Below are 144,179 nucleotides of genomic sequence, written 5' to 3'. Positions count from 1 at the left end.
CCTATCAATAACTGTTGCATCACTAAGATTTATTGTTGTCTCGGACTCATCCATCCAAATCACTCGAACCTGATCAGGGGGAAGAGGACCGCTCTTGTAACTGTCAGCAGTTCTGTTCCTATCACTCCCATTAGCATTGTCATCATTGCCACCTTCCTCATTTCCACCAGCCTCATCATCATCTTCTTCGTCATCCTCATCTTCATCATCGGTTATGCTACTATCTGAGTCCGAATCACCTGCAACTTCAGTCACAATCCCAATCCTACCACTACAGTTGCTCCTTACAACATCTTGTCGATAAATATAGGTGACATTCTGCAGATTCCTGACAACCTCATCTGGTCTCCTTTCAGAATTTACATTTGTATCAGAATGATTCAAAGTAGAATTATCATGCCCAGTTGTGGTGGGTTCATTAACTTTTGAAACATCATCATGTTGCTGAGTTTCCATCTGTCAAACGTATGCAAAGAAATGGGTAAGGAATCATTCAAAACCCAATGCTTAATCAAAATATATGTGTTTACATCCTTTATACAGGATCCTATTAATTTCATGCTTGAAGAAGTTTCACCATTTCACTTCTGTTAACAAGCAAACAATAATGTTTTCTATCAAAATGCTCATTGGATTTGTTTTCCTCAAAAAGTTATTTTCGACATAAAATGAGTTTTGTCATTAACTTCAAAAGTAGACGTAAATATGATTTACGATAATCCAAAAACCCATATATTTTGCAATAACTACTTTCCAATTGTCAATGTTGAAATCTCCTTTGGTTTTAATGCATGAACGTTATTAGACACATATGGGTTCAAATTCCCACCCATCCACAAATAAATGAATGGCGCTAAATTCCTAATTAGAGCTCAAACAACATATCAGTATTAGGAATTCAAATCGGAAGAACTCCTCAGTGTTGCGAAGCATATTTTGTTTTGTTCCTAATTTATGTGTTTTGTTCTAAAGTTTCTTTCTATATCTATATTTGTTTAATTGTTCTAGCATAATTGTTCTTAATCATAAATGCTGATATACCCTAGAGCAAATTCATGACTCCACTCCCTCCTTGCCTTAGCTTGACGTAAGTAGTAAACTTTTGACTACCAAATCAGTATAGAACAAAGATGTCATTTTTTTTTTGTTTTTCCTCTCTCTATATATCGCTTTCCTCAGTTTTCTCAGCAACCAAACAAAAGCTAGGCTTCTCATTCTTCTTATTTATAAAAAGGATAAAACAAAATCAGAGCATGAAACTAAATATAGATTCAAAAAAAAAAAAAAAAAAAAAAATTGAATGAATAACCCTAAACCAGCTCAAAATTAACCACGTAAACGAATAGTCAATCAAACCGATACATCAGGCACGAGCTCAAAACTCGTTCCAACAATCGTTAGACAAAATTGTGTGAAATCAAAAGATTTGAATCAGCCACGCATTAAATAGACAAAATTTATCAATATAAGCAATGTATAAATGTACATATATACATACAAGTTCATATGTGTATATGTAATTACAGCGATTGAAACAGAGATCTTTAGGATAGAGAATGAGTATACCTTTGAAATCGTAGAATTTCAAGACGAGAACAGCAATGAACACAGAGCTTTCTATTCTTCTTCTTTTTTTCTTTTTTTCTAAAAATTTTTTTCTTCGATGTTCTACCGATCGAAGAAATATGTAATATATATGATGGGGGAGACGGAGCTGAAAGAAGGTGCGGGGGTATAAATGTAATATGGACGGCATATACGAGTAAAATAACAAGAGATACACTTTGCGATCCAGGATTTCACCGGCACCGTTTGATCTGCTTACAAAAATGAGTCAATTGCGTTTAAGTCATTCTGTCCGTTGATCAAGTGGGAGAGTTAATCATTGGAATAATAGGTTAATTAAAACAAAAATGCTATGAACCCCATTTTAGTATGCCGAATTTATTCTGAATAATAGTTGCGTGTTTGAGATTAAATTTTTATTGGGTGAGATTTATGTGTAAAATAAATTTGAATCAGAATATAATAATTTTGAATAATTTTTTATAGTTAAATCTGAATTTGTAATATTATTGTAATTTAATTTTAAAAATGGGTGCTATTTTAGTGGATGTGATTATGATTTTTACTTTTATTTAAATTAATAATTTTGTGAACTTTAAAATTATAATGGTTTGTTTGTTTTCAAAAATTGTAAATTTTTTATTTTTGCATTTTTGTCTTTATGAATTTGTTTAATATTTTAATTATTATTATTTTTTTTATATGTGCTTAATTTACCCCTATTTATGTGAATAACTCTAATTGTATCTTCTTCTTTTTTGAATTGACTAAAATAAATTTAAAACTTGCTAAAGATAAAAAGAATCAAAAGACAAAAATACTATGAAATATATTTTGAAAACAAATTCTAATAAAAGGATAGTCTTTGAAATATTCCTTGACCAATTAACGTCGTTCAATCAAAGAATTGAGATATGCTTTCTTTAAGCAATGGGTAACCACTAGTCCAAGGGAAAAGAAAAGGTATATTTTTTTTGTATTCAACCCAACTAATACCTCCACAAGTTAAACCATGTAATTTTTTTGGAACATTTTAAATACTTTCAATGATTAACAAGTTGTATAGATACGAGTCGTTGGCTTTTTTAGTATTTTTTTTATTGATTTTCTTTTATCTTTCATTTTTTTTTTTTAATTCATAGTTTTACGTTTCACTCGTTGGAATAGTATTAAAATTTTTTTTTTGAAAAAGATGCACTAAAAAAACTGAAAACTATGCTTTCAATTTCATCATTGATGATTAAATGATGTAATTGATATTTGACTAACTCGTGGAGTGTCAAATTTTTGGACATGCACTACACTCCTGTTGCAAAACTATTCAATCCTTGCTGTGGAGCCCATTGTTACTGTATAGGTTGAATTAAATCTGAATATCAATAAGTTATCTTGAAATTAAGACAAAAGCAAGCAGAAATTATGATACCATTATAGAGCTTCATTTTTTTATAGTTAACAAAGAAAAAAATTAGTGAAACATCCCTCTCAAATTTTGTATAATAAGAGAGATCCAAAATTTATTGTTTTTATTAGTTAAAGACTCTCAAACTATGCTTTCGATTTCATCATTGATGATTAAATGATCTAATTAATATTTGACTAACTCGGAGTGTCAAATTTTTGGACATGCCCTACACTCCTGCAAAACTATACAATCCTTGCTGTGGAGCCCATTGTTACTCTAGTAAAGGTCTTCTTCTTTAGGTTGAACTAGCTTATTAGCAGTGCTATGTGCGGAATAATTATAAATATTTATATTTATTATTAAATTTTTTTAATATATAAATTATATTTTTAAAGATTTTTTATAAAAATAATTTAACAATTTTACCATTAACCATAGTATATATGAGAAATTAAAAAGGCTACTGCAGTAATTATACACGGGTTGTATCTATAATTATTTGTATGAGGGAATTTTAAATATTGATCAGGGATTTTGATCAAATTAATAAATGCAGACATGTGAAAAGACATGTAGATTGAAAAAAGTTTATAAATGTTGATCATGCGATTTTGACCAAATCAATAAATGTTGAGTTTTTTTTTTAAATAATTTTTTTTAAAAAAAAAAGGTTACTGCAGTAACTATGCACGGACTGTATCTATAATTATTTGTATGAGGGGATTTTAAATACTAATCAGGAATTTTGATCAAATCAATAAATGCAGACATGAGAAAAGACGTGTAGATTGAAAAAAGTTAATAAATGCTGGTCAGGGGACTTTGACCAAATCAATAAATGTTGAGACATTTGGTAAAACTTTTGGTAGAATATTTGGGGTCTCTAGCATTACTCTTTTTTAAAATACAAATTTTAGAAAATTAAGGTTGTGAGATTGGAGCTCCTATAAGGCTTGGGATGTTTACAATTATCTATATATGTGAATTGCGATTTTTAAATGTCTTTTTTTTTAAATGCTTTCTTTTTTTACTTTTTATATTATATTAAAGTTTAATATTTTGATAATAATCATATGTGTTAGACTTTTCAAAATAATTAAATGTCTTTTTTTTATTATTATATTATATTAAAGTTTAATATTTTAATAATAATGCATTAAAGTGTTATTATAAAGGATAATAATCATATATGTTGAGACTTTTCAAGAAATTTATATGTGTTAGATTTTAAAAAAAAAATTATTCTTGTTCTTAATGCATTAAAGTGTTATTATGAGGGTAAGACTTGGAAGTTGGAAGAAGTTAATAAATGCTAAGGTTTTTTTTTTTTAAATCAAAAAATCAAGAAATTTAGATTGGGAGATTGGAGCTCCCACAAGGCTTGGGGTCAAAAACCCCTTTTTGCTTAATATATAGTATAAATAGATTAAAGTGTTATTATGAGGGTAAAACTTGGGGGTTATGAGAAGTTAATAAATGTTAAGGTTTTTTTTTAAAAAAAAAAATCAAGAAATTTAGATTGGAAGATTGGAGCTTCCACAAGGCTTGAGATTAAAAACCCTCTTTTGCTTAATATATAACTAGCCTATCACTTGTGCTATGCACGGGATAATTTTAGATATTTATATTTGTTTTAATTTTTTTTTAATATATAAATTATATTTTTTAAGATTTTTTATAAAAATAATTTAACAATCTTATCACTAACAATAGTGTACAGGAGAAATTAAAAAGGTTACTGCAGTAACTATGCACGGGCTGCATCTATAATCATTTGTATGAAGAGATTTTAAATGCTAATCAGGTATTTTGACCAAATCAATAAATGCAGCCATGTGGATTGAAAAAAGTTAATAAATGCTGATCATGGGATATTGACCAAATCGATAAATGCTGAGTTTTTTTTTTTAAATCAAAAATTTAGAAAATTAAGATTGAGATATTAGAGCTCCCACAAAGCTTGGGGTTTAGAAACCCCATTTTCCTCAATATATTTACAATTATCTATATATATGTGAATTGCGATTTTTAAATGTTTTTTTTTTTTTTAATGTCTTCTTTTTTTCCTTTTTTATATTATATTAAAATTTAATATTTTGATAATAATCATATGTGTTGGACTTTTCAAGGAATTAAATATCTTTTTTTTATTATTATATTATATTAAAGTTTAATATTTTGATAATAATTATATGTGTTGGACTTTTGAAGATTTTTTTTTTAATGTTTGTTCTTAATGCATTAAAATGTTATTATGAAGGATAATAATTATATGTGTTGGGACTTTTCAAGGAATTCATATGTGTTGAATTTCAAAGAATTTTTTTCATGCTTGTACTTAATGCATTAAAGTATTATTATGAGGGTAAGACTTGGGGATTGTGAGAAGTTAATAAATGTTAAGGTTTTTTTTTTTTAATCAAAAAATCAGGAAATTTAGATTGGGAGATTGGAGCTCCCACAAGTCTTATGGTTAAAAATCCCATTTTGCTTAATATATAGTATAGATTAGCCTATCACCCGTGCTATGCACGAGATAATTATAGATACTTATATTTGTTTTACATTTTTTTAATATATAAATTATGTTTTTTAAGATTTTTTATAAAAATAATTTAACAATCTTATCACTAACCATAGTATATGAGAAAAGTTGAAAAAGGTACTGCAGTAACTATACACAGATTATATCTATAATTATTTGTATGAGAAAATTTTAAATGTTGATCGGGAGATTTTGACCAAATCAATAAATACAGGCATGTGGATTGAAAAAAAAGTTAATAAATGCTGATCAGGAGATTTTGACCAAATCAGTAAATGCTGAGTTTTTTTTTTTAATAAAAAATTTAGAAAATTCAGATTGGGATATTGAAGCTCCCACAGTACTTGGGGTTAAAAACCCCATTTTCCTTAAAAACCCCCTTGAGTGTTTATGTTTATCTAACTTCAATCATATTAAAAAATTAAATTATAAACAAAAAGAGATAACTTTAATCATAAAAATTACATTTTTTTTAATGCTATCTAACTACAATCACATTTTTTTCATAATAAAAAAATAATAATTTAAAAAAAGGACCATTAAAATAGTAAATAAAAAGATTATTTAGTAGTATTGAACAAACGACAATCACATTTTTCTTTTTGTGAGTGTTTATGTTTATCTAACTTCAATCATATTAAAAAAATCAAATTATAAACAAAATGAGATAATTTCAATCATACAAATCACAATTTTTTTAATGTTATCTAACTACAATCATATTTTTCTCATAATAAAAAAAATAATAATTGAAAAAAAGAACCATTAAAATAGTAAATAAAAATATTATTTATAACCATTGAACAAACTACAATCACATTTTTCTTTTTGTAAGTTAACTTCAATCATATTAAAAAATAAAATTATAAACAAAATGAGATAACTTCAATCATACAAATCACAATTTTTTTATTGCTATCTAATTATCATCAATAATTAAAAAAATCAATCACAAATTAAGTCAATTGATAATTAAAAAACACAAGAATTTATTTTCAAAAAACATAGTGAGTTAAAAAGATCAATTACAATTTTTTTTAGTCGAAATACAATCTAATCATTATCAATAATTGGTATATTATGTGACCCTAATGAGTACAATCCATTTTATTTTTCAAAAAACACAGTGAGTTAAAAATCAAATCACAAATTAAGTGAATTGATAGTTAAAAAAAACACAATAATTTTTTTTCAAAAAACACAGTGAGTTAAAAAAATCAATTACAATTTTTTTTTTCAAAATATAATCTAATCATCATCAATAATTGGTACTTTAAAAATCATATAAAAAAAAAATCAAATCAAATCACAAATATTTTTTTCATAAATAATTGTAAAGAAAAACCATTAAAGCAGTAAATAAAAGATTAAATCACATTAAAAAAAAAGAATCATTGAACAAACTACAATCACATCACATTTTTCCCATAATAAAAAAATAAATAATAAAAAAAAGAACCATTGACTAACTACAATCACATTAAAAAAATAGAACCGTTGAACTAACTACAATCATTTTTTTTTCTTCGTGAGTGTTTATATTTATCTAACTTCAATGATATTAAAAATAAAATTAAAATAGTAAATAAAAAGATTAAATAACATTAAAAAAAATCATTGAACTAACTACAACAATTATATTAAAAAAAAGAGTCATTGAACAAACTACAATCGCATCACATTACAATCACATTTTTTTCTTTGTGAGTGTTTATGTTTATTTAAATTCAATCATATTAAAAATAAAATTAAAATAGTAAATAAAAAGGTTAAATAACATTAAAAAAAAATCATTGAACTAACTACAACAATCATATTACAAAAAAGAGCCATTGAACAAACTATAATCACATCACATTTTTCCCATAATAAAATAAATAAATGAAAAAAAAGAACTACTAAACTAACTACAATCACATTTAAAAAAAAAAAATCATTCAACTAATTATAATCACATTTTTCTCTTTGTGAAGATTTATATTTATCTAACTTCAATCATATTAAAAAATCAAATTATAATTTTTTTATTCGCTAGAAAAATCACAAAATATTTTTATGCGCTATCTAACTACAATATTAAAAGAGTAAACAAAAGGAAAAGTTAAGAAGGAGAAAACAAAAAGAAAACTTACTGTTTGCATACGTGGTCACTGAAGTTGAAAGTGTAGAAGTAAGAAGTCAAGAAGGAGAAAACAAAAAGGAGCTTACTGTTTGCAATAAATATGTGAAAAGTTAAAAAGAGTGTGTGTGTTGGAAAAGTTAAAAAGATTTGGGAGAATTTAATAATTGCTAAGTTTTTTTTTTCAAAAAAAAAAATCAAAAAAATTAAGAAATTAAGATTCAAATATTGGAACTCCCACAAAACTTGTAGGTTAGAAATAGATATAAATAAATAGATAGATATAGATATAGATATTTATGTTTATATTTGTTTTAAATTGTTTTTAATATACAAATTATTTGTTTTGAAAAAGGTACTGCAGCAATTATGAGAGAAGTCAAAAAGTCTTGTGGGTTGAGAGAAGTTAATAAATGTTGAGGTTAATTTTTTTTTAAAAAAAAACAAAAAATTAGAAAATTAAAATTAGCATATTGGAGCTCCCACAAGCCTTGGGGTTAAAAACCTCATTTTGCTTAATATATAGTATAGATATAGATAATAATATATAATATATAATATATAAGATGAGAGAAATAAAGTGCTATCTTATTATAATGGAGGAGATCTTATAAAAAAAACGTGTAGACATGAATGCCCTCATATTTTATTGTGTTTACAATTATCTATATATATTGTACGGGGAGCAAATATTCCGGCGAGCCCGTACTCCTTTCTTCCAAGCTCCGTTTATATCCGATCACCTGCAAGCAAATAACGGTGAGCTGCCCGGCGGTGTGTGGCCAGAAAAACCTTCCGACAATCAAGTTAGCATACACCTTGGGATAGAGAGAGAGAGATGAGTGTTTGAGTATGAGAATTTCCTTACAGAATGTTCGTCCCCTCCGTATGGGGGGCGCAGACATGCTTATATACTCTCTACGCTCCATATCTACCCCCAGTCATCTCCTGACACGTGGCTCCGCTATCCCATCTGTCAGCGTAAACCTTGCTGAACATCACCTAATCTCAACTGCCTGCCTTCTCAGCTGGAGCTCGGCAGCCGAGCTGCTCCATCCACGGCCCTGCTGTGCTTCATACCCAAGCACTTTACTGGCCAAGTCCAAGGAGGACCGGGCTAGGCGGCATCTCGGCAAAGCCTTGCCTGGGGCACCTCCTGCGGTCGGCCTTCCTGCCGATTAAATGATTACCTCGGCTGACCATGCCTTTCCGGGCGCCGGTCATTTAGCTTGACTGGCTCCACCATCGCCTCATCAAGCAGCTCGGTCCAACCGAGCAGCTTCTTTACGGTCTGAGGCGGCACACGCTTGGCCCAACTCCTGCCCGGCCCAACTCCTGGCAGCCCATATCCGGGCAGATCGCCGGTCATCTCGGCCCTATGCACCATTAGGCTCTCAACTTGCTCGGCCATTGCCTCGGCCCAATTCCAGATCATAAATCTCCGTCTCATATATGAATTGTGATTTTTAATTTTTTTTTTAAAATGTCTTATTTTTTTTCCTTTTTTATATTATATTAAAGTTTAATATTTTGATAATAATCATATGTGTTGGACTTTTCAAGAATTTTTTTTTATGTTTGTTCTTAATGCATTAAAGTGTTATTATGAAAGATAATAATCATATGTGTTGGGACTTTTCAAGAAATTCATATGTGTTGGATTTGAAAGAATTTTTTTTATGCTTGTTCTTAATGCATTAAAGTGTTATTATGAGTGTAAGACTTGGGAGTTGGGAGATGTTAATAAATGCTAAGATTTTTTTTTTTTAAATCAAAAAATCAGGAAATTTAGATTGAGAGATTGGAGCTTCCACAAGGCTTGGGGTTAAAAACTCCATTTTGCTTAATATATAGTAAATCTGAATGTCAATAAGTTATCTCGAAACTAGAACAAAAGCAAACAGAAATTATGATACCACTATACAGCTTCATTTTTTTGTAGTTAAAAAGGAAAAAAATTAGTGAAACATCCTTCTCAAACTTTGTATAGTAAAAGAGGTCCAAAATATATTATTTTTATTAGTTAAGGTCTCTCAACATTTTTACAGAGAAAATTCAATTCAGAGAAAATTCAATTCAGAGAAATTTCTCTGTAAAAATTGAAATTTCTCTAAATCAAATTTTCTCTGTAAAAATATTGAGGGACCTTAACTATTACAAAAATATTATATATCATTTATCTTAATATCAGTGACCTTAAAAAAATTCCTCTAAAAAAAACCCTTAAAATCTTAATTTACATAAACGATTTTAAATAAGATAATAACCTCGAGTTCAAAATTCAAAAATGTGTCAACATCTCTCTATGCTCATTACATGAAATGAATAAACAAAATAACAAAAATTCACAAAAATAAAGTAAATAATTGAATTAAGACATTTGACTTAATAGTTATGTAATATTATAATTCAATTCTTAGGAAGAGAAATTTAAAATCTGTAGATGGTTGTGTAATATAATAATTCAATTGAATCAAGACATTTGGCTTAAATGTCAACCGGTTATCCTAAAGGTAGAACAAAGGCATACAAATTGTGATATCACCACTGAACTTCCTTTTTTCATAGTTAAAAAACAAACAAAAAAAAAACCTTAAAATCTTAATTTTCATCAACGATTTTAAATGAGATAATAACCTCAAGTTCAAAACTAAAAAATGTGTCAGCCGCTCTCTATGCTCATCACATGTAATGAATAAATAAAATGACAAAAGTTCACAAAAATAAAGTAAATAATAGAATCAAGACTTTTAACTTAGTTTTCGTTTGGGGGAGTTAAAATAGCTTGACTGTTTTGCTATTTTAACCTAGCTTTTTTAGTCTCGTTTGGTTTTTTTTTTTTTTTTTTTATGAGAGAAAAAGTATAATGATTATGGTTTGAATTTTGACTTTTGTGCTTTTTTAGCCAAAAATTCATTGCCAAACATAGCTTTAATAGTTGTGTAATATCATAATTCAACTCTTATGAAGAGAAATTTGATACTTGTAGCTAGTGTTTAGTTTATTAGAATAAAAGTGTTTTGAAATAGAATGATCATTCGTTTCTTAGGTTCTTATGAAGCGATCATTAATTTTAATTATAAATGATGATTCTATTTATTATATATTTTTTTATAATTTATTTAGTAAATCAAATATAAGATTTGACATTCTAAATGAATAAACATTCAACTCCGTCTAATTCCAATCAACCAAACATAATTGTAGTATTTATCTGTCTTCTATTATAAAGGTTATATGTAGGAGTTATTTAATTATTTCCATAATCTTTAAAACATGTACAGCATCTTATTACATTGATCTTAAAAAATAAATAATTTATTTTCAAATTATATTTATCATTAATTAAGTTTTTTTAAAATCAAATGTAATCTACGGAGACATAAGCTAAGAAGTTAAATAAAAAAATATATATATACATATAAGTGTAGTTGTAAAAAAAATAATTACAAATTTATTGAAAATATTATAATTTTAATTATTAATATTAATAAAAAATTTCCCTGATTTGTAATTTTTTTTATAAATATATTAATGTGTAATATCCCTTAAAATATAAATTAAAAAATTAATTATACCAAGAACACCTAAACTATTAACAAATATAAATTTATTCTATTCATATATAAACTTGTATATTTTGACGACTCAATTATAAAAATCATATAAACATACTCCTATTAGAGATGTTTGCAAAATATGGCAATGGCATATTTTTATAATTAAATAAGTAAAAAAATAAGAATTCATGAATAAAGGAAGTAATCTGATATCCGCTAATGGTCTAAGGTTTTTGATGTAATTAAGTCATAAAAAAAGAAAAAAAAAAGTGTTGCTATTAGCACTCCATAAATTATTTTGGATTCCCCAATTTTTTTTTTTATTATTATTATAATAATAGTCTCAAATAAAATTACTATAACGGACATCTCACAATTAAACCTACACACTCCCTACATCATGAATTAGGCTTTATGAGAGCACCCGCCTCCATCACCACCCATCCATCTTCTCCAAATCTCACCTTCAAAATCTACCCACCCTCAAAACCTTGAAAACCTTTTGGCGACAATATTCCGACTGTAACAGTGACAATCATTTGATTACAGACACTTATCCGGCAACGAGAATGAGTGGAAGTTTTTTTGGTAACCACAACTCCATAAGACGAAAGGAGTATAACAATAAAAATTTAGAGGAGGTTCATAGCTTTGATATTGTTCGTAAATCAGAAGAGATTGGTTTTATAAGGGTAAGTTTCTTGAAAAAAATGACAAAAATAACAAAATTTGTTCGTTATTTTTTCAGGACTGAACTCCCAAACATATGAACGAAATTCGGAAACATAGGCCCAAACATTATTTATTTGTTCGGAAACAAGTAACCAAACATTAGTCATAGGTTCAGACCTGTTTTATTGATCACATTTTGAAATTTAATTTGTATTATTATTTATTTTAGGATAATGGCAAGTTAACCATTAAAATTCTTAACACTCGCAAGAATTTTTTTTTCTCAAGTTCAGAAATACAGGCCCGAATATTATTTATTTGTTCGGAAACACATTTCCGAACATTACTTATTTGTTCGGAAATACAGGTCCGAACATGAAAGATACTCACTATTTTTGGATACACTACAACTCTGTTTTATTTATGGCTCTCCCTCAATTCTCACCCCCCACACACACAGATATGTTATGGTAGAAATGAAAGCACATCAAAAGGCTATACCATATTAAATAAGAGTAGTTGATCAACAAGTTAGCATATTAGATGGCCTAAATAAGATTAAAAACAAAAAATAAAGATCTCTCTCTATGTAGGGTTCGTTTGGGAAGTGGATTGACTTTTTGGCTTTTTCAGCTATTTTAGTCTGGGGCTAAAAAGTCTCATTTGGGAAGGATTTTTGACTTTTTTGACTTTGTGAGAGAAATAATGTAATGATTATAGGTTAAATGTGATGTTTTGTATTATTGGGCTAAAAAGTCTATTTTGTTTTTTGTGACTATTTTAGCCAAAAAAACTGACCTTTTTTCTTCCCAAACGGAGCCATAGTAATTAGTCAAAAGGCTATACCATGTTGTAACTTATATGAACATAGACAGGATTCTCTTTTTTTTTCTTTTTCTTTTCTTCTTCTTCTTCTTCTTCTTCGTGGGTTTTGAAAATGATGAGACTCTCCTTCTTCTTAGTGGATTTTGTTAGAATTTTCTGGAAGGGAAGTTTTTTTTTTGGAAGTGTGAAGGGTCTTCATTCAATGGGTAAAATGTTCAAGAATAATTTTAGTATTATTTAAAGGAAGAAAATAAATTTTAAGAATTTCAAAATCTATAAGTACAGTACAAAAAAAAGAAGGGGCAAACTTCACTTTCCCCCCTATGGTTTAGGCTATGTGCGGATTACCCCCCTCACTTTCAAATATAACCACATAACCCCCATGTGGTTAATGGAGTAATGTACACCGTTAGCTTTTCTGTGTTTTCTAACCGGCTGTGTAGTGCACGCGAGAGTAGTGCGAGTGGGCATGAACTGATGATGTTCCCTCGCAATGAAAAGACGAAAATGCCCATAAAAGCTTACCTTGCTTTTTATATTGCTTCGTTGCTTTATATGTTGAGTTATAGGTAGTCTACCCAAAAAAAATGTCATATTCAAGCATTGGAGATGGAGAAGGATAAATGTTGAGGTTCATAAGCAAGAAATGTCGTTGTGGGAGAAAAATAGCCATTAGAATCGTGGAGTCGGAGAAGCCTTCAAAAGGTAGGTTGTACTATGTTTGTGAAAATGCGAGTTTGGGGGGTTGTGATTTATGGGCTTGGTGCAACCCAGTTGGATATGCTCCCATCTATAGAAGAGATGAGATTGATGATGAGAAGCCAAGAGTTGAGGAAGGTGTGCAGTTTAATGGAAGACTGATGAAGCTGGAGATGAAGATGAAGGTGCAGGCACTGACCATGATGATGAAGACATCGATGGTGGTTTTGCTTGTGTGTTTCATTTCCACCATGTTAATGTTCAGTATGAAATGAATTTGTAAAAATTTATAAGGTATTTTATGTACTTGATGTATGTTTGAAAGAAATGAAATTATGTTTATGAAACTTGTGACTTTCGTATTTTTTTTTACTGCAACATGAAAATAAATTCAATTTTTTTTACTGCAACATGATTTTTGTATGAATTTTTTTACTGCAAAATTGAAAATAATTCCAACAAATTCATAATTTGTTTTACTGGAAAAAAATTCTTACAAATTCTTAATTGGAAAAAAATCAACCCTGCTGAGTTTAATTGGAAAAAAATAAACTCTGCTAAGTTTAATTGGAAAAAAATCAACAAACAAAAGTATGTTGACAATGCTATTCAACCCTGCTGAGCTTAATTTCTTTTACTACATTCAAATGCAAAATATACAACCAACATTTCCAACACAAACAATGCTATTCAATACAAAGCAAAAAAAAAAAAAAAAAAAAAAAAAAAAAAAAAAAAAAAAAAAAAAAACTGAGATTCACAATGCTATTCAATACCAATCTATTTACAGAAGTATGCTGACAATGCTATTTAATACCAATCCATTTACAGAAGTATGCTGCATTTGAAAACCATTTTCAAAAACCATAACTCTAAATACAAAACATAACTCTATATACAAAAACCATAACTATAAGTATTGTTTCATTACAAAAACCATAACTATAAGTATAGTTTACTTTGACCCAGTTGCCAGTTCTTTGTGCAGCCTCCTTACTTTGATTGTCTCTAGTACAAAAGTTACTGAAACATCATGCCCTCTAACATTAGCATTCACTCCAGTTCTTCCAACATTGAGTCCAGATGCAGATGCATTAATTGGTCATCTACCTTTACCTCTCCTATTAACTGTGATTTCAGGTCCTTTGCAAGGATCACTTGATGCCTTTCCACAATGGGTTGGTAGTTTTATGGGCTGCAACAACATTTTCAATTAACAAACTGAAATGTTACAAAATTGAAAAGTTGGTTATATAAACAAGTGAGTTACCTGAGTGGATGACCTAGTACTCCTCATCTTCAGTCCAATAGAAGTAGTACTCATTGGTGGCTGAGATGTTGCTTGGCCTCCTTTTCTAGTTTGGATATTACTGGACATCTGAGGCAAAAAAATTTCCAGTTAGTTTCCTACTTGAAGTTACAAGTCAACATTAAAAGTTGGTTACCTCATTTGATAGGATGTTTGTTAATGGGGTAGGAGTAGGAGTAGAAGCAAGAGTAGGAGTTGATGCAGGTTAAGATGATTGCCCAGTAGTACATCTCTGCTGCGACAAACAAATTAAGTATACAATAAATTAAGAATACAACAAACAAATAACAACATGTGTACAATAAATGAATGCATAAGTATACACTAACGTTCACCAATTTAGACTTAGGATGCAGTTTGTTCTTGCATGACCTCTGAATGCAGACACTTAGCACATGTGACATTGATGTCCTCCCGTGATGTCTTGTGTGGATTTCTTGGCTCATCTGCTTGTCTGTTTCTTAACTTCTTTGGTCTGCCTGCTAATTTCTTTGCTTCTGGTGGATTCAATTTCTGGCCACCTTCCTCATATTCATGCATGTCTGGAACTGGGTGTATATGAATGCATAAGTATTCAAGTACCTAAACTTGCTGTAATACTCATGCACATAGGCTTCTGACTGCTCATGATTGACTTGAATTGCACTGATGGCATGACTACAAGGCAAACTAGACAAATCCCATCTCCCGTAACTGCATGTCCTAGAACTTAGGTCCACTATGTACCTCCTCTGAAAATGATCAACCTCAAATTTCAATTGTCCACACCAAGTTGCAAAACAGTTCCTTGATTCCACTTTCAACTTCTTAAGTTTGTCATGAATATTAGGACAAATTTCACCACTATATTTTGCCATTCCAGCCTTTTTAACTTGAATCTTTTGCATCAATTTCCTTCTGATCCATTCAAACATGGAGATTATTGATAGCTCTCTAGATTCTAGAATTTAAGAATTGAATGACTCACTCAAATTGTTCACAAGGATGTCACACTTGCTCCTTAGAGAAAAATATGACCCTGTCCACAAAGCAGGGTCAGTCTCCCTCAACCACTCCACAGCTGTCTTCCTATTTCCAGTCTTAGGATCAGCTTCTTCAATCTTTTTCATCCAATAATTGAATTCATGCACATTTCCAGTTGATGCAGCTTTGCAAAATAGGTCTTTCAATACACAACCACTGTATTTTGTCTTGAAGTTACTATACATATGTCACAAGCAGTATCTGTGATCTGCAGTAGGGTATAACTCTGCAAATGTTTCAGCCAACCCCTTCTGTTTATCTGATATAAATGTCCACCCCATCTCCTCAACACTCCCAATATTACTCATCAATTCCTGAAGAAACCAAGACTAAAAGGCTTTACATTTTATCTCAACCAAAGCCACTGCAATAGGATACATGTTATCATTTCCATCTCTGCCAATAGCACTAAGTAGCTGCCCTCCAAAAATTCCTTTCAAATGACAACCATCTAGTCCTATTATTGGTCTACACCCTACTAGAAATCCATCTTTCTGTGCACCAAGTCTGAAATACATTCTTTCAAATGTAGGCTCTGTCTTTTCAGGATTAGTTATTATTGAAAAGCGTAAGGTTGGATTTTTCCTAACAACTGTAGCTGCATAATCCCTAATCCTGTGATATTGCTCTACCAAATCCCCTGAAATTATCTCCCTTGCCTTTCTCTTTGCCCTATATATTTGAAACCTACTTGCATCCATTATTATCTCTCTTCTAATTTTTTTTCTTGAAAAAGGCTATGTTAATGGAAGGGTCATCTCTCACCTCATCCACAAACTTCTTCCCCAAGTACTTAGAGTTGGCTTGTTTGTTGTTGTAATTCCTCCCACATGTGTGTTTCCCCTCTAAAGTTTTGATCTGAAAGGTTGGGGATCCCCCAAATGGAGAGGCGTGTATCCTCCAAGTACAGCCATGCCTACAAACAACAGTGATCCTAGCATTCTCATTTCTGATGTACCTTATATTATAACCATGCACCACATTAAACTTCCTCAAATACTCTTTGAAAACTTCGGGATTAGGAAATTTTATTCCAACTATAAGTTTGGGATTCTTCATCATACATTCTTTGTATTCTGGGTATCCAGCATCATCAGTCTCATCTGATGACCCTTTAAGACTATTCAATTCATCATCATCATCAACATCTGAATACCAACCAACGTCACCTGGTAGATTAACTTTAGGTGGTGGTCCTTCAGTTCTTCTGTGTGAGGTTTCATAAAAAATGTCATTATTTGGACCCTCTAGGTCTTCATACAATCAACTTTGGTCATCACTTTCCTCTACACCATCCTCAGAAGTCTCAGTATCACTATATTCTTCACTAACTATATAGTCCAAGTCCTCATAATCATCACTATCAGTTGTGGACTTGCCTTTTTCAGGGCACCCCCGCCTTTCGGAAAGGGTTTGAAAAGAAGGTCTCACAGTTCGGACTCCCGTGGTTCTGAATCTAGTCTCACAAGTGCAATGTGAAACCGATAATCACCAAAGTGTCCAAATTTGACAACTCTTTTTGAAAAATTGATTTTAAATCAAATAATGCCAAAATTGGACTGCTTTGCCAGATACAGAGTCGCCACCTAAATATTTTATTTTGAAAAAATTTAGGAAACCCTGACTCGTGCCAAAGGCCACGTGTCCGTCATCACCAAAGTTGTCTCGGCTTGGGAACTTGGGTACGAGATGAGAAGGTCTTGAAATGAGCACCCCTGCTCGCCCGCTCAAAGATCGGCCTCTACTAATCATGCTATGATGTTTTATAAATCTTATGTGTTCTTATTCTGGTTATTAAACTAGTTTTACTATGTAACGCACACAAGCAAGTATAGACTAGAATTGCAAGAATTGGAACAACTCAACTCATGTTTGTTTTCGAAAATGGTTTGAATTTGCCACCCTCAAGTGGGCTTAGAAATGCGGATTTGCCACCAAACATAGTGGGCTTAAAACATGATTTGCTACTTCGCAAAGTGGGCTTAGAACATGCATTCATTGAATTGTTCCAATTTAAACAACAAGCCTTCATCTATAAGCATTCAAGCAGTTTAGCATTTAAGCACATAGCCTCATGGCAAGCATGCAAAACATAACGATATGGCAATCACACTCATGCAAGTATGCTAAAGCACAAAACTTACCGAGTACTCCAAGCCAAAATAAAAACTAGTTAGAAAAATGCATGATCCTAACTATACAAAATGCCTAATGCAACACATGCAATATGAAATTAATAGGCTCGGCTACTTAATCATGGTATTTGCAACACTTTGATAGCATGCTTTGAAACACGTATTCAAAAAAGTATTGAATTGACAATGCAGTTTGAATGATGCGTCGAGCCTCGTTGCATACAATACAAATGAATGGATGCAAGCATGTAAGCATAAGGTATGCTAATTGAAAATGTCTCTAATCTAACCATCGAAAGCGAATAAATAAAAGGGAGAAAGACATGAGGTTGGAACACATGCACATACGCACGCACACTTATTACAACATTTCGCCCTCGCGAAACAGGGTTCGAATGAATAAGCTAACCAACTAGCTAATTAAGCTAACAAAACTAATTAACTATTCTAATTAACTAATTATTACAAACCAAATTGAATAACTAGCTACGCTAAGCTAATTAAATATTACAAATTGTAATTGATTAACTAGTTACACTAACTAAGTAAGCAAAGCAAGTAATTGGCCTCGAGAGGCGAGGGACCCATGCATGCTTGGTTTGTTTCCTCCCGAAAATCCACCGCCTTGCCATTGCAGCCTCTATTTGCACATTTGGACCACTGAAAATTGCACCAACTTCCAGAACACTTCTGTTCCAACTCAGGAATACACTTGTGCAAAATTTCATTTTTGGCCGGTCAGCTACCAATGATGACTGTCGGCTACCATTAGTGGCCGGTCGGCTGATACAGGTGGTTGGTCAGCCACTACTAGTGGCCGGTCGGCCACTCATTCCCTGAACTTCTTTTTTGTGCTGCAACAGAGAGCAAACAAAGGCAAAGCAGTGTATTTTCAAGGAGTGTGCGTACTGTTGCTCTAATTATCATCACACAAGCTCAAATGAGAGTAACTCTTGGCTCTCAAACCATCAACCAAGCATTTTCCATGCATAATAGCCAAAGAACCAAGCTTGTACAAGCTTAATGAGTGCAAAACAAGACTCAATAAAACCACAACCCTATTATGCATGATCAAGGGTGATAGTGACCAAGAAAAGTGGCACGTTTCATCACTTTGAGTATGAAACGTCCTATTTTTGTCATGTTCAAATTAACATCCGATTCGAACACATGCAACGCAACACAAATGATGCTTTTATCTTGCTTCTTTATTTACTCATTCTAGCTTACTAATCAATTCTTTAATTGATTAGTCGAAAAGGTGAGTGTCCTCTAATGGAAAGAGGGTTTAAACCACAAGTGCCTTGAGCATGAAAGAAACCTCATGCCATTGATTAGTAGAAACCCTCAAAAGAGGATTGAAACCATTAAGCACGAGTGTCTTAATTTCACACTTAAGCCAATAAGGGGTTCAAAGCCACTTTCAAAATAAATGAAAGAGTGAAGAACAGAGGGAGATTGCAGAGATTTCAGTGCTGAAATGGGGTGTAAAATGACACTAAAACATACAAGCAACTCATGCAATTCATGCTAAAAGCCTAAAACATTAAGCTAGTGAAGCCTCTTTACACTACAACCACACAATACAAGCCTCAAAGGACCAAACCAGCTCAAAACGGAGTTGAAACCAGTCAAAATAGTAGCAAAAACATGTTGAGATTAAGGTTCAAAATTCTAGAAAAATATGCTCACATGTTAAGCTATCTAAGCATGCAAACAAGACACAAGGAGGGGAGGCTACCCCCTCTAATTTTGGACTTCAAAAGAAGGTTTTCACCACTGAAATAACTCTAAATTTCAGTGGTTTAAAGGCCCAAAAAGTTTAGTTTGAAAGCCTTGAAAGATGGCACAAAAGCTCACATAATTAAGCAACAAGAAGAGTGGATCACCCCTTAACACAAAATAGCCTCAAACCATCATGTTAAGCCTAAAAAACTAGAGATTTTTGTAGTTGAAAACCAGCTCAAAAACAATAGAAAAAAATGGCAAAATGAATAGTCAAAGCAAGTACACTAAGCAAGTGAACTACCTCTTGAAGCTCAAGCACAAAACAGCCTCTAATTCCAGCTCAAACCTCCTTTAAGAGCTCAAACTAAACTCCAAAGAACCTCAACTCAAAGGTGAGAGTGTTTGGTTAAGGCTCTATGTGCAAATGTGTAGAGAAACTAGAGTTTAAGGCACAAAATAAGAAGAGAGGGAGAGAGAATTCTAGAGAGAGATAGAGAGAAATTTGATCCAAATTTTCTAACCCCTCCAAATGGGGGAGAGCACCCTCTATATATAGAAAACCAAGGTTTAGGCTTGAAATCATCCTACCATACACGTGTATGGAGATGCACTTCAGTGAACAATAGTTGGCACAACTGGCAAATAAATATTTGAAAAAGAAAAAAAATGGTCGTCGGTCACCACTGGTGGTCGACCGGCCATCAACATAGCCGACCGGCCATCACTGATGGCCGACAGGCATAAGTCATGGCCGATAGGCTATGGAGTTGGCCGACAGGTCACCCTCTCCTCCAAATTTGAAACAACAAGCTCTTGGTGCACAACCAAGCACAAAACAGACAGGTTTAGAGGCTCAAAGACAAGGCGCTCGCCCAAGATCTTCGGGCACCCAAAATGAACACGAGCATACAAGATCATCGAGTGTTCAAATGATGATGTCTAAGTCTTGAGGATGGTCAAAAATGGGGTGTCTACATCAATTCTGTCTTCATTAGCCAAAAATTCAGCCTCACTCTGTGCACTGTCACTTTCATCAACCTCATTACCTTCTACAGACTCAGTGTCAGTAGTATACTGCAACCCCTCCTCGTGTTGTGTATCATTACCCTCATGTTGTGTATCACCACCCTCACATCCCTTACCCACATCCTCACCCTCAGCTACCTCTGCATTATCATCTGAGTCATTTCCAATGTCATCAACTATGATGTCAATATCAGACAAGTTTATATCAATAATGTCTGTGTCAGTACCACCTATGGCATTACCACCCTGTTCTGTGTCACCACTACCTATGGCATTACCACCTTGTTTTGCACCATTGGGATCTGAGAACTACTCACCATTGGATGGCAAAACCATAATAGGATCTATACCCTTCTCTGTATAAACTACTATATAATCCAAACCCTTATAAGTCTCAAGCATTTTCATCACATCAGCATCACTGTACATTGTTTTCAACCCAACATCTAAACTATAACCAGGCTATGTATAGTACATATCTATGTTTGCTCTTTTTCCACGAACTAAGACATAATAAAGGTCTTTTAACTCAAACATAGACATTTTGTCAATGTCACAATTAATTATTTCATTCACCCTACCACCCTCATAAACAACATGTGGATGAAAGACAAAATAGCCCCCATTATTCATTTGAACAGTTATGAATTTGTCTGACATTTTCAGTATTCACTCCTAAAGTAGAAAAGACTTTCATCAATACATTTTGATACCACAATCCACAACCCTAAACAAATATATAGTCATGCATGTAACCAACATAAACTAAAATAATAAATAATCCCTAATCCTCAAACAGATCACATAAAACAGAAACAAAATATAAAAGCATAAAGTAATAGAATTAAAAAACCTATTCTTCAGGCATAAAGTTAAAAGTTAATTGAAAAATGAAACAAACAAAGTAATACACTGAGGATTAGGAATAAACTTCACCTTTTCAATGCATATCCCACACAAAATACAATGACAATAAACAAACAAAGTAATACACTCACATCATTCACTACAAATAAACAAACAACCATAGGGGACCATAGTATATGAACTTTATATATACGAAAAATCACCATAGCAATAGGATATGAACAACTGCATCGCACACAGTACCATGACAAAAAGTTAACTACTAATGGTACGAAAAAGGGAGGCACACAAACCCTAATATACAAAACATACGGGACCACAATATACAACAACAAAAAGTACATCAACTAACATTTTCTATACATATATATATATATATATATTAGCAAATTGAACCGAATGAAATACAAAATAAAAAGTAGTGATAAAAAAAATACCTTACAATTTATTCTTCGTGAACTTTTGGGCTTCGTTTGCTTCGTAAATCTCCAAATCAGTAACAATCGAACAATCAAAACCTTACTTTCTCAAATTTATATACTATTTCGTTCGATTGAAACTCTAATCTGTTCAATCGAACAACCCTAATTTATTGAATCGTTCAATTGAACAACCTTAGTTCTCTTCACTTTTCTCTTCTTAGATGCACGGCTTTTTGAAGTGAAACTGATAAGCAAGTTTCAATATATATATATACAAGAGCAAATTGGTCTTTTTAAATCTATCATTCACGATGTTAATAATGCATATTACTCCATCAATTACACAGGAATTATGTGATTATATTTAAAAATGAGAGAATAATCCGTACATAGCTTAAATCACAGGGGTAAAAGTGAATTTAAAAATGAAATAAGAAATGAGGCAAGACTCTGAAAAATAAAAAATAAAGAGGAAAGACCCGATACCGATACAGTAGTTATCTCCTACAAACAAGTGCAGGAGAGAGCGCATCCATTGACGTTGCTCTCGGTGGTGACGATCAAACGGTTCTGAGTTCACCGGAGAAGATGATCGTCTGCGTCGCCGTCGTCGGCCACCAGGTCTACATTCATACATCCACCTCTCTCTCTCTCTCTCTCTATATATATATACATTCATCTCAAATTTCTATATGTATCTGACAAATCAACACAATTCGAGTCGAACAGAACAATCCTCTTTACATACAGAGCTTCACGGAGGCCGATGATGCCCTAAAGCTTCATCACATAGTCCATTGCTCCCTTGATGTCGTCGATGAAAGAGGTTTCTCCTCTCTGCACATCATTTTATATTAAATTTCTATGTAAGATTGTTGGGTTGGTATCTAAAATATTCAATTTTTCATTACTTTGAATTTCGAATCAGGAGGTTTCTGGGCTTTTGATTAGCTTGATGTGTGATTGGCTTTAGTGTACACTATCAGTGGTGTTTAAATTGAAGATCTGTATATGGTTGTTGGGTTGGTATCTAAAATATTCAATTTTTCATTAGTTTGAATCTTTGAATCAGGAGGTTTCTGGGTTTTGATTAGCTTGATGGGTGGTTGGGTTTAGTGTACTGTCTGTGGTGTTTAAATTGAAGATCTGTCACTTGAATGGAGCAATTCATGATGATTAGATTGTTTTTTCTTACTTGAATGACAGAATTGAAACGCTCTTTATGACTATCTTTAAGATGGGTGCCATTTTCACCCCTAATTCCATCAAAGATGATAGAGTTTTATTGTGAAATGAAATGAAAGGTGTTAAATGGGATCATTCTATCTTAATAGGGGTGTTAATTATTCATTTATGTCTCTATTGGCTTTGATTCTAGTTCTAAGACCAAGGGAACTCAAATTAAAATCTAATAACAAACCTTTTTTTTTTTGATTAGCAAAAGTCAATTATTAGATTAGCACCTATAGGAGTTAGCCTCCCCACCGTTGCAAAGCACCAAGTGTTTTCCTTCTAATTCAAACCGATATAGCTGCCTACACTCACACTCAGAGAAAGAGAGAGAGTAGCCAAAAGGATATAGATTTAGTTATATTATTTTTTTTATGAAAACAATAAATGAAGCAACATATTATTCTAAGTCGATGTAGCAGAACTTAGGAAACATAGACAAGTGTTTCCTATGATTATGGGTAAAGGGTTTAGGTCAAGGGAAGCTTGTATGCTTAGGGTTCTAAAAGGTGTAAAAGAAAGGTAGTGGGTCCATGAATCAAAAGAGGCTGCTGTTACTTAGTTTTTGAAAGTTTATGCTGCTGGATTTTTAGAAGTCATAATGTCGGAAACATCAGACTGCCACTAAGTTAAGGTTTCAAGTGTTAAATTGCAGGCAAGAGATTGGAGCAGGGGTTAGGGATTGTTAGGAATTGATTTGGAATTATGGCTGAGAAAGGGTATCTTTCAGTCTTTGAGGATTAGGAGTAGAAGTGAAAGAAGAATGGCTTCACTGTTGCATGGGGAAAGTGAAATTGCACAAACACAACATGTAATTTTGATAAGTTCAACTCTATTCTATTTGAGTGTTATATAATAATTTACAAAGTTTTAATAGGGTTTAATTGAGGTTTATGTGTGAACTAGTGTTGTATGTGTAAACAAAACAAGGAATCTGTCAATCATAGTATTTCCTATGTTTCAAGTTCCTAAAAGTATCATAGTGTCGTGTTAGTCCCTTTTCACCTTTTTGGCAGTTCCCTGGCTGAAGATATTGTTTTGGGGTGATCTCGTGTGCAGTTGACCCATTTTCTCTTCTCTTCTTGTTTTGTATTGTCTGTCTGCATTGCCATCTTGAGGTTTACTTAATATTTATTGCATAACTATTAACACAATATATTAGAGAATTTACAGTTTCTGCCAATCAAAAAAAGAACCTACAGTTTCTGTCTGATCCATTCTTTGGTTCTTTAGCTTTATTTACCACTTTGTTTAATGATTTCCTAAGCTAGTCTCTTAAATTTCAGATGATATAATTACAGTTGATTAACTTGAATTTGAAAATATGAGGGCAGTATCCATTTTGACTTACAAAAGGACTGCTTCGTTCTGTTACAGTAAACAATCCAAAAAAATCAGGGCCAACACTGAACGAGACATTTCTTGGTTTGCTTTATCCAACTGAAAACTACAAAGTGTAAGTATATTTTCTGGTTTTGTAGATCATTTAGTTGGCTACTCAACACAAATGAAAAAAAAAAATCTGACTGTGGGCAAGTTATTTGTTCATTGGTTCATATGATGTGCTATAGATCTCTTACAGTTGCTATCTACAGGTACGGTTATTTGACTAACACAAAGGTGAAATTTATCTTGGTGACAACAGACCTTGATGTCCGAGATGCAGATGTGAGAAATGTAAGTCTTGCCCTTCAAATCTGAAGTTTCAGCTTTTGTTGCTTTTAGAAACTATTCAGTGTGTGTATATATGAACACTATGTATGGTAGAAGAAACAGAACTACTATATGGATATCATACCCACTGAATTGACAAATTTCATTCTGTAAATTAGATGTAGTGAATGTGAGCTTGGCTATCCTGCAGTAAGTGCAGCACTTAGCTCATCTATAGTCTTTCTATGGCCCTAAAAAAGTCAGGGAAAGAAGGCAAGAAAAGAAAAAAGGAAGGAAGCAAGAAAGAAAACTATTAACGCTTAAGATGGGTAAAAGTGTTTGCATTACTGGAAAAGATCTTTTTTTCTCTCATAGATCTTTCTTTTCTCTGGATGCATTTGAAGAAGAAGAACATGGAGAAGAACTGTAATATAGGGAAGATGTCTTGATATAATTACAACAGTAATACAACCATTCCTCTTGCTTCAAGAAGAAATTTAGCTGTTCTACTTCTAAATTGATGGTTGCAATTTTATAACCTTGCTAGATTATGGTCCAGCCTGCAAACCAATTTGTTCACACATTGGGTTTTTTCGCAATTGCATTGTTAACTATTCTCTTTAGGAGGAATCAAAGACAACTAAAAAATGCAAACTAATCAATGTGGTGGCTTGGTGTATATCAAATTAATTGTTGAGTTTATTACCATCATTTTCACCTTAGCATGATTTATCAAAAGTTGTTATTTCTCTCTCTCTCTCTCTCTCTCTCTATATATATATATATATATATATTCACAGGACAGTGGTGCGCTTGCTTTTTCTTGCAGATGTTATTTTATCTTCCCCCTGCCCCTTCCCTTTTCATTTCCAATTGACTTTGAAACATGACATCTAACTTGCCATGCAAACTACTGAACAGTTTTTCAGGAGGTTCCATTCAGCGTATGTGGATGCAGTTTCAAACCCATTTCACGTGCCGGGTAAAAAGATAACCTCCAGAACTTTTGCTGAAAGGGTCAGTAACATTGTCAAGTCGTTTGGGTTGAGTTCAACTGGGTGAATTAATGCTGCTGGTGTAGGGCTTAACATTTTTAAATCATCCTTCTTGTCCTCAGTGGAAATGTTATAGTGTTTTTTTTTTTTTAAACCTGCGTTGGTGTTGGACTTGATTTAGCTCAAACAATTTGAGTCTCAAGAATATATTTGAGCAGAATTTGTAGCAGGGACAACCCAATTTAAGATCTTGAAATTTAAATTGTATCAGACAAAATGATTGCTGTGCTATTTGTTTTCTTTTCCTCATAAGATGATTAATTTTCTTCTGGTTCTCACGTCACATCTTCATTTGTCATTTTTTTGGTGGAAAATTGTAGTTTAGATGCCTGTTATCTGATGAATGCAAGTTTGGTACCGCCCAAATAACTCTGTATTCAGAAATAATGTGAAAATTCTTGGTCTTGGTGAGAATCCTCTGCAATGGACAACAATTTAGCAGGAACATAGGTGGCGCCTTCTCTTTCGTCAATAACTTATCTTCACATTCACTGTGCATCTTCTTTGCGACTTATTTATTTATTTATTTTATATAACAAGTGATCCATGCAAGCTCAATTTGTCAGTGACAAGAATGAGGTTGATTGTTGAAGGAGAAGACTCATGTAATGTGAGGGGTGCAGCAGGAGTCCCTCTGTGAGGGGTGCAGTAGGCTACAAATATCCCTTCAATCTAAAGAGATTTGAAGAGTTTTATTTGTCGTGTGTTTGTGGTTTGCAAAAGAGCACGTTGCAATTGGTATCTCTTGATACGTAATGAAGCAATTTGTCACCCAATACAAAAAAAAGACTGGACAAGAAGCATGTTGTGTTCCTTCTCACATAGGTATTAGACCCACCTTACATAAGAGGGTTGTGCTTGATTTTGTGACTTGTTTCTGTGTTTCTAAACTTTTTCTTCCTTCCCATATCTCCAAAGTCAAACTTGCAGTGTCCAACAGACAAACCATAGGTATTTTTATGAATTGGGTTATTCATAATGAATTCTCAGTAAAATAGTATATCCCTAAACTGATTTCTTCAGGAGAGGGTATCCATAAATCACAAAAACTTTCGATCTTGAAGTCAATTTTGGAAGAAATCACTACCCAAATGGGAAAACAAAAAACAGAACAAATTTTGCCCACATTGCTGGAAGATTAATAAACTAAAAACGGTGCAAGCTCTTTCCCCCCTAAGACCTAAGATTTATCCAGTTGTGCTGCTCATTTTCTATTCAGAAGCAAGAATAAGTCATTGTTTAATAAAACTGATGAGAGAAGAGAGTAAATCACCACAGAACGTAGTTTAACCGGGGGCTTCTTGGGAGAAAGAAAAAATGAAGAAAAAGGGCCAGGAAAAGCACCCCAGAACATAATCCAAAAACAATAAAACAGTAATTACTAACACCAACAGCATGAGGCAGTTTGCATAATTTAAAAACGAAAGCAGAAGCTGCAAGTCAAACATCTTTGCTCAGGAATATGAAAGGAAGCTGCTGGCATCACTAGGGGAACACGTTGCAAAGTTATCAAAACTCATCATCATCCTCCTCAGCTATATGCTTCGCAAGCTCTTGCTCCTGCTGTTGCCTCTCTCTCCTCTTCTCAGCACTTTCCTTCTCCTTGTGGGAATTCGGAGGGAAACGAAGTGCACGGACAGCTTCATTATGCATATTGAGACAGAAAGCAATCCTCGAATTGAAAGCAATTTGAGGCTCATTTGTAGAGTAGATATCCCCAGTTTCTTTCGAAACCATCCACCCTTTTGCATGATCCAGTGTGGCATCAATTGCACCATCCCGGATCGCCTTGGCTACAATACTCTCAGCATCAGCAATGGGATTGGGAGAGTCCAACCTCAGCTTTTTGGCCACATCAGCCAGTGAGATACGGGAATAAGAAATACTGATGTTGCGTAACCCGGTCCTTATAACATTATGCCGCAGCCTAACAATCAAATTGTGGGTCCCGTCGGAACTGAAAGTACCAGAGAACTTCTCAGCAACAGCTTTAAACAGCTCCAGATCTCCAATTCGAACAGCCTAAGAAGCCCACAACATCATGTTAATCAGCAAAAGCCAGGGAGTCAATAGTTGTGTGTGTGTGTTCCTTCTGAAATCTGGTTCCTAGGAAAATTAACCCTGAAGGAAAATAAATCGAGACTCACATTTGTAAGCTCAAAGTATGGCCTCAAAGCCTTCTCCATGCCCTTCTGCATAAAAACAGTCCTCTCAGGGATTTCTCCAAGCAGAAGTCGGACAATCACAGCCCACTTATTGCATTGCACCCGAAAACCAAGAGCTGCAGCGGGGCCCTTCCGAGCAGCTTGCAGGAGTGACTCTTTCGCATCTGTATACTCCAACTGTATCGTCCTAATCTTTCCAAGATAAAAGAGATACCGGCAAAACTGCAAGAGAAAGAAAACATTTTGATATGCAGAAATTGGGAGGCCTTCAAGTAACCGGTGTGATAAATAATACTGACAACCACACAAAAAAGAGGTACCATCAAGGGAAGTCAGGTTCAGCCATGATCTCTTACAGAGGACAGAAGGCTATACAAACCATATTTCCTTATCCGAGATGTTTAAAAAGAAAATGAACTAAAAGTTCATATATAAATTATGTGAAAGGCATAGTCGATTGATGACTTAAAATTATTTGGGAATGTCGAAAATAGCACAACAATGCTTTCGTCAAGAACCAGAGTTGTTAAAAAGAGAAGGCCAAATGACAGATTCAACATTCTTAGTGGATAAGGAATCCTGTTACCAACTAGCACAGATGCCTCAGCCATCATGTTTCACATTCAAGTGCACTTTTACAAGTTGGTGCTTGTTTTACTAATCTGCCTTCAACATTTTTTGGAACTACGCAATATTTCATATCTTTTTGCTTCCCTAAACCCTAAACCCTTACATATGGACATTTCTCAAAATTCATAATTTCAACTTTTCCAGACTGTTTTCCACCCACCCCCACAGGCATTCATTTACATCTGTTTCTCCATGGCTTTCAACTTTGTAATATTTTTACTATTTTCCACTTTGATCCTTAAAGAACCACAGTCCATATTATGAGAACCTCAAATCAACCATACACTAAGTGCTTTTCTGAAGTACAGAATCATATATCTTCAATCAAGACAGTCGTATATATATAATGCAACAAAGTATCCCTTGCAAAAATGAACCATATCCCATACAGATTGGTGTCTAAGAAGGACAAGAAAGAGAATAAGAGTTGCCTGCTGATTTGAGTGAGCTTCAAAACGGGGTGCCTTTGACCTCAGCTTCTCTGCCTGATCAAACAAGTTGTAATGGAGGTAATTTCGAAGTAGAAGGTTGAGAAGTGTTTCCTGCAAAAAGCCATTATATCAGGATGAGACACTACTATTACAATATTAACTAATTGCGGAGATGTTTTAAAACAAACCTGACCCAACTCGTCGTGGCGTAATGTAGCAATTCGGTGTAAAGAAAGGAGATTACTGTCAATGCAAGAAAATCAGATCAGACAAAGAATGACTAGAAAGAAGACAGTTACAAAGAAAGTGCAAATCAAAAAATCAGAAAAGTACTCAGCTCTAATCTTGTTCCTTCTTCCCCTTTTTTTTTGAAAAATTAAAACATGTAAATGTGCATTACACTAGGAGGCTAGGACATACATAAGAACGGCAGATGATTTCACAGAAGAGCTAGGAATAGATATCAATATATAACTCACCCACGAATTTCAGCAAGATCACCAGTGAGTTCATAGCTGAGAGAGTAATAGAAGTAGAGCCTGGCAGCTAGAACATCAATGGTTCGCCTATTCAAATTCTTCAGACGGGCAATACTTGCCGATGAACATGCTTTAGCCTGGAGGACAGCAGCAATAAGCACTAAAGTGATTCAAAAACATTATTGAGTAAAGAATATGCAAGCACTAGGCATATACGTATAATATTATTACTGTACCTCATTGTATCGCTTCTGATCAATCAAAAATATTAGCACAAGCAAGTAGCAGTAAATCTCAAGCTCAGGCAAGGGGTGCTTAACAGGAGCTTGAGTTGTAGATGTTGCAGTATCAACTTCCATATCTTGTTCATCCTCCTATGGTCAGTATTTAAACTTTCAAAATTAGGATTAAGGAGAAAAACAGGTATACGCAGATATATCAAGTAAGAGACAAAAAAAAAAGTAAACATGGGTTAGCTAGTATTCCTGTTGCTATGTGGTTTATTCACAAGGCTTAGACCCACTCTCCAAATTTATCGACAAATGGATACTTCCTTTAATGCTTTCAGATAAAAATCTGTGAACTGGAGTTGACTACATATACAAACATTACTACACCTGATCAACACTAGAGAGAAACAACTAACAAGTAATGGCCATGATAAGAAGGCAAACAGCCACTGGTGTAATTTGCTAGCTTTTCCAATATTCTTATAATACCCAGCATTAACAGACGATGATGCTATGTCCAGAGCTAAATGGCGAAGAGTGTTTTCAACATGTGGGAAAAGCATTTCAATCCGCAAGTCCGTAAAATATTTTCTGATTTTGATAATGAAAGTGGCAGAAACTTCAATATGTGACCATCTTCGTTAACTTTCAAGAGTGTGGTGCAAATTGGGAAAGCTTAAGCTATCATCCATTTCAATAAAGGAGCACTTAATTTTCCCACTTCTTGCTCATGGAAAAAGCAAGAATTTCATATGTACATGGATCCCCCTAATAATAGTGTCCGTTTTTTTTCCAAGCTGCATGCAACTCCCACGGTTCACATTTTTACTAAGAATCTTAGTGGAACTCATGCAACTGGATGTTACAATACCAACTATCATATGATGAGAATCTACCATGAACTAATCCCAGTCTATGATTCTACATTAGATCAGTTCTTTTGAGCTTGACATTCCCATATCCTATATAAATATAAAAAAAAGGAATAAACATCTTCAATCGTTGATCCACGGTAGCCTACTAGCCTAGGTATAATATTTTCAACTGATACAAGAATATCTACAGACCGAAAATAAATATAACAAGCACCATTAAGACCTCGTTTGGGAACAGGCTAATTTAGTAACTTTTTGGCTATTTGGCTAAAAAGGTAGGTAAAAAAAACTTGTATGTTTGGGATGACTTTTTGGCTAATTACGAAAAGATGTGCAAAAAGTAGAGAGAAAAGAGAATCTTTGACTTTCTGGTATGGATTGTTGGCTTTTTGGCTAATTTAGTAACTTTTTAACTAATTGGTTAAAATAGCCTCTTGCCAAACGAGGCCTAAATTATTTTAACCCTCCAAATATGTAAAAGATTCCACTAGCATGGTTAAATCCCCTAAAATTTCAAGATTCCATTTTGATTTTATCCAGGACCAAATCACACTGATAGGCTAAATGTTAAAATCATAAAGCAACCAACAAAATCCAGACAATATAATACTCCAATTCCGACTATGTGATTACACTGTTTGTCAAATAGCCTAATTAGTGAGTCTAATGCTAATTGAAAATCATTTTACATATTTTTTCTAAAGAGGAAAGACAGATGTCAAAGCTTCTTTCAACAGAACCTAAAGATGCATTATTCACTCTTTTTTATGCTTCCAATATCTATAGTCCATTGAGTCTAACTCATTGACACAAATGGTTTTAAGTTTCACATAAGAAAGTGCTTCACAATTTAGTTAGTTCTCCCTAGAATTACCGGGTTCCAATATTTTTGCTAAATGTTAAAGAAAGTTATCTCACTACAATATTTCATGAGGGAGCAAAACACTTGTACAAGCATTTGCATTTATAACTTTCACATAAGAAAGTGCTTTACAGTTTAGTTAGTTCTCCCTAGAATTACCTGGTTCCAATGTTTTTGCTAAATGTTAACGAAAGTTATCTCACTACAATATTTCATGAGGGAGCAAAACACTCGTACAAGCATTTGCATTTATAACTACTTCATAAGAACTAGACAAGCTCAAATAATACAATCACTAACTAATTCCATGCAAGCTAATTTGCCCCAATGTGTCAAACAAAGTTCTATATGTAACCAAAATTAATTCTAAAAACACCATATAAAACAGAAAGCACGAGAGCATGAAACAATAAAAAGCAGCCAAAGTCACACCACTCAGAGACTACCTTGGGAAGATAAGAGGACAACCGACTGTGCACCTCAGATCCTGACACAAGGGCATAATTTAAGAATGCAGATAGCACAGAAGCCTTCAGCTTCTTCCTCAAAGCAATGGTTAGGCGAACAACACGCACAATCCGACGAACCTCCCGGGCATATGCACCAGTCTCAATCAAAGATGCAATTTCCTTCAAATCTGAAAAACCCCCCAATGCCCATATCTCAAAATTCCTAAATTTATACAAAACCTCCAATGTCCATATCTCAAAATTCCAAAATTTATATATATTATATATGCATGTATGTATGTTCCTTACGCTGCAAAGTAGAAGGACCAACTGAAGTAACAGAATTAGAGGGAGCTGGCTGCTCTTTCATCTCCACATCTTGAGTCATCTTGCATAAACTCTACAAACCCACAAAAAATATCCCAAAATAGACGAATGTAAACCACGAATTTATGATAAAGAATGCAAATTTCAGATCTACTCACCTCAAGTTAACAGAGAAAAATAATCGAACTCTTCGTGTTGATAGGACCGATCGGAGATAGAGAAGATACGGTTTCACTATCAGTTTCTTTCACTGCAAGTCAAAAATTGGACAAATGAGACGAACACTCATCGCCTATATATAGATATGTACATGTGTATGAAATTGGAGAGAGAGAGAGAGAGAGAGAGAGAGAGAGAGAGAATCGAACCTGAGATTCTTTGATTGTGATTAGAGAAACCCTAGAATTACAGGGTTTTCGCCCTTTTCCAACAATGGCTTACTTAAATAGAATTGGAAAAATTACATTAGACTCCCTAAGGTTTTAATAAAATTCATAAACCCCCATAAATTTGATTTTAAATTTTCTTAAAATTTTCAATCACACAACACTTTCTGTAGTCACATATAAGACCAAAAAAAATATATTATTATCATTTTTTTTATATTAAAATATATATTTTACTATTATTTATTTTTATGTCTGTACACAATATATATATGTATATATCAATTTTGGTTACTATAAAATAGAAGTTCATAATTATAACAAAATTATGAAATTCAAAACTTGAAGAGAAGTTAGTATAATTTAACCAATATAATTTTACTTGTGCAAGAAAAGAGTATTTTATATAATGAGTATTCACGTGATTTTTTTTCTTTTCACGTGTTGATGATATGCATGTGATAAAAAGTGTAGTTAGAAAGTTGATATGATTGACCGCTTAGAGCAACTCTAAGCACGCTTTTTATTTTGCACTAGATAAAGTACAAAAAAAAAATATTCTTTACTTTACCTAATTAGTTTAGCTATTATGTGTTCTAATCATATTCTTTATTTTAACTAGTCATTTAAACTAACTTAGCCAATTTTCAAAACAAAAATTCTATATATATTATTGTCTTTTTCATAGAATGCCACATACGCACCAAACGCTAATATGGTTGCCAATGTGACATTTGCGATAATATTTTTTAAAAAAATATTTTTTAATATTAGTTTTAAAAATATTATAAAAAATAATTTTAAGTAATATTTAATTTTTTTTTATAAAATTTATAGTATGTGAATTTATACCAACATATGAATTTTGTGGAACTATTTTGAAGGGGAGGGGAGGGTAAGAATAAGAGAAATCCATAAAGATTTTTTTTAAAAAAAATAACAATACAACGGAAGTTATTCAATAATTGTAATTTATCAAATTAAGAATCAAAAGAACACAAATTAACTAATCAAAAACCTTACAAAGGTCAATGAATAAAATAAGAAAAAAAAATCATAAATAGCAAAGTTAGGAATAAACTTCAAAATAGATAAACTATTTCTAATTCAAGTTGTTACAAATCTCCATGTAGATGCCACAAATGGTCAACTAGGTCTGCTTGGAGTTTAAAATGACTTTGTCTATCTCTGATGCGATGATGATTTTGAATGAATTCATAAAGTTCGGGTGTACGCTCGTGTGACACTGCTGGAGGGAGACTTTCATCGATTGCATCATAATTACAGTCTATATTTTGTTCATTTGGCTCATCCTCAACAATCATGTTATGCAATATTACACATGCCTTCATAATAATTTTAAGGGTTTCAACTTTCCAAAAACGTGCAGGTCCTCGCATAATTGCGAAACGTGCTAGGAGCACTCCAAATGCTCGTTCGACATTTTTCCTTGCTGACTCTTGAGCTTTAGCAAAATTTATTTACTTATTGCCTCATGGAGATGGAATTGTTTTAACGAATGTTGACCATTGAGGATATATACCATCAGCGAGATAATACCTATTATATAGTCATTTCCATTGATTGAGTAATCAACTTGGGAAGCACGCCCTTCAACAAGAAGAGAAATTATAGAAGAACGTTCTAGTACATTGATGCCGTTATGATTTTTGATTGAGATATGCCTTTGATTTTTGTTCATTCCCTTGCACTAGATCTAAGCTAATGTTAAGCCATGCCGATATGAGCATACTGTCTTCTTCTGTAGTGAAGTTGCCACCTCGTTATGATTTCTTGATGGTTTCTATTTGAGGAGAGATTGGGGAAGACTGATCCCCTTGGTCAAGAGGTTTATCCATAAATTCATAGTCAGTCTCATCATTCATCAAGTTGGTGAAATATTCACCATTTTGTTGCTGATTCATCTATAGACAAGGTAAAGAAAATTATGGCAACATATATTGAGTTGCAGAAATGACTAAGATTTCCAGTTGGAAGCAAATTAATTAATAAATAGAGATCATGTAAATTAAAACACAAGTTGTTTTGTTGAAAATGATTCAATGATAATTTTAGATAAATAAATAGAGATCATGTAAAAATTGAGTGTAAAAGGATTCAATGATAGTTGCAACCAACTCTCCAATGATATATAACAAGAGCTAACATTTTGCTTCCAATGAAGAATTTTGCTACAATTAAAGCTAGAATCTCAAGCCTGCAACCAACTCTCCAATGATATATAACAGTAGCTCTAATTCTGCTAACATTCTATCAAGCCTATATATTATAAAACTAATATACACTCCATGCTTATTCCCACATTGTTTGGGATCTTCAATGTAGATTAGTTGAATGTTATCATCACAAGAAAACTAAACCTTAGCTTAATTTTTGATTGATGAAATTCCAAAGGCTAATGTATCTGATCAGTATTTTCTTGAGGACACCTTACAATGACTGTTCTTCTCATACTTGATTTTGTGAATGTGTTTTGTTTTTAATCGACCATGCAATGAATTTGTCAAGCTCTATTTGATTTTTGGGTTTTTTTTCAGCGTATGTTAGCAGAGCTAAAAGGTTTTGCTAAAGAGAGAAAACAGTTTTATGATTCTCTACACACATAGAAATATTAATTTATTAGCAAAGCCTGCAACAACAAATGCAAACTTCCAAAGAGAACTAAATCTAATCTTGGTAATAACAAAAATTGGTCCAACAGAATTTGGCATGGGGTGTTATCACAAACAAAATTCACTTGGCTGACAGCCTCATCATCATCATCATTCACCCCTTTATGTTTGTATAATAATAAAAATGATGCACAAATATAATTGTTAGTGCATTTTAATGTTTGACGATCTATAAGGTGTATAATTGTTAATACCACATGAGTGCTATGAGAGTATTCTATAACTACCTCTAAAAGTGGGGGAAAAAGAAAAAAAAAAAAGAAAAAGAAAAACAGTCTCTGAACTTTTCTTAATTTATATAATAATAAATTGTGTAGGAGAACCCAACATTACATGGGAAATGATAACAACATGGTATATGCATAGAAATAATAATAAATTGTGCTTGAGACAGCTTTAGAGTCACATTGCCATTAAAGGGACTAAGAAGTTCACCAATGGATAAATTATCAAAGAAAAGAAAAGAAAAAAAGAGAGCATAAAATCAGTTTAGAGATAGTGCTTCTGTCTCTCATTTACAGATTGCAAGTCATACATTATTTTTCTTGTCTAACGATAAGGATAAAATTCATTATGTGCTTTCAATTCATAGAGTATTTGAGTTAGTTTTGGAGTTTCAAGTGAACATGAATAAAAGTAATTTGGTATGAATAATAAGCATCTGTGTTTCTGCTGCTGCTGCTGCTAATAATGATATTGTTATCTGGGCACAGGATAAAATTCATTATGTGCTTTCAATCCATAGAGTATTTGAGTTAGTTTTGGAGTTTCAAGTGAACATGAATAAAAGTAATTTGGTATGAATAATAAGCATCTGTGTTTCTGCTGCTGCTGCTGCTAATAATGATATTGTTATTTGGGCACAGGATCTAGATCTGCAGCGAACATAAGATGAACATACATGTGGCGTTCATGAAGCTGTTTGCTATTTTGATGTTAATAACCTTTTCCCCTCAGTGACACTCCAATTTGGCTCACTGATTTTGCTCAGTTTTGGGGTTAGGGGGTACTTTTGTAGTGTTATGCGGGATGCATGAGCCATGAATGTAATCTCTTGGGACAAACTAAGATGGGTGTGGGAATGTATGTATAAGCACTCTCTTTATTTTTTTTTTCTTCTTTTGCATGTATTATTGTGTTTTGAGGAGGGTGTCCCTCTTGAAACCTATATTATTAAAAACATTCCTAGTAAGCCTTAGGAGTTGAAAGTTTCAATCCATTTCTCTTAGATATTTTTATTTTATTCCAGATTTTTTGAATTTATTTCCATTGATTGGAACACAGGCTTGATTTGTCATAAGAATACACATGTACGAGTTTGATTGTTTCTACCTTGCACACCTGAAAATTATTTACGTTTTTTTTTGAACTGTGAGGCATTTTAACATGATCAGAAATGTTCTATCTAAAAAAATATAAAAAAGATGATCCAAAATGTTTAAAAAAAGGAAAGAGGGAAGAGTATTGTATCTATTTTGTCTATGTTAGTGTGGTACCAACAAATACACAGAAAACATACAAACACCAAAGCTAACAAAACCAGCAGCAGTAGGGTGTAACAACAGATACAAAGACAGCAGGGGAACCTTACGCTAATAAGACCCATTCACCAGTGTAACCATTCACCACTAATGTACCAGATCATCCTAGATCACCTAAAATCCACTCAAAACACCAAAACAACAGCCACTACAAACCAGAACACATCACATACAGACCAAAAACAGCCCTCAGATTATAGCAGACCCAAAAACAACCCTCAGATTAAAGCAGACCATACACACCAGATGAAACAGCCCAGGAACCACACCAACAGCCAACCCTCAACTGCATGGAACAAGACTCTTACTAGAATTCTATCATTAAAAATTAGTACAGGCTTCAAGCCAACAGGTGGGATTCTAAAGTGATTAACTAGAAAAATTCATGTGCTCCTTGGCAATGCATTTCTCAATTGTTGGATTTATTCTATGAGTCAATTTGTTTCATTCAGGAAATGGGCGAAATAGTTGTTTTAGGAGGTTCATTTGGACCAGGGATGATTTTTTTAAATCATTTGTTACCTCAACTTTATTGTTCGTCTCGTGTTCAGAATGTTTTCATTGTTACTATTGATCTTATTATGAGCCAAAGACCAAACAGAAATTTTGAGTTTAAGAGGCACATATGCATCCAAAATTGTTATGAGGCTTAAAAAGTCGTACATTAGGATCATCATTGATTCTATCAAAGAAATATTTACAAGAAAAAGACCCAAAGAATGGATACTCTTCACTCTCTTATTAACACAATAGTCCTCTAGGAAACACCATCAAGTAAAAGTAACAAAGAAGTCAACTCATTAACCTTCTGATCATTAGGATTTCTAAAAAGATGAAAATTCTAAAAAATAAGAACACATCAAAAACTAACATTGATCATTGAAAGTAAAATTTACCAATGAGGACAGCCTTTTCAACTAGACAATCAGGACAGCCTCTTCAACTAGACAATTGTTACAGAAATTTTATTCAAGGAAATCGCTGACCAATGATTTGCAGGTTACATGGCCAACATTAGTTTATGAAATTCAGGACATAAACATTGAAAGTATATGACATAAACAAAAAACTAAAAACTAAAAACTAATAATATTATGTCTGACCTATTTCATAAACTAAAAACATTCAAATCGCTGACTAATGATTTGCAAGTCCTGATTCATAAACTAATTTTATCTCTATGTCCTGACTGCTGATCATTGAAAGTAAAATTCATAAACTAAACATCATCTATATTCAAGGGAATAGGGTAACACCACCTCAAAATTTCATAGAAATTATTCTCAAAACCCAAATAAAACACATAAACATAACCTGCAAATCAAAGAACTGATAAAAGCGAAACAAACCCAATTTGATCTGAAAAATCTAGAAATCCCCTAGATGTTGATTTGTGATTTATGTATCAATTTTAAGCAGTATATAACAATCACAATCAAACAATCAAGACAAGCCGACACAACGATTTTACGTGAAAAAATCACAATTGGACACCTCCAATTGTGATAAAAAAACCACGGACAAAAGCCACAAAACAATCCACTAAAAAGACATAAAGGAATTACACAGGTATACTCTCAATTACCTAGCGAATCCACGCCCGAATTGAACCAACCTCTATGTGTCTCTTCCAACCCCGTCTTCACCTCGGAATTGTCTTGACGATGAGCCACTCTAGAATCCACCAAAGCTTCAGGCTCGTATTCTTCAGAATCCACCGAAGAACAACTCTCTCTTTTGTATAGAATTAAACAAACAATCCTTTGATGTAAACTTCTAAAACCATGAGTTGAATACTCAATCAAAACATTTTAGAAAACTAGCAAAATATCTCTAAAAATAAACCTTAATATCCAAAAAGAAGATCTGGAGAAGTAATCCTAGATTTGGAGCAACTTGTGAATTTATAGAATCTGAAAACGCGAGGTCAGCTCGAGCGTGGGAATTGACGCTCGAGCGGGGACTCTATATGACGTGTTCCGCACTAGGGTGTACGCTTGAGCGGAGAAATGGACACTCGAGCGTGAAAACACGGATCACAGTATTTTTGGAGACACGCATACTTCTGGAACTTACCAACCTCCGCTCGAGCGGGAAAGCGGGGGAATGGACGCTCAAGCGGGGAGGCAACTTTGTATGCATTTTTGCATTTTGCTTCGGGGGCGCTGCCCCTTGACCCCACGAGCTGACCGGGCAGCTCGACCCCCATCATAATCAGCGAAGTAGTAATCTTGAAAGCATTAACATCACAAACTTCTCTGCAAGGCACAATTCGGGTTGGATTCGCATCTAAAAACTCATAGCCTCACTGAAATAAAAAGTGCGAAAACAAATACAACTGAAAAGGAGTTTTGTCAACTGGGATTGCCAAGAATAAAAACCTAACGTGATCTTTCCCAAAAACCCATCAAATTGGCATCTTAAGATAATTGAATTTAGCAAAAAAATAATATTTCAACCAATTAAAATCAGCAATGTTTTCACATACATGAATCTAAACAACTGTAGCAACAGCATACAAGACTACCAATCTCAGATACATACATGTGAAAAACAAAGAAAAGAACATGCATAGAGTGAACAAAGATAGGGGTTTCAATTTTGGGTTTCGCAGATATGGGAGGGGAAGAGTTGAAGATAGATAGAGAGAGAGAAAGGGTATATGAGTTGCATATAAGGGGAAGACAGAGAGATAGAATGATTCATACCTTAGGAAAAGGTCAGATGGAGGGAGTTGCAGACAACGCTGAAGGAGAAGATCGATTTTGTGCTGAAGAAGCAGATAGATTTCGCGAGAGAGACGTGTTTGGAGAGCCTTCAATCACTCTCCAATTGAAGCCAGCGGAGAAGGCACGAGGGAAAATAAGAAGCCATTTAGCCAGCCCATTGAGTGAGAATATTAGGTAATATTAGCTAAAATAGCTAACATGATCAATATACCTCTTCCCTTGGAGTTGCTCTTAGTAGGTGTTTGAGGTAAATTAAAAAAGTGTACTTTTTTTATCTACATATACTTATTTGGGTCACATCAATCAATATCTATCAAGATCTCCTCTCCACTTTCTAACCACTTTCTCTACTTTTCTACACATTTCTTTTTATAAAAAGTAAAAAAATGTACTTATTTAGAACATTTCAAGCCAACCCCAAATCTAGTATAAACTGACTTTTCGAGTCTTATTTTTACCAAATGAATATCAATGAATAAAAGAGGTTAATTCAGTTACATGGTATACCGCACATAAAATATTAGGTAAATTACACTTTAAACCCCTGTGGTTTACTCAAAAAACACAGAACCTCCCCATGGCTTCATTTGTAACGCTTAAACCTCCTAAACTTAATATCAAACTGTAATTTCAGACGGACGTAACAAAAATAATAAAAAGTCATAAATGCCCCTAGATATTTTACGCTCAGTCATTTCATTTGTATTACTTCGTATCTCTCTCTCTCTCTCTCTCTCTCTCTCACTCTCACTGTGAGCACCATCATCATTACCACCTTTCAACACCAAATCCACCTCCTTCACCCATTTTCACAACCAAGTTCCATAACCACTACCATCAAGCTCCACGACCACCATCATTGTGAGAACCGTCATGCCCGCTGGACCGTCATGACCACCATTGCCCAACTTCGTCAAAACCAAGAACCATCCTTCACAAAGTGCCATAGATGAAGCAGCAGAAGAGGGAGGATGATGAAAAAGAAAGAAATAGATTTGGAGATGTTTCTTTAGAATGTGTAAAGTAGGTTTTCAAACAAATTTTAAATTTATAAACTCTGTAAGAAATTAAGAATTAAAAAATGATAAATTATACCATGAACTCTCATAATTTATTTCAAATTTTACTTTTCGTTTTACACTTTCAAATTTAACTGTCAAAATTCAATACTTGTAGACAAGTTAATGTCAATAATTTATCAATAATTGCAAATAAATTCTGTGACTGTTATATAAACCGATTAAATATCATTCCAGTGCTTCTTTGAAAACTCAACCAAACATGGAGAAACAAAGAAATTCATAATGCAATGATAAAATTTAAACTTAGACGTCACATCACATAAAATACTGTTTTAGTCACAAAAACAATTCTTACGAGACTAAGACATATTAATACTGAAAATATTAATATCAGAGAACTCAAAAGAGGACAAGTACTTGCATCAAACTCTAAAAATGATGTTCAAAGCCAACTATCTAGCTGAAGCCCACTGAGGTGGTTGGCTTCGGCCTAGCAGTTGGCTTGAACAATATTGCCCTAAACACTCAGTTTGCCACAATCAAATTTGGCCTTCTTCAACAACAAACTAGCCAAGAATGGAGCCAACATTTTATCTCTCAAGAAGCTCATCACAACCCCATCACTCTGTTGTATCAAACCAACCATATAACCTGTAGTAATGAGATCAAAGCCTCTCCACCTCCTCTCTTTGGCAAACTTCTTCAATCCCATCTCAATCCTCTTATACTCTTCCTTTTCAGTATTCTCATTTGGTTCAACATTAGGTTTTTCCAATAAGGCTTTGGCTAGACACCTTGCCAAAGTAACACCATCTTCTAATGCTGCGCACCCGCCTTGGCCAAGGTCCGGTGTCATTGGATGGAATGCATCGCCGAGGACACAGACATTGCCCTTGCTTATATTTCCCCATAGTAGCTCCCATGGATGTCTAAGTCTTAATGAAGAGCACATAATATTATTCAGTTCAGTCATCTCTACAGTGGTCTTTACTTGGTCAGGTACTTTGCCAAGCTTGCTCAATACAAATTCCTTCATCTTAGCAGGGTTCTCCTCTACCTCTTTATCTATATCATTCAATGAAGTCCACAACAAGTTCAATGACAAACAATAATGAGTATACCACATTTTATGGAAACATGCCAATAAAACGTTAAGGAAATTCTAACCTTACATAGTTTTCATATGCAATATTTAACTAGACAATGTAACAATTACATTCTAAAAATTGTAAGCTACAAAAGCATTGCTTCATACCAATAGAACCATGTCACAACCCTACGTTATTGGACTAAATTCATTAGTCGCATTCACTTTTGAGTATCACTAACCATGCTTCAGGAGCACTGAATAATCTCTTGTGTAATAGCATTTTTATTCGTAATGTTAAGACACAAATCTGTCATATCATTTTGTAATCTAAATCTATCACATATTTTTTTGGTATTATAGCCTAATATAAGATTATTAACTAGCTTGTACAAAGGAAAACAATTCAGTTTGGTGCATTATCCTAATAGCCTCAGGGACTGCAAATTCATGCAAAGTCTTCATGTGAGTCTCACAGAAGACTCCACATGAATGTTCAGCGTTAACCTGAGACACAAGGTTCACATGAATTTTTGGCTCCTAATTAGGGCCCACATAAATTTATAGTTCCTTAGACGAATTGTTAGGATAATATCCCAAGAGCATGCAACATATTTTCTGCTTTCATGTTCAAAGAAACCTAGTATGGGATGAAGGAATTCTCACCTTTGGATGAGGGAGTGAAGGTTAAAAACCAATACACAACGTCATCATCACTAGGGAGGAAACCAGATCTCACACCATTTCCAGAGAATTGATAGAATTTGGGCTCAAACCCATGATTGCCTTTGTAGATTGCTTGGGCCCTAATGGCAGATCGGCCCACAAAAGCTGGCTTCTTGAAGCCCAACCATTGTGCCACCACCGAATTCACTCCATCACACCCAATCAGCACCTTGGTTTTGATGACAGACCCATCAGCAATATGGACCAGCTTGAAGTAGCCTGAATCCTCTACTGAAATTACTTTGGCGGAGTACCTGATGGTGCCATGTGGAAGCTCCTTTTCAAGGGTTTCTAGTAACATCTTCCTTTTCATGCATCGAACTTCATGGCCTCCACTGCACATCATGTTAAATGGTTAAACAACATCTCATGTAAAAGTAAATTTATTAGGAAGGGAGAGAATTTCAATATTTATATTTTTAACAACCTTTTTTATGTTTGGCTAGACTCTCTTTTATAAGTAGGTCAAATGCAAGCAAATATTACAAATATTAATTGATTGGGGATAACTCAATTAATCAGAACCTTTACCGCTCACTAAGAAGTCAAGGGATTAAGATTGCCAAATGGAAGACCCTGACATCTGACATACATAAATATATATGTATATATATATATGGTAAGTGATGAGATATGTATTACCTGCTTTAAAACTGTGAAATTTGTAAGTCACTATCTTATTTAAATACTTAAACTGTTACAAAATAATTTTATTACTTATATTTACAATGGATCATAGGAAATGCATCATGATCTTCACCCTTCTGAAATTCAAAACAATCACTATGGTATGCAGATATGTGTATATAATAATCTTCACCATGTAACACTTACTTTGCCTCTTCGGTCTTAAATGACGTTTCTGCCATAGCAAGTTTTGTGCTTGAGGATGCAGCCACTATTCTGTAATCAATATATAAAAACCAAAAAACACACATAATTGATAAACATTCATTAAAAGCAACATTGTGGAAAGATAGAGAAAATCATATTACAAATAATAATATCACCTAAACACAATACTCGGTTCAATTGCCAATAAACATGGTCAAAAGTAATAGCTGAACAAATATCAAATAAAAAGGAGTAATGGGTGAACCAAATCATTCACCCATTACCCTAATAAAATGTGATAAACTCAAAATTTATAACTATATTTTTGTTGCCAACAAATAACGATAGTTTTTAAAATTACAAAATTAAAATATACTGTAGTACTTTCTCCTATTTTAAAAACAGTTTTAATTGTTTATTCACCTGAGACAACTCTTCTGCCTCCAACAACCCTGACAACTCTCCCCCCCAGCCACTCACTAACAAAAACACTTGACCAAGGGCTAACTAAGAGAACAAAAACAATTAAATCTTGTTTAGTGTTTGCTGTGAGCAGAAAACTTTACCAAGGGCTAACAAAGACAACAAAAACAATGTATTTAGTTAAACTTTATTATAAGTTAAAATATGATCAGAAAGTATAACCCAAAACACTCCTCTCTCGCATAATTCATTTTTTAAAATTTATTTAAGTAATAGCTGAACAAATCCCAAATTTAAAAAGTGCCCTTCATCAATTTTAAGTCATTTCTGCCTATAAATTGTAAACAAAAAAAATTGTACAAAAACTACACCAAACGGCCCTTCATCAATTTTTTCGTCTAATTTGATTCTAGATTTGAGTAAAAAGTTTGACTTGATACTAAACTGCTCCAATCTTTTCATCAAATTTTCATAATTTCCTCTCTTATCCCAAATTTCCCATTTCATCAAATTTGATGAGAAAAAAAAATCTCTCGTGTCCTCTTAAATTTTTATCAAATTCAAATTTGACCAAGGATTTGATGACTTTTCAATTTGAAAAAAAAAAAAAATACTCTCCTTTGATTGAGCAATGCTAGGGTAGGGATAAAAAAAAATATTTGATGAAAGAATTTGAAATGATTTTTGAATACTTTTTCATCGAATTTAAATTTGATAAAAGAAAGGACCAAGGATTGGAGATGCCCAATCTCAAACTTATGGGTTCAAAGGATTTGTCTAAGCCGAGTTCTCCATCATTAAAATCAAGATCAAAAAATTCAGAAGGAGATAGTGGAAAAGGCAAAGGGTGAGTTGGATGAAGAGAGAGAAGGGAGAGTAGCAGCAGGTGGTTACTCCCCCAAATTTCCCATTTCCTATTTCATAAAATTTGATGAAAAAAAATCTATCACCAATATTTTTAAAAAATTTATCAAATTCATTAAATATTTGATCACTTCTCAATTTGATTTAAAAAAAACTAAATTTAATTGAGAAAATTAGTAAAACATCCCGTCTCCAACTTTGTGAAGAAGGAGAAGTCCAAAAATTGTTTTTATTAGTTAAGTTGTCTCGAAATTTCTCTGTGGTTATATTAGAGAAATTTTCTTGTGAAAATTAAAATTTCTCCGTGTTGGGGACCGAAATTTTTTTGAATCAGACAAAATTATTTTATAAAATCTTAAAAAATATCAGGTTCTTAAAAAATATTTCAAATTTGATCGATATAATAAAATAAAATTTTAACTTTATCAATTTAAATTCAAAAAATTTAATTTGGTTTTTTTTTTCTATTAACGGAAATAAGCAAATAATTTAAATTAAAAATATATATAAAGGTTAGAATTTAAATTAACAAAATTTAAAACTCATATTTATTTTGTTAAATGACTCCAATCTGATTTTTTTTTTTTTTTTTTTTATAATTGTTCCTAAAAAAAAATATGACTCCATTGATTTGATGAATAATTGGCTAAAAGATTAGATTGGAGATAGCTTTTGAGCACTATTTCATCAAATCTATTGGTTGAGGAGGTAGCAATCTCGAACTTACAAGTCTGGGGTGGGTTCAATGGATTTGTCTAAGCCCATTTCTCGATCATTAAATCAAAATCAAAATAAAAATTTCAAAATTCAAAGGCAAAGGTGAGAGAGTAGGACGAAGAGAGAAAAAAGACCCGAGCATCTGGTGGTGGTGTTGGCGGAGGGAGTCGCCGATGCCGAGAGCATCCAAAGCCCTCCAAGCGTTGGCCCATGTCGTAAATGCAAACCCTGTTGCTCTCAAACTCGCCGATGACTCCAATACCAAGCTCCTTATTCCCAATCTGTAAATATCACACTTTTTAAGAAATTCTAAAAATAAAAAATCATAGTAATGAAAATTGTGGGTGTTTCTCGAATTTTTTATTATTTTCATTTTTGAAAAAAAAAAAAGGGACAAATTATAGTTATGGTCCATGTAATTCTGCTCTTAGTCACAACAGAGTACTTTAAAAAGTTGGTTAAAATCTATTTTTTTGACTTTTTAAATTTTTTGTGACTTTTTTGTATAAAAAAAATTAATTTTTTTGTGACTTTTTGTATAGAAAAGTTAAAATGTCAAAAGGCTAGTTTTTTTAACTTATTTCCAAAACACCACTCAATTGTATTAGTTCTATGTCAATTAATAGCATTAATTAAATTGAGTAGAAAATAATCCATATAAAAGCAAATAAATCATTTATTTCTAATTTAAAGTGAATCTCAAAAAGACTGAAGAGATTATTTTATTTATTGATTTTGTAATTGAATTAAATTAATAGAATATGAAAATTTCAAAAATAAAATTTATATAATTAAAATTATGAAAATTAAATTAATCATAAGTAAAAATTACTACTTGTACGGATGTGACTGACCCAAAAAAACCAAAAGAAACAACTAAAGCAAGCATAGCTTTTTATTTATCACCTGTGAAGTCCCAAGGATGTTGCGAGGCCACCGATCCCAGCTCCAACAATCACAACCTCTTCAACCACTTCCATCATAAATCTCTCTCTCTCTCTCTCTCTCTCTCTCTCTCTCTCTATAATAGTTACTAATCAAGGCCTGTGTTGGAGGTATTTAAAAAAAAAAAAAAAATAGTGAGAGCACTAATTAGTGCTACCACTAATGATGTGGATCCACTGTTACAATATTTTTGTGTCTTTTTTTATTTTTTTTATTTAAAAAAGTGAGTGTCAACTCATTAGTGGTGCTTTAGAGCATCACTTTTAGTGGGATGTAGCATTGCTGTTTAAAAAAAATAAAAATTGGAAGGTACCGATCAGAATTTTTATACAGAATAATATTATTTTTTATTTTAAATTAAAACATCTATCATGAATAATTATACTTTCAAAAATATTACTAACATATTATTTTTATGAATAAAAATTCTGTTCGTAAATCATTCGGGTAAGAATACTAGAAAATGCAGAGGAGATGAAGACAAAAGAACATGTGATGATGACAACAGGCAATACGTATACAATTTTGTAGGTAAGTACTCAAATTTTTTTAATTAATTTTATTTGGAGAGAAACTAAAACAAATTACAACAAATAGTATTTGAATTGTTAATAGGGAAATGATTTGTATCCCTAAAAAGTTGCCCCCTAATCCCCTTAATTTTCAATTTTGGAAACTGTTTTCTTTTTTTCTTTCTTTTTTCCTTTTTTTTTTTTTTTTTTTTACCTGAAATGAAAATTAGGGGGATTCGGGCTCCCCCATTTTCGGGGGATGAATCACTAACAGCCAGCCTTGTGGGCCGCATAGGACAACGATATTCCATATATTTTAATATAAAATTATTTATTTATTTTTAAAAACTTTGTGGTGATGGTGCATGAATGAGAATATGCATCAATGAAAATATTCTCAGATTTGTAGTGTGATTGAGACTACAGAGAGTCTTATGTTGAATAAAGGGGGAAAAATTCACCCAAAAAAAAAAAAAGGAGAAAAATTGAAGAGATTTATATTCATCTGCCGTTATATCTCAATTTTAATTTTAAAAAAATTATTACGTGTATGATGCCACTTGTAAAAAAAATTGCTACTAAATATTGTAAGAAATGGTTTGAAAATTGGTTTGGAAAAAAAAAGATTTTTTCTAAACTTTGGTCCAATTTTTAGGTGGGGCCCATACGTCAAAGTTGGCCGATCTAAGTTGTCACGACCCAAACATGCCCCTATAGGCTTAGCGTCGTAACCGATCAATAACCTTTGGATTAACAAAAGCCTCTGAACAAAATATCATATAATTAGAGGTTGTGAAAGTAAATATTGAAATATACATAGTTCATAGAGCTGTGCAGACGTACATAAGACAGATAATTTAAAACTTCGATGCACAAGAGTGATGTTACATATAAACATTAGTCATACGTCACCAAAACCATATATACAGAAATTATCCAAAACATTAGCCGACTAAACATAAACATAAACATAAACATAAAGAAGGTACAAAAGTCCCAAAAACTTGTTTCTCAAAAACTCGATCGGATCTCAAAGGGAACCTCTTCGGAAGGCTCAAAAGGGTGGTTGACAACCCAAAACTCTTTAGGCAGCAACTTAGGCCTAGTCTCGCGCCTGCTCACCTACATAGATAATATAAATAGTGAGCGGAATGCTAGTGAATAATAGCAAAATAAAGGGTTTTACTGATTGATGTCTATATAGAAACAGAGCTTTGTACATCAGATACCAAAGTAGAAACAGATTCATATACATAATCATATTCATCCCCAAAGTTCCTACATCTCACATGGTAGTACGTGGTACATCCCTTAGTGTTAACAAATTCGATGACCCATGAAGGGACAGTCGTAAGGTATTCCGATGACCAGTAAAGAGACGGCTATAAAGGCATTCTGAGGACTCATGTGCACAGAGATATTTCCGATGACCTATAAAGAAACGACCATAAAAGCATTCCGATGACCCATAAAGGGACGGCCATAAAGGCACTCCGATGACCCGTAAAAGAACGCATATCATATGATGCTAAGGTTGCCACGAATACATTTCAAAAACTTAGATAATCATTCATTCATATAAAACATAGCATTTCAGAAAATTGATCATTTCAAATCATCAGAAAATAATTAAAGTCAAACATAAGCCTTGTTTGGTAGAGCTTATTTTCAGCTTATTTCAGCTTTTAGCTTAATTTAAGCTATTTTGATGTGTTTGGTTTAGCTTAACAATATAGCTTATAGCTTTTTGTAAGTCAAAAATCAACTTATTCTTTGAGTGGGGGATGAGAAGCTTAATTTATAAGTCAAAAATCAGTTTATATTCACAGTTATAAGCCATAAGCTGTTAGGTTATAAGTTATAATCACTTTCCCACAGCTCTACCAAACGGGGCCATAACTTTACAGAGTTATTACTCACAGATAGCTCCAAAGGCAGACAGACAAACAGTTCAAACAACTTATGGCGCGTGACCTATACAAACACATAGCAGATACGTATTGAAACACACATTCGAAAGTTACATAGCTCATTATGTTTTATTCTTAGTGTGTTTCTAAGTCTTATCATCATTATTGTGACTTAATCTTAGCCTAGGGATGCCTAGGATGCAATGAGGATGTAAAAATACCTTTGTAAGCACTTAGTCAAATATGTTGAAAACAAGGATGTCGCTTGAGCGCAACTTCCTTCGCTCGAGCAGACGTCCAAACATGTGAGTGATCGCTTGAGCGCAACTTCCCTCACTCGAACGGTCTGTAAATTTTGCAAAAGTACTGGTTGCTTGATTTTTCCACTCAACGAATCCTCGATGGTCGCTCGAGCGTGAGACTGAAGTCTTCGCTCGAGCGCAACTTTTGTCGTTCAAGCAGTCTGCAAAACATGTAAACTTCTGGGAGCATGCAATTTACGCTCGAGCCAACTTTTGGTCGCTCGAGCGGGGGTGCAAAACAAAGGTGGTCGCTCGAGCGCAAGATCCGTCGCTCGAGTGGATAGTTCGAATTCTAGAATTTCCAAATTGCACTCCAAAGTCCAAAATTCGATTTCAAAGCTACAATTCAGATCCTTTTGGGCCTAAAACTTGAGGAAACATATGTAAACTTGTAAAACATTGGGAATTCAAAATCATTTCGCAAAATCAATGCCCAAAAGCTTGCCAATTGTGCAAAACAAAACTCACTTCTTTGAAAACATAACATGCATGAAATGGGTTGGCTCCAAAGCTTCCAAAACATGATCATTTGGTATAAAAAGATGCAAAACAAGATGGATTCTCAAAATTAAAGTAAAGGTTGTACATGTATGTAAGATTCCTCATAATAAACCTCAATATATAAGAAAATGTGCGTGCATGCATGTTATGGCCCAAGTTCATCCATTCTAGCTCAATCTCTACATTATGCAACTAAATTCTCTTGAATTCTTGCATGGGTGAGTCAAATGGAAGCTTAAGGAGTAAAAATCTCACCGAAAGTTCTCAATTCCTATGAATCTTAGCAAATCTAGCTTGGTTCCTTCAATTTCTCCACAATTAGCTTGTAATTCTTTTTTCTCTTGTTGATCTCAAGGCACTTTCTCTCTTGGTCTCTCTCTTCACACGTTTTTTTAGGCTCAAGGATGAGGAAATGAATGTGTATCTCCTATCCTTGAGTCAACTATTGGACTTATATAGACTTGATTAAGGAATTAATTAATTAGACATTATTATTCTAATTATTTCGTTTCGTATCGAATTTCAATTAAACCTATCATGATGTTCTAAAAATTTCAAATAACACATAAATCAATTCAATTTTGTGATCAGATGCCAATAAGGTCTTCAATTTACAGAACAAAACAGACATATAAATAGATATTCCTACCATGAATAGATATAAACCCAAAGAGTGCAACACACATCCAATTAATTCAAAATTTCATCTTAATTACTTATTAGGCATCCTTAATCACGGTTCAGTAGTTAATCATAGATCGAGGTTGTTACATAAGTGGTAACGCATTCTATATCGCATTGTGATTCACGCAGTATATTTGGTTGCTTAAAACCATTATCGGGTGAATGAAAAATTGATGCCAAAATGGACTCCATGAACATGGTATGTTTGGTAGAATTTTCATAAATGATTGAGTTAAGGCTTGTCCTACATTGGTTTGGTAGGCAAACTTTGTGTGGATTTAAAAAGTTTAGGTTTAGAACCATGGGTAGGCCCCAAGGGGTGCTTAGGTCACTCAAGTTTTGTAGAGGAGAAGTTATGAGCAAAGTGGGCTAGACCCATTAGACCCAGAACAAACACACGCATGACGTCCGTCCGGTCGATCGAGCTGGATTGGGCTTGTCCAGCCCAATGCTTATCTTTTTGGACAAAAAACTTTTTGAATTTTATTTTTTCTAAAATTAAAATTCTTACCTTTTTTAGAATTTAAATTTCAAAATTAATTCTGAAATAAAGTCCAGATTTTTCCTGCACCAAACAGGTTTATATCTGTTTGAATTTAAACCAAACAGATTCAGTATCTGTTCAAATTTCAAACCCAACAGGTTCTTTACCTGTTCAATCTGTACCGAACAGGTATTATACCTGTTCAAACAAGTTTGCTACCTGTTCAATTCAAATCTGAAAAGTCACATTTATATCTATATATAGACAAGTCCCTCATTTGGATTTTCATAGAAACATTTCGTTCTTCTTTGCTATTATTAATCTCTACATTTTGCTGCATTTAATTTTCTGTGAGAAAGTGTATAAACACAAAGTGTGTTCGTTGAACAAATAATTTGTAGTGTTGCTACTGTTTGTTGAAGATCATTTCATCTTGGGAGATAGATGTCCAAATTCTGTAAGCATCCTAGAGAGGACGAATTTGTTTTAAGGAGACAGTGTTAAACACTAGACTTGATTACTCTAAGAAAATATTTTTTGTAAGTATCTTCTGTTCTTAATTTTATTTTATTTTCTCATTTTCTATTTCATTTTCTGTTTAGTTTTTGTAATTAAATAAATTTTGGAAACTCTTTCTTTTAATTTATTTCTTGTGTGTTCTGTTTATTGTTGAGTATATAAATATAATTTATTCTTAATACAGTGAAGATTGACCAACGAATAATTATTCCTTAATTTCTTTATATTTTTGCAATAAAATTATTTATTTATTTGAAACTTTTTACACGGTGCATGAATGAGAATATGCAACAATGAGAATATTTTCAAAGAAATGAGTATTGGCGTGTAATGTGTCAGAATATAGAGTCTAACATAGAGAAAGAAAAATTAAAAATATATATATTCATTTACAGTTGTATCTCAATTTTAGATTTCGAAAATTATTACACGTCCACATGGTGCCACTTCTAAAAAGTTTTGTTACTAAATAATTACCTTTAAATTTTTTTTTTTTTTACAATAGAATATTCTCTCTTTTTTTGGTACTTTTTTACCAACACATAATTTTTATGATAATGATATTAATTAGGGTTGAGCATAGTATTATCCGAAACGCACAACTTGCACAATTCGAACTGATCCGCATACAAATGGGCGGTTTCGCAAACACAATGTAGATGGATACTGTTTGAAATATGGCATGATTGCGGGTTGCGGGCGGGTTCTCACACCTGCAAGAACCTACCTGTACTTAGAATTTTTTTTTTTTTTTAAACCTGGACCGTTGTTATTTTATTATTGCATTTTAGATGAATGTAAAAGTTAATGAAGAAGTACTTTTAGGAAAGTTTAGAATTTTGAATGATTTTACTTTAATTGTATTGTTGGGTAGTAGATAGTGAATGAGATTGATGATCTAGTTTAAGATTTTGAAAGGATGATTCTACTTATACCACTACTTTACCTCTTTACACCCACCATATGAGTTCCCCCTCTCAAAAAAAAATGTTATCCATGTGTGAAATTACCTTTAAGGACAAAACACTAAAATTAAATATATTTTGTTATCTCTTTATGCCCCTTCGTCTTCAATCCTTACTTCTCTTTTTCCTTTCTTAATTTTCTTTTTCTCTTACACATCTTTTTTCAAAAAGTGAGAATCATAGTATTTTGATCATTAAAGAAAGCAATGGATAAAGAAATGGTGGTAAAGAACCATCAAAAAATGAAATTGTGAGTTTTTTTATTTATTTGGTAGGTTTTTGTTTCGTTTTTCTAAACTGATGTTCGACTTTTGTTCAGTGGTTCAAAATCAAACAAAATAAAATAGTCTGGCATCATCTTGCCAAACAAAAAATATAAGTCTGGTAATCAATTACCGAATAAAAGATACATTTCCGGTAACTCTAATCCGAATTTTTTTAATTTGTTCGACTTCTCATTACCATGTATTTTCAGTTTCATTTTTTTATGTTTTTTTATTTTTTTGTCTGGACCGATTATACTTATACTCATTGCAATAATATGAGTACTACAATATTAGTGGACTCTAGTCATGAATTCATTACAGACGAGATTTGTTTAAGTTTTTTTTTATGAATACTATTTTTTGCATCATGACACTAGAATAATCTCATTTGTATAAAATGTATCACTAAACAGACACTTCACAAGTGATCTGTACGGGCATGAAATATTCTTCCCGTATAATCCTGTTGATCAAGTCTGCGCTCCTCCGTACGACGTCGCTTTACTTCCTGAAAACACAAACGTGAGCTAGCTGGTGGGTGTGTGCCGGATACCTCTCCGATGCCTAAGTCAACAAAATAGACAAAAAGCTCTGTGTATTCGAGAATCAAAGTTGTGTTACCTCTCCATAGGTGATGTTATGAGCTTTTATAGGTTTCGCGTGGCACAATCCTAGTAGGACTCTTACTCCTCCGTGTAGAGTCCTCCTAGGAGTTATATTCCTAAAAGATAATACTTATCCTCCAACACCCCCTTCATTACTTAAACCAAATAAGATGGTTTTACCATGGTCGGATTCCAATATGACCGAGATAAGCAAGGCTATGCTGAGCCGCAGAGTATACCGAACTATAGCTAGTCTGGTTCTTCCTTTTACTGCTCTTACCTCGGTTCCTCCTATACAGACCATGGCGTGATTAGACCGGGTTGACAATTAGCATGGTTCTGACCGAGCTAGCTGCGGTATTCCATGACCGGGCTAACTCTGAATGTGGCAACCTGGCGATCAAGCTATCCGTAGTGCTCTCCTGGACCGAGATAACAATATGCTCTCTGGGACCGGACTAATTAAGGCCTTCTAGGACCGGACTAATTTTAAGGCCTTTTTACTCAGCCCTTCGTACTGTGGCCCATAACGGCCCATTACCCAGCTCGGCCCAATTTTCATATAAATTACCCTCTCAATTGCCTCTTAATTCCATCTGCGCAGCATGATAGGGATTACCTGCCTATAAGCCGGGTTAAAAACTTTAGCCTTACGACCGAGCTAAACTATTAAGCCTTTCTAGCCGAGCTAAATTTACACCGGGCCGTACCTGTCCGGTCAAAACGTCTCTTCAGTCACAGCAACTGAATCGCTTCTTATTCTAAGGATACGTGGCATACTCTCATTGGCTGAAGGCAGCTGTCACGCCGTCTTCGTACCTCGCGTTTTTTGAACAATTCCCGCCTTTTTCCCTTCTCTTTTCACAAAACAAACCCTAATGCTGTGAATCATTCACTTATTTTTTACCTTCTTTCTCTTGCCAGTCTCTAAAACTCCTCAACCGTGAGCTTGCTGAGTTCGTGTTCTTCACTGCCTTTGCTTCCATCTTCATTTTCCTCCTCTTGACCTAGTAAGCTACTCAAATCTGTCTTGTTTTCGTTTTCGTACTTGTTTTTTTACAATCCATGGCATATTGTTTCGTGTTTTTTGCGAAACACATTTTCCGCTTGGTCATGCGTTTTTCTGGAAAAAAAACTTAGTAATAGAACCACCTGTATTTGATCCAAAATCATAATATAACCGAACTAAAAAGTTGTTTGTAGTTGCTGTCAATCTAGCCAGACTATCCAACCGAACTTATCATTTGATATACCCGTAGTTTCAACAAGTCAAACCATCTTTTGTTTTAATTTAGACGGGCAAACAAACCGTACTAAGTCTACGCAAGTGTGCTTGAAAGTTTCAACCATGACCGAGCTACAACTTGGGGCTAAACCAGCTTTCTTAGTTCAGACCAAACTAAGAATGCTGCCCCTAGAGGCTCAACCGGGTTAACAAATCCGTTGTTCACACCGAGCTAACAGACCCCTTCCTCAAACCGAGCTAAGACACGAAGCAATTCTCATAGTCGAGCTAGGACTTCATTTAACTTGCCTGTGTTTCTTTTAGCACGGTCCAATGATCTGTGCTTAACACCTTTGTTCTTCACTTTGCAGACTTAGGTTGCCCAGGTACTCCTTTGAGCGCTAAACTGAGCTACTCGACATCATCCTTCGACCGAGCTAACACTCGAGTATAATTTATTCATAACTTAGACCATAAATGGGAAAGTATAGGTTTTTAGTTAACTCACCTGGTGCAATAGCTGAATTTTGCAAGGACTATCAAATCCCAGATGATGTCCACCTTTCTTTAGCCGAGCTAGACACCGTCCCCTGGGGAAAACAAGGTTTTGTCCCCTTTAACGTTATTTCCATTGTGGAGTGCGGTTTACGTTTCCCTGTACAGCCCTTACTCTGTGAATTCCTTAGACAAACCAACCTTTGTCCTACCCAACTTTCCACAAATTCATATCGTATAATAAATGGCATAGCCGAGCTAAACCGTCAGGCTGGCCTTAACCTCGGCTTAGTCGAGCTTTTCCATCAATACTCCATAGGCTCAAAAGAAGATGGCTGGGTTTATTATTTAAGAATACGACGCCACCGAGAAAAAATAATCAAAGATATCCCAGATAAATATTTAAACGACGATGATTTCTTCTGCGTTTCTGGGAACTTCGAAGACCAAGGAGCCCAGATTCCTGGTGACCGAATAAATTGGAATAAAGGGACCACCGATATAATTGCCTCGGCTCTATTGCATGTTTTATTTTACCTCGGTTCCACTTCCTGAACCAGACTAACTGTTTGTCTTCTTTCTGCAGATTCAGCCCATCTCAAATCACTGTATAGCTACCCCAACTTAGGCGTACTTCGTGCCGCACTATGATATCCTGAAAGAAGTTGGGCCAAGCTACTAAATTTTGAACCGATGTATAGATATCGCAGCCGACGAAAAGCCAGAGTAATAGACTTCTTGCTAGAAGCCTCTCCTGAACTGGATCCATCATTGCCTCAAATTAACTTGGTCCAAACTACCGCTGAACAAGAAATGGCAAAGAGGAATAGAGTAACGGCCCTGCTAACCGAAACATACCAAGCCGGGGTACCACAAATCGGTCAATCCACTGAGGCCGTGGTAGCTCTTCCATCTTAACAACCCTCTTCTCGTCCAAACAAGCGTGCCCGGAGTACCCTAACTGAGCAACGCCTTGTCGATGAAGACGAAACCATTCTACCACCAAGCCCTCTGCTGAGCCCGCAACCGGAGCGTTCCAACCGGGCTAGCTCCTCCAAGTGGGCTCCCAAAATCACTTTCCAGAACCGAGCTATTCATGACACTGACTCAGTGGTTGCTGAAAAAGATCACTTAATGGCATTCAATCTTGCCAAAAGTGTTTGCCTTCCAGCGGATATGGAGCACCACGACCACCTGACCGAGCAAAAGGCCCTTTGTTCGTCCACAAAATTCATGGTGCTGGTAAGTTGCCCTTTTACTTTATTTTTTCTAAAGAAATTTGTCCAACTTTCAGCTCGGTTATACTGAAAAAGTGTCTTACCATCCTTTTACAGGCCATACAGAAAAACCACATCGCTCACAAGTGAGTGTTGGAACTAAGGAAAACAACAAGGCAGGCCATGGCAGAAGCTGAAGCCAAAACGGCCGAGCTAGAAGCATCTCAACAGAAGACCGCCGAGCTAGAGGCCGAGGTCACCCGTCTGACCGAACTAGTTACCTCGGCTAATGCTGATAAACAAAGGTCCCTAACTGTGATGAAAGATAAATACCTGCGTGAGCTGACCAAGTTTGAAGGCAAGAAGAACGCTGAGATCGCCGAGCTGCAAAAGAAGGCAGATGACGCGGATGCTCAAGGTTTCAACGAGGGGGAGGCTCTTTACATTAAGAAATGTGAGGCAGCCAAAGACTTGTTCTTTAAATGCGGATGGAGGGCGGCCGTGGCCCAGCTCGGTCATGAACCAGAGACCGAGATTTTCAACCCTCCTCCGTATTTTATCTCGGGTTCGATGACGGAGTACGCTGCGCCTGTTCAGCAACAGTTTCTTCAGTTTGAGGATGATGAAGAAGAAACCGAGCCAGACAATGCTCCGGTCGTTCTAAATAATGCCCCGATCGATAATGAACCTGTTGTTCAGTCAACTGAGTTGGAGCCACCGGTTGAAGATCTGACGATCGAGATACCAGATGAGACCGGGCTACCAGATGAAACCGGACTCCGAGTTGTACTTGACGCGGAAATAGACGACCTTTTTGCTTGATTCTGTACCTTTTTTTTTTTTAACCTTTGGGCAATTGTAACCGGGCTAAAGTAACATCCTTCTGTACTTGTGAACTTTGAATGAATGCTTCTTTTTTGTTCAAACTCTTATTTCGGTTGATCTTTATGCTTGTACTTTTACTTTCTAACTGATGTCTTGCATGAGGTTCAGCATTCTCTTGCCGAGATACTTTATCCCGGTCTTAACATTGCAATTTCGGTTGATCTTTATGCTTGTACTTTTACTTTCTAACTGATGTCTTGCATGAGGTTCAACATTCTCTTGCTGAGATACTTTATCCCGGTCTTAACATTGCAACTATAAGTATACTTGCCAATCACTCTTTAGCCGAGATCCCTACCTCGGCTGAAGAATACTAAAAATTGGTTTAATCCAACCAACCACTCTTTAGCCGATGTCCTTACTTCGACTGAAGAGTACCAAGAGTTGGTTTAGTTCAGCCAACCACTCTTTAGCCGAGATCCTTACCTCGGCTGAAGAGTTCTAAGAGTTGGTTTAATCCAGCCAACCATTCTTTAGCCGATATCCTTACTTCGGCTGAAGAGTACTAAGAGTTGGTTTAATCCAGCCAACCATTCTTTAGCCGAGATCCTTATCTCGACTGAAGAATACTAAGAGTTGGTTTAATCCAGCCAACCACTCTTTAGCCGATATCCTTACTTCGGCTAAAGAGTACTAAGAGTTGGTTTAATCCAGCCAACCTCTAGATTGGTTTTTTCAGCCAACCCAGAGTAAAGTGTTTGGTTATTCCGACCAAACGGCCTGCAGCCTGGATCCTTATCCTGGGCTTAGGAGGGGTGTTGGTTTTTCCAGCCAACCTCTAGATTGGTTTTTTCAGACAACCTCTAGATTGGTTTTTCCAGACAACCTAGAGTAAAGTGTTTGGTTTATTTCGACCAAACGTCCTGCAGCTTGGATCCTTATCCTGGGCTTAGGAAGGGTGTTGGTTTTTTTAGCCAACCTCTAAGTTGGTTTTTCCAACCAGCCTAAAGTAAAGTGTTTGGTTTATTCCGACCAAACATCCTACAGCCTGGATCCTTATCCTGGGCTTAGGAGGGTGTTGGTTTTTCCAGCCAACCTTTAGATTGGTTTTCCCAGCCAACCTAAAGTAAAGTGTTTGGTTATTTCGACCAAACGTCCTGCAGCCTAGATCCTTATCCTGCGCTTAGGAAAGGTGTTGGTTTTTCCAACCAACCTCTAAGTTGGTTTTTCCGGCCAACTATGCTTTCAATGCCCCTAGCCTACTAAAACAACTTTTACAGAATAAAAACACTGATGCTGAAAAGAAAAATACTTGTTTTATTGGGGAAAAGAAAAATTACAAGTATTTTAAAGTAAAGCTAAAAATAAAATAGTTTGAGATTGGCAGTGTTCCATGGTCTGGAAATTGCTTTGCTGTCTTCGTCTTCCAAGTGGTAAGCACCTTTTCTTGCTAATTCGACCACTTTGTAAGGTCCTTCCCAATTAGGCCCTAATTTGCCATCTCCTGGGACCAAGGTGTTTCCCATTACTTTGCGTAGTATCCAATCTCCGATTTTGAATTGTCTTGGATGTACTGTCTTGTTGTGTTTCCTGGATAACTCTTGTTGGTATGAGGTAATGTGAACCAGTGCTTTTTCTCTTCTTTCTTCGGCGAGGTCGAGCTCCAATGCTATGGCTTCTCCATTCAAGTCTGGATCAAAATTTTCGCTTCTAATTGTGGGGAGGCCAACTTCCAGCGGGATTACTGCTTCCATGCCGTAGGCTAAGGAGAATGGTGTTTCTCCTGTTGATCGTCGAGGTGTGGTGCGGTAAGCCCATAAAACATGAGGAAGTTCCTCAACCTATTTGTCTTTTGCTCTTTCTAACCTTTTCTTCAGTCCATCCAAGATGACCTTGTTTGATGCTCCCGTCTGGCCGTTGGCTTGGGGATATGCCGGTGTAGAATTATAGAACTCTATTTTGTATTCTTCACAAAAGCCTCTAAAAATTTTGTCGTCGAACTGAGTGCCATTGTCTGATATTAGTGCCTTAGGTATGCCGAACCGTGTGATGATATTCTGCCAGACGAACTTCTTCACATCTTTTTCCTTGATTGATGCCAATGCTTCTGCTTCCATCCACTTTGTGAAGTAGTCCGTTGCTACGAGAAAGAACTTTCTGTTTCCGGGTGCTGTTGGAATGGGTCCTACTATGTCCAAGCCCCACATTGCGAAAGGCCATGGGCTGGTCAATGGTAGGAGCTCTCTGGCTGGCTGATGTATTTGGTGTGCGAACTTCTGACATTTCTCGCACTTCTTCACATACTTCTCCGAGTCTGCTTGCATGTATGGCCACCAGTATCTTTGTGAAATGGCTCTATAAGCTAACGATCTTCCTCCTTGGTGGCTTCCGCACACGCCTTCGTGTATCTCAAACAAGAATGCTTCCACTTTGCTGGGGTGGACACACTTTAGATAAGGTCTTGTGAATGACTTTTTGTACAATGCCATAGATGGGGAGAGCCAAAATCGCTATGACTTTGCCCTAATTTTGTTGGCTTCTTTCTTTTCTTCTGGTAAGACGCCATCTTTTAAGAATAGTATGATGGGATCCATCCATGAGGGGTCTAGTTCGGCGCAACATACCTCTTCTGCTTCGGGGTCTTCAATGCTTAGTCTTGGTAAGTAGTCAATTAGCAACGGATGAGGGATGGATGTATCTGCCATTGAAGCAAAGCCTGCTAGTTTGTCTACTCTGCTGTTTTTCTCCCTGCCAATCTGTTCTATCCTCACTACTTCAAATTTCTTGATCTCTTTTCTGACTAAGTCTTGATACTTAGCCATCCTATCATCCTTCGTAGTCGCCTGAAATTTGGTTTACCACCAGCTGTGAGTCGCTGTAAACCATTAGCTCGGTGGCCTTCATGTAGGATACTGATTTGAGACCTGCAAGAAGCGTTTCATACTCCGCTTCGTTGTTTGATGCTGGGAAGCCAAGGTTGATTGCTTGCTCCACAACTAGGCCGTCCGGTGAGATGAGGACTATGCCGAGTCCTGCGCCGTGCCGGTTGGATACTCTATCTACGAAGAGCTTCCATATCTCTCCGACAAACAACTTCCAGCAAGTGGAGGGGTCAGATAATGTCACGAGGTCAAGAATGTTGCTGGTTTTTTCTTCAAGGTCCATGGTTGCTGTCTGTCCCTCGTTATCTGATTGTACCAAGTCTTTATTTGTTGGTGAGTCTTGGCTTGGTATAGCATGGTTCGCTTCTTCCTTGTTTTCTTTACTTTGGTCTGCCTTGGGGTCTGACTAAGTATCCTGCACTAGGGGTTGCGCTATTCCGGCGTCAACTTCCATCCTTAGTTCGGTTGTGTCAGTCAGGTCGACTGGGCAGATATGATGACTTCCTGAGGTGAATTCGGCGACAAAGTCTGCCAAAGCTTGGGCCTTTATCGCGGTTCTGGGTTAGAACTTGATGTCGAATTGTCCCAATTCTACTGCCCACTTCAAGATTCGCCCAGAAAAGTTCGCCCTCTCAAACAAAGCTTTTAATGGGAAAGCTGTGAGGACGATTATGGTGTGGGCGTGAAAGTAGTACGACAGCTTCCTTGAGGCCATCATCAAGGCCAAGGCCAGTTTTTCCAGTGGCAAGTACCTTGTTTCGGCGTCCAGCAATGTCTTGCTGACATAATAGATGGGCAGATGTTGGATTCCTTCTGCACGGACCAACACTGCGCTAATTACGTGCTGAGAGACTGCTAGGTACAGGAAGAGTTCTTCTCCAGGTATTGGGGTGACAAGAAGCGGTGGAGAAGACATGTATTCTTTCAAGTTTTTCAGAGTATGGTCGCATTCTTCGTCCCACTCGAACTTGGCTTTCAATGCTAGAAAAAATGGTCGTAGTCTGTCTGACAACCAGCTAATGAATCGGTTGTGTGCAGCTGCCATGCCGGTGAGATGCTGCACTTCTTTTACTGAGTTAGGCCTCTCCAGGTCCTGAATAGCTTTGATCTGGGAGGGGACTGCCTCTATACCCCGGTTGGTCACCAGGAAGCCCAGGAATTTGTCAGATCCTACACCGAACGGGCACTTAGATGCATTAAGGCACAACTTGTGTCTCTTCAAAATCTGGAACATCTAACCTAGGTCCCTTAGATGGTCGTTCTCATCCTTACTTTTGACCACCATATCGTCGATGTAAGCTTCCATTGTTTTGCCTAACAATGGCTCAAACATCTTGGTGACCATTCTCTGGAATGTTTCCCCTGCGTTCTTTAGGCCAAAGGGCATGACCTTGTAGCAATACAGTCCTCTTGGAGTTGTAAAGGACCTCCTGGTCTGGTTCGTACATGGTGATCTGAAGGTAGCCTCTGTACGCATCCAGAAAGCTAAGTCGGTTGTGCCCTGCCGTTAGGTCTACCAATTGATCTATCCGTGGTAGGGGGAAGCTGTCCTTTGGGCATGCTTTGTTGACTGTCTTATAGTCGACGCAGACACACCATTTGCCATTCTTTTTTGGCACCACGACTGTGTTGGAGATCCATCTGGGGTAGTGCACCTCTCTGATAGCTCCTGCCTCTAGCAGATTTCCCACTTCTTCTGCCACTATCTCGGCGTGGTGGAGTGCCGATCTGCGAGTGCGCTGAATGATTGGTCTGGTGGATGGGTGGACATTGAGTTGGTGATAGATGAAGTTTGGATCAATGCCTAGCATGTCATAGGGTGTCCAGGCGAACACTTCGATGTTAGAGGTCAAGAATTCCAAGACCTCTAATCTCTCAGTGCTGGATAACGACGAACCGAGCAAAAAGAACTTATCCGGGTTCTTTTCATCTATTCTTACCTCTACCAAGTCTTCCACCACTTTTTGATCAGCTGCTTTGCCAACATTTGTGAACAGTTCATTGCTCTCAGGTTCTTCCACTGAATGAACATATCCCTTGGCAGCGCGGCTGCCATTAACCGTGACAAAGCATTGCTTGGACATAATTTGGTCTCCAAAGACCTCTTCAATTACCCCAGTTTCGTTGGGGAATCGCATTACTTGATGGTAGGACGAAGCTACCGCTCGTATGGCATGCAGCCATGTTCTTCCCAAGATTATGTTGTAAGTGGAAGGGACCTTCAACACCCAAAATTCCACTTGTTTTGTCACGCTTCCTGCCCTGACTGGCAGGATGATTTTGTCGACTGGCCATTCTGGCATTGAGTTGAATCCGATCAGGGGGGATACAGCTGGGGCCAAGTCTTTGTCCTCCAATTTTAGTTGTTTGAAGGTGTCGTAGTACATGATCTCACACGAGCTACCTTGGTCTATCAAAATTCGCTTGACGTCATAGTCCTTGATGCGGAGGGTGACGACCAGTGCATCGTTGTGAGGGCAATATATTCTTTCCAAGTCCTTGTCTGAAAAAGACATGACATTTGTGGCCTCTATTCTCCCCTTTTTGATGGTAGGTTGGGCCCTTAGTACCTCTCTTAAGTGCTCAGCCTTTTTTATCATGCCCCTGAGCTCGCATACGCGCTCAGGTTCGAATACTCCATGAATCACGTTGATCACGCCTTGAGGTAGGGGGTCGATTGGCATACCGTTCGGGTGATCGTCATTCTGGGGGGCTGGCTGCGCCCCTCCTTCAATGTATTTATCCAGGTGACCGGCTACCACCAACTCCTCTAAATGCTGTCTCAATGGTGTACAATTTTCAATGCGGTGCCTTTTTTCTTTATAGAATGTGCACCGCGATCTTTTGTCGTAGTCCTTCTGAGCTTCTCCTAGCTTGGCAGGCCATCTGACGAAAGGTTCATCGCGTATCTCGCTTGGGATCCGATAGATTGGCTTTTTGAATACCGTGGTAATGGCAGTGCGGACTCTCAACCATCTTTTATCCTGGTCTTCTCCGTTATCCCGTCTGCCTCGTCCGTTTTTGTTCGGACGTTCTACCGCGTTAACCTTTGCCGCGGTCTTTTTATCTGGTACTACGGTCGTGCTAGACTTTGCTTTAGCACGGGCGCTATCTTCTTCAACCCGAATGTGCTGGTGCACTCTCTCCATTAAGGCCTCCATCATGAGAGGCGGTGTCATAGTGATTGAGTCCCTTAGTCTGTTCCCGACTGGAAGGCCTCTTTTGTACTGTGCGATGGCGAGATTGGTGGGGCAGTCCCCAATCTGGTTGAAGGTCTCCCAGTAGCGGCTATTGTAGGATTTTAATGACTCTTTTTCGCCCATATCGATGGAGAGCAGTTGATCAATTTCCACCGAGGTTTTGGTGTTCATTCTGAACCTGGTAACGAATGCCTCCGCCAATTGCGCCCAGGACGCTATGCTGCCTTCTGGAAGTTTTTCGGACCAAGTCAAGCCTAGGTCACCAAGGCTTGATGGGAAGAGGATGCACATTAAAGCTTCGTTCCGTCGGTATACTACCATAACCTGACGAAAGTGGCTTAGGTGCATGTAAGGGTCTGTCTTCCCTTCGTACGTGGTAAATTTTGGCTGGATGAAGCTTGAGGGTAATGGTGTGTTCACAATTGCCGAAACGAACGGTGAGCAATGGAGTCTTGCTAACGCTTTATCTGTTGGTTCGTAGGCAAGGTGCGGTATTGGCATCCCAACCTCGACACTTCCATGCGTCCGAGGGGCCAACCGCTGAAGGGCTGAAACCCTATGTGGATTGCGTGTCCTAGCATCTTCCTTCTGTCGCGCCCTTTCTTTAAACACAATCCATAAGTCGGACGATCTAGGCAACTCCGTTTGCCTGGATGATGTATGGTGCGTGTGTGAGGGCCGATAGGTACTTCCCTCTGTGTAAGACCTTAATGATCTCGTTCTCTCAGACCTTGAGTGGTGAGTTCTGGAAGTCCTTGATTGAGTGTCGCTCGTCCTGAGGCTTCTACTCTCTGCTTGCGATGTCGTGGTATGCCTACTACGATCTTCTGAGTGGCGAGGAGTCGCATTGCCTTTGCGCCACTCTCCTGTCGCCACTCCTTTTCCCTTGATCTGTGCTTCATGGCCTCCATGTCCGCCGCCATCTTCCTTATCAATTCATCTTGCTCCTTCACGCGGTCCTCCAGAACTTGAGGATCAATCCTCCGCCTTTGTCTGTCAGGACTTTGTGAACGAGAGTGACAGGGGCTGTTAGTCCGCCACCTCTCCCTTGCATCCCTACTGGGATTCTGTCGCTGTGGCTCCAAGTCTACCATAGGAGGGATAGAAGGTAGGCCTTCGTGCCTCGCACCCCCCTTTGGTGTTTGTCCGTCGATGGCAGACTGCAGAAAATCTTCATTGTGCGCCATTGCTTATAAAGAGGAGAAGCTTGATCAAGAGGTTTTGTTCTAGTCTGATGTTTCCCATAGACGGCGCCAATTGTACGGGCACGAAATATTCTTCCCGTATAATCCTGTTGATCAATTCTGCGCTCCTCCGTACGATATCGCTTTACTTCCTGAAAACACAAACGTGAGCTAGCCGGCGGGTGTGTGCCGGATACCTCTCCGATGCCTAAGTCAGCAAAATAGACAAAAAACTCTGTGTATTCGAGAATCAAAGTTGTGTTACTTCTCCATAGGTGATGTTATGAGCTTTTATAGGTTTCGTGTGGCACAATCCTAGTAAGACTCTTACTCCTCCGTGTAGAGTCCTCCTAGGAGTTATATTCCTAAAAGATAATACTTATCTTCCAACACCCCCCTCACTACTTAAACCAAGTGAGATGGTTTTACCATAGTCAGATTCCAATATGACCGAGATAAGCAAGGCTATGCTGAGCCGTAGAGTAGACCGAACTATAACTAGTCTGGTTCTTCCTTTTACTGCTCTTATCTCGGTTCCTCCTATACAGACCATGGCGTGATTAGACCGGGTTGACAATTAGCATGGTTCTGACCGAGCTAGCTGCGGTATTCCATGACCAGGCTAACTCTGAATGTGGCAACCTGGGGACTGAGCTATCCGCAGTGCTCTCCTGGACCGAGATAACAATATGCTCTTTGTGACCGGACTAATTAAGGCCTTCTAGGACCGGACTAATTTTAAGGCCTTTTTACTCAGCCCTTCGTACTGTGGCCCATAATGTCCCATTACCCAGCTCGGCCCAATTTTCATATAAATTACCCTCTCATTTGTATAAAATGTATCACTAAACAGACACTTTGCAAGTGATCCAAATTAATTTTTTGTTATCATCTGATTGGACGGCAACATAATACTGGAAAAAAAAATATTATCCGATAACATGATACTAAAGTAATTCAAATTACTTAACATTATATTACCAAACATAAAAATTTTACGTGATTTTTCATTTTTATCAACCTTGTGTGATAATAATTTTTTTTTTCTTGTCTCTTACTTCTCTCTTATTTCTTTCCCAAGCAGGAAAGAGAAAGGACAAATATCAAGCAGGTGGCATTTGGGGTTAATATTTACATGGTAGTGGGAACTTTTTTTTAAATTAATTTGAAATTACAACTCTATTGTAGTTTGGCGATATAGCACTATAATAATTTTATTTGTATAACAATGTATCATTAAACAGGCACTTCACAAGTAGCTCAAATTAATTTCTTGTTATCATCTAATTAGACGGCAACATAATGCTGAAAAAAAATATATTATCCAGCAACATGGCACTAGAGTAATTCAAATTAATTAGCGTTGTATTACCAAACAGTCCCACCACAAATTAAAAATTATTGTTTGAAATAAAGTGGCTCTGTAAATATATAGTGACAAAATGTTGGAGATATCTATTTTTTCCGGCAACATAACACCGGAATAATATAAATTGTTTAGCACTGTGTTGCCAAAATTAGTGGTGTAAAGAGATAAAATAGTTAATTTAGGGTTAGTTTTGGTAATATATGGGGATGTAATGAGAATTACATTTTTTTTAGTGATGTAATGAGATGGAGGGTGTAAAAAGGTTAAATAATGGTGTAAGTAGAATCACCCTTTTGAAAGATGTGCTTGTATTAGTTTATGATTTGATTTAAAAGTTTAAGATTTTAAATGATATGTTTGTGTTAGAAATTGATTTTGTTGTGTTTTTAATTTTATAAATTTTAATTCATTAATTATTAATGTTGGAGCATTTTAGAAAATGGGAAAACAAAGCCCAAAAATAAATATTTACAAAATGGGGAAAAAAATGGCTCCAAAATAAATTTTTAAAGAAAAAAGTCAAATTCGCAAACCGCTAGTACATCCGAGAACTCTGTCCGCACGAACCGCAAGCTGCATCGCAAGCGGTTACTAGTTAAATTTTTTTCAAACCGTATACATGTAGACGGGTCTAAACCGATCCGTAAACCGTCCAAAACTAAACTGCAACCATTCCTAATATTAATAGTTTATTTCAAGAAGTGAAAATTGAAGTGCGAATTTTGTTACTTTATTTTTTTTATGATGAACTTTTTAAGACAATTATTAGCCAAAAGAAATTAAAGTACATTTAAATATTTCCTAGCAATAGATGACACCACGTTCCCTTTTTTTTTTTTTTTTTTTTTTTCATACTTATTGTTAATTAGACCCACTTTCTAAAATATTAGCACAAGCAACTACCAGTAAATCTCAAGCTCAGGCAAGGGGTGCTTAACAGGAGCTTGAGTTGTAGATGTTGCAGTATCAACTTCCATATCTTCCATATCTTAGACATCACATCACATAAAATATTATTTTATTCATAAGAACAATCCCTTTGTCTTATCTACAAGACTAAAAAATATTAATACTGAAAATATTAACATCAAAGAAGTCAAAAGAGGACAAGTACTTGCATCAAACTCCAAAAATGATGTTCAAAGCTAACTACCTAGCTGAAGGCTACCGAGGTGGTCGGTTTCGGCCAGGCAATTGGCCTGAACAACATTGCTCTAAACACTCAGTTTGCCACAATCAAATTTGGCCTTCTTCAACAACAAATTAGCCAAGAATGGAGCCAACATTTTATCTCTCAAGAAGCTCGTCACAACCCCATCACCCTGTTGTATCAAACCTACCATATAACCTGTAGCAATGAGATCCAAGCCTCTCCACCTCCTCTCTTTAGCATACTTCTTCAATCCCATCTCAATCCTCTTATACTCTTCCTTTTCAGTATTCTCATTTGGTTCAACATTAGGTTTTTCCAATAAGGCTTTGGCTAGACACCTTGCCAAAGTAACACCATCTTCTAATGCTGCGCACCCGCCTTGGCCAAGGTCCGGTGTCATTGGATGGAATGCATCGCCGAGGACACAGACATTGCCCTTGCTTATATTTCCCCATAGTAGCTCCCATGGATGTCTGAGTCTTAATGAAGAGCACATAATATTATTCAGTTCAGTCATCTCTACAGTGGTCTTTACTTTGTCAGGTACTTTGCCAAGCTTGCTCAATACAAAGTCCTTCATCTTAGCAGGGTTCTCCTCCACCTCTTTGTCTATATCATTCAATGAAATCCACAACAAGTTCAATGGCAAACAATACTGAGTATACCACATTTTAGTACACATTTTATGGAAACATGCCAATAAAACGTTAAGGAAATTCAAATGTGAAAATTACATTCTAAAAATTGTAAGTTACAAAAGCATTGCTTCATACCAACAGAACCATGTCACAACCCTACGTTATTGGACTAAATTCATTAGTCGCATTCACTTTTGAGTATCACTAACCATGCTTCAGGAGCACTGAATAATCTCTTGTGTAATAGCATTTTTATTTGTAATGTTAAGACACAAATCTGTCACATCATTTTGTAATCCAAATCTATCATATATTTTTTTGGTATTATAGTCTAATATAAGATTATTAACTAGCATGTACAGAGGAAAACTATTCAGTTTGGTGCATTATCCTAATAGTCTCAGGAATCGCAAATTCACGCAGAGTCTTCATGTGAGTCACACAGAAGACTCCACATGAATTTTCAGCGTTAACCTGAGGAGTAATACTACACATCATGAAAAGAATATCATGAAAAGTTTCATGAAACAAATTCAAGGGTGATTGTATAACATACAATAAAGCATTACAAACACTATAAACTAATCCAATGGTGGAGATTCTTCATGAAGACTTTTCATGATACTTCTTTCATGATACCTAGTATTCTTGTAACCTGAGACACAAGGTTCACATGAAGTTTTGGCTCCTAATTAGGGCCCACATAAATTTATAGTTCCTGAGACAAATTGTTAGTACAATATCCCAAGAGCATGCAACATATTTTCTGCTTTCATATTCAAAGAAACCTAGTGTGGGATGGAATTCTCACCTTTGGAGGAGGGAGAGAAGGTTAAAAACCAATACACAACATCATCATCACTAGGGATGAAACCAGATCTCACACCATCTCCAAAGAATTGATAGAATTTGGACTCAAACCCATGATTGCCTTTGTAGATTGTTTGGCCCCTAATGGCAGATCGGCCCGCAAAGGCTGGCTTCTTGAGGCCCAACCATTGTGCCACCGCCGAATTCACTCCATCACACCCAATCAGCACCTTGGTTTTGATGACAGAACCATCAGCAATATGGACCAGCTTGAAGTAGCCTGAATCCTCTACTGAAACAACTTTGGAGGAGTACCTGACGGTGCCATGTGGAAGCTCCCTTTCAAGGGTTTCTAGTAACATGTTCCTTTTCATGCATCGAACTTCATGGCCTCCACTGCACATCATGTTAAATGGTTAACCAACATTTCATGTAAAAGTAAATTTATTAGGAAGGGAGAGAATTTTAATATTATATTTTTAACAGGCCTTTTCATGTTTGACTAGACTCTCTTTTATAAGTATGTCAAATGTAGGCAAATATTATAAATATTAATTGATTGGAGATAATTCAATTAATCATAACCTTTACTACTCATTAAGAATTTAAGGGATTAAGACTTGCCAAATGCAAGACCCTGACATCTGATATACATAAATATATATATATATATATATATATATGGTAAGTGATGAGATATGTATTATCTGCTTTAAAGCTGAGCAAATTTGCAAGTCACTATCTTATTTAAAGACTCAAACTGTTACCAAATAATTTTATTACTTATATTGGCAATAGATCATAGGAAATGCACCATGATCTTCCCCCACATTCTGAAATTCAAAACAATCACTAAGATATGTAGATATGTAGATGTATATATAATTAATCTTCACCATGTAAAACTTATTTATCAAAAAAAAAATCTTCACCATGTAACACTTACTTTGCCTCTTCGGTCTTAAATGACATTTCTGCCATAGCAAGTCCTGTGTTTGAGGATGTAGCCGCCATTCTGTAGTCAATATATAAAAACAAAAAAAAAAACAAAAAAACATATAATTGATAAACATTCATTAAAAGCAACATTGTGGGAAGATGGAGAAAATCATATTACAAATAATAATATCACCTAAACTCAACACTCAGTTCAATTGCCAATAAACATGATCAAAAGTAATGGCTGAACAAATACCAAATAAAAAGGAGTAATTGGTGAACCAAATTATTCACCCATTACCCTAATAAAATGTGATAAACTCAAAATTTATTACTATATTTTTGTTGCCAACAAATAGTTTTTAAATTTGCAAAATTAAAATATACTGTAGTACTTTTTAAAAATAGTTTTAATTGTTCATTCCTCTGAGACAATTCTTCTGCCTCCAACAACCCTGACAACTCTCCCCTCCAGTCACACACTAACAAAAACACTTGACCAAGGGCTAACTAAGAGAACAAAAACAATTAAATCATGTTTGGTGTTTGCTGTAAGCAGAAAACTTTACCAATGGCTAACAAAGACAACAAAAACAATGTATTTAGTTAACCTTATTATAAGTTAAAATATGATCAGAAAGTATAAGCCAAAACACTCCTCTCCCGCATATTTCATTTTTTAAAATTTATTCAAGTAATGGCTGAACAAATCCCAAATAAAAAAAGAGCCCTTCATCAATTTTAAGTCATTTATGCGTAAAAATTGTAAACAAAAAACTGCACAAAAACTACACCATACAACTCTTCATCAATTTTTTCATCTAATTTGATTTCCGATTTGAGTAAAAGGTTTGACTTGATACTAAGTAGTCCAATCCTTTCATCAAATTTTCATAATTTCCTCTCTTATCCCAAATTTCCCATTTCATCAAATTTGATGGAATAAAATAAAATAAAATAAAATAAAATCTCTCATGTCCTTTTAAATTTTTATCAAGATCAAATTTGACCAAGGATTTGATGACTTTTCAATTTGATAAAAAAAAAAATAGTCTCCTTTGATTGAGCACTGCTAGGGTATGGATAAACAAAATATTTGATGAAAGAATTTGAAATGAATAATTTTTCATCAAATTTAAATTTGATGAAAGAAAGGATCAAGGATTGGTGATGCTCAATCTCAAACTTACTAGTCTGGGATGGGTTCAGAGGATTTGTCTGAGCCGAGTTCTCATTAAAATGAAAATCAAAAAATTCAGAAGGAGATAGTGGAGAAGGCAAAGGGTGAGTTGGATGAAGAGAGAGAGAAGGGAGAGTAGCAGGTGGTTACTCCCCCAAATTTCCCATTTCCCATTTCATAAAATTTGATGAAAAAAAATCTATCACCAATATCTTTAAAAATTTTATCAGATTCATTAAATATTTGATCACTTCTCAATTTGATAAAAAAATAAAAAAAAACTAAATTTAACTGAAAAAATTCGTGAAATATCCCCTCCAACTTTGTGGTCCAAGATTTATTTTTATTAGTTAAGGTGCGTCAAGGAAATTTCTCCGTCATCATATTAGATAAATTATTTTGTGAAAATTAAAGGGTGTATTTAATTTATGTTTGTAGAGTAATTTTTGAAATAAAAAATACGAAAACTTGTTTGGTTTGTCTTTTTTCATAAATGGTTTTGAAAAATTATTTTGAGGAGAGAGTTTTTTAAAAAGTGATTGTTTTGATGTATATGAGAGAGTGTGATTTTAAAAAGTAGGTAACTAAACAAAATTTTGAGTTTTTTTTAAAAAAATTTGTTTGGTTTGATTACTCTTTAAAATTTGTTTGTAGAGAATATTTCTCAAAAAATTTTCTGAAAAACAAACCAAACAAGACCAAAATTTCTGTGTTGGGACCAAAATTTTTTGAGTCAGACAAAATTTATCTAAGTCAAATTTCACTGTAAAAATATTGAGGGATGTTACCTACTATAAAAATATAACATATATTTTATCTTATAATCAACTACCTTAAAAAAAAAAATCAAATTTGACCATTATAATAAAATAAAATTTTAATTTTATCAATTTAAATCCAAAAATTTTAATTTTTTTTTTTTATCAATTTTACTTAACAAAAATAAACAAATAATTTACACTGAAAATATATAAAAAGACTAGAATTTAAATTAACAAAATTGAAAACTCATATTTATTTTGTTAAACGACTCAAATCTGATTTTTATTTTTTATTTTTTATTTTTTATCATTATCCCTAAATAAATATATATATATATATATATATATATGACTCCATTGATTTGATGAATATTTGGTGAAAAGATTAGGTTGGAGATAGCTTTTGAGCACTATTTCATCAAATCTATGGGTTTAGACCATCTCCAACGCTTCACTAAACGTGCCATCAAATTTAAATTTTAGTGAAAAAGTTACTATTTGGTACTGTAATGGTTGCACCAAATCGATATCAAATTGAGAATTCACCAAACAATTCATCAAAGTGAGGACAAAATACTGATTTTAGCAAATCACTGTTTGTTACCGTTGGGGGAGACCCACCGGTCAACCAGCCGATTGACCAACCGGTCGACCACTAAAAGGTTCAAACAGTTCAAAATTTATAGGTTCAAACAATTAAAAAAAAAATTGCCTTACTGGTCGACTATTAAAAAGTTCAAACAGTTCAAAAAAAAAGTTCAAATAATTCAAAAAAAAAAATTTGCCCTTACCGGTCGACCAACCGGTTATCCCGGCGCAAATTTGATGAAAGTTAACCGTTGGAGTTAGTGATATCAGATTTGGTGAAAAGAATCATTTTTTACTCAAATTTGATGAAAAAAGAAGTTCACCGTTGAAGATGCTCTTAGAAAGTAGCAATCTCGACCTTGTGGGCTCAATGGATTTGTCTAAGCCCATTTCTCGATCATTAAATCAAAATCAAAATTTCAAAATTCAAAGGCAAAGGCAAAGGCAAAGGGAGAGAGAGAGAGAGAAAGAGAGAATACCCGAGCAACTGGTTGTGGTGTTGGCGGAGGGAGTCACCGATGCCTAGAGCATCCAAAGCCCTCCAAGCGTTGGCCCATGTCGTAAATGCAAAACCCGTTGCTCTCAAACTCGCCGATGACTCCAATACCAAGCTCCTTATTCCCAATCTGCAAACATCAATAATAAAAATACACTTTTTAAGAAATTCTAAAAATAAAAAATCATAGTAATGACAATGAAGATTGGAGTGGGTGTTTCTTGAATTTTTTATTATTTTTATTTTTGAAAAAAAGAAACAAAAAAAAAAAAACAGAGACAAATTATAGTCATGATCCATGTAATTCTACTCTTATGTTAATTTACAGTTTCAATTGTATTAATATTACTATTTAATTTTTTATCTGGCCTGAATACATGTCAATTAATAACATTAATTAAATTAAGTAGAAAATAATCCATATAAAAGCAAATAAATCATTTATTTCTAATTTAAAGTGAATCCCTTAATTACTTCAAAAAGACTGAATAGATTATTTTATTTATTGATTTTGTAATTGAATTAAATTAATAGAGTATGAAAATTTTAAAAATAAAATTTATATAACTAAAATTATGAAAACTAAATTAATCATAAGTAAAAATTACTACTAGTACGGATGTGACTGACCCAAAAAAACCAAAAGAAACAACTAAGCAAGCATAGCTTTTTATTTACCTGTGAAGCCCCAAGGACGTCGCGAGGCCACCAATCCCAGCTCCAACAATCACAACCTCTTCAACCATTTCCATCATAAATCTCTCTCTCTCTCTCTCTCTCTCTCTCTCTCTAATAGTTACTAATCAAGGCCTGCGTTGGGGGTATTTAAAGAAAATGAAAATTGAAAGGTACCGATCAGAATTTTTATATAGAATAATATAATTTTTTATATTTTTTATTTTAAATTAAAAGATCTATTATGAATAATTATACTTTCAAAAATATCACTAATATGTTGATGATACTGCGAGTTCCATACGAAACGGGTCAGACTAATCCACGCTTTCTAAATCGATGGTTGAGTGACCAAGCCCACAGAGGAACCTACACAAGAGTTCAACGGGGAAAGAGGAGTCCCCCAGTGAACCCTCCGACAAGCAAGTTAGAGAGAGAGGTGGAATGTAGAGATAGATTAGAATTAGAAAGCTTAACCTTCTTGTTGTCTTCGACGTCTGCTTATATCCTCTGGTAATCATTTCGTTGTCCCTTCCGACCTGTCACCTTGGCCGAAAGTCTATGCTCTAGTTTACCTTGTTCATGGTGAAGGCGTTCTGTCCCGACGGAGAGGGGTTATCGCAATAAATGCTGACGGAGAGGGGTTATCGCAATAAATGCTGTAAGGGGCTTCATTAATGGCCATGTGCAGTGGCAATAACTTTGCAGATCTTTGTCTGCTTATGTGGCTTGCCCTTCTCTTGCCATATGTCTTGATGTCATTCGTTCTTATTGCTACGTGGGGCTTCAACAATGTTGGGCTTTAGTATTTGAGTTATGTATTGGGCCCTAAATGGTAGGCTATAATCTTTATGGGCTTACCCATGTCAGTAGCCCCCCATTCCCAAGTGCAACTTTAGTCCAACGAAGGGAATAATGAAGAAAACGAGGGTTGTGAGAGATCGGCAAGGTGAAGGCCGACCGAGAGGAGTGACCGACCATAAGGAGGGCCAACCGCGAATGGTGGCCGAGCGAAGGGACCAACCATGAGGAGGGCCGACCGCGAAGGGTGGCCGAGCGGAGGGACCAACCATGAGGAGGGGCGACCACGAAGGGTGGCTGAGCGGAGGGACCGACCATAAGGAGGACCGACCGCGAAGGGTGGTCGAGTGGAGGGACCGACCATAAGGAGGGCCGACCGCGAAGGGTGGCCGAGTGGAGGGACCGACCATGAGGAAGGCCGACCACGAAGGGGGAGTGGTGGTGCGCGGGGCTCGAGGGATAGCGGGGCACGTGGTGATTTGAAGTGGAAAAGACAGGGTAGGGGAAATGAGCAGTGAATCGTGGTCGTATACATGGCAGAATCCTCTAATGGGGAAGGTTAGGCATTGGGCAAGAAGTGAAACGATAGGTCAATTATAGGATGTCGAAAAGACACTTTTGGCGGATTGTTGAAAATTTTCAAACTAGCGAAAATTAATTGTGACCCTTGGAATATAGGCAAGCATTGGGCTGGTATTATCCGTTTTACATATCTCTTTGCAAACAACCAAAATATTCCAAGTGTAAACTCTTTTGTGTCGAGTGATACCCCTTTGCAACATTTTGTGGACTATCTCGCACCAGCATCTGAAGCTATTCGCAGACACACAAGAGGGATGACCCAAGAAGAAGCAACAACCGCGAGGGTTGATCCATTGGGGAACGATGATGCAGTGGATTTGGCGGAACAATATCACACGGAGCGTAGAGAATGGGAGCGAGCGAGTCAGGCTGTGCGGGCTCGCCCCAGGACAATAATTTCGGCCGCGAGACCTATTAGTCAGGTGGAACCAGACCATTGGCACACCAAACCGGACAGATCCGTGCTGACAGCAGAGGAGTTGGAGGGAATAAGGAAGAAGTATCAAATTTCCTCGGAGATAGGGCTAAGATTGCCCACAACCAAAGAGAGGGCATCAGACGTGCGGCCGGGCGAATTTAGCCTGTACGATGAGGTGTTGCGAGGAGGTTTGAGGCTACATCTCCCCTAAGTAATGATGGAAATGTTGAACAAGCTAGAAGCGGCGCAAGGGTAACTGATGTCGAACGCCTGGAAGATAGTAATGGCGTGCGCGAGTGCCTGGCCACAGGCGACTGGAGGGACAACGATGACAGTAGAGGAGTTCTTCTCCTGCTACAAGGCCTCCGGTCAGCAGGAGACCTGGGTGATGCTGCAAGCGGTGGCAGGGCGAGGTCTGGTGGCGGGTCTTCCATCGTTGGTGAAGGGATGGAGACCGAGATGGTTCTTTGTGACGGAGAACGGTGTGGCTAGGGTGCGCACAACGTGGAAGGTCCCCACCAAATCATTCGAACCTAAGTTGGGTGTTGAGGCCAAAGACCGAGTCAAGAAGGTGAGGGAATTGAGGGAAGAGAAAGGGGTGAGATGGGATGAGCTGGTCCTGCCTTCAACATTGTTCGCCCTGAAATTGGGACCGCAACCGTTGGGGGAGGACCCAGCAATGGAAGAGCTGGAGGCGTAGAGGAAGGCAGAGGAGGAGGAGGAGAAGAGACTGTTCGCTCGAGCGGACAAGTACAAGGAGACACAGTTGGGGCCCGCTCTAAAGCCGATAGCGAGAGAGCGAATCCGACAGCCCCCAAAGCCGCTGGAGGGGAAGGATCTGGGAGGCTTTAAGCCACGACCGCCCCCAGTGGATCCTCTGAAGGAGAGAAACAAGAAGGAGATGGAGACTTTGAAGAAGAAGAAGAGAGTGAGGGAGAGTGAGGGGGAGCCCGCCTTGAAGAGAAGGAAGGAGGTGACGGCGGAGGAGACCCCCGAAGTGGGGTTAGGGGAAGCAGAAAATGAGTGGAGAGTGGGGCGACTGGCCCTGAAGAACAAATGGAAAGTGGAGCGATCAACGCTGAGCAGAGGGCGGAGCCACAGCCTAAGGAAGGTCTTGCGCCTCAAGGAGAAGGAGAGAGGGCTGGGTTGAAGACCGCCTTCTACCACGTCCCAGCGGTGTCCGGGCGAGTGGAAAGAGAAGGGAGTGAAGCCAGGATGGCTGCAGATCGCTTCTTGGGGGTAGTGGAAGACGCAGCCGTATGCTTGGTGGCTAGCTTTACTGAGGCTGAGTTGCTAAAGGGGTTATGCTCTGCCCAGATGGAGGCGACTGCCTTAGCAGAAGCCCTGTTGAACAAGGCGAGGGCGGCGAAGGGCGAAGTGAGGAAGGAGAGGGAAAAGTTGGGACAGGTGAAGGCCCAGCTTGAAAATTTCAAGAAGGAGAGCGTAGGCTAGAGGAAGGCTGCGCAAAGTGTGTGTGCCAGGGGGTTGGAGGAGGCTCAAAAGGCGAAGAAGATGGGGGTGTTGGCGATAGTGCAGAGCAATGTTGCCGATCGTGCCCATACTGAGCTGCTCGTGGCCAAGTTGGAGCTAGAGGACGAATGCCGCAAGGTGGTGTCGCTCGAGTTCCAGCTGGCTGGCGAGCAAAAGAAGTTGGAAGAGGCCCAAAAAGCCTGCACCGTCGCCAACGAACGGTGGGATGAGGCGATGACTTGTAACAAGGATCTGCGCACCCAGTCGATCAAAGAAAATGAAGAAGCAGATCTGAAGATCGCGGGGTTGGAGAAGGATCTGGCAGACGAGCGCCCCAGGACAACAGCAGAAAAGGCGGGGTTGGAGAAGGAGTTGGAGGAAGAAAAGACCAAGGCAGCCTCTGAAAGGGCAGCATACCCTGACTTATGCGTGGCAGCAGTAGAGCAGTTCAAGGGGTCTGCTGACTTTCAGATGGGTGTCGACGCCGCGATCACCAACAACTTGTCGAGAGAGGGGTCTGGGGGGGCTGGCCCGTCGGGGGCGACCGCTGGGAGCAGAAGTGAAGAAGAAGTGATCCAGAGCTTCTAGCGGTCGGACTTCTACAAACACGAGATGGCTGAGTTCTAGGACAACGGCTGGAAGATGTTTAAACGCAAAATAAAAAAACTGTTCTCAGACTTGGACTTCAGCAATGTAAAGATTGACGAAGACGACGTGGCCCAGACCTCCTTAGATGAGGGTGTTGAAGAAGAAGACCTCGTCTCAAGTGAAGAGGAATGATTGGTGTGAACAAAATTTGTACTCAGAGTTTAGGTTTTTTTTTTTTTTTTTTGGAATTTCTGTAATAAACTTATGTATAAGTTTGTGAATGAATAAATTTATGAGTTGTGTTTGTGTTTTTATGCTATTGTTTGTATTGTTTGAGGATCTGCAAAGAATGAAAGTGGTGACTTACATAGGGCTTGTGTATAAACTTTTGTGAAGTTTAAAATGTAAGAAAACATCAACGCAGAGTGAAGTTTAAAATGTAAGAGAATGTTAAAAACGTGAAGTTGTAAATCATGACCCAGCAAGGAGCCAGTCTGACTTGGAAAACGTTGAACTGCAATGGTCCAAGAATGTGAAGTTTAGAAATCATGTTGTATGGGTGTTGATAAATGATAGGTTAGGTTGGGAAATTTAAGTTAAAAAGTATAAAGCGTGTGAAGAGGCGGAAAAATCATTTGAAGAGTGGACCTGGAATTTGACTAAGTATGGCAACTATGCCACGATCATGAAGTTACAATAATGGCCTTGGCCGATCTCTTCATTCGTGCTCAGTTTGGGTTGAGCTATGATTAACGCGGTCTGGTTGAGTCTTCAAGCAACTCAGTCTGGCTGAGCTCTTCATGCTCAGCCTAGCTGAGGCTTTAAGTAACTCAGTCTGGTTGAGGCTTTAAGTAACTCAGTCTAACTGAGCTCTTCATGCTCAGTCTGGCTGAGGCTTTAAGTAACTCAGTCTAGCTGAGCTCTTCATGCTCAGTCTGGCTGAGGCTTTAAGTGACTCAGTCTAGCTGAGCTCTTCATGCTTAGTCTGGCTGAGGCTTGTCATGCTCAGTCTAGCTAAGGCTTTAAGAGACTCAGTCTGGCTGAGGCTTGTCATGCTCAGTCTAGCTGAGGCTTTAAGAGACTTAGTCTGGCTAAGCTCTTCATGCTCAGTCTGGCTAAGGCTTGTCATGCTCAGTCTGGCTGAGGCTTTAAGTGACTCAGTCTGGCTGAGCTCTTCATGCTCAGCCTGGCTGAGGCTTGTAACTGAGTGCTGCAATCAAGACGTTATTAAGGTATCGCACAGATAATTGAGCTATAAGATTGTTGTCGTGTAAAGTGTAGCCCATTTGATCAGAAACTTACATCATGTGAGAGAAGAAGAAGAAGAAGAACATTCAAGTGTGTTGATTGCCAAAAAAGAAAATACAATAACTGATCAATACAAAATTAGGGATTTATTGAAAATAACGCTTCAAGTGTTCGGCGTTCCACGGATGGGAGGGGCTCTCGGCCTTCCACGTCCTGAAGTTGATAAGTGCCCAGACGAGGTCTGGCTTTAACAACGTAAGGTCCTTCCCACTTGGCGGCCAGTTTGCCCTCAGCCGGATTTTTGGTGGCAAGGGTTACTTCCCGCAAAACAAGGTCCCCCACGGCGAACTCCCTCGGCCGGACTTTGCGGTTGTAATGTGTTCTCATTTTCTGTTAGTATGAGGCCCGTCTGACAGCAGTGATTTCTCGGAGCTCTTTGATTAGGTCTAGGTCTGCCCGACGCAGCTCCTCAGTTAGTTCTGGATTCGGATGTAGAATTCTTGGGGTGGGCAGAGCGATTTTCACTGGGATGACCGCCTCAGCGCCGTATGTTAAGCGAAAGGGGGTCTCCCCGATGGGGGTTTGAGCGATAGTGCGGTAGGCCTAGATTACATTCGGTAATTCCTCAGCTTAGAGTCCCTTAGTAGATTTCCACTGGGATGACCGCCTCAACGCCGTATGTTAAGCGAAAGGGGGTCTCCCCAGTGGGGGTTCGAGCGGTAGTGCGGTAGGCCTAGATTACATTCGGTAATTCCTCAACCTAGAGTCCCTTAATAGCTTCCAGCTTAGTTTTGATGATCTTGAGAAGAGAACGGTTGGTAACCTCAACTTGGCCATTGGCTTGGAGATGACCTGGGGAAGAGAAACATGGTTGGATTTGAAGTTCTGCACAGAATTTCCTAAACTTGGCATTGTCGAATTGTTTGCCATTGTCGGAGACGATGACTTAAGGGATGCCAAATCTACATACGATCGACTGCCAGATGAATCTGGTTGTGTTTCGCTCGGTAATTGTGGCAAGGGGTTCTGTCTTCACCCATTTAGTGAAGTAATCAATGATGACATTGGCAAATTTGGTTTGGCCTCGGCTAGTGGGCAATGGGCAACTAGGTCGATCCCCCATTTGGCGAATGGGTATGGACTGCAAAGTGTGATCAATTCTATAGGAGGAGCATGGGGGATGTTGGCAAAACGCTGACACTTATCACATTTGAGCACGAAGTCTATCGCATCTTGATTGAGAGTAGGCCAGAAATAACCAGTGCGAAGTATTTTGTGGGCTAGGGCCCGGGCGTCCGAATAATTACCACAGATACCCTCATGGACTTCCCTCATCACGTAGGTTGCTTGAGTAGGATTGAGGCATCGCAGGTATGGGCGTGAAAAACTGCATTTGTACAAAAGGCCGTTAACAAAAATGTAGTTGGACGACCGGGCCCTAACTTTGGCGGCCTGCTGTTTGTCGGTTGGCAGTTCCCCCCTTGTCAGAAATAGAAGGATATTGGCCGCCCATGGAATAGGTTCATTTTGGATGAAGTAGACTTGCTGCTAAGTTGGGGAAATGGCAGGGTGGGCCAGGTACTCGAGGCGGACACCGTGGCTGAGGTCTGACTAGTCTGCCGAAGCTACCTGAGCCATTTCATCTGCTTTGGAGTTTTCCGTCCGAGGGATGTGCTTGATATGGAAATTATTGAAGAGGCGAGCGAGAGGGAGTGCGATATCCCTATAAGCCCGCATTGTGTCTTCCTTGGAATCGAATTCTCCCGTGATTTGTCTGACAATGAGCTGGGAATCGCTAAACACTTGGATGTGGCTGACACCAATGTCTCTGGCGAGGACAAGACCTACGATCAATGCTTTATATTCAGCCTCATTATTGCTTACGTTGAACAAGAAGCGGAGAGCACATTTGAAATAACCACCCTTAGGGGTGGTGAGGATGAGACCAGCCCCACTGCCTTCTTTGCGAGATGATCCGTCGACGTTGAGGGTGCAAGAGTGAGGGTCTTCTGGCTCGGTAGGGGGTGGTAGGGGCAGAAGAGCTGTGGTTGGAGTGGGATTAGTGAGTTCCAGGATGAAATCGGCAACAACCTGCCCTTTAAACGCCGTCCGAGGCCGGGAGGAGATGTCAAATTGGCTGAGCTCGACCGACCATTGCATAAGTCTACCAGAAAGCTCTGGTTGTTGCATTATCTTCTTCAATGGTTGGTCAGTGAGGACGACTATAGAATGGGCTTGGAAATAAGGACGGAGTCGTCTAGAGGTGGTGACCAAAGCCAAGGACATTTTTTCTAACAATGGGTAATTTTGTTCCGTGCCTCTGAGAGCCCGACTGATGTAATAGACCGGTCGTTGGACAGAGCTGTCTTCCCTGATGAGTGCTGCACTGACTGCGGTGTTTAACACGGCTAAATAGAGGAAGAGGGGTTTGCCCGTGATTGCCTAAGAAAGTAGAGGGGGTTGGCCATGCACTGTTTCAACTGCTGAAAGGCCTCTTCGGATTATGCTGTCCACTCAAAAGTTTGCTGAAGAACTTTGAAGAAAGGGAGGCACTTGTCCGTTGCGCGGGAAATGAAGCGGTTGAGGGCGGCAACTCGGCCAGTAAGCCTCTGAACCTCCTTGACCATTCTGGGTGACTGCATTTTAATTAAGGCCTTGATCTTTTCGGGGTTAGCTTCGATGCCCCGCTAACTGACCATGAAACCCAAGAACTTTCCAGATCCTACGCCGAAGACACGTTTCTCCGGATTGAGCTTCATTTGATGCTTTCGTAGGGTGATGAAAGTCTCTCGCAGATCGGCCAGATGATCAGTGGAGAGCTTGCTCTTGACTAGCATGTCGTCAACATATACTTCCATGTTTTGGCCTATCTAGTGATGAATGATGTAAGGGTGGGCAGCGGGTTATCCGACCCGCACAACCCGTCCGAACCGATCTGAACCGCACGCATATGGGTGGTTTCACAAATACATTAGGGTAGGGTGCGGTTTGGAAAATGAGAGAATTTCGGGTTATGGGCGGGTTGCGGGTTTTACCCGCACCCGACACAACCCGTCTGCATTATATAATTTTTTATTTTTTATTTTTTTAAAAAAAAACTGAGCCGTTCATCTAGATTTTTTTTGGCCCAAACAAATCTGGACCGTTTAAAGAAACCCTAACCTAATCTCTCAAAACAAATCTCTCATTTCATTTCATTTCACTCTCTTACCATCGTTGTTCTTCTCTTCCATCTCTGTCTCTGCGAGAAGCGACCACCGATCGGCGATCACACTCATCATCTCAGGCATCTATCTCTCTCATCAAAGCAACCACTGATCACTCTTATCATCTCAGGTAAGCATCTCTCAAAACCTCTTCTCACAGTTCTCTTCTCATCTCACTCTCTCACTCTTGTTCTTCCATCTCTCTCTCTCTCTCTCTCTCTCTCTCTCTCTCTCTCTCTCTCAGCGAAGCGAAGCGACCGATTCCATCTCTCTCTCTCAGCGAAGCACCGATCGACCTTCGGCAACTCTCAGGTAAGTCTCTGTCTCCGTCTCTCTCTCTCTCTCTCTCTCTCTCTCTCTCTCTCTCTCTCTCTCTCTCTCAGCGAAACATCGATTCCATCTGATCTGTGTTGATATTTTTTTTTTGATAAATAATGATCTGTCTGTGTTGATATTCAGCAAAAATCTGATCTGATCTGCTTCAGCGTTGGTATAGTTGGGTCGATTTAGATTTGATTTGTAAAAATCTGATCTATGTTGATATTTTTTTTTTTTTTTGATAAATAATGATCTGTGTTGATATTCAGCAAAGATCTGATCTGATCTGCTTCAGAGTTGGTATAGTTGGGTCGATTTAGATTTGATTTGTAAAAATCTTATCTGTGTTGATTTAGATTTGTAAAAATCTGATCTGTGTTTTGTTGATTTAGATTTGGCACACATTATATTTTATTTTTGGGTGTTGCTCTTCTATCTCATAGTCATATTGTTGTATTCATCACCATTATATTTTTCGCATACAAATGTGATGCTTCTTTGTGCAATTTGTTGAATATTATATTTTTGGGTGTTGTCCTTTTTTCATTTCATCCAGCAGCTTCAGAGTTGGTATGGTTGTTGAATATACAATTTGGAGTTTGAATTTGAGTATCCATCACATTGAGACTAGATTCTCAAATGAATATACAATTTGGAGTTTATACTATTTGTCATGTGAATTAAATAAACACTTCCAATTTGTTTGTTCTATTTGTTTATTTAATGTCTGTAAAATTGATTCTGTGATTGTATTTTTGTAATCCAATTTAAATGGAGGATAGTATTCAATCTCCCGCAATCAATCTTGTTCCTCCGGAATCCTCTAATTCTCAAATGAATCCTCTCTTAGTCGAACCCGAACCTGAACTTGAACCTAAGCCTCCTAGACCCCCAAAGAGAAAGAGTGAGAGTAGTGGAGGGGGAAGAGCACCATCCACAGTTTGGGATCATTTTGACAAAGTTGTAGGGACCGATGGGAAGCGTAGAGCCGTATATAAATATTGTAAGAAAGAGTATATGGCTGACTGTAGAACTCATGGGACTAGTAATTTGAGGAGTCATACACCCAATTGTAAAGAATATCCAAATAGGGATACAGATGGTCAACAAACACTAAATCTTAAACCGAAGCAAAATGAAGAGGGTGTTGAGGTTGTAGCAACAATTTTTAATTTTGATACTTGTAAAAGGGCTCTTGTGGAGATGGTGGTCATTGATGAGTTACCATTTAGATTTGTGGAGGGTGTTGGGTTTAGAAGATTTTGTAATGTCATGCAACCCAAATTCACACCAATTCCCTCTCGTCAAACCATATCTAGAGAAGTGCTCCATATGTTCAAGAATGAAAGGGATAAGTTAAAGAAGGCCATGAAGGGTCGTAGAATTTGCTTTACTACGGACACTTGGACATCTATTCAGAATTTGTGTTACATGTGTTTAACTGCTCATTTCATTGATGATAACTGGAAACTTCAAAAAAGAATCATAAATTTTCAACAAGTTGAGGATCACAAAGGAGAAACATTGGGTCGAAAAATTGAGTCGTGTTTGATTGAGTGGAACATTGATAGCGCATTCACCTTAACAGTTGATAATGCTAGTTCAAATAAACTTACCATTCAATATTTGAAAGCGATAACCAAAGATTGGAAGGGGACTATTTTGCAACATGAGTTTATTCATATGCGTTGTTGTGCACATATTCTTAATCTCGTTGTGAGTGATGGGTTGAAAGAAATGGATGATTCTATTGCCAACATTAGACTTGCGGTGAGATATGTGAGGTCTTCTCCTCATAGGCATGATGTTTTTAAGAAGTGTGCGGCCACACTCAAACTTGATTCAAAAGCTCTTGTATGTCTAGATGTACCAACTAGGTGGAACTCTACCTATTTGATGTTAGAGGCCGCCAAAAAGTATGAGAAGGCTTTTAACCGATTGAAGTTTGTGGATTCCAACTTTGAACCTTATTTCAATGATGTTGATGGTGGCATAAGAAGAAGTCCGAATGAGTTGGATTGGAAAAAGTGTAGAATTTTTTTGAGGTTTCTAAAATTATTTTATGTTGCAACCAAGAAATTTTCAGGGTCTCTCTTTGTTACTTCCAATGCTTTTTACAAAGAGATGTTTGTCATTGAAAGCAAAATTAACCAATTAATTTTGGAGCAGGATGATACTTTGAGCACAATGGCAAAGACTATGAAGCTAAAGTTTAGCAAGTATTGGGGGGATGGAAGCAAAATCAATTTGTTGTTGTATGTTGCGGTGGTTCTTGATCCTACCAAAAAAATGACATACTTGGAGTTTTGTTTTTCCAATTTATTTCTTGGAGATAATAGGAAGGTGGAAGAGATGGTAGACAAGGTTAAGAGTTACTTGAGTCGTTTGTATAGCCATTATGTCACACTCTATCCTTCAAATGAGAAACTTCCAAGTGTGAGTGAAGTTGTGAATATGGTGGAAGATGATGATGATGATGATCCCTATTCTTTAGTTGACTCCCAATTTAATTCTTATTTGGAGGGGCGATGCATTAGTGGATCTAAGTCGGAATTAGAACAATATTTATCCGAGGTTGAACATTTTGCAAAGAATCAAACATTTGAGATTTTGGATTATTGGAAGTTGAATGCAACCAAATATAGGGTGTTATCACAACTTGCTAGGGATGTGTTGGCCATGCCTATTTCTACCGTTGCATCGGAGTCGGCTTTTAGTACGGGAGGGCGTATTCTTGACCCATTTCGTAGTTCACTCTCGCCTTCTATGGTTGAAGCTCTTGTATGTACTCAAAATTGGCTTCGAAGCAACCTTCCAATTTCTCTTCAAAAGGCGATGGATGATGTGGAAGAATTTGAGCAATATGACTCGGGTAAATGAGAATTTATTTATCTTTATTTTAATTTGTATTATTATTCATTTTCTAATGTAAGTTTTAATAATCTTCTCTTCTTGACTTCTAATTAGGTACTTTGGAGTCAAGCTCATCTTCAACTTCAACCTATAATGTTGATGCTATAATTGATGTCTAATATCCATTTGGTCATTGGTAATTTTTTCATATCAACACATTTTCTTACTATATTGAGATGCAATATATAGACATTTGTTTATTTTTTCATTTCTTACTATCTATAATTGAAGATTAAAGTTTATATTTTTTTAATTTGTTTGTGTAGGGTTCATCAACCAAATGCATGGAATTAGAATTGGAATTTGCGAAAGTTGAATTGGATGTGATTCATGAAGATGAAGTTTGATATCTTAGAAATATTTTAATTTTATTTCATGGGTTTGTATTGAATGAAGTTTAAGTTTGGCAACAACTTTTTTTTTTTAATTGCGTTTTGGTTTTGGATGAATGTAACTTAATGAATTTTTATTCTTTTTTGGCATTTTGGATGAATGTAAGTTAATGAAGAATTACTCTTTTTTTTTTTTTTTTGGAGGTGAGGAATGATGAATGTTGAATTTTAATATAGGATTTTCTTATTTGGATTATAAATGATGAATGTAGGATAGGATGAATGCAAGTTAATATGATAGAATGTAGATTTTGAATGATTTGTTTAGGTTACGAATTGAATTTGTTGTGTTTTTTATTTTATTAGTTTTTTTATAAGTTTTAGTTCATTAATTATTAATGTTGGAGCATTTTAGAAAATATGAGAAAAAAGGTCCAAAATAAAGATTGACAAAATGGGAGGAAAAAAAGGTTTAAAAATAATTTTTTGGAAAAAAAGTTCAAACCGCAAACCGTCCACAACCGCCCGCAAAACCGCGAACCCTATCCGCACAAACCGCAAACCGCATTGCGGGCGGTTGCGGGTTGATTTTTTCCCAAACTGCATAGATGCGGGCGGGTCCAAACCGAACCGCAAACCGTCCAAACCGAACCGCGGACACCCCTAGAAAGATGGCATTGACCAACCGTTGGTAAGTGGCTCCAGTATTTTTCAACCCAAATGGCATCACACGGTAATGGTAGGTTCCCCGGTCGGTGATGGAGGAGGTGTGTTCCTGGTCAGACGGGTGCATCAGAATTTGGTTGTATCCAGAGAAGGCATCCATGAAATTGAGCATTTGATGGCCGGTCGTGGCGTCAACTAGCAGATCTATGCGAGGAAGAGGATAACTGTCTTTGGGGCAAGCTCGGTTGAGGTCGGAGTAGTCGACACAGAGTCATCATTTACCATTGTTTTTGCGAACCAGAACCACATTCGACAGCCATCTGGGGTAGTCCACATTTATGATAAACTGTCCCTCAAGGAGCTTATCTACTTCAGAAGCAATAAGGTTATTGCGCTCCGGGTGAAAGATGCGCTGCTTCTGGCGGATGGGTCAGAAATGAGGCTCAATGCTGAGACAGTGGGTGATGAAGAAGGGGTTAATACCTGGCATGTTGGAGTGGGTCCAGGCAAATACGTCGTTGTGCTCAATCAGGAGGGCGGTGAGGTTAACCTTGGCCTGGGAGAATAGTTGGCTGCCGATCTTGGCAGTTTTTACCGGGTTAGTGGGATCGATGAGGACCTCGACGAGCTCTTTCACTGGTTCCCCTCTGACCAGCTCGTCCTCGTCTTTAACGTCGAGTGCTTCAATGATCATAGTCTCCTTAAGCTTGACTTCTTTAAGTGAGGCGACATAACACTCTCTGGCCACAGTCTGCTCTCCCCTCACTATGCTGACTCCAAGATCGGTGGCGAACTTAATGGCAAGATCGAAAGTGGATGTGATAGCTTGGAAGGCATTTAGGGCGGTGCCGCCAAGGATGATATTGTAAGCAGAGGGGCAGTCGACAACAAGGAAGGTGAGTAACTTTGTGGTCTGCCGCGAGTATTCGTCGATTGTGATGAGAACATCGATGGAGCCAATGGAGGTCACCCGGTCTCCAGTAAAACCGACCAACGGGGTTTGGAGAGGAGACTGACTTTATTCCCCGATCTTGAGCTGGCAAAAGGCATTTAAGAAGATGATGTCTGAAGAACTGCCATTGTCGACGAGGACCCGTCTGACTTTGTAATTAGAGAGGAGGGCAGAAATGACGAGGGGGTTGTAATGGGGGTAACGGATGCCTATGCAGTCGGCTTTCGTAAAGGTGATGGGCTTCATCCACTGCTTGGGATGTTTGAGAGGGCGGTCTAATATAGCAACTTCTTTGTCTGAGCCCTGTCTTATTTTTCTGAGTTTTGCCCGCTGAGCCGAGCGGGATGGACCTCCACAAGCAAGCCCGCCGGCTATGAATCTGATTTCTCTGACAGGGGGGCGGGGTTACCTTGTGCTCGGGGTTGCTGTGGAGGGCGATCATGACTAGGGTTAGGTTGTGCTGGTTGTCGGGGAGGAGTGCGCCGGCGGTTGTTTCTGATGGGTTCGGTCCTTTGCCTTTGCTGAGGGCGGGTTTCCGTGAACCGACTAAGACGACGGATCAAGCCCTCGACCTTGTGACGCCCCAAAATTTGGGGACATCATAATAAGGTTTAAAACTTAAAATCAATTTTCTTAATTAAGAATCCTCATCAATGTTGCCACCAAATTTACCATCATCCATTAATTAACAACACCAAAACTAAAAGTTCTTAAATTACAACTCCAGTCAAGCTTAAAACTTTGTCTTAGTATACAAATAAATAAAAAAACTAAAGAAAAACTAGAAAACTCAGAAAAATGGTTTATGGAACTTTGGCACGCTTCAAGCTAATCAGGGCTGAATGTTGCCTTCCAATACCTCGGTGTTTCCTTCGGTTTCTTCGGTACCTGGCATGAAACGCCAGGGCAACGAGGATGCCAATCAGCGGCGACCTCAATAAGATACTACAAGCCGAAATATCCACCCCAATAATAATACCCACAATGAATAATACATAGTAACATAATAACAGGTAGCATTTAATAAGCATAATAGGAATGCCATCAGTTGAAATAATAACAATAGATAATAAATAATTAAAAAATGACAAACAGAGGCAGTATTTCATCATAAGGAAAATGCCCACTTTTTTTTTAAAATTCTTATAGATTTAGTTTATCAGATAAGTTTAAGTAACTTCCCACGGAGCACTATTTCCACTCAACCGCTAAGCAATGGGCACGGGAAATTCTGACTCCCCCTTTGTCAAATATTCAAATGTTACTTACAGTAACTACCAATGATACCCACGCACCAGGGTTACATACCCGAGTCGTGACATCACGGTCTTGCCCCAAGGGAACGGTCTATGTTGTGACACTCGCACCACCAACCTTATATCGTCTACACCGATAAGAGCCGAAATACCTTCCGGTGCCATGTTAGGGTTCGCAACTCACTTGCGCAAGATTCTAGACCGGGCTCACCTCGTCACTTTTACATTTTAATGTATCATTGGTTAAATTTCGTGTCTCTTTACTCGTCGAAATATTCACAATAATTCAAAATTTAATTACCAATAATATTGTACCAACTCATTAAAATTCAAACATAAAATATTACACATGTCACACAATAATAAACGATTGTACAAAATTTAAATAAACAATTTATTTAAACTATGGTATGAAATAATAATGTAGATACCAAAAAGAAATAAATCATAATCACACACATGCATGGATTTTTAATCTACAAGATTAGATTAGCACATTATTAAATTTTAGTCCAAAGAAACAATTGAAGAGATAATTTTTTGATTCCTCCTTAATCTGCCAAAATTTTCAGAATGTATATCTTGCAAATAAAATTATAAATAAATTACTTATACAACTCTAAAATTCATATCAATCTACAGAATACTCAATAAACATGTTATGGTCATTTTTCAAAAAGCATTTTCCAAAAATAAATTACAAATAATTCTTAAAAATTCCAGGAATGCTCATGACACAGATTTATCACATTTTCTTAATTAATTCCATACTTAAATTTATAAATAAATTTCATAATATAAAAATTTATTATGAAACTAGACTTCTCAAATTTCATTTTCTGCTTAGAAATTACCAGATTTGGTTTAATATAAATTTTTTAATGATTTTTCAAACACATAGTGAAATCTGCCTATAGCGCCAAATTTGGTTAAAAATTTGTATAAATTCGTAAAAAAATCAATAATTGTTGAAAAAAATTGTGGATGAACTAGACATCATTATAAACAACTTTGTAGAAGAAATCATCTTCAAATTTTGAGTATAAAATTTTTTCTAAAAATTCATACAAATTTCTGGCAGATTTAAAGGGCCAAATAACATCTTCAATAATCTTTTGAATGGCATAAACTACACATGCAAGTCCAAATTTGATATACCATCATAAATTTTCAGACTATTATAAATAAAATTCTATCTACAAGTTTAGACATTTTATCATATGTATATAATCTGAAAATCTCAAATATAAAAAAAAATGAGAGGGTTGAGAGGATTTTCTTACTTTTGTCTTGATTAGGTTTCCAACCACCAGCAACAAATTTATTAGGAGGTGCCCGTAATAGCATAGGATAATGACCCACAGAGAACTTATCACAAAGTTCGTTATTAATCTGTGCTTCAATGCACAGTCTACCCTTGTTCGTGTCATCACTGGCATAAATTTTTTTTGCTAGAGTGACTGGCGGATCGTGACTACTGAGTACATATGCAGCTTTCTCATACTCTGCAGCAAGCTTCTTGTAGTTGCCATACCATGGAGCGTAGAACTCGACGATAATGAAATCGTGCTTGCCAATAGTCTCGTGGAAGTTTGAGTGATCTAGATTCAAAACGAACTCTTTCGACTCGAAGTCCTCAGTTTCAGAAGTAGATGTGTACCCGATTTCAGAAGCAGATGTCCCTGCGATAAGAGAGAATGAAGACGAATGTGCATAACCATAACCTAGATGCCATTGCTGCTAAGCTTTCTCTCTCTCAAAATCCTCTTCTCTTTCTCACTGAAAACATTCTGGGTTCGAGTGGCTCTAATGATGATCTCAGTGCGTATCGGAGTGACCCTGACCTCGACTCCGGAGTATCGGAGTGACCCTCTCTCTTCAATACCTTCTGATCTCCCGCATCACCCCCACTAACCCAGCTCTCCTCACCACGATCTCTCTCATACTTGCCATCTTCGATCTTATTCTCATACGAATCAGTGACGAAGAACCTCTTAACTAAGAAGTCACCTTCGAATTCCACAATGGTCTTCTTTAATGTCCATGCCACAGGAGAGAAGTGGCTCATTCACAGAACTATATTTTCTGCTTGTGGGAGATGACCACTTTATTCTGATAATGTTAATGCAGATGCCAAACAGGATGTTCATTGAAAAAACACAACTCTCTTTTAAGGCATTGTAAAGTCTCATATGTGTGCATATGTGTCCTTATAAATATATATATATATATATATATATATATTTATTTTTTTTTCTCCTATGTTTAAACCACACACAGCACTCACTTCTCTCTTTTTGTGAAGGAAAACCTCCACTACCCTGTTGCTGACCATGCTTGTTCCCCATATATTCGTATTTCACCACACAAAAACAAAAGCATCATCATTCTATCTTCTACCACAAAAACCATCATCAGAACATGTATTCTCTTCCTTTAATTTATTTTATTTCCACCATCTCCTATTTTTAAACACTTTCTCACCGAAAGTGAACATGGCCCCTTTCAAAAAAAAAAATTCCACCACATTTTTATTTTATCTTATTTTATTTTATTTGGGTCTTTACAGACCTGATCTTTGATGTTAGCACACTCCTCGGTATTATGACCGTGGTCCTGGTGAAAACGACAATATTTGAACTAGTCTCGCCGATTGGAAGGAGACCGTGATGGTTGGGGCCATTTCAGGGGGTAGTCACGTTGGATCTAATTGAGGACTTATTCCATGGGGGAATTAAGAGGTGTGTACCGTTTGAACCGGTCGGGCGGTCGGGCAATCGGACTGGTGCCGACCAGTCGGCTCGGGGGGGTCGGTCGGTATACTGAGGTGTTTGGTTATTGTACTGGGTGTTTTTGGTTTTTGAGTCCTTTCTCTTCTCTCTGGGGGTCGAGTTTTTGGCTATGGGGTCTTGGCGAGCGGCTAGGGAATCTTCTGCGTTCATGTACTTTTGGGCTTTGGAAAGAAGGGTTGCCATGGTGGTCGGGAGGTTTTTTGAGAGGGAGAAAAGGAAATCAGATGATCGTAGGCCGGCCATGAACGCCGTGAGGATGACCTTGTCATCGTTTTTCGCCACCTGCAGGGCTTCGGTGTTGAAGCGGGTGACAAAGCTGCACAGCGACTCCCCCTTAGTCTGACGGATGTTGAGGAGCTGGGTTGCCGGACCCCGCTGGCGCTGGGCTCCAATGAAATGGCTGAGAAATGAGTCACTGAGGTACTGGAAAGTGGAGACAGAGTTTGCTGGCAATTGACTAAACCAGAGTCGAGCCGACCCTTTGAGTGTCACAGGGAAAGCCCGATACATGATTTCATCGAGGAATGCATGGAGGATCATGAGGGTTCTGTAGGTCTCCAAGTGATCAACTGGATCCGTTGTACTGTCAAAAGAGTCGATCGTGGGCATTTTGAACTTAGGAGGTAGAGGTTTGTCCCTGATAGAGACAACAAATGGGGAGTTGGTAATGGTAGATGGTTTATACTATATGTTCTGCATGACCCCTTGGAGTTGGAGCTTCATGGCTCAGAGTTCTGCGTCCCAGAGAGGAATGTTGTCACCACCGGAAGACAGTGGGGGCTAGACGCTGCTAGCCTCTCCTTCAAGGGTTGGTGTCGGGATCGATGGATGTGGGCCCTAGGGTGGCAGGTACATACCTAGGGGAGAAGGTTGTAAGCCTTCCAAGTTGGGTGGATTAGGCTGCTGGATAGAATGGCTCGGGGCTCGTTCTTGGTTAGGTGGGATATCTGAAGGTGGTGGAGGAGGCATAGGAAGGTTTCTTTGGAGTAGAGCATTAATCAGGGCTTGGTTTTGCTCGGCCAGGCGGTTAATGCTGCTGGTGAGCTCGGTGAAATACTGTGGCGGGTTATTTGGATTGGGAGGGTCGGCTTGATGATCGGCGACATTGGGGTGAGAAGCCATGGATCTAGTTGTGACCATCCACCTTCACAGGTGGTAGGAGGGGGTTATGGGGAGAGGGTCTCCGGCGACGATGAACACAACTGGCGCACGGAACAAAAACTTTCCCACAGACGGCGCCAACTGATGATACTGCGAGTTTCAAACGGAACGGGTCAGATTGATCCACGCTTCCCAAACCGGTTTTTGAGTGACCAAGCCCACAGAGGAACCTATACAAGAGTTCAACGGGGAACGGGGAGTCCCCCAGGGAACCCTCCGACGAGCAAGTTAGAGAGAGAGGTGGAATGTAGAGATAGATTAGAGTTAAAAAGCTTAACCTTCTTCTTGTCTTTGACGTCTGCTTTATATCCTCTGGTAATCATTTCGTTGTCCCTTCCAACCTGTCACCTTGGCCGAAAGTCTATGCTCTAGCTTACCTTGTTCATGGTGAAGGCGTTTTGTCCCGACGGAGAGGGATTATCGCAATAAATGCTGTAAGGGGCTTCATTAATGGCGATATGCAGTGGCAATAACTTTGCAAATCTTTGTCTGCTTATGTGGCTTGCCCTTCTCTTGCCATGTGTCTTGATGTCATTGGTTCTTATTGCTACGTGAGGCTTCAGCAATGCTGGGCTTTAGTATTTGAGTTATGTATTGGGCCCTAAATGGTAGGCTATAATATTTATGGGCTTACCCATGTCAGTAGTCCCCCATTCCCAAGTGCAGCTTTAGTCCAATGAAGGAAATAATGAAGAAAACGAGGGTTGTGAGAGATCAGCAAGGTGAAGGCCAATCGAGAGGATTGACCGACCATAAGGAGGGCCGACCGCGAAGGATGGCCGAACGAAGGGACCGGCCATGAAGAGAGCCGACCGCGAAGGGTGGCCAAGCGGAGGGACCGACCATGAGGAGGGCCGACCGCAAAGGGTGGCCGAGTGGATGGACCGACCATGATCGCGAAGGATGGCTGAGCGAAAGGACTGACCATATATCATTTTTATGAAATTTTTATAAATAAAAATTATGTTTCGAAATCATTCAGTGTGCTTGGTTTGAGTTTTCTGGATTAAGTTTTTTGAAAATTGACTTTTTTGATTTTCGTATTTTTTTGTTTTTAATGAATATTTTTTAAATTTTAAACATTTTTTTTTACTTTTTTAGATGCACCTTACTTAGATGTATCTAAAAAATAAAAAATTTGTGAAAAAATATTTTAAAAAATTAATAAATACATAAAAATATAAAAAATGTACTGAATTCTTGTATTTTTTTGTATTTTTGGTATTTAGTGAATTTTTAAAAGATTTTTTTAACAATTTTTTCACTTTTTAGATGTATTTATCTTAGATGTGTCTAAAAAGTAAAAAAATTACTTAAAATATTAAAAAAATTCAGTAAAAATAAAAAATAAAAAAATAGAATTTTTTGAAAAATAATTTTTGAAAAATAGAAAGAGGCAAGGTGATTCTTTCTCCGGATAAGAATACCATAAAATGCAGGAGATGACAACAGCCAATACGTCATCAACATGTGATGATGACAACAGCCAATACGTATACAATTTTGTAGGTAAGTAATCAAATTTTTTTAATTGATTTTATTTGGAGGGAAACTAAAACAAATCACAACAAATAGCATTTCAATTTCGATTCGTCTTGGCTTATCCTAAATAAGTCAAAAAATCAAAAAATTACTTCAAAATTTAAAAAGATATCACTATTCACAAAAAAAAAATTAAAAAATCAATTTTCTTCAAAAAAAAAAAAAAAAAGTACACACCGAATTGATGTGTGTGCAGCTGCTGTGTGCGGCAGTGGAGAAAAAAGAAATGATTGGGTGTGATTTTTATACACACCGTTGTTCGTCCTATGGGGGTCATCACAGGTCCCGTTTTGATAATCTGAACCGTTCAATGTGTAGAAATCGTCGAGTACTATATGTCTATAAAAAATCACATTGATCGGATATCGATAACTATATGATCAAATCAGTTATGTACAACAAATGGATGGTGTTATAATTAATGATTGAAAAATAAATAGATCTGATCAGATAGCTATCGATATCCGATTAACGTGATTTTTTATAGGTACATAGTGTTCGACGAGTTACACACATTGAACGGTTCAGATTATTAAAATGGGACTCGTGATGACCCCCACGGGCCAAACAAAACCGTCCAATGCTTTGTACAAAAATTAGCCAATAATTTCCAACTCCAATGGAGTCTGCCGGTTGTACAGCCGGTTGTATGGCTGGAGCTCACTCCTCTCTTATCATCTCTTACACACTTTTTTTTATACAATTTTTTAATACATATTTTTCCATAAAAAGTCAAAAAGTTAACCCAAACCTCCATATATTTTTTTTTTGTCTTTTTTAGTCCAAAAAGACAAAAAGTGCACTTTTTTAGGACACCCCAAACCAGCAGTAAATCAAATTGACCTGTTGCCTTTTGAACGGATACATGATGGTAAGTGGAGGGTTGTAAATTGATTTTTTTTAATCCATCTAATTTTGGATGGATAGTGAATTTGAAATTCCTTTTATTGCAATCGAACTGTCAAACCGCAAATATTCTCAATAATTTGTAAGATTTTATATTTTAATTTGTTTAGATATTTTGTTTGTGTTGTCAATTAAAAAAAGGTTTAAATGTTCTGTTGTGTTTTCAATTTAAAAATCTTTTTATCAAATGGCATGTGTTAATATTTGATATTTTTGTATGAAAAATATAAGGTTTAATTTTTTTTATTTTAAAAAAAAATCAAATTAAATAGTTTTTAAATATAAAAAAAAAAGTAATGAAACAATTTTGATGATGCATGATTTTCTTATATGTATTTATTATTAATATTTAACAATTTACTTGATAATCTTTTGATTATGTGAGTTAGATTATTATTTTAAAAAAAAATGTTAATAAGTTATATTATATTTAAAATTTATAAAAATTTAAACCACTAAACTAATTTAGATCTATTCTCCAATTTATAACCATCAATCTAACAAATGAATATAAATTAATTTTTTTCCATCTATTAATTTAACAGACGAATGACGGATTAAAAATTTACGGACAGTAATCAAACAGCGAGCAGGCTGGTTAATAGCAGCCAGCCTTGTGGGCCACATAGGACAACGATATTTCATATTACATTATGTTGGGTAGGTGTGTTTTAATATAAAATTATTTATTTATTTATTTGAAACTTTTTACACAGTGGTGGTGCATGAATGGAATACGCATCAATAAAAATATTGTCAGATTTGTAGTGTGATTGAAACTACAAAGAGTCTTATGTTGAATTGTTAAATAAAAGAGTCTTATGTTGAATAAAAGAGAGAAATTTTGAAGAGATTTATATTCATCTACCGTTATATCTCAATTTTAATTTTAAAAAAAATTATTACTTGTGTGATGCCACTTGTAAAAAAAATTGCTACTAAATAATTATTCCTTAATTTCTTTATATTTTTGCAATAAAATTATTTATTTATTTGAAACATTTTTACACGGTGCATGAATGAGAATATTTACAAACAAATGAGTATTGACATGTAGTGTCAGAGTATGGAGTCTCACACTGAATAAAGAAAGAAAAATTAAAAAACATTATATTCATTTACAATTATATCTCAATTTTAGATTTAGAAAATTATTATACGTCCACACACGGTGCCACTTGTAAAAAGTTGTTACTAAATAATTACCCTTAATTTTTTTATTTTATATTTTTACAATAAAATATTCTCTATTTTTTGGTACTTTTTTACCAACACATAATTTTTATGATAATGATGTTAATAGTTTACTTCAAGAAGTGAAAATTCAAGTGTGAATTTTGTTACTTTATTTTTTTTATGATGAACTTTTTAAGACAATTATTAGCCAAAAGAAATTAAGGTATATTTAAATGTTTCCTAGCAATAGATGACACCATGCTCCCTTTTCTTTTCTTTTTTTTTCATACTTATGCTAATCAGGTCTAAAAATTGGACCCACTTTTTGAATCTATTGATGTATCATTAATCAATTAATTTTCCGACACATGAATGAATTTAAAAAATTAATCCAAAAATAGACATATATACATATACTTTTTCTCTTGATATAAACATTCTACCTGCCACGTTTGACTAAATGAGTTTTTAGGGTTGTTTGGAACCAATTTCTTTAATTGGGTTTTCTTAATCTTCAATTAATTTTTTAATATATTAAATTCACATATAAACTGATTTCCTATAACTTTTGTCCTCTAAATTTGCATTTAAGTTCATCTGACTTGATTTAATAAATCAATTTTTGAAGTCTCACACGCCAATCGCATTGAAACTTGAACAAAATTATAAAAATTTTACCATCACAAAATAAGAAGAGCCAAGTTAAGAACCCTAAATATTTTACAAATATTTCTATTAATATTTCTATTAAATGTCTCACATGAATATGACACTCACACCATGTGAGTCTCATACAACTCTCATACCCATGTGAGACATTTAGATAAAATGTTAATAAAACATTTGAGGTCGCTTGCATTAAATAAAAATTACAACCATTAAAATGAAATTTCAGATGAAGTACAAGATGCAAAATAAAACTTACCCATTAGAAAATGTAAAAAGGTGGACACTTCCTTGTAAACAACACTTGATGAAAAAGCACAAAAACAAGAAACAATCACATAGGATGTCTCAAAGGCCAATACCCTAATGACATTGAAGCATAGATACAATTCACAGGAAAGTACAAGTGCTTGCATTATCTGAAAGTAATATAATTCATGCTTCCATGCTTCCATCTAAAACATATTATTAATAGCTGAGCATATAATTCATTGCTTCCATCTAACTAATCAAAAGAGAGAGTGTTGGAAACAAAATACTCATCCTAACCCACAACACAAAATAAGTTTTATGTACCAGAAAACAGGAGGAAAGAGGTTAACAAACAATTACTCCACAATTTTCACTGTAGACGTGGGGGGAAACAACAGACATACAAAAAGTAAATTTATGCAGATATGATCCTAACAAGTGGTCAGTATTTTTTAGTGATCTGATTCCTAGTGTGCTTCATGCAATTTTATGATTTCTTTCTATCTTTTTTTTTTCGCCAACAATTTCTGCATGTCATCATCAGCACTCAGCAGTCATATTTGTTGCAGCAACTTTGGGTCACACAAGGTTCGCCACCTGCACCATTCAAAACTGGATCAATGCGACAAAGCCATGTCAGCATATAGACCTACTGGAAATAGTTGGTTCACATCCACAATCCACCATCCTATCTGCTGTCGGGAAATGTGGCCTCATAATTCTGGGGTAGCTGCATGGTCATCAATGACATTTGTTTTATACATTTTCGGTGAAAAATGGGGAAACAAGAAAAAAAAAACAGAAGTGACATTTGTTTTACCATGAATGTTGCTGTGATCATCTTTCCAGCAAACCATCTTCCATGGAGAGCACGCTGCGCACTTATTGCAGATTGTGTATTTTCAAATCGCAAATATACAAACCCAGCACTATTCCTGTTTGCCAAATAAAGTGGTTAGCTCATGATATAAAACACATCTGTTTTCTAATTAAACAAGTGAATGAATCACAACCCTGCCCACGTTTCCAAAGATTGGCTGCCAAACTGAGATGCAAGGGTTCCATATAGAACTGCAAATGAACCAAGCTCGAGCTAGAATCTTGAGCTCAATAAACAAATGAGCAGAGCCCGAGTCCTGCAAAACTTAGTTCTGCTCGGCTCGTTTGCAGCCCTACTTTCAATGTCAAATTCAATTATAAATTATGAGCTAGACAAGAAACCAATTTTGAAAACCCAAGGATTCTCATCACTGGCAAAAAAATAAACCGTACAGATTCTTACTTGTCAACATATATATGTTTAAGTGCACCAAACTTTGAGCATTCATCTTGAACATCTTCTTTAATATCCAGATCGAACTCTGGCTCAGTCTGCGAAATATGATATGGTTTAAGCATGGCCAGTAACAGAAGAAAGAAAACAAATCTTGTTAAAAAAAAATTTAAAAAAAAATTAAAAAAAAATAATAATAAAAAAAAAACTTTGCAAGCTAACCTCTAATTTTGGATCAAACATGTTCTTCAACAATAAACATTCACTTGGAATACCTATGGTATCAACAGAAGGAACATTTACAGGGGGAATTGAAAGACCTCCACCTGGCAATCCCGCAAGTGCAGGAACACAAGCCTGTACAAGAGGACTAACAAGGGAAGGAACCGCAGGTGCAGCACCAAGAATTGGTGCTGTTGGCAATGCAAGACCGGGGCTACTGACGACAGGTGTGCCTAGAGAACCAGCAACACTGGAAATGAAGGATGACATAAGATCAACCAGATTATTAATTTATAAAAGCAATTACATATTTGGCAAACCCAAACCTTGGAGCAGTGCCACTACGATCCAACTTCTGCATAAGGATAGCTCGAGAGCGTGCATTTAGAGCCTGCAAGTCATTCAAAATCAAAGAGTCAAGACTGACCCGGCATGCAAGATGCGTACTAAATCCTAACTTGTCATAAGTTTATGCAATTTGGACAAACACATAAATAAGGCAAGATCAACCAAAATATATAATAGAGGATATGAAAAGAAAACAAGATTAAACCATATCAAATCGTGATTGTGATTGGAAGAAATGAATGACACTGATCCATGACTACCGGCTCTTCACAAAGAAGCCAAGTTTTCTGAAGCACCATCTCACATGTAGCAAATGGTAACTGTGATCCACGCTTATCCCATGCCACCCCTTTTTGACACAGTGGTCAGAACATATATCAATTCCTCCCCTTTGTAACTACCCTCACCAAGCCTATTACAGATGACTCAATGATGATTGGTTTAATCGTATGCAAGTAAGCTCAATTACTATAACCAAAAACACTTTATTGTGTCCATGAGATTTATTTATTCAGAACTTCCAAATTTAAATGGTATACTGAAAAAAACTTCTAACAATCAAACACAAAAGATAACTACAGATTCTAAAAGTAAACAAGAAGCAAGCACAAATTCACTCCAGCAAATGCCAATAGCCTTTCCCCCCAAACTCATACATCTCTTTTTGGATCTTATTCTAACTAAGGAATGAATGAGATGATAACTCAGATGTCTTCGCAAATCCCAACAACAAATGTGCGGAGTGTTTACTACAAGTAACTGCAATTATGGGAGTACTATATTTCCCTCAACCATGGCCACAAATTTAAGGATGTGGCGGCAAACATTGAGATTTATAAACTATCAGCACGGTTTGGTTGCTATGAGTTTGGGGAGTTCTTATAGCAACCAGACTTCACAGACAGTCATTAAAAGTCTCAACGCATGCAACCTTGATTTTTTGGCAAAGGCGGGGAGACTATAGCACTACTTGACATATCCCATAATTGCAGTTCTTCAAATTTACAGATCACAGTACCATTAAGATTTGTTGGGACATCCAAGTTATCATCCCACCATTCCCACTCATTTCCAAGTTACAGTAAGACCCATAGAAAAACACATGGCTTTGGGGAAATGAACTCTTTACAGTAAGACCCACAGAAAAACAAACGGGTTCAGGGTTAGCATTTGTTGAATTGAATTTGTGCTTGCTTGTTTGCTTTTAAAATCTATAGTCATTTAATTGTTAAAGTTTTTCAGTGCACTGTTTAAATTTGGAATTTTTGGATAACTAAGTTTTATGGACACAATAAATGGTTTTTGGACATAGAAGTTGGGTTTGCTTGCAACAATGAAAACTGGTCAACACATATGTAAGAGACTTTCATAGGCGGGTAGTTACAAGGGGTAGTTATGATCTTTAGAGTTGACTAGGAAGGAATCAACATGTTCTAACTTTGAGCGAAAGGGATTTTAAAATTTGTTTCTTGATCAAAAACAAATAAACTGTGCGCATTACAGAGTTCCCCAGACCAAAAAAAAAATACTTGAAGGACTAAAACACGAGCAAATAAAAATAAGTTTATATAAAATATCAAATTCACTCTTTTTAAAAGAAACATAATTGCATTTCAAGAAACATGACTAACCAAACCACCGCCTTCATCATCATCAAAATCACCAGCATTTGCCCCAACATCTTGCATTCCAGCTTGATCAGTAATAGCTGACACCTGAACAGAAAGAGATAAAAAAGATAAAAGTGGATATCCAAAAAGAGAATTCCACATAACGATTTTTGGTAAAATCAACTATTTTGATGGAGTACCAAAAGATACGTAAGACCAATTTAATAGATTACGCAAGCAAATTAAGTAAGCTAAGTAAAAGCACTTGATTGAATGACTCTACTACATCCTATGCATATGGTCTATACCAACAATAATTAAAAAAACAACCAATATGATTGATTGCAAGCATGCCAGTTTCAATCAGAATTAGGGCACAACACTATTATTTACAAAGTAAAAAATGTATATGTAGCGTTTGGGATGATCTAAATAAGTATACTTTTTAACTTTTACGAAAAAATATGCAAAAAAGTAGAAAGGTCATGTGACCCAAAAAAGATTAAAAGATTAAAATAAAAATGCACTTTTGTAGATTATGCCAAATAGTGACAAACCAATTAAAAGTTAAAAAGTTTAACACTACTGATTGTTCCCCTATAAGTGAGTCCAGTTATATCTGAAATTACTCGAACAAGGCACTGCTTATTACCAGTGTGCAACTTTATATCCACAGTGGGCAAATAATTTACCTTAGTCTATTAAAATTTGTCTCTAGTGCATGTTCAAGACTTCTAGATAAAAGAACAACCTGAACTTCGAATACTACCTTGCTTCCACAATAAACAATCAAATTTCAATAGCTTCTAAAATTTTGAACCCCTGATACTAGATACAGGACACCAAATGAGGCATGAGATTTCAGACCATAAATGTATGCACAAACTTAGGCACATGAAAGAGAGAGAAATTTAAGTGCGGTCACCTTGATTATTCGACCAGCAATCTCCAGCTGTCCATTTAAACTCTGTGCAGCTCGAGCATCTTCAAGACGTGCAAACTGCAACAAACCATCTAACTTAACACTCTGCAACCTAAATTGGAATCTAGCAGAGCTTACGAGGTCACTACTAACGGTTTTAAAATAAAAATAAAAAATAAAAAAAGCAAATTTTATCACTGCAAATTGTTAAATCTCTGATTTCTCAGCAGTTTTCAACTCTAATTACAGCAGTTGGCAGTTTCCTTCTAAGGTAACCATCTAATGGTGTTTGTGCTGCTCTTGATCAGCGTAATTAACTAATAAATGCAACAACCCTTGCAGGTTGTTCCAGCAAGTTAAATTTCTAGCCATACTGACCTGAACAAAACCAAAACCTTTGCAATGCCCAGTCTCTGGGTCACTCGGCAACTGCACCAGCTCCACAGTACCAAATGGTTCAAAAACCTGGATAATGAAAAATAAGAAAAATTTCCTTTTTAGGCGGAAAAAAAAAAAAAGTAATCACAAAACTAAGTGACCTAGACCATCTTACGAGGATTGTATCCATAACCCTCCTTCTTACTAACAATGTCAATGATATAACTCTATGACAAAGAGTTCGTGATGAAAGTTTAAGATACACTATAAAAAAAAAATTAAAAAAATGAAAAGATGCAAGTTTAAGAAACAAATGAAACATTAAACAATATGAATCTGAGATGGAGATACAAAAAGCAACATTGAACAATGAAATAAGGGTGTTGAGCTTAATTTTGGACTGCCATGTTCCAAACTCACCACACAAACCCCCCTCTGCACATCAAGCATAACCCCAAAATTTTTCTCTGTGGAATTTATGTACATCATTCAAAGCTCAATTCTTTGAAATAAAACTGCCAATTTGTAAGTTTTATTAGCAAAAAACTGAAAAGCCCATTTTAGGAACTGAATATTTCTACCTGACGAAGTTGATCTTCTTTTATGTTGAAATGCAGATTGCCAACATAAAGCCTTCTAGCTCCCCCCGAATAGGGGCCTATGAGCCCACCTACAGCCCCAGCTGTGACTGTAGTAGACTGAACCAGATTTTTTTCAGCTTCTGATGGTTTAACCATTACTGGCTGACCAAGTAGAGGCTGGCCAGAGAGTGCTATTGCCATAGGGACTGACATTGCATCAAAAAATTCAATATACCTGCAAAGAAGCTTCATTAGCATCTAGATGGTACTAAGAACGAAAATGGACATTGATTAGAGAAAGAAAGTGAATACAATAATAAGATTAACAAATTTTACTGCACAGTCCAAACATATTTTTTTCCTTTTTTTGGGGGTGGGTGGGGAATATGTTATTAACCACACCATCAAACCCACTAACTTGCAGAGGATACAAGAAGCAATAAACAGAATGGACCATTATGACTTTATAGAATATACCGGTATACAATTTAATGAACTCGAATCCTACAAACAAACACTCTCTAATTGCTATTGGTCAAATATCTATTAATGCGTGGAAGCACTAGGGGAAGTAAACAACTTCCACTAACAAATAAAATATGAGACATCAAAGCAAATACCATCCTTCACAAAAGAAAAAAAAAATATCCTTCAGTTTCTTTCCACAATATTCACCCTCAACAATTTAAAATCACTAAAATAATACAAATCTATTAATAGCTACGCAATGTTTAAAAAATTTCTCCATTACCAAAACCAAATTTTAACCAATACAATTTCATGAAGCCCATCCCCAAAACCAAAAAAAAAACTTGGCAGGTTTACATTGTGTGGTGGAGGAGAGTGAAAGAGAAGGGCAGGGGGTTATCATCTATCTTACAAAGCTTTGGACTTGGCCTTGCTGCAATTTTGTTAGCCCATAATTACTTGTCAATTTAGCATGTAGACTTTTTCAATGTGACTAGCGTGCCTTTTGCTCTGTCATCTTCACTTGTTAGTAACAACCTTAATTGTTAAAAGAAGTTTAGACTTCTATCTTTGGCCTCATTACGAGATGACAAACCTCCACCCATGATAGAGTCATAGCATAATAAAAAATTAGACTGAGATAATTTTTTGGCTATGACAGGAAAAATTAAACTTACCCAACTCCCTTGGAACGCCTTGAATTGCGATCCATTATAAGGCGTACATCTCGTACCTAGAATTGTAATTCAACAGTATTAGAAATACTCAACACAAATAATCAGTTCACCATCAAACGTAATGTACCATCACATATTACATTACAGCCCCACAGTGAGCAGCCCAAGAAGCACGAAACTTCTGCGGGCAGCAGCAAGTCAAGCATGCACAGAGTAAGTGGGTCTCCAATAGATGGCTTTGATTGCCTGCCAAAATCTTATAAATCGTACACTAAAGATAATAGAAAGTAAAATCAATGTGAAAGTTGATTCATTTTGGCCAGCTTCATTTACCTGTATAAAATAAAATAACAGATCTTCAAAGTTCAAACACAATAAAGACTAAGTAATACAATTTCATTTAGCACCCTTTTAACTTTTTTAAATAAAATATGGCAAGTTCCTATTTCTTGTATAAAAGTACAGTTAAAAAATTCCCAAATTTTGGATTTTATTTAGGTTTGCCCAAGACATAAAACATAATTGATACAGCAATAAAAAGTTCAGATAGCACATGATTAAATGAAGCCTGTAGGCAACCTTCTCATACCTTACAACTTCTAATCTATTATAGACTGAAATATAAAAAGTGATCATAGAATGACTTATATAAATGATAATAGTTCTGATAGCATACTTAATCTGAAATCAAAAGCCATGCAAGGACAACCAAAGAACAAGAATTAACCTTTCCGGCCCTCGAGAAGAAATCATACACATCTCTTTCATCAGCCTTCAAAGATATCTGTCAGAATTGTAGAAAAGTTATGTAAGTCAGTAAAGTGCAAGTAACAACCTAAGCAGAGCAACACAAAAGCAATTATGTAGCAATTTAAATACCTGATAAGCAAAAACCGTCCGCTGATCTCGTTCAGGATCAACCTCCGGCTCTGCTACTTCTTCCTTTTTCTCTTTATACCGTCTGCTAAAGAAAAAAATATCTAAAGTACTATCCCAACTTGACCCATAAATAACAATAAATCTGCTTCAGTTAAAGAAGGGTAAGTCAAAAGAGTGGAACAAACTAACAAACCATAACTACGGAAAATACATTTGCTCCTTGAAATAATTGAAGTACTTAAGCAGCAAAATTCTTGAGTTACTACGCAAAAGAGGAAAGAAAAAAAAAATGAAAAAGAAAAATGGGAAGAACAGAAAAGAACAATCCAAAAAGGGCAGCAAATTTTCTCCAGTATGTGTATAATGAATGGCCGAACCCATCTAACATAACCCTGCAGGGAAGTGCACCAAGTTAAAATGGTGGGACCAATGTATGCAGCTGTGAAACCATAAACATCTTCTATTAAATTTACTGAGAACCAACCTGGAAACAATTAAAAGAAATTGGAACATTGGGACCAAGTAGTGAACTATGTAATCCAACTTCAGGCAATGAATTAATAACAGATTTGTCCCCTTCTACAAACAACCTAATCTTCAATGGGAAGAACATCATGGGGTCATACAAATGGCACTGTTAAAGGAGATATTATTAGTTGAAAGCACACCAATGTGGAATCTGTTAAAATTTTGTATTCAATGAAAAGAGGCACTCTTAGCAAGCAATAAGAAGGCCAAAAATTGAACGTAGACATAAAAACCAAAAAGCCAACCATCACTTGATGTGTTTGACTTCTCACCAACCACCACCATAGTGATGTAAAATATCACAATATGAGCAGCTCCACTAAAACCAGAATATGTTTTGAGCAGCAAAAACAAAACATAAGAATCATCACTAAATGCATGGACTACATTTTGGACAAAAACCTATAACTTGAATAAAAATCTTACATCTAAAGAAACTACTGCAAGTCTGCAAAACTAAAAATTCAATTTTAAGTCCATTTAGTGATGTAATAACCAAAAGAAAAGACAAAACCTGTACCAAAGTAATTGATGATCAAAATAAATTTGTTCAACTTTTGAGCTCTAGGGTGAGAAAGCAATGAGAGCATGAGATATGGTTAAAAAAGTAGAAATCCAAGATGAGGTTTAAAAGTTAGATATCCAAACCCGTAAAAATTTCATGTGGCAGAAAAGAATACATACCTATAAACTATAGAAAGAAGGTTATACCAGGCAAACAAAGAACGATAAGGAGAGGGGGAAAATATGCCATTTTCGGGCTGGGAAAGAAGGCCCACAAGAGTTCCTTCAAACAGATTTGCACTTGACTGCAACGTAGAAAAAAGACATGGTGCAACTTGAACCTATAAATGGTGCAACTTGAACTTAGCAAAAAGACATTCATTGGAGGCAACTATTGATTTCAAGATATCTTTCTATAACATGCAAGCAGACTATATTTCATGCAATCAGACAACATATTTATGATTCTAATACAAATCCTGTAAAAGAATTATGACCAATCATGCAGCCAAGTGAACAATGTTTTCCACAAGCATTGGAAGATGAAGTGCTTCTGTTAAGCAAAGCCCATCACTCCCTCACCAGCATTTCTGCAACAGAATAAATATAATTAAGCAACTAAGTTCAAGGGGGAGGCTAATGAAAACCATAAATGATATCACCATTCACCACCCCAGTTAAGGCCTCCACTATTTTTTTTTAAAAAAAAAACCCAATCTTCCAATCTTGCAATGCAAGCTTCTAAAAGATTCCAGAGAGTCTAGAAAGGAACTTTTAAACCCATGACCTGAGTTCCTGAGCCTGGCTCAGTTGCCAGAATGACCATCCAAGGATTGCTTTAGCATATCTGCGAGTCCCCAGAATCTAACGTTCAATATTCAGAATTTTCAAGACTTAAAATAGCACAACTACCTAAATAGAACTTGAAAACTATTAGTGAGAAAATCATTTGGATAATAGCATAAAACCAGTTAAGAAAGTTAAATCTACAGCCAGAAAAGAAATGGATAAAAGAAGCTTCGCCATAGACAATGTGAATTATCTTCCTAAATTGGATATGCTTCCACATATCCAATGGATTTTTTTTGCCAATCAAACTAAACAAAGGGGATTGAGGTCAAATGGACACTAAATCTAATGGAGAAAAGTTTTGAATTCTTTTGAAATTTGTACCAGAGAAGAAAAGCAAAAACCCTGTCAAAAAACATCAAATTAGGGAAAGGGGCATGGACATTAGAAAATAAAACAAATTTAATCAAGCTTTATTGAAAGTGGCTCTGGACGTTTGCTTTGCAAAGGTAATTTTAGAAGTCTCCATTAGGAACTACTTAGCAACAATATCAACAAAATGTCAATGGATTTATCGATTTACTATTAATAGTCAAATGAACAATTATCCCATGATAAACTCCAACAAGAACGTAAAAGAACGGGCAAGAGTAGACCTAAAAACCACTTAAATTTCAAGTAACCTATATTTTAGCATCAAACATGGTAAAACTTCCTTAGGTAGTTGTAAATACAACATAACTGCGTTGCTAAAGAAACAATTAAGTGGAGTTGTGCCTTTTTTCTAAATTGAGCATTATTGATTGAAAAAAAAAAACTCATAAAAACCAAACAGATACTACAGTTCTCTTTTTTCTTTCGTTTCTCTATATTATTCACACTTTTTGGTGCTCTGAAATATGGTGAGAGCCATGAGGCATTTAACTGGAAAAACAAGAATCATCAGTTCTTTCATTAGGCAATGAGATTTGAACTGCTGACAGTGATCCCAAGTCAAAAAAATATAGATTATATGTCATACTATACACCACAAGTTCATAATGAGCAGCACATCAAATACAAAAACGAATACATGATATGGGAAGACATTAACAACATTGGGAACGTAATAACTCAAGGAGGTTACAATATTATGTAGACAGATGCCTCCATAATAGATCCACCCCCTTGAAAAAATAAAAATGTCTACCCCAACCAAACTTCTGTACCACTATACTACATGTGTCAATCAAGAAAACCAACACATTTTCCTTCATGACTCTACCCAATATACCCCTCCCAGACCCACATCAAATGGGGACCAAACTGGATGTATTATTTTATTTTTATTTTTATTTTTTTGGTTATTGGCTTATCACAAGAAAATCAGAGTCCTTCTAGATGTGATTACAGAATTACATATCAAGCATGAATAAATTCTTCTTGGGTTATTGATACAAACTGCTCCTGTTTATTCCCTTGCTAGGAACTTAGAAATCTTAATGATGCCATAGAAATCATACAATAACATCGACATCCCAGATCTTTGAGACAATCATGCAAATAGTACCTCGGAAAAAAAGCTCATGACAAACAACTGCCTTCTATCACAATCAAGATTCTGAAAAGCGGTTGTGGTCACCGCAACGGTGGCGGTGGCACGGTTGCGGTTGTGGGGTGTAAAGGCCGTAACGTAACAGTTGCGGTAATCGGAACCGTGAATTTTTTAATTTTTCGCACAATTTCAAAAAAACTTACCGATACGCATATTTTTTTTCCATGATCATATTTATTGAGTTTAAAATAAATATTAATCAATTTTTGTAAATTTTTAAGTATGATCTAATATATTTCATATTTTTAAATCACTATAAACTGAGTTTTTTACATTTTATTTTAATAATTAATGACTTTATATTATACAAAAAATCAATCACTAACTATTATATATAAGATAAACAATGACAAAAGTAAGAGAATAAATAAAAGCCTAAATATATATATATACATATTTTAACCAAGCCAAATAGATAATGACCACACTTCTTCTTCTTATTATTATTATTATTATTTTCAAACAATATATAGATAGACACACACAAACAAAATTATTAAGTGATAGCAGCTGAATAAAATAGCATAGGTCTTACAGCTTCAAACAAATCAATAACATGTTCTTCATCTTCCCTCTTATCTCTCTCTATCTCTTGCTCCTCCATCTTTTCTCTTTATCTTCCCTCTTCTCTTTATCCCTCTTCCCCTATTTTCAACTTTTTTTTGTATGTTTTTTCAAAAGAAGCAGTTCGGACCTGTTACGTAACAGTGCGTAACAAGCCGTTACGACTATTATGGCACCATTACAACCGCTACGGCCGACACACCTGTGAATCTCAATTACACTGCAAAAGCGGCCGTAACGAGTAACGGTAATCACCACAACCGTTACGTAACGGTTGCGGCCGCTTTTTAAAACCTTGATCAAAGTTTTTCACATAACAAACATAAAATTGTCAAATGAGTGCCAAATTCAACTAATTAATCACCCATATGACTCCATCCAAAATAGCATCTATAAACAGGAAATTTTCTACAGGTTACACATGTCTACACTCTGCAATAGAAGCCAATAGGGTAATTTGATGTTTACAAACTTGCAGTCAAAACATAAACATATACAATACCTGCTTTCTCGGTCACGTTCTCTATGTTCCCTCTCCCTTTCTTTTTCTCTATGCTCCCTATCCCGACTCATCTCTCTATCATGCTCATCCCGATGCCTTTCCGAATGGCTTTTACTTCGACGTGACCGTTCTCGCTCTCTATCTGTCTCTTTCTCATAGTCACGACCACGCTCTCTCCTATCCCTGTCGCGATCCCTGTCCCTGTCTCGATCTTGGTCCCTCTCTTTGTCTCTGTCTCGGTCACGGCTTCGGTCCTTCCCATTCCTCTCCCCCTTGTCCCTGTCTCTATGTTCTCGGCTACTTCTATGTCGGTCCCTATCACTCCTTTCTCCATCTCTTGGAGACGAGCGGTGCCGTGATGAGCCCCTCTCTGTGTCATGGTCACGATGTTGTTCTCCAGACTTTGAGCGCTTTCTCTGGTGATCCAAATCATCATCATTCTCATCACTTTTGTGCTTTGAACTCCGGCTCCATTCTCTCTCTTCAGATTTACGTGTTCCTTCCACACCATTCACATCTTCCTTCAGTTTCTCAGGATCCAGATTTTCCACCGTCTTCTCTAAGTAATCATATTCATCGAAATCCATTGAGCAATATTTGAATCAAACAACTCAGTCAAATAATTCTGGGGATGACCTTTTTTGCCACTGGGATCTGATAAATAAATATTAGTAATCCCATCAAAAGAGGGCATTAACAAATGAAATTTAAAGCATACGTACTTATAAACACACATTTGAAACCTGGATGCAACCTTTATTCACTTGAAATAGAGTGAAGGGGAGCTTCTCAGCGCAATAAAATCTTGTTTCAAATGGTCCCTTTATCTAATTTTCAGCAAGAATAAATTGCTAAACCCACAATAACTTTATCGAGTCCCTTACATTACATACATTTGCGTATGCCCCAAATTTTTTTTGTATAATCCTTTCTTCCCTTTTCCTACCGAAGATAAATTACTGGGGAAAAAAATTTGTATATAAACGAAGATTCAACCTTTTCAAAAAACACAAAAAAGGAACTTAAACAGTATCAACTTCAATTGCAATGTCAAATTAACCACACTAGTAATTGACAAGCAACGAAACAATATTGCTTCTAGAACACCAAAACAATATAAAAAATAAAAAATAATAACAACAATAATCATAATAATAAAAGATGCTTCCAATTCAAACCCTAATTTAAAAGCCGAAAACCTTAGAACATGAAATGCTGGAAAAACAAAGGAAAGTTAGGGCTTTCAGAGAGAGTCTCTCAAGTTTACCTCTGAGAGAGTATAACAGTGAAACGTCGATCGAATAAGAGTGTGTTAGCCGATACTCTCTTCTGAAGCTGTTGAACCCTTTTTCCTGCCCTAGGGCAAATACTGCTAGAGTTCGAAAAATTTGTGGTCCGCTCCATTTATAGTAGATCGGTTGCCGGGTAAAGTATGCCCGGGTTCGGATCTGAATTTGGATTTAAGGTTTTTTTTTTTTTTTTTCAAATGAAAATATATTTCGGCATCTCTCACGTTGAATCAGATTTTTTATCAAATTTTAATACCATTTACTCTACTACTAAAATTATAATTTTCATCTTTGTTTTTTACATTCCCTATTGGCTGAGTGGATACTCTGAAGGTCGATCGGCCGTGAATAAAAAAATTATCAAAGTTGCTCTTGAGTGGACATTTAAGACGATATACGGCCCAACAGTAACAATTTAAATTTTATAAAAAGATGAAAGGTTCTCTTTATTTGATAAAAGTTTTGATTCATCCCCCATTTTATATGAGTTTGATAAAAGGATTATATAGCGATCCCGGGTTTACCCTTGTTATACAGTGATCCGGACATGTGTCCGTGGATGTTGGTAGTTGTTTATTACTTTGTTTACACCCTTTTTACTTAGTATTTGAGTTATGGGATGTGTTGGGCAGGTTTGTTACAGGATGGTTGAGTTTAGAAACCAAAACTAGTTGCCCAGATTTTGACCTGTCCGCTCGAGCGGGAATTGCACCCATCCAGTATTTTCTGTGCAGTGTTGGACGCTCGAGCGTGGGATTGGCCGCTCGAGCGGGGTTGTGTGAGTGACGCTCGAGCGGGGAGTTAGAAGCTCGAGCGGAGACCTGGTTCTGTAAAAGTTCTGGGAGTGTGTATTCGCCGCTCGAGCGGGATTGTTGGCGCTCGAGCGGGAGTCTGTGAGTGACGCTCGAGCGGGGTGTTTTACGCTCGAGCGGGGCGACTGGGTTTAAGTTCCGTGGTTTGACTTTTCAAATCACTTTTTCACTTTCTCTTTTCTCTCCTACTTTTCCAAAAACACCATTGGTGAGCCTCTCTCTCTAGATACTACCTTCTCTCTAGGTTTTGATCTAGTAGGAGCGATTTGCTCATCTTTGGCCTTTACAAAAAGGTTGTTGATCGTCGAGGGCTACATTTTAATCTGAAAATTTCGAGTTTTGGAGCACGTTGGGTTTTGTCATCTTCTCCTTTGAGGCTCCGAATTTGAGATAGGGATATCCTATTCCTCTCTATGGATTTTGTCTTTAAATTTTGGTATTTTGAGATGTTGGGGTTGGTTTGGTAATTTTGTGAAAGTTTGGGGCTCTTGTGTCATTTTTTACAAAAGTTGGAGTTTTATTTATAATAAACCTAAAAGCATGTTTGTCGTAGAGAAGTGAAATAAATGTTGAATCATTCATGAAAATGGGACCTAAGGGTTGAAATGGTAATTATGGAAAATGACCTAATTATACCGTTTGATTAATTGGGATAATTAATTGTGAGAAATGAGGAAATGAAGTGAAAATGTAGAGATTGGGAAAGTATGGGGTTAAAGGGTGTAGTTGAATTATTTATCACTCACCGAAATGAAATGTTGATTAAATATCCATTTGTGCATTTATTTTCTGTTTAGAAATAACTGCTTTGGGCTATCGGTGGAGGATAGTCGTGATTGTTGTAGACAATGCATGATGATTAGGCAAACCGAAACTAATCACTCGAATGTGTCATTGAGATTGACGATTGAAAGAATACATTAAATTTATGTATTGTGTGATGATGTGTATAATTGTTGTTTGTATGCATTGTGTTGTGTTGGAGGATATGGGGGATGTACTCCACGGTTTAGGGGAAGATAGGGGATGGACCTCTAAACCGGATGTGTTTGGAGGAGATAGGGGATGGACTCCATAGATAGAGCTCATATGCTTATCTATTATTGTGTTGACAGAACTCATATGCTTGTCATTGAAAGTGTGATAGTGCTCATATGCATATCTGTGGAAGTGATGATATAGCTTGTATGCTTATCTGTTGTTGTGTGATATAGCTCGTATGCTTATCTAATATGATATGGGAAGTGTTTGATATGAGTTATTGTCTCATATGAGTTGTTTGGCCAGGTTCTGAGCCATGGTTGAAATTTGAGAATTGAAAGATATTGGAAAATGAGTTGCACTATGGACTTGTATGTCATGAAAATGTAAAGTGTGATAAAGGAAAGAATCAGTGTGGACCAACTATCAACTGCTAATCTTTTAGTCATTGTTCATATTTGGTTTAGTGTATTTCTACTGGGCTGTGGCTCACCCTATATGGGAACCTCATTTTCAGGTACAGGTAGCATGCCACCTCCAAGGACATAGCTTGGGAGGCTAGAGGCGGACATACTTTTGTCGTTTTACTTTTGATGTATTACATGTAAATTCAAGCCAAGGGCTTAAGGTGTAATGAGTTAGTACTCTTTTGTTGTAACCAAGTGTTAACTTGGAAAGCTGTAAGCCCGTAAGGCATTTTGCTTTTGTTGTTAACATGCAATACTTTTGTAATCAAACTCTGATGAATAGAAGAATGTGGTTATTTCATATGTTAATGAATGTCTTATTTGATGGGTTTAATGCTATTTTTTGAGGGCGTTACAGATTAAAACTGATATAGTTGTTGTTTTTCATCAAATTTAAATTTGATAAAATATTAGATGCAACGTTGTATATAGTCTATATATAAACAGATTTCTAATCTATTTTTTACTAGTAGATATAACAACAATTTTAGAAATCCACATTTTACACCCACAAATGCATCCACAATAATGTGGTAAGGGTGGTGGGTTCTATATCATTAAATGTTTAACCAATTAAAAACTGATACTTGTCAAATTACATCATTGGGTGAAACATTTATGAGTGTCTCAAACATTTTCCTATAGATAAATAATAGGAGAAATTACACTAAAAAATAAGCAAATAAATAATTCATAAGATTTGACTCTTGTAACAAAAGAAACCTTAACTAGGACATTTGGCTTAGTGGTTGTGTAACACTACACAACCATTTAGGGGATTCTATTGGCACAAAAAAAAAGTCATTAAGTACACTCAATTTCTTAATGCACCCTATTAAATTATTTAGAATCATTATTTATTCTCAATACACCTTATTATTTTTTTTCCAATACCCTTCAAGATATACCAAAATAACAAACAAACCAAAAATCATAAATTAAATCACTTAAAAAAGTACGGTGCCTCCTATGTCGATATCAATTAAATCCATTAATATTAATTATAGATATGGTAAATGGAGTTAATGAGGTGGAGTAAAGGGTGGATATGCTTATTCATGATTTGCTTCAATTAGGAATGTGACTAGATCTGCTATGCTATAAGGGTTGGGAATAAAGTTGCTCATTTGATGGTTAAGTTTGGAATTAATAAAAGTGGGTGATGTACTTGGGACGGCGTCCTCCGTCATGGTTGTTGGGCTCTCTGAGGAGTAAGGGTGGTATTGTGTACTATGTTTGACTATGTCTCCGTTTGGAAAGTGGGTTAATTTTTTAATTTTTTGACTTTTTTAGTTATTTTAGCCTGCGCTAAAAAGTTTGGTTTAGGAAGGGCTTTTTAGCTTTTTGGCTTTTTTGACTTTTTTTGTGAGAGAAGAGTGTAATGATTATGGGTTGGATGTGATGTTTTGTTTTTTGTAACTAAAATAGCCTATTTTGTCTTTTGTGGCTAAAATAGCCAAAAAAGTCCAAAACTCTTATTGCCAAACGAACCCCTATAATATCTTTGCTATTGTTCTAATCACAAGTACATATATATATATATATATATATATTATTTTTATTTTTAGTTATTCTTTGATTTTTTTTTTCAATTTGTAAATTATAAAAAATAATGATGTTTATGATAATGATGGGGCTTGGTGGGTGAATTAGAGTTTTAGAGTGAGGAATAAAATGAAGAGAAAATAATTAAAATTTGATAAAGAAAACAAATATAGTTGAATATGAAGAATATCTATAAATGGGTTGGGTGTACCATAAGAAAAGAAATAGTAATATTTTATTTTAAAATTTAATGTGTATTGTCCTTATTAATAAATTTACATTAAGGCATAATAAGAACTCAAATTTTAGCCTGCGTTTGGTTGTGTTTTGTAAATGTAATTTTAGAGTATGAGTTGTATTTTAAGTTTGTGGGTTGTAGAATTATGATTTGAGTGTAGAAAATTTGTTTGGTTATGGTTTTTAAATAGAGTGTTGAATTGTGTTTTGAAGATGTATTTTGAATTACGTTTTGAAAGTTTGATGTGACATGTGAAATGTGAAAATTTGTTTGGTAATGTGTTTTGAAAATAGTTTTCAAAACTTAATTCAACCAATAATTTATCATCAAACACACAACTCATATATCGATATCCATATTTTTTATCAACAATAATAACCAAACTATTTTTAAAATACTGAAATTAAAAATTATTTTTTTTGTCAAATTTTTTTTTTTTGTAATTTTTTTGAATAATTGTTTTTTCGAAATAATTTTTTCATTTTAAAATAAACCTATGTCAATTATTTTCTGCCAATTAATTTTTCTATTAATTCATTTGTAAAATACTTTTTTAATTTTTTTTATAACATTTTATTAAAGTCAACAACTTTTGAAAATACATATTAATACAGAAGGAATAAATACACTAAATTTAATATTTTGAAATACAAATCATAACGTAAATCTTACAAAACATTATCAATTTTTTTTCCATTTATTACATGTTATGAATTTCGTCCAGATGTGGCAACAGAAATGCAATACATTATTGTGCCCATTGAGCTCATATAATTGTGGGGATTGACATATAAAATGACTATTATGCCCCTCTTGACTTAAATGGAAAGTGGTTACATAGAAAAAAATATAAAGGGTAAGATAGTAATTTCATTTACTTACTACATATCCCCTATTGTTTCATAGCTGTGTGTTCAACACTGAGGTAAATAAAAAGGAGAGGCTACAGCAGTGTACTCAGCACACGGATGTGATATATATATAAAAAGTAATAATATTAAAAACAAATAATATTTAACAAATAAAAAGTAAATTAAAAAAAAATACAACATGAACCTTTTGAACCTCACATTTTCTATTAAATCTGAATCCCATTCCGTTTACCACACCAACTTCAGCATCTCAGAAACACCTTCTCCAGTTACATCAGAAAACAAAAATTAGAGAAATAGAGCATATCCACCATCTCATTAGGTCCTCCTTCTCCACTTCCATAATTTACAGATTAGTTTTGATGCCAGTTCATTTTCATATTAGCTTCAGATATTAGCTTCAGACATTAGCTTCAGAAGGAGTGAGGAAGGAGAAAAGGAGGACAACCGGGCGGTCATCCCACCGGTCTACCGGCCGGTCATCCCACGAGACATCCGGCCGGTCATCCCAGCCCAGTCACCATTCCACCTCCGTATCTGTACCTGTTGGCTTTGTTTCATATCTGTTCCATTTTCATCTGTTATATTTTTTGATTTTTGTTCTAATTTTGTCGCACTATCATTTATTTTTCTGATTATCAGTTTCTAAGTTATAATAAACTGTATAAAACAAACCCAATATAAATGAGAAATATCATTCCCTATGATTTTTTTTTGTATAAAAATCTGTTTCTATGACATCTGCCTAATTAAATTTTGTCACGAAAATTTTTTATATTTATTTTTTACATAAAAATAAGTTTGTATGCACAAAAATGTACTAATGGTTGATATATTTTTCATACATTTTTCTTACCTCTCATATGTTTTAATATACAATTTTCTTTCACTTTTGCAGTCATCATGCCAAGAACAATCATGCCAAGAACAAAACGAACCAGGCCCGAACTTGGTGAATCCTCAAACCCTGTACCACCACCACAGCAACAACATGATGGCTATCCAACTAATGATTTTGAAACATATCATCATGAACAAGTCTATGAACATTTCATTACTCGACCAATTGTTACGGGAAAAAACGTAAAATTATCTTCTCAATATGATTCACTCTTACTTGGCAAATTAGATACAATGGGATGGTTACCATTAAATAATTTACCAAATAAAATATATCCCCGTCTTCTACGATTATTTTATGTTCACTTGACATCGGGTGACCAACAAAATGAACCGTTCAGTCTTACATCTTATGTTAAGGGGAAAAGAATCATACTCTCTCTCCGTCATTTTGCACAAATTATTGGAGTCGAAACAGGAGATTTACAATGTTATTTTCAAAATAAGGCCACATTAGAAAAAATTGTTGATGATGTCACTCAGATTTATACTACAATTTGTGACGACCGATTTAGCGGCACTAATTTACAAGTCAGCCATTTAAAACTTCACTTTCGTATTCTCCATCGATGGATAGTTGAAAATATCACTCCCAAAAAAGGACATTATAATAGTGTTTCATGTTGTCAAATTTACTTGTTATATTGTTTTGAAATTAGACAAAAATTAGATTTATGCTTTATATTACTAAAAGAAATAATGCTTGCAAAATTGGATACTCTTAGTGGTAGGTCACTACCTTTTGGAGTTTTGTTAACCATAATTTTCAAAGCCCGTGATGTGAACCTTGAAGGTGAAGGATGGATCAGAATCACTTCACCAATTTCTGAGTATACACCGACCCGAGCTGGTGGTGCTGACACCTTGATGGGCTCTATTGATCTTGAAAATGAACCAATACCTTCCCAGGAAGAACCCAATGACAATGCCATGCCACCAAATGAACAACCCCATTACTGGACTGATTATTTAACCTTGGAACAAGAACGGTACAATCAGCGCCTACAATGGGAACAACAAATGGCTAATCAGCTCAATACATTGGATACTTGGTTCGATGAATTTGGTACTCGGTTCGATGAAATTGCCACCGCTCAGAATTCACTAATTCATCAATTTGGTGAGTTTCATGTAGACTCAGAAAGACGTGCTGAACTGACAAGGAACTGCATTGACCTGATTGACCATGGAGTCACTCAGCTGTACCATCAACATTTCCCTCCACCTCCAACACCACCTGACAAGGATGCTTAACTTGTTTAAAAATCAAGTAAAATGGTTCACAGATATGGTGGTTATATTTTTTTCCCTTTTTTTGTTTTGGTTATTTATTTGGTGAGTTTTGTTGTGATTGTTTTACTTTTGTTATTTTGTTATAAACTTTTCTATTCACGTAATGAATAACAACGAGGGTTTTTTTTTTTTTTGAATCATTTAATTATATAGTTATAATGTTATAATAATCTGTGCAAAAAGATTATGCATTGAAAATATGTAAATGTAAAAAAATTAATATATAGTACTTCATAAATGTCTACGAAATCCTTCATTTGAATAAAATGAATAAAAATTACACAATTATTAAATAATTTGTCTACATCAATTAATTTATAAAATTAAATTAATGTTCTGAAATTAAATAAAACAAGTTACAATTTAATAATATTTAATAATAAACATTCTTTTTTTTAATGAAAAGGAAAAACAAAAAAGTTAATATAAACTTCTGTACAGAAAATTAAAAAAAATACCCCAGTGTTTACACAAATTATACACCCTTATTTGAAGATGTACCCAGCGAATTTTTACACATTCTTCATATAAAATAATATTTTGCTATAAAATCAGGTGATATAAAACAATAAAATATAATTTAATTTTTTATTTTATTTTATTTATTTATTTTATTATTATTATTATTATTTTATTTTATTTTATTTTTTTTATTTGTTACACTTTTAAATGGTGAACTTATCACCACCACCACCTACCACCTACCACCACCAACCACCCACCTGCCACCACCACCCACTACCCACCACCACCCAGCACCCATCACCACCCACCGCCCATGTGCCACCCACCACCACCCACCTGCCACCACCACCACCCACCACCCATGTGTCACTCACCACCACCCACCTGCCACCACTACCCATCACCACCCACCACCCACCTGCCACTCACCACCACCCACCTGCCACCACCACCCATCACCACCCACCACCCATCTGCCACCACCACCCACCACCCATGTGAACTTATATTTTGTTATAAACTTTCAATAAAATGAATGTTTGTGCATCTATTCGCATAACGTTCATCATTGTTTCTGGATGGCCATTTAATAGGCCAAAGATGTAATCATCACCTCTGAATGGACACGTTCGCTGCGGTCGGCGACTAGTTGACGCATTGATATGGTCATGCATTAAAGCAATCATCAAAAAATCCATAAAATCATCAACAACCTCATCCTCCTCTGATGAGAACTCCATTGTATTGTTTTCTCTGTCGGATGACATATGCCTTTGTCTACATCATAATAAAAGCATAATTATAAAATATGTTATTCATGCTGTAACAGTTAGCGTTATTGGTGAAACAGTAAAATTCAAAGGAGAACAAAATTTATTTAACACATGGTCATATTATAATAACAGAACATAGTTTTAATATAACAGAAAACACTTAAAAGTTCAAAAAAAAAAAAAAAACATACGAACATAGAAAAGGAAAGAGGACATGATGAAATGAAAAAAAAAATAATAAAAACCAAATCAGAAATAATGAAATCATCAAACAGTTCAGCCAAGAAGATTTGCTAACACAAGCAAAACAGAACTTCTCAGTTCATTGCAAAGCGAGGATCATGGTTAGGCGCAAATGGGTAGGAGTGCGCATAAAAAACCTTCGCCATTCCTTCTCCTTGAACAGTGTCAGTGCCCTAACGTACTGCAACGGTGGTATGTCCCCAAGCTCAAGCAATGCATCTTGACATGCATCAAGGGAATAATTATCACTACCTGCACTTACAGCCTCAGTCTCATTTTCTCGTGCACGTGAATGTCCTGTTTTGGCTTGTACATAGGATGTGAAAGCTGCGTACACATCATCAAACCCACTTGACCGTGACTTTTTGGAACGACCATTGTCAGTCTGGCTGGTTGCAGGGCCCCTCTTGTGACCTTTGCCCTTTGCTGGATCCATATACTCATCCCCGAATAAGTCAACAGGAATGGCCTCAGCAACATTACTCCCACCAGTGTTACCCCCACCAGCATCAGCGTTCCAAAATTTATTTAACATGTCATCTTCTTATTCTGAGTCAAGGGATCCTTGTGTGGATGCACGAGACAGGGCCCCTGTGGCATAACAATTTTCAACAATTTCTGCCATTTCTTGAAAATATTCAAACCCTTTTGTCCTAAACTTCTTCACATTTCTGTTAGGCTACAACAATTACAAAACAAGAATTAAGCACTGTATATATCATGAAATGTTTAAAATAAAATTAGAAAATAGTACAGATTAATGGAAAACCTTATCCCAAAATTCATCGGATGCAACAGCAGTGCCTATAATAGGATCCCATCCCAGATCAGTTTGTGCCTGTAGTCGCCTAAATGTCTGGTAATCAGCTTTCAATCGCTGATATTTTTGGCGCACCTTGACACCTGTATACCGAAATCCATATATGTTGTGCAACTGATTTGCATAATGATTCCAATGCCTAATTGTCCACGAAGTAGTACGGCCCGTTGTTTGATTGTTTCTAACCTCATCTGTCAACATATTTATTAATTTCGTTTCAATTCTGGACGTCCACATTTTGGTGTTCTCATTGTCATCGAAATTATTTCCATTCATCTATAAACATACAAATTATATTTAAACTAGTTTGGGATGGATATACAAGCATAATAGAGTATTTTAAAGTAGTCTGCGATGGATATACAAGAATAACAGCGTCAAAATGGTTTGAAGGAGAACACAGATAAAGGAAAAGAACAGATGATTTTATTTCGAGGAAAAAACATACGTAGCAGATTAATTGAATTTAAATAGCAGAAATATAACCACAAAAAAAAAACATTCAGATAGCAGAAATATAACCACAAATAAAAAATAAAAAAAACAGTTGACATTGTGTTTAAATAGGAGGAAACAAATCAGTAAAAGAAAAATTAAGGAAAACAAATCAGTAAAAAAGCCCGGTAGGTTCAAACAGACCAGTAGGTTCAAACCATTAACGAAGAAATGGAAAACTGGAAGAGGTGGGAGGACCAGGTGGTTGACCGGCCAATCGACCGGCCGGATGACCTGGGGACGACCGGCCGGGTGTCCCAGACACTGCCGCTTCAGGTTCTAATCGATGAAAGGTTCAAGCAGTTCATAATTTAAAATAACAACCGATCTGAAATGGAAAAAACGCCTCTACAAATTCTCATAAACCATTTAGGAACTGATTTCAACTTCTTTCGAAATCATTTATACATAATAGATGAAGATTGATCTACTGACTATTCTTGAAGAACAAAAAAGTTGAAACAGTTCAGGATGAAGAATGAAATCATTTATCGACTCGTCTGAAATCATTTTCAGATAACAGAGGAAGGATAAAGGATTTATTTACTAGATTAGTAGGAGTTGAATAGTTATTGCTGGTGATGGAATGTGTATACTGATTGAATGTGCCACTGTTTGCTTGTCGGATTAGACAATAAATTTGATAAATTTGACCTGAAAAAATTAAAATTAAATTAAGATGAATTTCTCAAATAATTTCCCTATAACAAAATATGTAAATAAATTTGTGAGTAATTTCACCTCGCAGTCATCGTTGTTTGGTTGCCCGTAATAAGAATCGTCCGCAACGCACAAATCGTAACTCAGTCGATTTGTGAAATATGATACTAGTACAGAGCGGGTTGAGTGGATTCATTATTTATAAAATGAGTCTGAAACCCACCCGTGATGAATCTGAAGTACAGATGTTTGATACAGAGAAGCCACCCGTGATGCATCTGAAGGACTGATATAGATGAAGTTCACGTGAAAGTTGCAGAGACGATGAAGAAGGCAGAAACGTTAAAAGGGAGATACAAGCTGCCAAACAGATTTTCAAAATGTGATTTGAATTAACACGCGGAATCAATTTTTGAACGTCGTATTCAAACGTCATGCGTGAGCTCACGTGTTGAAAATTGATTTGAATTAACAACCAAACAGAGCCTTAAAATTTTAATTGGGCGTTCTAAGTTATTATTTGGATAATCACCCAACCATTGGTGGTGTGAGATTACGGGATTGTGGTGATGGTTTATCTGGTAGTCGGACTTGAGCTTGGTGCTCTTTGTATATTAAGGCCAAGTTTGACAAGTTGAAAAAAAGTCAAAAAGTCAAAAAATTATTCAAAAAGTTAAAAAACTATCACTATTCACTAAAAGTCAAAAATTACGGGCTGCACAACTCCTAATCCTAATTTTTTCCTACACACTTATTTATACAATTTTTTAATACATATTTTTCCATAAAAAGTCAAAAAGTTAACCCAAATATTCATATTTTTTTTCTCAATTTTTTAGTCAAAAAAGATAAAAAGTACACTTATTTAGGACACCCCAAACAACCCATTTATTGACTTTATAGTAATTGGGGGCTAATAGTCTATTTAATTATGTAAATATTTTTTATATTTGTAATTATTTTTTTATAGATTGACAAAAAAAAAAAAAAAGAAGAAACCTTCAAATTTTTATTTTATTAATTTAAATTATAATTTTTTAAATTTATTTGTAATCTAAACTATCACTATATATTGTTAAGTAAAACTAACAGAAAAATTATATTTTACACATTAAATTCAATGAAAATTATATGTTAGTCATCAATTTTAACAAAATTAATATTTTAGCTACCGGCATTTAATTAATTTTCTACCTTTTACTCGTATTACAATTGTAAAAGATTCTCCCCACCGATTTGCAAAAAGTTTCGTATTCATTAAATTTGGCTGGTTTCAACTTTCAAATAAAGCAGGGTGTTTGATTATTTGTAGGAATTTATGCACATTTTACACACTAATATACAAGCACGTCACTTGACATAGTCATTCTAGCAAGACATCCGTCCAAAATTTTCTCAAACTTACAAATTTGGCATTTCAAAATGATCACTCAACAAGAAATGTAATCAAATCCCTCTATATTTTAGTCTCATTCAAGGTTGTTACAAGAGAATGATATGAGAGCACTTCCAAATCCAGTTTTATTATATGGTTTGTATACAAATCGTCCATTTACACACATAAAAGAAAAATCCAAAACACCAAAAAAATGAATTGTACATCAATTGCATATAAATATCAAGAGTAATCAGCTTACATATATCAGTAAATTGATTTCCTACAAAAACATGTGAAATTTTTGCAGCACCTACAAACCAGGCCATGCTTCAAATAACACATTCTATAATGCTCGAATATGAGCATCTCACGACCCACAAGTAAACGAGGATCCTGAATTATGAATTGTCGCCACAGAATTATCATTGAGCCTTAGCTTGGCTATCATGGATTCTGCTGGTCATCACATTCGAGCTCTCTCCACTGAATATTCCCCATTTCCCTTGTCCACCGTTATCAATGCCTGACCTTCCACTACCACTGGAATTTGATAAGGGTGAGTTTGGATTTGCTGAAACCCCTCGAGGCCTAGGCTGTCTTGTTGAATCAAAAGAATTTCCCTTCTGGTACCTATTGACTGCCGCTGGGACACCATTTTTTTCAGATGTATCATTGACTTTTGGAGCGCTAAAAATCCCAAAGCTAGGCACCGGGGAGCCGGGAGAACGAAGGCGAAACTGTTCTTGCTTTGGAATATCATTAGCAGGAACTTTCACGTTTCCAAATAGGGAGCCATCTGTTTCCACTCGCTCAGTTTCTCTTCTTGATGGTGAGGCATTCAAACCAAATTGCTGTAGCCTGTGTTGGTTTGGAAGTTGGGGAACCGATCTCATTGAATCTCTTGGTTTTGTAGGTGGGTACGTGTTCCTTGGCTCCCTTCTGTACCTATTTTCCATCCCTGGCAGACCCTCCGACAGGGAAGATGGAACAGTTTCTGTAGAATCAATTTTCATTTGCACATCTCTAGAACTTTTTGCAATCGTTGCATCACCCCTAATAATACCAAAAGCACTGTCAAAATCATCGTTTGCATCAACAACTGACCAGGTGGGATTTTTCTTGTCAATATCATTATCTGGCTTTGTCATGTTACGGGCAATAGGTGTATCCACCTCTTCAGAAAAGCTTTCATCCTCTGTTTCTGATCCCGATTCTGTAATATCCTTAGAGTGGACGGGACTTCGATTGAGAGTAGCAACCTTTTGAACCTCAGGACTTGTGGCATCAACAACTTTGGAAGCTTTCTTTCCTGAGCCTTTCTTCGATGGGCCAAACTTGATGTGCCTGACAATAGCATATGCTTGTTTTTTTTCAACTCTGGGTCCGCTTTCTATGATAGAAACATCTTCAATCTGCATGAAATTTTTAATAGTAAAGGTGCAGAATAAAAAGGAAAGAAACAAACATTGCCTTGGACATGGAGAACTATAAGAAGAATAGAAAGGACAAGGTGATACCAGAGCAGAGAGACGAGATAACAATCCTCCCAAGTCCTGCTCTTCAGTACCCATAGCCATACACTTCAAGAATCACCGAAGGCAACATAATTAGCTTATAAAAGAAGCACAATAGTTGATGCAACCCAGACATCATTCTTTAGTTAAAAATAAATAAATAAATAAATAAAAATTAAAAAAAAAAAAAGAGATTAGAGAATTCAAAAACATTGAAAATGTGCAGCACATAGGCAGCCATTTCTGCCAAACATCATTCTTTAGTTACCTATTATAAATGGACTGCAATATATCTCTGAAATATTTCACCAAAACTCTTCACCTCCTATGTGGTATTTTATTTGTCATGGTGGGTCCCATTAATATATATATATATATATTATTTATTATAGTGAGTCCTACATTTGGACATGTGTTGTGTGGATACCTATAGAAGGTGAAATAAAATGGTGTAATACATGCGGTGTCAAATGTCATTTTCCATGAAGAAATGCACATATGTTATATCTGACAATAATTCTCATGAGAAATGTCATTCTCAATAAATTATAAACCTCAAGTCACAATATACATAGAATCTCAAAGGAAACTAATTGAAGTTTCCAATGCTGGTAATATGACATTGCCCTGGTCAAACAAGCCAAATCAACCACGATGCCATTCTGCAGTCCATGCAGCTAGCATAGGCCATCATAAGAGCACGGGCACCCTAGTACACTAGTGAATTCACCCTTGTTGGAGTCATGTTTCAGATCATCTGGGAAAATACTAATTCTTGGAGTTCAAAGCAGATACATAAGAAAATCAGGACAAGTCAATTAATTACACGAGTAAGGAAGGAATGCAAGAGGGGTAAAAGGCCCAAGAACTTCAGCTCCATTTCTCAAATTACCAGAATTTTAAATAAAGTCTGCGCAACTATTGCTGAGCATTTTTTGGATATGAAATTGACCTGTCTTTTTCTTAAAGTTGGTACAAGCTTTTCCATGTTCGAAAAAAACATCATGATGCAACTATCTACTAAAATATGCTGTACAATAATCAGCAGATTATATCTAAGAGAAGGGGGGCAAAGTACCTTCACCCGATAACCACGCTCCATCAATCTCTTAACTGTATTTGCTTTCATTTGAAGGTCTTTTTGTTCCTGGAAACAAAAACAGAAACTAAATGTAACATCATCCATACATATACACAGAAAATTTAGTTTTATCCATGACTTGCATATTCTTTAAGTCCTCAATCCATTCCATAATATTTCTGTTTCATTTTATTTTAATTATTAGTGATATAATCTTATTTTCATTGTTAGCATTGTTTAAATGCAGTCAATCAGTACCATTACCATCTAAAAATAAATAAATAAATGCACTCAATCAGTCACTATTTCAGGGCCGTATGTATTGTTTTACTCCAGAGGTCTTTGTTAATTTTGTACAACATAAAAGTATCATCTCATTGGGATCTAAATTTCTTTTGGTTTTTTTGAGTGTAACATAATTGAACCCCAAAACTGAAATGAAACACTCCATAGAACAAGTATGGTTGCGTGTAACAATACTAGTGGATTTGACGTTGGTTCTTCCCACATGAGTGAACCAATAAGTATTACAATCAGATGGCTAAAAAGGTTCCAAGAAACTAACTGCCAATTTGAAAGTATTGACCTTTGAATTTGCCTTTCCATGAACTACCTGCCTGGGGTTGTCATCGGAAAACGACTTGCACTAGTCCAGAGCTCCCAAAGGTTGGTCCTATGGGGATTCCAGGATGGGAGTATAAATTCTCAATGCTCAAACAAGCATGTATATAGGTGGGTTCCATTTGACCATCTTAGCTGATTTCATGAGAATTGGATGATCAACAGTAAAAGAACAGTATCTGGTGTATGATATGACAGCTTCAGGAAGTAAAATAGTGTAAAAATTTAAAATGTAAAACTAAGAACAGGGTATTGGATAAAGAACTTACCGTTTTACCAGAAAACCGGACTTCTTTGCAATCTCCTTTCCGTAAAGTCACTTCAGACTGCATTAAGAAAGAGAAGAAACAAATTGATCATGCAATGGTAAAATTACAACACAGCATGCCTAGAGGTTGACTTGTTGCTTTCTCATCTCACAAGAGCATAACAAGTTTATTGACCTTACGACTATTAATGAAAATGGACTTCAAGGTCTTTAAGAGCTGAGAAACGACTAGTCACATTGTAAAGAAGTCCAGATTAAAGTGCCAACGATTAATGGAATATTTCATATTTCTGCCATTTAACTTCTAAATGTTAATTAGAACAATTTAAAACCTAACACCCAATGCCACAAATATCACTGAACTGGTGGACAAATCCATCATTAATAATGAAAGAATCCACAATTGTTAGCCTCAAGAACAGAAGAAGCTAAAGCCAAAATCACTTAAAGGAAAAGTTGTTGCCTTGAGAACAAGATTTCAAATACAACCAGTAGGACTCCAAAGAGTACTAAGATGAATAAAAAGTTTAAACATCTGAGACTTCGAAAAAAATTGTTTCCAGATGCAAAGGTGCTAATTCAAGATTAATCCAAGTAACAAGTAGCAAATTTTTCTAAACTTCTTCAATATGACCATAGTTGTCAAATCAGGATTCGTATCGTGAATCGAAATGGCCTTGTACCGAATCGCGAATCGAATCGTGAATCGTAAAGATTCGGTCACTTTTTTTAAATTACTTAAAAACATATATCTACACATTTAGATGTTAAATATATCTAATGAATATGAAATAATTAGACTTAAATCAAAGAAAATATTATTTTGAATGATAATCACGTAGTCTAATAAGTAAGAAATTAACAAAGGTTCCTATGCAAGATCACCATCTTATTTTTTTTCGTTTTTAGATATTTCTTATCAACCATTCTTAATAAAGATAATAACCAAATAGACAAACTATCAATTTCCAAAATAACAATAATTAATTATGATATTGATATTTAGACAACTAGCATACATACTTTTCTAAGTAACAATGAGAAAATAATAAGAAAGAATTATTTAGAATTTTTTATTTTAAAGCCTAAAACATTTTAAAAGGTATAACTGATCTCGTACATGTAATATTCAATTTAATAAAATAGCAATAGATAATTCATAATGTAACTTTAATCTTAAACATCTTTAGAAGATATATTATGTTTTCAAGGGGAAAAAAAATGAAAAGAAATGTTAAAAATATGTTGAGTCAGACTGAATCTAATTGGATCCTATTAAAAACTCCATAATCATTAAAATAACAATAAATCATGTATATATGTTGGCTATCTTGGTATTAAAGGCCATTAGAAGTTATATTATGTCATTTTCACTAAAAAGATGGAGAGAAAAAAAAAAGTAGAAAATATGCCGGACACAATAATTTCAAAAATTGCATAGATCGTAAAAAGTGAATCGAATCATGAATCGATTGTGAATCGTGCAATTTGCTAGAGATTCACTTCTAAAATAGATTCACTCATAAATTCGTATTGATTTTGCAAAAATTGCAAAATCGAATCGTAAATCATAAGATTTTGATAACATAAAATATGACTTTACACTTTACACGAAACTAACAAATTGTGTGTGGACCATTCATTATTGTTGGGAAACCAACTCCAATATAATAACAAGTCAATTTATTCTACACAAACTCACAAACAAGAGAAACCACCCTCCGACTTTCCTCACTTCCTAGAAAAAAGAAAGGCTAAAAATGTTAATTCAAAAATAAAACTTGTTTTTTCCCCCAAGTTATTCCAAAATAAATTTTAGCATGGTCAGTTTACTAGGCTTCCTGAAACTTTTGCAGTATTAACACTAAAGCAATGACACACCCTTTCTCAAATACAAACTGGCTTCAGAAGCATGCCCACAAGTTTCATCAAATTCTTATAGGGGGGAAAAAAGAAATAAAAGGGCTTGAAACATAGTTTCCACTAAACAGTTGAGATGTTGGCAATTCATTTATGGTAAAAGGACACTTATCATTTATGCAAGAAGCAAGAAGGATCAAATCAATATAGGGGAAATAAAGAGATCAAGCATTTATGTACAGTGAAGCAAAGGTCATATTAAACATCAAAATTGCTGCCATCTGCCAAATATCTGATGCTTAGACTGAATACAGTAACATAAATCCCCTTACCTTGCTTTTAGCACGGTCTTTTTCCTTTACTTGTTGATTATACTTCTCCTTATGGTAGTCCATGAGCTTGCAAACAGGTGGTTTAGCATTTCGCTGAACCTGTGAATACAAAACAAGAGGGTTTATTGAGACCCTGTAGGATTGAAACTGTAGAATTTTAATTATGTAGAAACCTTCACGGTACAATTTTACAAATGCGAATATACTATGAAATCAAACCAATGTGGCATGTGAAAGTTGACTGATAATTAATCAGTTATATAGAATCAAAGAAAATCAGGATGATCATTCATTTGTACAAACCTTTAAAACCATACATCAAGTGAATTAGAACTTGTACAAATATATCTAGCTTTGCCATAAAGACCATCATAATGAGATGACAAAAACCAAAAGGTGATTAAGCTAGCTTGTAACTAACTATAGTACATATCTATAACATGAACATAAAAAAATAAGTAAACAAACTAACTAAGAAAGTTAATTGTGACAAATGTAACTTCTCACCATGTGTTTCTTACAAGATGATGAAAGTTTACCTCAACTAAATCAAGATTGCGAATCCTTGCACATTCTAGAGCTTCACGCCTTGACACTACATTATGCCCTGCAAGTATACAAAAACTTTAAAAAACTACGCCATAAAATGTCTGCACTTTACCCCTAATTCCACAATAAAACAATGATTGTTCTCACTGTTTTACACTCATCCTTAGAGAGAGAGAACCAGCACAAGTAATAGAAAACTTTGAAGTGAGGCCAACTTAGAGCACAATTGATGAATGTAACATAACACAATGACATTAATAGTGTTTGGAATACTCTTTTCTCTAGCTGTTGATTCAAAATTTCCATCTCTTCTTTTTTCTTTTTTGGGTTTCAAGATCTATATGGGTTGTTTTCTATTTGAAAAATGATTCTAGATATCTAAACAAAATTTCAACTTTTTGGACAGACAAACCACATATACAATTACAATGTGATAAAAATAAAAATAAAATAAAAAAATTAATTTGCCAGAATCAAATCACACATACCTTCATCGCTCACAAGCCTGACAAACTCCGCCATAATTTGCTCATTCAACCGTGGCCCGCTCGTGTCTTTCTCTTCCTGCTTCGGCTTTGCCTGAAATTCAATCATGCCATTATCACTAACTACCCAATTCCCAATACCAATAACAATCATCGAATCACAACAACTAAGCGATTACCTGAATCGGGGCAGCGAAGAACCTCACAGAGTTGGAAAACTCGATGTGGCTCTTGTGAATAACCGAATTTGGATTATCAAGAACAAAAATTCTTGTACGCGAACAAATGTGATTGGCTAAACAAGGTCTAGGGATTTCAAAATAGCATCTTTCGAACCGTATTGAGATGGTTTTCAGCTTCAATGGCTTGATTCGATTCCAAAATGCCATGTTTTTCGCAGCTCCGTTTTCAGTTGTGCGAGACCGATAGTCTGTGATTGCTGAATGAAACCCTAGCCCACGATGGACATGGCTCCGGGTGCCTCTAATTACACCCACCGTTTTTCCTTACGCTGTGTTTGGTAACTTAGAAGAGAAAAGAAAAGAAATGGTTACTTAAGTAATAAGAGAAAAGAAATGATTGTAATTTTTCTCCTTTTTGTTTGGATAAATAAGAAATAAAAGAAAAGAAATGATTGTGATTTCTCTCTTTCTTGTTTGGTTAGATTTCATTAAGAGAAAAGAAAAGAAATTATTTTATGTTATATTACCAAAATAACCTTTTTATATTTTCAATCATTTTATTTCTTTTATTTTTATAGGGATAAAATTGGTATTATAAAAATATAAACATTTGTGGATTTCTTTTCTCTCCCAATCTCTCCACTTTTGGGAAGATTGAAAATAAGGGTTATGAGAGAAATGAGTTTCTCTCAATTTCTCTCAATTTCTTCCCATTTCTCTCCACTTAAGATAACCAAACAAGGAAGAGAAATACATTTCTCTCTATTTCTTTTCTTTTCTCTCCAAATCACTCAATTCAAACACAATTTATTAATAAATCTCAAATCATACTTGCTACTATCGCATTTGAAAAAGTACACTGCGAAGGAATTATTTTTTTTAAAGTAAAAGTTTTGGAATGTCACATCATATCTGTTATGTTGTCAAATTTAAAAAAAGTATATTAAGGAGTTTTTAATTTTTTTAGAGTGTCATATCGTTAGAGTGTGAGTTAATACCTGTCACATTGGAGTATCACATCATACCTGTCACATTAATAAAATTGTATAATTGTCTACCAAAATACAACCAAAATAAAAAATATGACCATACGGAGAGAAACTCTGGACTGATAAGACTTAATAGATCAATAGAAAAAATTTAAGATTAATTGGAGTACTTGTTTATAAGATGGGATTTATTGATAAATATCCCATTTAACCCACATTTTTTTCTTAACGTACACCATTACTCAAGGCATATTTTAATAATTTAAAAATAAAAAAATTGTTCAATACATACCACAATGTTTCATTTTTACCCTTAGTCATACACCCCACCACCACCTGTAATCCAACTCCGTCGCCAGCGCCGGTGTGGCCCCTCTCTCTTCGTCGTCACCAATACTTTCACTCCCCGGTCCCTTCTTTTCTCCATCGTAGACACTGCCTCTTCCCCTATCTAGCCATCTCTTTTTCTCGTCAATTCTTCCCAACTCTCTCCTATTTTCTGCCACCCCTTCCCCAACCCTCTTTTGTCAATGCCACAACCCCTAACCCTACAAATCTCAAGTAAGAAAAAAATAGAGAAATTCAACAAAAGAGTGGAGAGATAATGGCAGCAAACCAGCATCAAACAAATTATCATTGTTCTAATACTGTCTTTTGAATTGGTGTACAATGTTCGAAAGTTGCAAAACGAACTTCAGTTGCGAATTCGGATGTTATAAACCGAACTTGGTTTGCAATCTAGGAGTGGTGAACGGTGGAAGAGGGCTATGGTTTTAGAAGAAGAAAATGGGAGAGGTGGTGGTTGTGCGCAAGGTAAAGGAGAAGATGATGGTTCTGGTTGGAGATGGAGGGGTTGCGGTGGTTCTAAGAAAATTGAAGAATGGTGGGGTGAAAAAGGGCGACGGGAATAAGAGTGATATTATTCGTGAAGTGGTTGTGGAGAAAGATCAGGAAAGTGAGAAGCTAGGAGATGGTTGACATTGTGCTGGGAGTGATAACGGCAAGGATACATTTTCGGTGAGGTAAGGGGTGGCTGTTAGGGTTTCAGGAAAAAAAGGAAGGTAATTTGGATATTTAATTGAGAGATATAATTGTAATTATATATATATATATATATATTTTTAAATGGTGTGTCTTGAGATGAAAGGTGGTGTATAAATAAAACGGTAATGTTGGGACCCCCAGCACCCCCACCTCCACGTGGGGGCTGCCAATGGCTGAAAACAAAAGAAAAAAAAAAAAAAAGGTTTTGGGCCAATCAAAAGGGACCCCAGCACCCCCACTGGGGGGTCTCATGCATTTTCCTAAATAAAAACACCCCATGGCTCCAGCTATCGCTCCCCAAGATTTGGATAAATTACACCTTTGGTCATTTTTTACTTTAGTCCTTACATTTTTTTTTTTTGAAAAAATTATTCATAAATTACTATTTTCAAGTTATTTTTTTATATTCTAATAAATTTTATAAGTGGCATAATTATTAAAATCTTTTTAATAATAATACTCATATTAACAGTGTAAATATTCCGTATGTGAACATTCACACTGTTAATGTAAATGTCAATATGAATATTCACATCGTAAAATATGAACGTTCATATTGTCCATATGAATATTCATATCGTAAAATATAAACGTTCACATTGCTAATGTGAATGTTCACACCATCAATGTGAATATTCATATAGTAAAATATGAACGTTTACATCACTAAGTTACTAATCGTTCAAAGAATATTTGTAAGAAAAAAATTATTCGTAAAATACTTTAAATATGAGAATTATAATTTGATGAATCAAATGTCTAAATAATAAAACTTATTGAAATATAAAGATATATTATGAACTAATTGAAATATAAATACTTGAAAAAAGATTTTCTTAATAAATCTCCCCTTTTTTTTTTGTTGTTGAAGTTATTACACACTAATATAAAAAATTTAAAATATATATACATGAAAAAAATTATAATTATAATTATTAATATGTATCAATTTTTTTTATTAATTTATAATTCTTTGTTTAAACCCATGTGATATTTCTTCAAAAAAATTGATCCTTTACTTTTCATGTTTCAAGACTATTTTAATTTATGTTTAAAGTTAATTTCTATCTAAAATTAGATAAAAAATAAATTATTAACAGTTGCGCAATATAAAAATCTTTTATTATTCATACAACACAAATTTAAACTCTACTAATACATTTTGTATATTATGTGACAATTAATGTTATATTTTTTGTATAATTTTAAATAAAAAATAATTTTAAAAAAAGAAGTGAAAACATGAATGATCAAAGTAAAGAAGGAAAAAAATACCATTAAAGATCAAAATGAAAAAATAATCAAGAGATTTCGGAAAGTTTGCAACAGAAAGGCATCGGAGGAAGTGCCTCAGAATTTCTCTGGGCTCAGCCCAATTTACGGGCCCGCCCAAATCTTGTATTGGCTATGGGCTTCATTTCAGGCCTCAACTTGCCTCTGGGATGAAGGACACTGGTCCAATCTGAAAACTAGGTTGCTTTCATTTATCAAAAAAGAGTTTTAAAAAAAAAATTACAAACACTTTGTAAGATCATAAAAAAAAATCATAATATAATATACTTTTTTTTTTTGGTTAGCGATGTGCAAGTTGGTTAACAAATTTATGAAAGATTTGTTCATTAACTATCCAATCAAAAGAAGAAATATTAAATACTCACAATTTAAATTCTATAATTCATTAATAATGATACTGCAACAATTTTGAATTTAGACAAATTAAAAATTCACACATAACTGATCATGTTATTTTGGATAAAATTGAGGGTTTTAATATTTTTCTTTTGAGAATTTACAATGTATTAACAAGTAAAGTAATGGAGGAATTTGTTTTTCAGCGAAACAATTTTTAACAAATTCATAAACATGAAGACCAATAATGTCCCAATAGATGTGATAAAACAAGGCTTGAAATCCATCCCTCCCAGGGACTTTAAAGGCACTAATGTGTTTCATAGCCTTCCAAATCTCACCATCAGATAAAGGCCTAATGAGGTCCAAGTTGTCCTCATGGTTGATTTTATATCTCACCAAGTTGGACCACTGAGCAAGAGAGACAGTTTGAGAATCACTAAATAGATCAACAAAGTAAGAATTGATGAGGTTTTTGAGTTGATCAACCTGGTCAACCCAAAAACCATTATCATCTTTAAGCATCTCAATCTTCCTTCTCCTCCTTTTATTCAGGGTAGTAAGGTGGAAATACTTAGTATTCCTCTCTCCTTGAGTAATTCAATTAGCTTGAGCTTTTTGGAACCACAATAGCTCTTTTTGATATAAGATTGTATTGTACTGATCAACCAAATCCAGCTCAAGGTCATGGATGTTATGAGAGTAATTGATGGCTTGAGATGCTTGTATGCCTTCAATACGCCTCTTCCTACGAAAAATGTTCCCAGACACCTCCTTGTTCCAAACACTAGCCTCTTGGCTAAGTGTTTGTAAGTTAGAACACAGAGAGTTGTGAGTTTTACTCTAGCAAACATCCACCACCTTCTTAAAATCCTTATGAGTGATCCAAGCAGCCAAAAATTTAAAGGGTTTACAAGTAGAAATGAATGGGGACTTACCTTCAGTGAACACTATCATGGGTGAGTGGTCTGAGTAGGTGCGAGGGAGGTTTCTCACAGCTCCATCTGGAAAAGGTAGTTCTCCATTCAGTGTTGCACATAACCCTGTCCAATTTTACCCTAGCGTTGGCCCAACCTTTCCTATTATTGGACCAGGTCAGTCTTGGTCCTGCACATCCTAGATCCATCAGCTTGCAGTTGTCAATTCTGTCATTGAACTTTCTACTCCTCCTCTGGTCTTGGCTTAAGGTCTGGTGGCTTATTCCATGGAAACTTCTCTTGTCATTAGAGGAGGCAAAATCATTAAAATCTCCAGTAACTAACCAGGGGTCAGTCGTGTGTTGAGCAATGGCCTCCAGTTGTTTCCAAAGTTCATCTCTCTTGACACAACTTGGGTTGGCATAGACAGCTGATAGCAGCCAATCGAGGTAATCTTGCCTTGAGATGGTCGCTGTAATTTGTTGCGAGCTAGCTTTTACCACCCTAACATTAACAACATTAGGGTTTCAGAGCATCCAAATTCCTCCACTTTGACCGGTAGGATCCACATGGCTTGAGGCTGTGAAGCCCATACAATTGAAGAACATTCCCATTTCTTTGAATTCCACTTTAGTTTCCATAAGTACCATCAGTTTTGGTCTGTGAATTTGGACTAACTCCCTCAGATTCCGTTTGAATCTATGGTTGTCTGCTCCTCTACAATTCTAAATGAGCAAATCCATTGATGGAATTTCTTGATCAGGTAGGGGGTCATGGCTGTCAATTCCCAGATAGCCCCGCATGGCTTTGTGGTTCTCTTCCAGTGTCTTGAGAGGTATCATTGAGATATAGTGCATGTCTTGTCTCGCTGCTATTTGCCTCAAAGGCACTACCCTCAGCTTTACTTCCTCGTTCCAACATACGGATGTGATGAGGTGAAACACTTCGTTTCCTGGGGACATGCTCACCATTACTCTGTTCTGCTCCAGATTATGCACCTCAGTCGAGGGGTTCTCTCCTACCTCCTCCATTTTTGTCCGGAGGGATTCTGGACTTGGGTTTTAAGGTTTCTATCCTGTTCTCTGTACTTACCAAGTCCTTACTTGGATTGGCTAGTTGAATAATGGCCTGGTGAGAAGTAACAACTGGCTGGTTGGTGGCTCTCTGCAGATTAGATATCTCACATTTCCCCATTTCTATTTTTTGATCACGTATCCTCCTGTCAGATACGTCTTTCTTCCCCAGGTTGTCTGCCTCACCTAGTTGCTCTTTAGCCATTTCAGTACTAGTACTTACTTTACTCTTTTCTATTGCTTTAGTCTGATTGCTTGTTGAGCCCACATGTCCATGGATTTTTCCTTTACCTTTCTCCTTGTTCGAATGGGCTTTAGTTCCATTTTTTCCTCCCTCCTCACTTTACACTGCAAACCGATTACTCTTTTGGGCCGCTAACTTAGCCCCCATTGGGCCTCTGTTTTTCCTTTTTTGATTCTGAACCATCATCCAAGGGCCAAAGTTCCTTGAGTTTGGGTTTGTCATTTCCTCTTCCTTGGGGCTTGGCCCGTTGGCTTCAAGAGCTTCAGTCATTTGGCGTCATTTCCTCCTGAGGTTAATAAAACTTTGATTGCTCTTATTTCAAAAACTGAAAACCCTGAGAGCATCAAGCATTTTAGACCTATAAGCCTTTGCAATGTGTCCTATAAAATTGTCTCCAAGATTATCGTGAGTAGAATTAGACCTCTTTTAAGTAATTGTGAGACCTAACCAAAGCAGTTTCATCCCTGGTCGTAATACTTGCGATAACATTATTATTTCTCAAGAGATCATTCATTTCTTGAGTCATAAGAGAGGTAAGAAATGGGGCATGATTTTTAAAATCGATTTGGAAAAAGCATATGATAATATTTCTTGGGATTTTTTAGAACAAACCTTGTCAGAATTTAACTTCGACAAAAACTTGGTTGATCTTATTATGAGCTGTGTCACTAGTGTCAGTACTGCTATTATTTGGGATGGTGAGCCTCTGGAGGAGTTTAAACCTCAGAGGGGCTTGAGACAGGGTGCTCCCCTATCTCTTTACCTGTTTGTTTTATGCATGGAGCGACTCTCTAATATGATCAGCCTCAAAGCTAATAACAAACAGTGGAAAGGTATTGAGGCTAGCAGAGGAGGTCCTAATATTACACACTTGTTCTTTGCTGATGACCTCATGCTGTTTGGCTAAGCTACCATGGCTACATGTAGTACTGTCATGAGAGTGATGGAGGAATTTTGTGATATTTCTGGGCTGAGAATTAATCTCAATAAGTCTAAACTTTATGTTTCTCCTAACCTTAACAGGAGGAAAACTAGAGATTTGAGCTCTATGTGTGGTATCTCGTTAACTAATGATTTGTGAAATATTTAGGTATTCCCCTAATTCATAATAGAGTTAGCAGAAGACACTTTAATGATATTATTGAGAGAATGCAGAAGAGATTAGCTGGTTGGAAAACTAATGTGCTATCCATGGCTGGTAGAGCAACACTGATTAAATCAGTTAGTGCTGTCATCCCTTCTTATACCATGCAAACTATGCTTATCCCAAAGGAAGTTAGCAATGTTATTGATAAGCTTAATAGGGACTTTCTCTGGGGTGACACCTTGGATAAGAGAAAAGTCCATCTTGTTAATGGGAATGTTGTATGTAAAGTGAAAAAGCAAGGGGGACTGGGAATTAAAGAGGCCAGGGTTTAAAACTTAGCCTTGCTTACAAAGTTGGGCTGGAATCTGGTTAGCAATAAGACAGGTCTGTGGTGTGAGGTACTTAGAAATAAGTACTTAAAAAACACACCCCACACCCCTTCAAGGGTAGAACAAAAGCAGGAAAGCATCTCATCTCTGGAGAGGGATAATGAGTACCAAACGCATTCTTCGGAAAGGGGTGAAATGGAAAATAGGTGATGGTACGACTGTGGGTGCATGGAAAGATTGGTGGTGTGGAGACAAACCTTTTGAGGATCTTGTCCCACACCAGAATCTGAATTTGCATAATAATGAGCTAAATGGCTTACATGTGAAAGACTTGATAAGCGAGGCTGGTAATTGGGATGAGAGTGGGATTAAAACTTTATTTCCAGCTCCCATCTCTGTCACGACCTGAATCCGCCCCTATGGGTTTAGCATCGTAACGGGCCAGTAATCCTTGGATTACCAAAGGCCTCTTGACAGATTAACATATAGTTAGGGGCTGCGGAAGCAAATATACAAAATATACGAGGTCCAATGAACGGTGATGACATACATGGGGCAAAATAGCTTAAAACTTTTATAGACCTATGAGTGAAGTCAAAAGGTATAATATTTACATATCACACTTAGGCGTACATGCCAAAAATCTTGCCCACAACTTAACACACAAACATGGTCTAATATAATTATAAAAACAGCCACAAAACTTGACTTCATCCGGAACCTCCTCAGGAGGCGCAAAGGTTGGCTGACAAAAACTGGATATAGGCCGTCAACTCTAGGCCTGGTCACGTGCTTGCTCACTTACATACATAAGATAAATAGTGAGCGGAAGCCCAGTGAATAATAACAGAGTAAAGATTTTACTGAATGACGTCCATACAGAAACAAAGTCTTGTACATAATCGGATGTCATAACAGAGTAAATTCATTGGCGTGGTTACATTTGTATTCAGAACTTAAACATTTATCATATCATAGTACGTGGCACATCTATTAGTATTAACAAATCCGATGACCTACAAGGGACTGCCATGAAGGCTTTCTGATAACTCACGTGCACAAAGACGTTTCCGATGAACCATAAACGGACCTGATAACCCATAAAGGGAAGCATGTCATATGATGCTAAGGATGTCACGAATAACTTTCAGAATTTTGGACAATCATTCATTCATTCAAAACATACCATTTCAGAAACTAATCATTACATGTCATAGTGTTAAGAAAATATGTAACATTGAACACAACTTTACAAAGTTATGACTCACAAATAACTGGTAGCTTCGAATAGACGGCGAAATGGGCAATTCACCTATCCTAAGGCGCGTGACCTATATAACATAGCAGATTCATACATTGAATACATACGCTCTGATTGTACATAACTTATTTCATTTGTTCTTAGTGTGTTTCTAGCATTTAACCTCATATGGGGTCTTAAACATGGCCGAGGAGTGTCTAGGATGGAATGAGGATGCTAGAATGTAATTGAAAATATTTTTCAAATTTTGCTGAAAACAGAGTCCACGCTCGAGCGGACATGCAAAAAGTGAGGCTTCGCTCGAGCGGACTGTAAACTTTGAAAAAGTACTGGTTGCTTGCTTTTCACGCTCGACGGATGCTCGATCTCCACCCGAGCGTGAGACTTAGACCCTCGCTCGAGTGTGACTTCTGTCGCTCGAGCGTACTGCAAAACATGCGAACTTCTGGGTACATGCATTTCACGCTCGAGCGGGAATCAGGTCGCTCGAGCGGAAGTGCTCGCACTCAGAGTGCTCCTTCGAGTGTGAAATCCCACGCTCGAGCGTGGATGCAAATTCTGAAATTTCCAAATTTGATCTTCAAGCTCAAACTCAATCTTTAAAGCATCAAACTCAATTTTTCTAGGCCAAAACTTGAGGAAATGCATGAAAACCCTTGAAACAACATGAATTAAAGATCTTTTCAAGAAATCATGGTCCAATGGCTTGCCAATTATGCAAAAATCAACTAAAAGTTTGTGAATGATCCAAGAACATGGCATGCATGAATTTCTTTGGCCTTAAGCTTTTCAAAACATGATCAAATGCTACAAAAAAACTTGAAGCTTGATGACTCCCCAGAATTAAAGTGAATTCAAGACATGCATGAGGGGATTCTTGAAAGGCATACTTAAAACATAGGAATTTATACATGCATGTATAGAATGATTTGACTTCCTTCATTCCTAGCTCAAATCCTACATTAATCAACTTAAACCTCTGGAACTCATGTCCTACACATCATGATTGTACATTCCAAGTGTTGAATTCTTACCTAGGCTTGTCAAGGTGAGATCTAGAAACTTGATTCTTGAATCTCTAAGTTCAATTCTTTCTCTTCTTAGCAATTTCCTTGGTTGAGCATAATTTTGATCTCACTTTTCCTTCCCTCTCTCTCTCTCCTACGTTTTTTGCTTGTAGGCCTAAGAGTGTGTGTTGAATGAAGGAAAGAAAAGATGAGTGGAGGATATAGGTGCCTTATATAGGCTTGATTAAGAGTTGGTTAATTAATTGACATTAATTATTCTAATTTAATCGTTCTGAATCGAATTTCAATTAAGCCTACCATAAAATTCTAAAAATTTTAATTAACACATAAATTAGGTCAATTCTTGAATCGGATGCCGATAAGGCTATCATTTCGCAACCCGAAACGAAACAAGAACAGATCTTTCTACACTGAACAGATATAAAGACAAAATAATGCAATGCATATGTAATTAACTCAGGATTTCTTCTTAATTACTTGTTAGGCACACTTAAGCATGAATTAAAGCTAATCATGGGTTGGGGTTGTTACAATCTCTGAGCTTATACTGGGTCAGTCCTCTTCTAATGTTTCTGATATGGACACTCCTCTATGAAAAGGCATTCCTGATGGTGCTTTCTCTGTTTCATCTGTATGTGTTAGGGGTGGGCATGGGTCGGTTGCGGCCACGGAACTTTCAATCTGCCATTCGTCCGCCAGATTGGCGGATTGGAGAAAATCAATTTGCATCCGTCCGCCAATTCGGCGGATGTGGATTGAGCAAATTAGCGGTTTGGCGGATGGATACGAATCAGTTTGGAGGTTTAAAATTTTATAAATTTTCAACATAATTCAACTTGTGCACTTCCTCAAAAAAAAAAAAAGTATTGCAGTCAATGACTTAAAAAAATATTACAATCACTGCATGTCTCATTCAAAATAAGAAAGTTTGAAACTTTAGAATATCACAATCACTGCATGTCTCATCCACATAATACAATCACAGTATGCCTCATCCACATAAAGTATTACAATATGTGGTTCTTAAAATATAAAAACAATTCAAACCACCAAAACCATGAACAGAGCAGTAGTAGATATTGTATATCTTTGTATTGTTACATCTATATCTGTTTTTGAAAATAAAAACCAACCAACATATACCATATTTTCTATTTATTATTTTTAGAGATAGATTTAAAAACAAAAAAATATAGATAAATAATACGTTTATTTTTTTCAATTCAAAAAAGATATTCAAGTTGAATTTTTTTTTTCAATAGAATATTTAAACTCTTTTTTAATTGAAAACACAAACAGAATATTTAAACAAACTGAAAACACAAAGTCTTATAATTACTAGGGGTGCTCGCGGTTTAGCGGTTTGGTTGCGGCCAAAGGAATCTCAAATCCGCCATCCGTCCGCCAGATTGGCGGATTAGAAAAAATCAATCTATAACCGTCCGCTCGTCATCACACATCCGTCCAAAATGCGACGAATCGGATCGATTTGGTCAGTTTTGACGGATCGGTATATTCGTTGCTCACCCCTAGTATATGTGTATCTCCAAGGCACATATGAAATAGAGGAAGACTGAAATTGGATATGGAAACTTAGACTTCCTCAGAAATTGAAGACCTTTCTATGGACTGTGTCCTATGAGAAGTTGTTTACCAACTATATGAGGGTGAAAGGGGCCTAACTAATGATTCCACGTGTCCTCACTGTAGTGGAATTGAGGACCTTAACCATCTTTTCAGGGAGTGTTATAAGGCTAAGGATGTGTGGTTTAAACTCTTTGATAAAACCTGGTTTTTCAGTCTCATGCGAAAACCTTGGGAAGATTGGCTTAAGAGTAATTCTAGAAGTACTAATAATTTTTCTGGAGACATCTCTTGGTATACTATCTTCATAGTGGCCCTTTGGAAAATTTAGAAAAATAGAAACTGTGTTGTGTTTGATAACAAAAATACTAGTACCCAAGAAAGCCTCAAATTCATTTTAGATTACTCTAGAGAGATTAACCAAGCTTTTCTTAATTTAATTATTTTGCCTAGGAAAGCTTATAGACTAATTCAGTGGGAATTACTAACTGCAAGGCAAATCAAGATGAATATTGATGGCTGTAGGCGAGTTGGAGGAGAAGGAGGATTTGGTGGACTGCTTAGAGATGAGCGAGGAGCTTGGGTGTGTGGATTCTACGGAAAAATGCAGATGGGAACCAGTCTTGAAGCTAAGCTGTGGGCCTTGTATAAAGGACTGACTGTTCTTCTTCAAAAAGTCATCAACAATGTGCTCATCGAAACGGATACGGCCCAGGTGGTGAAGCTACTAGAGGACCAAATTGCAAGCAATTGCCCATTCAAAAACTTGGTGGAGGATGCCAAAATACTCTTCAACAGTTGCGACTGCACCATTTAGAAACAAGGGAACTTGTGTGCGAATGCCTTAGCCAAGCTGGGTGTAGACCAACCAGAGGAAATGCTGGTGGTGAATGAACCACCAGCTGAATTGAGAAGCTACCTGTTGACAGACCTGATAGGAATTTCAAGGGAAAGGGCTTAGCCTTTCCTCTATTTTTTTCTTTCCTATGTAACCAAAAAAAAAAAGAGTAAAATAATGCTATACTGACACAAAAATATATATATTAAAAATCTGGACCCAGATGATGTAGTAGCATTGGATCTTATTATTTTAAAAATAAATCTCCATCGATGTAGCCTGTATTATGAAAAATCGTTGCATCATTTTGATATAAAAATTTGTATGGACTTTTTATTTAGGGTCTAGTTTGTCTCTAGTTGGAAATCAAGATTAGAATTTTCTAGTCCTCATCGTGAGTCCGCTTTTGAGCCCCGCTTCGATAATTCGACCGTTCATATTTTAGATTTTGTTGATTATATCATCTATGTAAAAAATCAAATCAACCAAATAACAGAAATCACATTTTTGAATCAACTTTATATGAATCGTTTATTTTTTAATACAAAACTGATTCGAACATGTGATTACCGTTATCCAATCAATTTTATTTTTTACACGGATGATTCACTCGACGAATTCTAAAATATGAACGATTTAGATCATTGAAGCGGAGCACAAAATTGAGCCTATGATACACACTATATGGGTTCAGTCTTGATCTCCAACCAGAGACACGTTGAACCCTTTTGTTTATAAAGCATTTTCCTAACAAGTATTCTAAGGGCACATGACCCCCTCAAAAAAAAATATTAGAGCAACACCAATATTAATTTTTATTTTTCACTAGGTAAAGTATGAAATGATATACTATTTATTTTGCCTAACTAATTATTCATCAAAGATTCCCGCATTTTTCTGAACGAGCGCGGGTAAAGAAGCTAGTCCAGGACTATAGGTTTAGGGTAGCCATTTGGAATATAGGAACCTTAACTGGTAAGGCAATGGAATTGGTAGATGTTATGATTAGGAGGAGAGTTAGCATAGCTTGTGTACAAGAAACTAAGTGGACGGCTGAGAATGTTAGGGAAATTGAGAATACCGGTTTTAAACTGTATTATATAGTGGTAAGTATAGACGCAATAATGGGGTAGGAATCATAATTGCCAAGGGTCTTGTGGAGAGTGTATTGGCGGTTATTAGAAAAGGGGATAAGATTATATTAGTTAAACTAGTTATTAGAAGGAATATAGTGAACGTTATTAGTGCATATGCCCCTCAAGTAGAATTAGATGATCAAACTAAGAGGAATTTTTGGGAGCAAATAGATGAGATCTTACAGGAGATACCCATAGGAGAGAACCTAGTTATAGGTGGAGATTTTAATGGCCATGTAGGCATAAATAAACTAGGCTGTGAAAGGGTGCATGGTGGATACGGTTTTGGTGACAGAAATGAGGCTGGAGAGAGTATCTTAGATTTTGCTTTGGCTTTTGACTTGTTGGTGGCCAATATTATGTATAAGAAGAGGGAGGAACATTTGATAACCTTTAAGAGTAGGTCAGTTAAGAGCCAAATAGATTACTTCTTAGTGAGAAAAGTGAACCACCTAAAATGCAATGATTATAAGGTGATTCCTAGAGAGAGCTTGACCTCTTAACATAGGATTTTGGTACTAGATTTATATTTTAAAGGGCAATACCAAGCTAAGAAGGATGGTGGGCGTTGTAGAATGAGATGGTTGGATCTAAAATAGGATAAACTAGCAATATTTAAGAATAGAATGGATAAGGAATGTACTTGGGACTTGGAAGATGATGCTAACACTATGTGGAACTCGATGGCCAATTGTTTGAGGAGAATCTCAAGGGAAGTGATTGGAGCGTCGGAAGGAACGAGACCCAGCTTTAAGGAAACTTGGTGGTAAAGGGAAATGGTTCAAGCGGTAGTTAAGACAAAAAAAGAGTGCTTTAAAAAGTAGCAGAAGGATAATGTTAAACAGGAAAGCAACCCAAGATGGGGGTGAATTGGGTAATTAAAAAATTTGGCCAGAAAATAGGTTTCAAAAGACTAAGTGATTAAATGTAGCAGACAATCAATAAATACACAGAAAATAAAAGGAAAAGAAAGAAGAGCTCAACACAAGGATTTATAGTGGTTCGGCTCAGCGGCCTATGTCCACTCCTTAAGAGACCTCGTTGAGAATTTCTTCACTAAGAATCAATGCACCACCAAGCTTCACCTCGCTTGAGGATTTTTATAAAGGACTTACTTTAATCTATTGAGGACTTCTCAACTAAATGCCTCACTTTATAAGTGTTTCATTCAGAAAATAAGGAACAAGAGAAAGAGGTTCAACTGTCATCTTTTATAAATATTCTCTCTCAAAAGATGGATATGAAAGTGTAAGCTCACAGGTAATTTAAGACTTACTCAGATGCAAAATGGAAGTACAATGGAGTATATTAAAAGCTCTTGATTGCTCTAGCTTTGTTGCATTGAAGAAGTGTATTTTTCCGAACAAGGAGAGCTTCTTCTTTATAGCATTAATGGCTTCTGGCTGTTGGAGAGAGGCAGAGACACATATTCTAGCCCTTGGAGCAAATCATGGAAAATATCTTCCAGTTGTGTTTGATCAGGGTATGGTGTATACAGACTGTAGACAGGTCTTGGGAGAAGAAGGATCATTAAATGTATAAGCTTTTCATTCAATACTCTCCTTTATAGGTCAATTTCTTGGAGAGGATATGGTGCTAGAAGATCTGCTCAGAGGTCTGAAAAGATGACATACTCTGCACATAATTCTGAAAAAGTGGCTAAGAAAAGGGCTGTGTTAGTCCAGATCTGATTTGGTAGGTGGGATTTTTTAAACCCAGATTTTGCAAGTGTCGACCCCTGTAGATTGGGTGTTAACCCTTCGCTTTATTTTCTTCTTTGAGTTGAGTTCCAAGTGTTCCTGGTGTCGACCCTTATCATTCTTGGTTTCGACCCTTGCAGCTGGATTGCATTCTGAAATTTAGTGTTGACCCTTGCTGCTGGATTGCACATTGAAATTTAGTGTTGACCTTTTTTGTTCTTGGTGTCGACCTTTGCTGCTTGATTGTACACTGAAATTTAGTGTCGGCCCTTACTATCTTGATGTCGACCCTTGCTTCTGGAACACTTAGACGTTTTGAGCTTTATTGTTGACCCTTGCTATTTTGGTGTCGACCCTTAGACCTGTTTCAAACATAAATAGAATTTTGCAAACAAGTGCTAATCTTTTGTTTTGAGGAGCTAAAAATCATTGAAAAAAATCACTCTAGAATCATATATCTTCTAGAACTATTAAAGCACAATTTGAATATTATTATTTTGAAAACTTTGAATAATAAAATGAATTCTAAATATTTGTCAATAATCAAAATCAATAAGAATTTAAATTTGAATAACCTTAGGGCTAATAGATAGAACTGAGGAAAATCTTAAGAGCTATAGATTGGCTAATAAGGAGGTCAAGAAAGTAGTGAAAAAGGCAAAGTTGAAAACTTGTGATGACCTATACACTAGACTAGATAGTAAGGAGGGAGAGAAGAGTGTATACAAACTTGTTAAGATACGGGAGAGGAAAGCAAGAGATTTTAATCAAGTTAAGTGCATCAAGAGTGAGGATTCTAAGGTATTGGTGAAGGATAAAGAGATTAAGGAAAGATGGAAGAACTATTTTGTGAAACTATTAAATGAGGAATATAGAGGTAGGTCAATAGGTAAAGAAATAACCAGTAATATGATAAGCCAAGACTATAGGTTCTATCGCAGGGTTACGACTTTTGAAGTAGAGATTGCACTTAAGAAGATGAAATCAAATAAGGCTTTAGGACCCGATGGTGTCCCTATTGAAGTTTGGAAGTGTTTAGATAAAAATGGGGTTGCTTGGTTGATTAGGTTGTTTAGCAAAATTTTGTAGACTAGGAACATGACAGATGAGTAGAGGGAGAGTATTTTAGTGCCAATCTATAAGAATAAATGAGATGTTCAGAATTGCAACAACTATAGAGGAATCAAGCTAATGTGTCATATAATAAAAGTGTGAGAGAGGGTGATGAAACGCTGATTGCGAGATATAACAGACGTGTTAGAGAATCAATTTGGGTTTATGCCTGGCAGTTCAACAATGAGAGTGATCTATCATTTGAGGAGAGTAATAGAAAAGAACAAAGAAAAGAAAAGAAAAGAGACATTCATGGTGTTTATCGACCTTGAGAAAGTATATGATAGAGTGCTTCGGGATATAATATGGTGGATGTTAGAGAAAAAAGGGGTTACAAAAGATTACATTGATGTAATTAGGG

The 144,179-nt window shown here is 36.0% G+C and overlaps 8 protein-coding genes and 1 long non-coding RNA gene across 14 annotated transcripts in view; 1 reads left to right on the top strand and 8 right to left on the bottom strand.

Moving 5' to 3' along the window:
- UBC23 (ubiquitin-conjugating enzyme 23) overlaps window positions 1–1,736 on the bottom strand; it is a 9,540-nt gene extending 7,804 nt beyond the window's left edge. For 3 of the 4 annotated variants that reach the window (XR_003637440.2, XR_014349868.1, XM_028229385.2), the window contains exons 1-2: window positions 1,567–1,710; window positions 1–456 (exon numbers count right to left, since the gene is read on the bottom strand). The exon at window positions 1–456 is cut by the window's left edge and continues 1,515 nt beyond it. Coding sequence is in view for 2 of the 4 variants with exons in the window: in XM_028229385.2 (XP_028085186.1) it covers window positions 1–456 (456 nt within the window). In the remaining 2 variants the exon portion in view is untranslated. Of the gene's footprint in view, window positions 457–1,566 lie in introns of all 4 variants that reach the window. The other variant, XM_028229386.2, reaches the window with a different exon arrangement.
- A 20,556-nt stretch (window positions 1,737–22,292) lies between these two features.
- On the top strand, window positions 22,293–26,122 carry LOC114286257 (SNARE-like superfamily protein). The gene is made up of 5 exons (XM_028229384.2): window positions 22,293–22,522; window positions 22,631–22,727; window positions 24,509–24,587; window positions 24,727–24,808; window positions 25,706–26,122. The coding sequence occupies exons 1-5, from the start codon at window positions 22,490–22,492 to the stop codon at window positions 25,844–25,846; spliced, it is 432 nt and encodes a 143-aa protein (XP_028085185.1). The 5' UTR covers window positions 22,293–22,489; the 3' UTR covers window positions 25,847–26,122.
- A 924-nt stretch (window positions 26,123–27,046) lies between these two features.
- On the bottom strand, window positions 27,047–32,769 carry LOC114286256 (putative 26S proteasome non-ATPase regulatory subunit 3). The gene is made up of 10 exons (XM_028229383.2): window positions 32,656–32,769; window positions 32,446–32,537; window positions 32,270–32,360; window positions 31,958–32,148; window positions 29,781–29,918; window positions 29,545–29,681; window positions 29,254–29,308; window positions 29,066–29,176; window positions 27,987–28,226; window positions 27,047–27,861 (listed from the first exon to the last, which is right to left on the bottom strand). The coding sequence occupies exons 3-10, from the start codon at window positions 32,346–32,348 to the stop codon at window positions 27,349–27,351; spliced, it is 1,464 nt and encodes a 487-aa protein (XP_028085184.1). The 5' UTR covers window positions 32,349–32,360; window positions 32,446–32,537; window positions 32,656–32,769; the 3' UTR covers window positions 27,047–27,348.
- Window positions 32,770–40,934: 8,165 nt separating this feature from the next.
- LOC114286255 (monooxygenase 2) lies at window positions 40,935–46,768 on the bottom strand. Its single transcript, XM_028229382.2, has 5 exons — window positions 46,216–46,768; window positions 45,444–45,590; window positions 43,306–43,374; window positions 42,412–42,806; window positions 40,935–41,723 (listed from the first exon to the last, which is right to left on the bottom strand). The coding sequence occupies exons 1-5, from the start codon at window positions 46,290–46,292 to the stop codon at window positions 41,176–41,178; spliced, it is 1,236 nt and encodes a 411-aa protein (XP_028085183.2). The 5' UTR covers window positions 46,293–46,768; the 3' UTR covers window positions 40,935–41,175.
- A 19,632-nt stretch (window positions 46,769–66,400) lies between these two features.
- Window positions 66,401–89,832, bottom strand: LOC114286254 (monooxygenase 2-like). Of its 2 annotated transcripts, none has more exons than XM_082903830.1 (5): window positions 88,673–89,832; window positions 71,948–72,094; window positions 68,947–69,015; window positions 68,002–68,396; window positions 66,401–67,161 (listed from the first exon to the last, which is right to left on the bottom strand). In XM_082903830.1, exons 3-5 carry the CDS (start codon window positions 69,012–69,014, stop codon window positions 66,614–66,616), a joined length of 1,011 nt encoding a protein of 336 aa, XP_082759956.1. In that variant the 5' UTR covers window position 69,015; window positions 71,948–72,094; window positions 88,673–89,832; the 3' UTR covers window positions 66,401–66,613. The 2 variants fall into 2 exon arrangements, with proteins under 2 accessions (XP_082759956.1, XP_028085182.1); XM_028229381.2 differs by lacking the exon at window positions 88,673–89,832 and adding an exon at window positions 72,643–72,801.
- A 6,246-nt stretch (window positions 89,833–96,078) lies between these two features.
- On the bottom strand, window positions 96,079–109,157 carry LOC114286253 (Splicing factor, CC1-like protein). Of its 2 annotated transcripts, none has more exons than XM_028229377.2 (14): window positions 108,991–109,157; window positions 107,724–108,377; window positions 103,243–103,327; window positions 103,091–103,147; window positions 102,364–102,419; window positions 101,219–101,453; window positions 100,638–100,724; window positions 100,263–100,337; window positions 99,359–99,442; window positions 97,706–97,770; window positions 97,380–97,629; window positions 97,167–97,255; window positions 96,705–96,819; window positions 96,079–96,614 (listed from the first exon to the last, which is right to left on the bottom strand). In XM_028229377.2, the coding sequence occupies exons 2-14, from the start codon at window positions 108,308–108,310 to the stop codon at window positions 96,573–96,575; spliced, it is 1,827 nt and encodes a 608-aa protein (XP_028085178.1). In that variant the 5' UTR covers window positions 108,311–108,377; window positions 108,991–109,157; the 3' UTR covers window positions 96,079–96,572. The 2 variants fall into 2 exon arrangements, with proteins under 2 accessions (XP_028085178.1, XP_028085180.1); XM_028229379.2 differs by having other exon boundaries at window positions 103,243–103,324.
- LOC145806524 (uncharacterized) lies at window positions 103,727–104,905 on the bottom strand. Its single transcript, XR_014349842.1, has 2 exons — window positions 104,772–104,905; window positions 103,727–103,876 (listed from the first exon to the last, which is right to left on the bottom strand). It is a non-coding gene; the product is annotated as an uncharacterized LOC145806524 (long non-coding RNA).
- Window positions 109,158–118,145: 8,988 nt separating the features above from the next.
- LOC145810685 (uncharacterized) lies at window positions 118,146–118,622 on the bottom strand. The gene is made up of 2 exons (XM_082907542.1): window positions 118,371–118,622; window positions 118,146–118,280 (listed from the first exon to the last, which is right to left on the bottom strand). The coding sequence occupies exons 1-2, from the start codon at window positions 118,620–118,622 to the stop codon at window positions 118,146–118,148; spliced, it is 387 nt and encodes a 128-aa protein (XP_082763668.1).
- Window positions 118,623–121,074: 2,452 nt separating this feature from the next.
- On the bottom strand, window positions 121,075–128,192 carry LOC114286252 (translation initiation factor 3 (IF-3) family protein). The gene is made up of 8 exons (XM_028229376.2): window positions 127,844–128,192; window positions 127,668–127,758; window positions 127,170–127,237; window positions 126,631–126,729; window positions 124,440–124,496; window positions 123,547–123,615; window positions 122,472–122,534; window positions 121,075–122,366 (listed from the first exon to the last, which is right to left on the bottom strand). The coding sequence occupies exons 1-8, from the start codon at window positions 128,051–128,053 to the stop codon at window positions 121,377–121,379; spliced, it is 1,647 nt and encodes a 548-aa protein (XP_028085177.1). The 5' UTR covers window positions 128,054–128,192; the 3' UTR covers window positions 121,075–121,376.
- Between the last annotated feature and the right edge of the window lie 15,987 nt (window positions 128,193–144,179).

This window comes from Camellia sinensis, chromosome 2, assembly GCF_055761805.1.
Source record: "Camellia sinensis isolate YWXY chromosome 2, ASM5576180v1, whole genome shotgun sequence".
Taxonomy (NCBI): Eukaryota; Viridiplantae; Streptophyta; class Magnoliopsida; order Ericales; family Theaceae; genus Camellia; species Camellia sinensis.
This window is presented reverse-complemented; position numbering and strand designations above follow the sequence as displayed.

Bases quoted from the DNA above. Each gene is read 5' to 3' on its own strand.
- LOC114286255 (XM_028229382.2), bottom strand. From the start codon at position 46,292: ATGATGGAAGTGGTTGAAGAGGTTGTGATTGTTGGAGCTGGGATCGGT. The intron at 45,591-46,215 runs GTGATAAATAAA...TGATATTTACAG, and splicing joins ACATCCTTGGGACTTCACAG to ATTGGGAATAAGGAGCTTGG. The intron at 42,807-43,305 runs GTAAGTGTTACA...CATGATGTGCAG, and splicing joins TTTAAGACCGAAGAGGCAAA to TGGAGGCCATGAAGTTCGAT.
- LOC114286253 (XM_028229377.2), bottom strand. From the start codon at position 108,310: ATGGATTTCGATGAATATGATTACTTAGAGAAGACGGTGGAAAATCTG. The intron at 101,454-102,363 runs GTAAGTTTAATT...GCTTCTTTGCAG, and splicing joins AGGCGTTCCAAGGGAGTTGG to GTATATTGAATTTTTTGATG. The intron at 97,771-99,358 runs GTTAGTCATGTT...AATGACTTGCAG, and splicing joins ATGATGAAGGCGGTGGTTTG to GCTCTAAATGCACGCTCTCG.
- LOC114286256 (XM_028229383.2), bottom strand. From the start codon at position 32,348: ATGACTCAAGATGTGGAGATGAAAGAGCAGCCAGCTCCCTCTAATTCT. The intron at 29,309-29,544 runs GTGAGTTATATA...TTGCATTGACAG, and splicing joins GATCTTGCTGAAATTCGTGG to TAATCTCCTTTCTTTACACC. The intron at 28,227-29,065 runs GCAACTCTTATT...TTTCTCTTGCAG, and splicing joins AAGCTCACTCAAATCAGCAG to TTTTGCCGGTATCTCTTTTA.
- LOC114286257 (XM_028229384.2), top strand. From the start codon at position 22,490: ATGATCGTCTGCGTCGCCGTCGTCGGCCACCAG. The intron at 24,588-24,726 runs GTAAGTATATTT...TGCTATCTACAG, and splicing joins CCAACTGAAAACTACAAAGT to GTACGGTTATTTGACTAACA. The intron at 24,809-25,705 runs GTAAGTCTTGCC...ACTACTGAACAG, and splicing joins GAGATGCAGATGTGAGAAAT to TTTTTCAGGAGGTTCCATTC.
- LOC114286252 (XM_028229376.2), bottom strand. From the start codon at position 128,053: ATGGCATTTTGGAATCGAATCAAGCCATTGAAGCTGAAAACCATCTCA. The intron at 127,759-127,843 runs GTAATCGCTTAG...ATTGAATTTCAG, and splicing joins TCTTCGCTGCCCCGATTCAG to GCAAAGCCGAAGCAGGAAGA. The intron at 126,730-127,169 runs GTAAACTTTCAT...TTGTATTCACAG, and splicing joins GCAATCTTGATTTAGTTGAG to GTTCAGCGAAATGCTAAACC.
- LOC145810685 (XM_082907542.1), bottom strand. From the start codon at position 118,622: ATGTTGACAGATGAGGTTAGAAACAATCAAACAACGGGCCGTACTACT. The intron at 118,281-118,370 runs GTTTTCCATTAA...TAATTGTTGTAG, and splicing joins CCGATGAATTTTGGGATAAG to CCTAACAGAAATGTGAAGAA.
- LOC114286254 (XM_028229381.2), bottom strand. From the start codon at position 72,719: ATGATGGAAATGGTTGAAGAGGTTGTGATTGTTGGAGCTGGGATTGGT. The intron at 69,016-71,947 runs GTATTCTCTCTT...TATTGACTACAG, and splicing joins CACCACAACCAGTTGCTCGG to AATGGCGGCTACATCCTCAA. The intron at 68,397-68,946 runs GTAAGTGTTACA...CATGATGTGCAG, and splicing joins TTTAAGACCGAAGAGGCAAA to TGGAGGCCATGAAGTTCGAT.